The sequence below is a fragment of the Lipophrys pholis genome, assembly GCF_963383615.2.
Source record: "Lipophrys pholis genome assembly, chromosome: 18".
NCBI lineage: Eukaryota > Metazoa > Chordata > Actinopteri > Blenniiformes > Blenniidae > Lipophrys > Lipophrys pholis.
Genome location: NC_137646.1, coordinates 12,721,980 through 12,838,088, shown reverse-complemented (window position 1 = coordinate 12,838,088; position 116,109 = coordinate 12,721,980). Strand labels below are relative to the sequence as shown.

The 116,109-nt window shown below is 42.4% G+C and overlaps 6 protein-coding genes across 8 annotated transcripts; 3 read left to right on the top strand and 3 right to left on the bottom strand.

The window, feature by feature from the left end:
* The first annotated feature begins 2,319 nt into the window (after nucleotides 1-2,319).
* otub1b (OTU deubiquitinase, ubiquitin aldehyde binding 1b) lies at nucleotides 2,320-7,383 on the top strand. The gene is made up of 7 exons (XM_080486421.1): nucleotides 2,320-2,425; nucleotides 3,276-3,337; nucleotides 5,033-5,131; nucleotides 5,218-5,336; nucleotides 6,297-6,381; nucleotides 6,568-6,762; nucleotides 6,863-7,383. Exons 1-7 carry the CDS (start codon nucleotides 2,383-2,385, stop codon nucleotides 7,058-7,060), a joined length of 801 nt encoding a protein of 266 aa, XP_080342547.1. The 5' UTR covers nucleotides 2,320-2,382; the 3' UTR covers nucleotides 7,061-7,383.
* A 778-nt stretch (nucleotides 7,384-8,161) lies between these two features.
* Nucleotides 8,162-13,056, bottom strand: LOC308123759 (uncharacterized protein). 2 transcript variants are annotated; one of them, XM_080486418.1, is made up of 12 exons: nucleotides 12,907-13,056; nucleotides 12,571-12,734; nucleotides 10,868-12,481; nucleotides 10,640-10,779; nucleotides 10,292-10,496; nucleotides 9,914-10,018; nucleotides 9,652-9,827; nucleotides 9,432-9,573; nucleotides 8,759-9,344; nucleotides 8,619-8,676; nucleotides 8,473-8,539; nucleotides 8,162-8,319 (listed from the first exon to the last, which is right to left on the bottom strand). In XM_080486418.1, exons 3-12 carry the CDS (start codon nucleotides 12,468-12,470, stop codon nucleotides 8,309-8,311), a joined length of 3,093 nt encoding a protein of 1,030 aa, XP_080342544.1. In that variant the 5' UTR covers nucleotides 12,471-12,481; nucleotides 12,571-12,734; nucleotides 12,907-13,056; the 3' UTR covers nucleotides 8,162-8,308. The 2 variants fall into 2 exon arrangements, with proteins under 2 accessions (XP_080342544.1, XP_080342543.1); XM_080486417.1 differs by having other exon boundaries at nucleotides 12,590-12,734; nucleotides 12,907-13,050.
* On the top strand, nucleotides 13,056-15,643 carry cskmt (citrate synthase lysine methyltransferase). The gene is made up of 2 exons (XM_080486420.1): nucleotides 13,056-13,191; nucleotides 14,382-15,643. Exons 1-2 carry the CDS (start codon nucleotides 13,110-13,112, stop codon nucleotides 15,068-15,070), a joined length of 771 nt encoding a protein of 256 aa, XP_080342546.1. The 5' UTR covers nucleotides 13,056-13,109; the 3' UTR covers nucleotides 15,071-15,643.
* Nucleotides 15,644-18,309: 2,666 nt separating this feature from the next.
* On the bottom strand, nucleotides 18,310-24,832 carry epdl1 (ependymin-like 1). Its single transcript, XM_080486688.1, has 12 exons — nucleotides 24,723-24,832; nucleotides 24,598-24,632; nucleotides 24,391-24,525; nucleotides 23,333-23,519; nucleotides 23,166-23,253; nucleotides 22,986-23,076; nucleotides 21,607-21,826; nucleotides 21,434-21,468; nucleotides 21,193-21,327; nucleotides 20,914-21,106; nucleotides 20,699-20,786; nucleotides 18,310-19,839 (listed from the first exon to the last, which is right to left on the bottom strand). The coding sequence occupies exons 1-12, from the start codon at nucleotides 24,787-24,789 to the stop codon at nucleotides 19,716-19,718; spliced, it is 1,398 nt and encodes a 465-aa protein (XP_080342814.1). The 5' UTR covers nucleotides 24,790-24,832; the 3' UTR covers nucleotides 18,310-19,715.
* A 1,244-nt stretch (nucleotides 24,833-26,076) lies between these two features.
* Nucleotides 26,077-37,720, bottom strand: alpk1 (alpha-kinase 1). Its single transcript, XM_080486529.1, has 14 exons — nucleotides 37,563-37,720; nucleotides 36,463-36,650; nucleotides 35,504-35,658; nucleotides 35,225-35,423; nucleotides 35,084-35,143; nucleotides 34,922-35,008; nucleotides 34,753-34,829; nucleotides 34,546-34,641; nucleotides 34,359-34,463; nucleotides 30,085-31,843; nucleotides 28,909-29,056; nucleotides 28,657-28,819; nucleotides 27,441-27,627; nucleotides 26,077-27,353 (listed from the first exon to the last, which is right to left on the bottom strand). The coding sequence occupies exons 2-14, from the start codon at nucleotides 36,575-36,577 to the stop codon at nucleotides 27,139-27,141; spliced, it is 3,366 nt and encodes a 1,121-aa protein (XP_080342655.1). The 5' UTR covers nucleotides 36,578-36,650; nucleotides 37,563-37,720; the 3' UTR covers nucleotides 26,077-27,138.
* A 747-nt stretch (nucleotides 37,721-38,467) lies between these two features.
* On the top strand, nucleotides 38,468-94,160 carry LOC308123643 (RAS guanyl-releasing protein 2-like). 2 transcript variants are annotated; one of them, XM_080486226.1, is made up of 17 exons: nucleotides 38,468-38,959; nucleotides 55,926-56,039; nucleotides 56,131-56,233; nucleotides 56,475-56,531; nucleotides 58,897-59,028; nucleotides 59,390-59,540; nucleotides 60,370-60,543; nucleotides 65,796-65,912; nucleotides 66,308-66,589; nucleotides 73,861-73,935; nucleotides 74,028-74,150; nucleotides 75,558-75,673; nucleotides 75,784-75,925; nucleotides 84,180-84,216; nucleotides 89,746-89,904; nucleotides 91,676-91,738; nucleotides 92,827-94,160. In XM_080486226.1, exons 2-16 carry the CDS (start codon nucleotides 55,970-55,972, stop codon nucleotides 91,732-91,734), a joined length of 1,797 nt encoding a protein of 598 aa, XP_080342352.1. In that variant the 5' UTR covers nucleotides 38,468-38,959; nucleotides 55,926-55,969; the 3' UTR covers nucleotides 91,735-91,738; nucleotides 92,827-94,160. The 2 variants fall into 2 exon arrangements, with proteins under 2 accessions (XP_080342352.1, XP_080342353.1); XM_080486227.1 differs by having other exon boundaries at nucleotides 38,676-38,959; nucleotides 74,031-74,150.
* Nucleotides 94,161-116,109: the final 21,949 nt, after the last annotated feature.

The following is a 116,109-nucleotide window of genomic DNA, read 5'->3' as shown; positions in this document are numbered from 1 at the left end:
ATATGCTAATGTTGACTGGTTCTTTTTTTGCCGCGTGACCACTTCCAACTGGGAAATGGGACTTTCCCAACTGATAACGTTCCAAGAACTCAGATGCATGAATTCATTACGACATTACTGTTTGCTTGCAGTGTCTTTCAGTGGCGGCATTTTCAAGAGGTTGCATTTACCCCTGTTTCCATGGAGACGGAGAAGGCGAGTTTTCGAAAAGTTCCACCTTGAGAGCTGTTATCCAAAAGTTGCGTTTTCCGTGGCGCCGAGCACCGTTGTCATGTCGACACCCAAAACGGAACCAAAGTTTTCTGTTTTCAGTTGAAAGTGTGTCTTAAAACACGGCTTTATAAACTGTTGCACAATGTGAGAGACAACTGGTTTTCAAGCTACATTTCCTGTAACAGCAATTATTTTTTCTGCTGTTAACTGTTCACACATCCAACGTTATTTCTGCGGCTTCAAATGCAACACAGTCATCTCAAAGAAAAGGAGAGGACAGACGGACGGGCTGTGGGCTCGAATTCCAACACATTTAACAATGGAATATCCATTACTTTAACATCTTTATAGTCTCAAACCGCAAGTCTCAGTTACATTTCTTGTCTTGTAATACAAGCAAAAATTAAAACAACTAAATAGTGGGCAGTGCTGCCGAAATTTTCAATGTCTTCAACTTTCACAGTGGGAACTTCCCACTTTGACCACATCTCTCCCTCTGGGAATATGGGAAGTTCCCTTCTCCTGCCTCTTACTGATGACACAGCATTACATGACTTCTGCTATTCTTGTCTTCGCCGAACTAAATTATGCACAAAAAGAGAAAGAAAATGTAAGATCTAGACAATAAATATACCTAATTGGAAAGCCTGATTATTTTCCTTTGTGAATTTAAAAGGAACAATCCCACAAATTGATGTTCCTTATGAATTCCAAAGGGAAATAAACAGACTTTTTATCTTTTTCTTTCCATAAAACATATCTCTTTAGATTTTGTACATATTTGAAGAAATCTAAACTTTTGGTATGTGATGTTTGTACAATTCTCAAACTTGTCTGGTTTTCATAGTATTTCCAGGCAGTATTAAGCACATGTCTTCATTAACTGACTGGAACTTTGTTTATTGAATCCATTAAAAAAAATCCTGTAATATTTTATATTGTTATATATAGACTTTTAGAAGATGACTTCATATTTTTTCATTTATTCTTCCAATAAGAGTAAAAAGAGTAACTATTTTGTTGCATTTTTTTTTATACAATAGAGGCATTTTTTATATTAATTGTTGAAGAGATCTTATTTTAGGTATAATAAAGCTCATATCATAATTGCAAAATGGAAATCTGGGATATTTTCAGCCAGAAAATGTCCAAAAACCATTAAAAGCTATGAAGAAATAAAATATTCTGACAGTGTTTCTTAATATAAAGTGGTAATCCCAATTTAGTTTATAGTTCCAACGCCTCACATCTCTTCAACAGTGAACCAAAACACACATTTTAGGCATTAAAAATATGGATGGTTTTAATTTGGTTACATCCACTTCGTTCACACCTCATTATCGTTGGTGTGGGTAGAATCACCGCAATAGGTAATAGCAAGTGAACAGCTTTGTCTTAAACAGTGCTTTTTTTGCTCGTTTGGGATTAAACAGGGAAACTGGCACAGGATGCAGCTGACCACAATGCCACTTAGTTTGAGAAGTGAGATTAAATAAATTTTTATGCCTCTGCCTTAATCTTTTCTATTCCTTCTTGCCTTATCTTTGTTGATTTGTCATTTCTGTCCTTTTAAAAGTGATGGCAGGCATAAATTTGCTCTATAAACTCTTTGCTGTCCTGATTTTAATTTCAGTTCTCGTGTTTGTGTGGAAAGAGCTCTGAGAATAAAGATCGATTTCTTGATGTGATTTGAAAAAATTTAATGAAATAAAACAAATTTTTTAAAAACATCGCCCAACAGCTTGTGTGGGTCCGGGGGCAAGAGAAAGAGCACTGTTATCATTCAGAAGAACAAATGCAAATGCACAAAATAAGATCACAATGTTGGACCATATTGCACGTCGCGTTTGTTAATACTGCGCAAAGCAACTTTGAATATATTTTAAAAAATGATAAAGAATGGTCAGATTTTGGTGAGCAGTACCTAAACTTAACCAGATTCAAAATCGTCAAATAATCTCAAAGTAACTAAGTTCGCTAAGTAGCTAATTAAATAACTGGCAGGTTAATTAACTAACTAACTAACTAACTAACTAACTAACTAACTAACTAACTAACTAACTAACTAACTGGTTAGCTACACCTTGCTTGCGCGCGCGCCTCCGCACGGAAATGCGTAGCGAGTGACGTCACGCAGGAGGAGGAAACAGACAGACCTGAACAGCTAAGATGGCGGAGGAGCAGCAGGAATCATCACAGGGAGAGATGGAGGGTGAGACAAGCCGCTCCACCGCCAAAATACACCACCGGCACCGGCGCCGTTTCCCCGAAGAGTGAAGCCCGTCCCCCCTCGGAGCGTTCCGGCCGCTGCCATGCCTGTGCAGCCGCGTGGCACCGCCGCGGAGGGGGGCATACCGAGGCCACAGCTCCGCAGCTAACGTTTGCTAGCTGCAAATGCTACACAAAGAGGGAAAAGCCCTTAGTTTCGTGACAGCCGCACAGCTCCACACACTTGGTCTTTGTTTAATATATACTCGTCTTATCACGCACCACACTTCCACTGTCTCTACATTCGGGAGGACGTAATTCGTCGTGGCTGGGATTTGTTTGTTTTCCTGCCGCACAGGTCGAACCAGCCGGACGCTAGCGCGTGTTATGGATGAACTTGTTTTCATGTTAACTAGTGTCCCCTGACTCCGTGCTGCGTTAGCGCGCTCTGACAGCTCGTGTTTACAACGTGTCTCCTTTATCGCGTTATTAGTGCAATGTTTCAGCTTTTGGAGCACTTGCACCAAAAGCAGTGGTTTCGCTTGCTTTATCGTCACCTTTAAAAGTTGGATCGTAACTATTTAAAACCGTTTACGTCTGGTTTTAGCTTTATCTGCTGCATGTTGCCACATGTGGACACCATGCTTCACCAGCCACCTTCTAAATTTAGTTGCTTTCCCTGCCATGGCATGCAACTTATATTCCACCATTTATTTCTATCTGGATGCCTCGTTTTAACCTGATACGTTACCTGAATTTATTATGGAAGTCGTTTGTTGATTCATAGCTATCTAAATAATATAGCGGTATTACATTTTTTAATCCCTATAAAATGTGTCCCTGCCCTCTCACAGGAGTGAACTGCCTTGCCTATGATGAGGCCATAATCGCTCAACAGGACCGGATTCAGCAAGAGGTGAGAGAACCCCTGAAATCTGACGCGTCAAGCGTACATTGTTTATAAGGATCTTGCAGATGCAGTGTGTCGTTCATATATGTAAAACTTGACTTAAACTAACAAATAACATTAGTCTGTGTGGTAAGTCAGAACGCCAACCCACTATCTTCAGGGGTCAAGTCTTGTCAACAAAACCGATCCCCATCTTCAGCAACCAATTTGCATGAATCAAAACATCAGATTTCACAGATTATAAACGAAGGAAAGTCATGTTAGCCACATTTAGACCAGATTCACTCTGCATTCGTAACAGATAATATAGAAATGTGATTAAACATTTCTTAGAATTTACTTCCCATGCCGGAATTCAGCTTTATCCAAGGAAGAGATTTGCTCTTTTTTGTCCATCTGAGACTCCCGTATTCACATTTGTCCAACGCTGATGCATCTTTGCTTCAAGGATTTGCTTCATGAGTCAGTTTCAGGTTGAAAATGACCATTTAAAAAAAACAACCCAACTATATATATATAATTATTACATTTTTTATTTTTTTCCAGTATAACCAAACAGACAAACATAAGGATGAGAGGACCCATGTAATTTATGAGAATTTAGAAAAGAAAAATAGTCCATGAGGATAAAAATGAGTGCGCCGTTCAGATCAGAGCTGACGGATGTCAGCACAAGTTTAACGAAAACAGTCCCTCGTCCATAGAGTCCTGGATGAGAAACACGATACAAGAACAAGAGATCAGAAGAAAAACAAAACAGCCAAGGAAAATAAATTAATTAAAAAGGGAGGAAACAAAACACATTTGTGTGTGATCCTTCCGTCACACAGCGATCAGTCAATATGGAGCATGGACAAAGCATGGGTAAGATGTAGCAGCAGATACCGTGATTCTCTGGTTATGTTTTGTCTACTATCATCAGAAAGGGTTTCCACTCCTTTAAGAAGCTGTGGGTGTTTGATCTGTTAGAATGGATCTGTTCCATCTTAGCAGCAGAAAGCATCTCATTAAGCCTTTTGAAGCATGGAGGAGATGGCGATCTCCAGTTCAACACTATTAATTTTTGTTTTTGCAACTATCATGGCTGTGTTTACGGCTTGTGTTTGGTGGAATGGAGGGGATTTTGTCCTTTCAGAGCAGCCAAATATCGCTAAGACACAATCTGGCTTAATAATCATTTGATATTTTCTGGGGGGGACCCGTTTAATATATGAAAATGCCACTTTAAAGTGTAAAACACTTCCCGGCGACTCAGTAAGAAAGTCGACAGCAGTTTGAACCTTGTTTAAGTTACAATTCAAACATCAGAGAAGCAGCAGCAGCGAACATAACGTCAGGTGGCGTTTCTTCTGGAATGAAGTTGACTAATTAAACCTCTGGTCAAAGCTGCAGTATGAGCGTTTTCCAGCTAAGCTTCGGATGATTTTACGGCTCTACAGTTACTTTACTCTTTATTCAACTGAAAACGCACTGTGTGAATATCTCCGTTTGTTAAAATAGACTCAAATCAAAGTTACATGCAAAAGGACATTTTAAATATGAAAGAAAAGTGTAAATAATAGCAAGTCATTCACAAAAATGGTGCCGCTGACTAAACAAAGACTGAGAGCAAATTGTTGATTACAAATCATATCTTTATTGCAACATTATGGGATGTTCAGCCTCTTTTTATGATCATTGTGTGTGTGTGTGTGTGTGCAGATAGCCAACAGTAACCCTCTAGTGTCGGACAGACAGGAACTGTCGGTGCTGCAGAGAGAGTACTCGGAGGAAGACACGGTTTATCAGCTCAAGATCAAGGTCAGTCCAGCGTCAGCAGCGGCTCTCGGGTTACTGCAGCCTCGTGGCCTCCCCTGTGTTCACACTGTGTTCTCGGGTCCATGCAGGACCTACACAAAAAATACTCGTACATTCGCAAGACGCGACCGGACGGCAACTGCTTCTACAGAGCTTTCGGCTTTGCACATCTGGAGTCGCTGCTGGACGACAGTAAAGAGCTTCAGAAGTGAGTCACTGGGGATCTTGTTGCTCTTGGGGTTGTTATGGTCACACTGCAGGAAAGTCCAAGCTTTTCGTCACTTACATGAAAGTAAAAAAGTTTTTTTTGACCAAGTTCTATGAAGATATGAGATAATTATATAAATAAGACTAATAACATGGAGTCAAACAGCTTCTGTTAACAGTTTACATGAGGGATGCACTTTGATTAAATATACACAATAAATAGCCACCGTTAACACTGGTGTTTTGGATTAACCGGTTTCCCTGTTAACTGGTGATTGGCTTCCTCACGCGTCCCTCTTCACAGCAGATGTTAAAAACCCAACTAAAATCTATATCTGTCCTGGAGAAAGCCATTTAACCGCATTTCCATTAAAGGTTAAAGTATCGTACCGTTTTTGTCTTGCATTAGTTGCTGCTAACGGCTTGTGGCATAAGTCACCAGTTAACAGGGGCACCAGTGAAACCGAAACACCGGACAGTGAAGCACATCTTGACAATGATGCATGATGGTAACGATCCACATTTATTAGTATTAATAATTTGAGCTGATATCCAAAGTGGAGTTGTAGTGACACGAATCTCGGCTGCTGACGTCACGTAAAACTCATCAGGTTGTGTCTGGGAGCTTTTGTGAGTACTTTGTGTGGTACTGGTATCAGTACTGGTGCATCCCCAGTTTAAACACATGGCCGCACTCACTGAATTCAAGTTCTCCAAAGTATCTGTTCATGTTACATGGTTTCATCTCCAGTCCACATCGTCTTCAGTCTTTTCCTCACACGTCTCCTGGTTTTAATGACTTGACAACATTCATCTTCTGCAGCTGCTCCCGTCACTTCTGTGATCTGAGTTTGTCCACCAGCTGAATATTACACCCCACTATAGGACGGGGACGCCATATTCCTGACTTACTAGTGGAAGTAGTGAGCCACTGGTGTCATGACGTGTTTTGTGTCCTCAGGTTCAAAGCAGTCGCAACAAAAAGTAAACTGGACCTGGTAAATGAAGGTTTCACCGAGTTCACCATCGAAGATTTCCACAATACTGTGAGTTTTCTCTTCATTCTCACATGATCTGTTGTGGTTTGGAGTTTGGGACACTTGAGTTGAATATATATACTCTAGTGAGAAAGCTGGCTGAATGCCCCGGATGGGGGGGGGGGGGGGGGGTTGTAGCCCCGGATGCCGGCGGTGTCTTGTGTCGGTCGGTGAGATGTGACTCTCTGCTGACAGTTCATGGACCTGATCGAGCTCTGCGAGAAGCAGCCCAGCCTGCAGGAGCTGCTGAGCTCCTTCAACGACCAGAACGTGTCGGACTACGTGGTGGTGTACCTGCGGCTGCTCACCTCGGGGTACCTGCAGAGAGAGCACGGCTTCTTCCAGCACTTCATCGAGGGGGGGCGGTCCGTCAAGGAGTTCTGTCAGCAGGTGACGCCTCCACGCCACTTTTTCTTCTCCACCACCGATTTAGGAGACAAACTCACAATATTGTTTTTTTAAATTTTTTTTTCCCCTTCCCTGTTCCAAGGAGGTGGAGCCCATGTCGAAAGAGAGCGACCACATCCACATCATCGCCTTAGCTCAGGCCCTGAACGTCTCCATCCTGGTGGAGTACATGGACAGAGGAGAGGGGGGGACAGTCAATCACCACATCTTCCCCGAGGGAGGCGACCCTCGCATCTTCCTCCTCTACAGACCCGGCCACTACGACATCTTGTATAAATAACACTCCCGGCCCGCCGCCACCAACACCTCATCTTCATCATCATCCTCATGGTATTTGAAGAAAAAAAAAAAAAAAGAGATAAAAATCACAACATGAATCCTTTTCCCGACAGTCCCTCCCTCAGCCATCACAAAAATGGTTAAATGAAAGAAAAGAGAAAAAAAAAAAACGTTTGGAAAACTAGAACTCCATTTACTCCATTTAGAGTTGTACAGGTTTTTTTTCTTTTGTGGTTGTAAATGTTATCTACTTGCTTTATGTTTGATTCTATTCCTTTGTTACATTGCGTTTCATTGAGTTTTATTAAAGCAATTTACATCGTACACGAAGCCTCATGGAATTATTTTCTCACAATTAAATCTTTATTTTATTTTTGAATTATCTGTTGAATTGTTTATATAAATGTTTCTTTACAGTTGTCATGTATTATGTGCACATTTTCCTAATGGATATAAACTAATTGTGCCTGTAAAGGAAGAAGCAAAGCTCTGATTCTGTTACTATGGTTCTGGATTCTTTTTTTTTTTAATCTTAAAGTCCAAATGAGATTAGTTAGATTTCCTGCTTTACTCCTGCACGTGCTACTACATGACTGCCGCAGCTGCTTTTTACAGGCACATTGATTTGTTTACATCTGGTCTCGCACATGCGCAGAAGGGACACCGCGCTGCAAAGATCGTCGATCACAAGGGCATGCGTTCTCGGGTCAGGGGCACGAGCTCAATGTGGGCGGGTTATCGGGAATTTATGGGCCTAAGAGAAACGGAGAATCAACTGAAAGGTGTAACGCTACAATTTGTGAATGACTGAAAAAACATTTGACTTATTTATTTGAATATAGATCTTATTTTCACGTTTTACGTCAGTTTGCAGCCTTTTTTAACAGGTCAATTTGGGATTGCAGCACATTTTTCATTTATTATATCGTAAAACATGTTATTTGCTTATTTTCCAAAATGTATCTTTTCATTGCTTTCTGTTGATATAAAACCGTGCAGTGTTTTTTTTTTCACACTATACTATTAAGGTAGGAACATCATGTCAAGTGTAACATTTAACTCTTATTTGATTATTATAAAATTAAAAGGGATAGACACAAGTGATTTCCACACTGACTTTATTTAACAAAACAAGTGAACAGTGCCTCGAAAGAGGAAAAAAGTTTTTCTTGTCTCCTTCCTCACAGAAAACAACGAAATCCGACTGGAACTTGAAGGAGAACGAGCCGTTCCTTCAGGGCCCAGGGTTTCATCTTCTTCCTGTTGCACAAGTTTCGTGGTTGTTAATTGTTTTCTGTCTCACAACACCACTCAACTTGTGACTCCCGTACAGTACGTCACCCTTTAGCATTGTAAGTATCACCCTACTTACAGAACTACAAAGGTACGTGTGTTGAATAGTCTGTTCGGTACCTGATCCTGCAGAGCTGGATGGGGGTGTGTCACCCTGGGACTTCTTTGGTGGAACCTCTTCTACTTCCTGAAATATATTTAGTGCCTTGCTTTAGGACTACAGTCTTTAACGAGGAGTTTCTGACGTATTTCTGGACCCCGCCTACCTGCAATCGGATTCGTTCCCGTCGCCTCTTGCATTCTTGCGACCTCCATTCTCCACACCTTGGTGAGTAAACGACATCATATACATTCACAAGAGAAATGCACTGGGAGGAATGGTTACAGTGAAATAAGTAGAACCAACTTCTTATATTGATCCTCAGCAGTTTTGTTCCTTGCATTATTGGAGTGGTGCAGAAGATTTCTCTGCAGAAACAAGCGAGTCGAAGGCGTCGCCGCGTTCAGGAAGTAGTCGTTTTCCCTCATCCCCACCAACAGTTGCTCCACGCGTTGGCTGTCGACGCGTCCAGCGAGGTCGGGCACCAGCTCCACCTTCCTCAGGACATCCCCGTCATCCTCGCCGCTGCCCCGGTGAGATGAATCACTCAAGGCAAAACGCTCAGACGATCCAGTGATCGGGTGGCCGCCGACATCCGCGGGCCTCTTGGGGCGCTTCAGCCAGGGAACGCCAACGTGAAGTTTGCCCTCTGAGGCCTGTTGGACGTTGTGCGGCGTTGGGTTCGCCAACCTTCCCTCGAAAGGTCGGAAAGTGTCCGGCTGCCTGCGGTTGGTGTGCTCCGCCAGCCGCCTCGCACGATCATAAACCGTGACGTTGGGGAAGTGTTTCCAGGACAGCAGGAGATCGGCGTAATCACGAGGGCTCCCTGCGCGGAGGTTGAACTTGACGGAACACGCGACTCCACACGGACACGTGACCAGCGCCCAGCCGCCTGCGGAGGCGAGGCTGCATCGGTTATCCTCTAAAGCAAAAGGGGCAGAGCTCCAGGATGGGACCGTGTGTGTGTCACTTCACCTACCAGAGGCCGCCCACACCTTCTCAGATACTTTGTTGAACGTGACGCGATCTGACATCTTGTCCTGCAGCCTGAGGACAAGATCCATCCTGGAGCCGCCGGCGTCCAAACCACACCGTGTGCACAGGTCCTCCACTTCCTCCACCTGTTGCGAGGATGCATTTTTATTTATTTTTTTTAAAAACCTACGTAATTTTTCAATGCATTTTCACTTTAGAATCACCTTCCAGTTCAGGAGTTCGTCCGCGAGTCTCTCCGCACTCATCCGCTGCTCGTCACCGTCGTCTGTTTTTTTAAACTCGGTGTTGAGGACAACGTCTGACCGTCTGGTCTGCGGCCCGATCCACGGCGCCCAGCGGTGGAAGCTCGGGGGCACGACAAACGGGTTCCTCCGACCAACTGTGGAGGCAATTCCGTCACTGTGAAGTGCTCCATTTAAACACGCTGATATACCGCGCATTAGATTGTGGGTCGTGAAAACCGACATGGAATTAAACCCCGACTCAGCATCTCTGTCGTGACGGCGTCCCAGAATGTGATGACGTCAACGTGTCCGTCGTAGTCCTCAGGAGGACTCTGGATTTCACCGGCTGTTAAAGCAGAAGTAGTGGTTGTACATCTACAAATAACTTCCAACACTTTACTTCACGCAACTACAAAAAGAGCCAACGTGTAAAATAATAAGTTTAGCTTCATTAATCCAACCTTATTTTATTTGTATGTATAACAATTCACCCGAGATGTTTACTTTTCTTTATTTGAGATCATTTGCTTTTTTTGCGGCTCCAGACGAATTTCATTCGTTGGGAAACTGTGATATTGGCTCTCTGTCATTCTACAAGCACGGCGTCTTTAACGATCACCTGGCTCGCCGAGTGCGCCCGTTCTGTGAAGGCCCGCGACGACGACGCTCGGATCGCTCCCGCACGACACGCAGGCAAACAGGTAGTCGTGGTCGCTGAGCGCCTCAAAATGCAGATACGCCCGAAGAACCGTCTCCTGGTTTGGGAAGGAGACGCCCTCTGTCGCCTCGATCGTCTCAATCAGCCTGCTTATGGCGGTATGCGTCTGGAACCATAAGGAGTACAACCAGGTTAAGAGATTAGATCTCACTAGTTTTCTCTAAATCTTGAAACAGGAAGTCAGAAGATGGCGTGGTAATAAAGAGAAAACTATTTTTCAACGCGACAGTCGCCCTCACATGACCTCACCTGTAAAGCATTCCTCATCATGAGGCACAGGTGCAGCGACAGGACGACGTGGTCGTCAAAGTTGTGGACGCCGTCTCGCCACTCCTGGTACCGGTACGTCATGTGACACTGCCCACACGTCTTCCGATATGTTGATATTCCTAAAAAAAAAAGAAAAAAAAAAAGAAGCACATTTGCTGTGTGAGCATAAAGAGGTCACTAAGTACAAGAACCGGCGACGTCACTGACCGTCACAAACGCCGGTGCTCGCCAGAATCCTCCCGTTAGCCGTGATCAGCGTGGGCTCGCCGAGCTCGCCATCGCACTCCCGGCATCGGCTCTCTCTCGGAATCAGGTGCATCGGAAACTCGTTCATCAGCTGTGCGTCCCTCGACTGCTGTATCAGCGACTGCGGGAGTTCTGCAGGGAGCTTCTTGTTTGTCAAGATGTACTTGAGCATCTTTTCCACGCCGCGGTCACTCGGCGGGTAGGCGCCGTCTTGCGTTTCGTCCTGTTCGACTTCTTCTGGTGGGTCTGCGACGTCGACTCTCTGAAACAGGTGACTTTCCGTGGTGAAGAGGTGCCACTTGGCGGCGGCTTTATGGATGCAGGACTTGCTTTGCTCTGAACAAGGACAATGCCAGCGGTTGTGTTTGCTGTCGTATTCAGTCACGACTCTCCCGAGTTTGCTGCAGCGCGACTCGCTTGGCTCGAACACGGAGACGTAGAACGTCGTCGCCGGTCCGCCGACCGTCAGCTGGACGGAGAGCGGCGCCGCCTGAGCGTCCGCCTCGTCTTGCAGCGTCAGCAGACTGGCCTTGCGCGCCTCGCCGAACCACTTGTTGTCAACCATCGTCTCCAGGTCCCGCGCTGACAGAGTCACCGGGCTGCTGACGGCCGGCGGGCAGAACAATATCGATTTCATATGCTGACATTCAAAATTCGGCATCCCAGACGCGGCGAGAACGTCGGCATTGAGTTGACACTGGTCAACCTCGCACACCAGTTTCTGTGTGGCTCCACACGTCTTTTTAATAACGTGTACCGGCGTTGCTGGAACGCTGAAGGTTTTCACCACTGCAAACACACCATTACTCATGTCTATGCACTCGCATGCCAGATATTTGTCCCTGGAGACCGTCTCGTAGCAGTTGGTATGCTTTCTCCGCAGGTGCATTTTAAAGTTTTTTCTGTTCAATTGCAGGTTGCAGTGCGGACAGGTGACTGTTTTTGTTACTTTTATGGTCGGTAACTGTGGCGGCTGTAGTGTGAGCTCCTCTGCGGCCTCCATGGTGTTTTGAATGGCATCCAGTAGTAGCAGCAGGGCTTCGGGCTGAGTTTGAGAGGGATCAGGTTTAGTTTGCGGGGCATCAGGTTGAGTTTGAGGGGCAATAGGTCGTATTTGAGGAGCATTAGGTTGAGTCTGAGGGGCATCTGGATGAGTCTGAGGGGCATCTAGATGAGTTTGAGGGGCATCTGGATGAGTCTGAGGGGCATCTGGATGAGTCTGAGGGGCATCTAGATGAATTTGAGGGGCATCTGGATGAGTTTGAGGGGCATCTGGATGAGTCTGAGGGGCCTCTAGATGAATTTCAGGGGCATCTGGATGAGTTTGAGGGGCATCAGGTTGAGTCTGAGGGGCATCAGGTTGAGTTTGAGGGGCATTAGGTTGTATTTGAGAGGCCTTTGGTTGTGTTCGAGGGGCATCACAGACACCCAGCAGCTTCCCACGAGCTTCTCCATCAACATGTAACTGTATGTGTTTTATAATCTGAGCTCTGTTTATGATCGTAATGCGGCAATAACAGCAGTGAAAGTGTGACGCTCTTCTGCATGCCAGGCCACACTTCATTAATGTGAACTCTGAAACAAAAGGCGGAATAACAGCACAATAACAAGTTACACACTTAGTTTAGACAATCTAAATGTTCGCAATTTCTAAAACAACTCACTTTAAGAAAGAACTCGTACCTCTGTGGCTGACAGACGAATGACCTTTGACATGGTTCTCCACCAGATATAAGGCACCCTTGTATGTGCAAAAGGGGCAGTGGTAAAAACCGCTGTGAAATGCAAGTTTGCGATTCTCTCCCTTCAGTAAAACACTCACATGTCTCTATTAATGAGAGAAAGCATAGCCACAACAGTCCTGATGATTAGAAAGTCATTAGATAATCAGGTGTCAACTTATGTCCATCAACTGTGAATGGGAGGCTACTATTTGGAAGCTAACTTCAGCGTTATTGCACAACATAAAGTAACTCGTGTAGTACAACAGTCTCACTTACTTCCATGGTGTCTTGTTTTGTCCACTTACAGGAAAATGTTCACGTTTAGCGCAGCACAAGACAAATCCTCCACGTTGAGGAACGTTTAGCTCTGCCTCGATCTGCACGCTGCAGCGAGGAGCTTCTCTTCCGTCTCCTGCAGCCAGGAACGAAACGCGGTCAGAGTGAGACGTCTTCGTTTTTACACATCCTCACCATCCAAGATGTCTGCGCTCACAAAGTCGCTGAGTTCGTCCTGCAGGAGGATTTTAGCTGCGTGGGCGCGGCCGCACTCTTCTCTCACAAGTACGTGGAGTCGCTGAAAATGTTTTGTAAAACAGTGTTATGAGAGGCACGGGAGCTGAGCTAACTAGCTAACTTAACATGCTACTGAGCTGGCGGATGAACGTTGTGTGGGCGTGGCTTAAAATACTTTTTTTTTTTTTTTCCTTCCTATGTTTTTATTTTTAGTGTTTTTATCACTTTCTTACACAGTAATGAATAATAGTGTTTTAATTTTTAAAATGTGTCCGAACAAAAAAGTATTTTTCTGTGTGTGGCTGGTTTCTGAATCACTGTGTGGTTTCATTATACAGAACCAGCAGTACCCTCTAGTGGCCTGGATTAAAGATTACAGCGTTTTTAGTTATTCTGCCATTGCTTTGTAAACGTAAGACTTTTCTGGAATGAAGATGTTAAAACGATAAGTTTTCACTTAAGACGCTGGCATTTAAACGGGGCCTCAAACAATCTATAATCTAGAGGAAGCCATGATTCTACCACAGACACAAAATTAACATTTTGTGGGAAATTATGATGCGTAACCAAAAAACAAATCTGTTGCATAATAAGCAGTCACTTTGTGTCCAACATTTCGTTCAGGGTTTGGTACAGATTAAATTACTAATGATGCTCAAAAGGGCTACGATCCAATTAAAAATGTGACATTCTAGAGTTGGCCTGTAAACATCTCTGCTGGATGTGTTTATTCTCCTCCTAAAAGCACTCATTCTCAAAATAATCAAAATTAATTTGGAACTAGGATCACTGTTATTATCTACAAATGCAACATGAGAGAAAGGCTCTACAACGATGTGGCATCTGTACTACAGATCACATATTTACGCTGTTACACAATATACATTTGCAAAACACTGATTGAACTGTGATCAGTCATTTTTCCGTTCACTCTGCATTGAATTTTTAATACAAAACAAATAATTCCACAAAAAATCCTGCAATTAAATAATAATTACTAATTATTAATTTATTTGTAAGTCCTTCCTCTCCTGCTTTATTTGTCACTTTGAATTGTCTTATTTTTTCCATCCTTTGTCCTTTTATTAAAAAAATTCTAGTGAATTTTGACTGTTTCTTTCATTTGTTGAGTCGATCTGCTGCTGTTCTGTTATTTCCTGTGTTTTTGAGGTGGTGTTTTAATCCCAGATTTAGTCGAACAGCTCTGACATGTCCCTGGTGCTTCTGTCTCCGTCCAGCCGAGCTGATTCAAAACATGGACAAGAAGGCCACGTGGGACCGCTTTTACACGGAGACCAACAGCGACGCGTCCGCCTTCAAGAACTTTGAGTGGTTCTTCGGTTTCGCTTCGGTCCGGGACTTGATCCTGCCCCTCCTGCGGACGGGGTCGCGTCCCGACGCCCTGCTGCGGGTGCTGGACCTGGGCTGTGGGACCTCGGCTTTAGGCCCGTCTATCTACGCCCACTGCCCGCTCCCCGTCCGAGTCACCTGCGCGGACATTTCCCCCGTGGCGGTCCGGCTGATGCGGGAACACGTGGGAGCGAAACCGGTGCGGCCGCTGAACTCCTCCTCTCAGCTGGAGTTTGTGGAGCTGGACTGCACTCAGCTGGACGGACGCTGCGGCCCGGCCAGCCTGGACCTCATCGTGGACAAGGGGACCACGGACGCCCTGCTGCGGTCGCCGGAGGGCCGGGGGAAGGCCGACCTGGTGCTGGGGCAGTGCGTCAAGGCCCTGCGGAGCTCCGGGTCCCTGCTGCAGTTCTCGGACGAGGACCCCGACGCCAGGCTGCCCTGGCTGGAGGCGGCGGCTCGGGACCAGGGGGCCGCGGGGGCTCGGGTGGGGGTGCAGGAGGTCGGGGAGCTACGAGGAGTCTCTTACTACTGCTACCAAGTGACTCCTCCACCCACTGACGACCACAATGAATAAATCAAACACTGAATCCAAACGCCCTTTTTTATTTTTTTTTTAAATCAAGTTATGAATGAAATCCTCACTATCAGTCACATGTGTCAAACTCGAGGCCCGCGGGCCAAATGTGGCCCGCCACATAATTTTATGTGGCCCGCGAGGTCTTAAAGGTGTGATTGTGCAAGCCCTGGGCTGCACGATTGTATTATTCTTATAATCCCAAAGATGTAAATGAGCAGTTTTGCTACAACCTGGCTCATTTACAGTTTGTATACGATTGTTCATTAGTGTGTGTTTGTCCCGATCAATTGAATAAATAAATAAATATTATATTACCCGTGAAGATTGCGGCGTATAGACGTCAATGCAATTTTCAACAAGTAGAATTGAGAAATACAAACGATCCCAAAATGTCCAGGAAGAGAAAAACTGATGCAGGTGAAAGGATGTTTGATGAACGATGGGAAGGAGAATATACAGGACTGTCTCAGAAAATTAGAATATTGTGTTAAAGTCCTTTATTTTCTGTAATGCAACTAAAAACATGAAAATGTCATACATTCTGGATTCATTACACATCAACTGAAATATTGCAAGCCTTTTGTCCTTTTAATATTGCTGATTATGGCATACAGCTTAAGAAAACTCAAATATCCTATCTCAAAATATTAGAATATCATGAAAAAGTATACTAGCAGGCTATTTAACTAATCACTTGAATCGTCTAATTAACTCGAAACACCTGCAAGGGTTTCCCTGAGCCTTTAAAAACACTCAGCTTGGTTCAGTAAACTAAATCACAAGTATGGGGAAGACTGCTGACCTGACTGCTGTCCAGAGGACCATCATTGACACCCTCCATCAGGAGGGTAAGACACAAAAAGAAATTTCTAAAAGAGCAGGCTGTTCACAGAGTGCAGTTTCAAAGCACATTCACAAAAAGTCTGTTGGAAGGAGGAAATGTGGCAGGAAACGCTGCACAACCAAGAGAGAGGACCGCAGCCTTAACAGCATTGTGAAGAAGAGCCGCTTCCAGAATTTGGGGGAGCTTCAAAGACAGTGGACTGAAGCTGGAGTCCAGGTATCAAAAGCCACCGTTCACAGATGTGTCCGGGAAATGGGCTACAATAGCCGTATTCCCATGGTCAAGCCACTCCTGAACTCAAGACAACGGAAGAAGCGTCTGACTTGGGCTATGGAAAAGAAGCACTGGACAGTTGCAGAGTGGTCCAGAGTCCTGTTTTCAGACGAAAGCAAGTTTTGTATTTCATTTGGAAGTCAAGGCGCTAGAGTCTGGAGGAAGGCTGGAGAGGAGCACAATCCAAGTTGCTTGAAATCCAGTGTGAAGTTCCCACAGTCAGCAATGGTTTGGGGAGCCATGTCAGCTGCTGGTGCTGGTCCACTGTGTTTCATCAAGTCCAGAGTCAATGCAGCTGTGTACCAAGAGATTTTAGAGCACTACATGCTTCCATCTGTTGAAAAGCTCTATGGAGATGATGATGATTTCATTTTCCAGCATGATCTGGCACCTGCCCACAGTGCCAAAACCACCAGTAACTGGTGTACTGACCTTGGCATTACTGTCCTCGATTGGCCTGCCAACTCCCCTGACCTGAACCCCAGAGAGAATTTGTGGGGTATTGTGAAGAAGAAGCTGAAAGACACCAGACCCATTAATGCAAATGAGCTAAAGGCCGCTATTGAAGCATCCTGGGCCTCCATAACACCTCAGCAATGCCACAGGCTGATTGCTTCCATGCCACGCCGCATTGATGCAGTAATCCGTGCAAAAGGGTTCCCAACCAAGTACTGAGTGCATTAATTGACATTTTCAAATGTTTGATTTTGTTTTGCTGTTATAAATCTTTTTTTTTTACTTGGTCTGAGGAAATATTCTAATTTTTTGAGATAGGATATTTGAGTTTTCTTAAGCTGTATGCCATAATCAGCAATATTAAAATAATAAAAGGCTTGCAATATTTCAGTTGATGTGTAATGAATCCAGAATGTATGACATTTTTGTTTTTTTAATTGCATTACAGAAAATAAAGACCTTTATCACAATATTCTAATTTTCTGAGACAGTCCTGTATATACATGTTTGTGCTTCAAGGAGAAAAAACTGTTTAGTTTTTGTGTTATGAGGCATTTTGGTCATCGAAGAGTAAAATTTAAGTCCACATTTTGACACCAAGCACGGAGGTAAGTATGGCAAACTTAGACTTAAAAGAGCAACGAGCAAATATATTTGTTATCTATGCAAATGTGAATGTTTGTAATATGAATAAGTAATAAAGTCAGTTATTTAAAATTGAGAAGCAGTTACATTTATTTTACATTATATTTGGTTACTTTTAGTTACATTTCTATTGTAAAAGTTCCATGTGGCCCCTTGAGGGCAGCTATTATGCTGATGTGGCCCTCGGTGGAAATGGGTTTCTAGTTGAAGGGGCTCAAACCTGTCATTACTTGCTTTGCACTGCCATCTAGTGGTTGAACAAGTTACTGCACCACGTCGAGGACCGGCAGCAAACAAACAAATTGAAACAGTAAAATGTTCAACAATGAAACACAGTTTGACTTCTAGGTGTAGAAATATCACTCATGAAATAAGACAAATCATTAATAAAAAAATTTAAAAGTTGACAACCACTGACCGATGGAAGAACATTAAATCTAACATAAAAACCCTATTTATGATTATTTTTGGTCATTTTATTTGTATTTAAGTGTCAGACTGGTGTAGACCTGAACCATTTATTTCGATTTGAACATAAAAAAACCTGCCAGATATTGAATCTTTTTATATTTATGTTGAAATGTGCAGATGCACACTGGAAAATAGTTTGAACTCTCGTTACGGAAATAAACTCAGTGGCCGCCACACTTGTTTCTGACGTGAAACATGTTGCAGAAACAAAAGAGCTTGTCGCACTTAGAAAGGGATTAGAAATGAGCAAAGTCCTTTGAGATAACGAGCTCATTTCCTCCTCGGTGGAGCAGATTTGTGGGTCGGGTGCAGATCGTTTCCTCCTTCCTGTTTGACTCAGTCCTCACCTCATGTTTAGAATTCACTAGGAATAGTGACAATGTGTAAAGGCAGTGAATAAACACTCATTTTTGTATATGCAAATGTTTAATGTTGCATAAATGGTCAACTGGACTCAACAGGAAACGAACGGTTCTGGACAAAACAAAAAGTCCATTAGCATTAATATTGAAGTCAGAATGGCGACACCTTACCTGATCAATCACAATTTATTTTGCCCCACGCACAGACCACATTTCATTTTCCCCTTCTTCATTAGCTTTTTTTTTTTTTAAAAAAGGTCGAAGTTGAATATTTTACATGAACTTTTGATCCAATCCAAGCAAAATGCTGAGTCGTAATGTAGAAACGCTCCAGAACCACAATGTTGATGCAAAAGATGCTTTTGTCGATGTTTTGTTCCTGCTGACTCGCGGTAAAACATGAACCACACAACAAACGTTCTGTCGGCCTGAAAGAAAACTGATCCTGATTCTATGAAACGTGAGTCAGCAGGTCGGTCAACTGGTGACTTGGTTGGTTGAAGGGGTTGTTGACGGACTGTGTGCCAACTGAAATCTCACTGGTCGGATGGTTGGTTTACTGGCTGACCTGCAGGTTGACTAGTTGGCTGGGTATTAACTGAACTGACTGGTATAACTATCGGTTGCTGTGTTGGCTGTTTAACTGGTTCATTGGTTGGCTTGGTAATTGGTTGGTTATTTACTTACTGACTGGTCTCTAAGTGATCAACTGGTTTTCTGGTTGATTGGTGGGTTTGTTGATTGATTGATCGATTGGTGGGTTGATTGATTAGTTGTCTGGCTGGTTACCGGTGCGTTGGTTGATTAGTTGCCTGGTTACTGGTTGGTTGGTTGATTAGTTGCCTGGATGGTTACTGGTTGGTTGATTAGTTGCCTGGATGGTTACTGGTTGGTTGGTTGATTAGTTGTCTGGATGGTTACTTGCTGGTTGGTTGATTAAGTTGTCTGGATGGTTACTGGTTGGTTGGTTGATTAGTTGTCAGGATGGTTACTGGTTGGTTGGTTGATTAGTTGTCTGGATGGTTACTTGCTGGTTGGTTGATTAGTTGTCTGGATGGTTAGTTGATTAGTTGTCAGGATGGTTACTGGTTGGTTGGTTGATTAGTTGTCTGGATGGTTACTTGCTGGTTGGTTGATTAGTTGTCTGGATGGTTACTTGCTGGTTGGTTGATTAGTTGTCTGGATGGTTGGTTGGTTGATTAGTTGCCTGGTTGGTTGGCTGGTTGATTAGTTGTCTGGATGGTTACTGGTTGGTTGATTGATTAGTTGTCTGGATGGTTACTGGCTAGTTGGTTGACTGGTTGGTTAAGGATGTACTGATCCATTTCAAAGCAATCTGATTACACGCCCCCTTGTCTTATTTAGAAGTTTTCCTCATGTGAGTGAAAGAAGAAGAAGGTAAATATAAATAGATTTGAACCCCCGACACACCACTTGAATGATTTATATCCACACCCGTTCTAGAGTCGCGAGGATGAAACTTCAAAGTAGTAGAATTCGGTGCAAAGACTTGTTCCATTAATCATCACAATCACAAACTGAGCCAGCCACCGTCGGAGGGCATCACACATTTCCCCCCATGGAGTCGCTTTCAAAACAAGCTGAAGAAGGACACGGGCTCCTCTCCGTCCTCCACCTCCAGCTCGGCGTCGGCGCAGAAGTCTGGAGGGTTGAGCGCCTGAGGGTCCACCAGTCCAACGACGTTGTTGAAGAAGCTGAAGGGGACAGAAGGTCAAACACTGTTAAATGTGTCTTGGTTCAAGTCTCAGGAGGACGACTGGTCCAGACACTTTATTTCAGCTTGAAATTAAAGATTGGAAGACTCCATGCAGGTGGGACACCACCCACTGGGCTGACCCACTTTTACTTTTGCGGTCATTGGAAAGTGTTTTGCATAATTTGCATAATCGTGATCCCGTCATCCAGCGAGGGGCATCTTTTTTTATGACCGCTGTGAATGAGTTTGGGTAGGAACCTGCACTTGCATTAGAATAATAATAATTATATTAATGAGAATAAACACCATAAAAACAACAATATAAACGCTTTAAAAAACAGCAACAATAATCAATAAGAGTTGCAAAATAGGAATGTTTTGTTTATTCCCCCTTTATCTTACGTTTCTGGCGTCGTTGCTCGCCACAATAAAAGCAGGAATGCAGCTGCCCGCTCGTGTTTACACGCCAACCTGTGTGTGTTTGTGTGAAAGACGTTGTTTGAAAAGTGCAAAAGAAACAAGGAGCAACGAGCCGATGGTGATTGAATCTCTGCTGTTGCAGAGGATTACTCTGCTGCTTCTCCCCTCGTGAACTCTTACCGACCCGAGCGGACAACCGCGTACACAAGCAAAGTTGGGAACCCTTTCAGAGTAAACTTGTGTAAACCGCTGACTCATCACACAGAGAAAAGTGAGCGTGTGCTGTCCAATGCACTTTTTTTTTTTTTTTTTTTTAAGATTTAGATTTCAACTTGTTTTCTTGACTTGGTCTCAATTTGGCTTTTCTGAGACCAGTTCCCTCTAATAACCTGATTCCGAGGTGAACATGGGGAAATCAATAACTCATTTGCACCAACCTGGTCACGATCCATCCAGTCCAGTCCGTGTGGAAGAGCGTGGAGACGGGAATGCATCCGAACTGGGTGACGGTGCTCATGTACTTGGCTGTGGGGGAAAAACACCAGAGAGTCACGAGGAGCGGCGCCGCCGCCCGGACGAGCCGGTCCGTTTGCATTTCAGAGATTGAGACAAAGTCACGCGCGACACTAACAACACACGGGGATCTCCGTACCTGTCCCTTTTCTCAGATGCATCTGGCCCTCCCAGGTGTTGACCAGGACTCCCTGCCCGGGCCCGGAGGAGCCCCCCACCACCACCTGGCCCAGCAGCGAGGCGTTCTTGGGAATGGCCAGCGGGTGGAAGTTTGAGTCCAGAAGCTTTTTGCAGCACGTTTGGTTCCTGTAGTTTATCTTATAGGCGAGACCCTGCCGGACATGATTGATATTTTAGAGCAGTATTTACATAAAGCGACCGTTTATAACGTGCACACGACTGCGGCGTTGTTTTTTACCTGCCTGTAGAGCAGAAGCATGTTAAAGTGGAAGGATTTATTGTTGAAGGATCCAGACTCTCTGAGGAGAATTCGCTGTCCGAGTGCGTCGTAGCTGTAGCTGGCGAAGGCCGTCAGCTTCTCGCTCTGGGTGGACTGTGAAAGGAGGGAAAGCAAAAGACAAGTTTCCTTTGCTTAGTGCATCAACAGTTTAGAAAATAAAGGGATAACACACTCACAAGAGTGGTGAGGTCCAACTCACCACAGACATGCTGCCAGTCATCAGGGGCGGCGATGCTGCCAAAGGTAAGGGCGTTTTTATTCATGTGAATAAAATAGTGGTGCAAATGCAGCACAGATATTGAACGAGTGAGAATTTCACTGTGCAGGGAAAACACGTGACAATAATGAATAAAAGTAGAGAGTCAAACTCACAGCATGGCTGCGGCCTCTGAGCCAGGCAGCAGCCCACCAGCAGGCCAACCAGCAGGCAGAGAGCTCTCATGTTGTCGAACACCTGCAGCTTCCAGGTAAACAAGAGAAGAGGAACTGATGCTGCCGCGCGCGGCTCACTTCCTTTTAATGAAGCGCTCCTGATCCGCGATCCACTTCCGGGTTTCCCGCACAGCTCGCACACCTGAACAGAGCACTTGTACTAATAATGGAGGGCATCACGTGAGGCATGAACGTAGGAAGCCAGGCACATTTGTCCCACCCTAAAAGGAGAAAAACATCTGATTTTGATGTTTTTGTTTTGAACTCGCGTGCTTTTATTTTGACAGTGCAGCACAGCGTCCTGCCACGACACCTCGCTCCCTCCTTGTGAATGAGGTTAAACTGTCTGTAGGGATTATTACCATGAATATGGCTCATATTTAGAAACTATATCTTTTGAATGAAGTCATTTTAACCCTGGGATGGCCATTTGGCACTTTCTGGGTGGTTCGCGTTGTAGGTAATTTTGGACATTTCTGCTCAAACTATTTACGGATCTGTCAGGTTTCTAATATGTGCAAGTGAGGTCCAGTCATGAAAAACAAACAAACTACAAACTTCAAAATGACTGAAATGATCAACCAGCTGGAGCCCCATCATGCCCGAGTGTCAGTCTGCTTTCTTTACCTTCTGTTTGCTCTCAATTGAACAGACTTAAATATCAATCAGGTCTCAAACCTAATATTTCTATTCTGCTCATCCGAGGACACAAATAAGAATTTTTGGTCAAACTGACCATTTAGAAGAAATTATTTGTGTTCAGCAAATCTTTGTGATTGGAAAAACCTCTTTATAGCTCAGTTACATTAATTAATCACATTAATCACACATTTGATTTTAAACTTGTGGGGTATGGTTTTTTTTTTTTTATCAAATTATGGTCACATTACTTTTAAAAACGGGATGTTTTCATATCAATAGTCAACTTTGATTGTCACGGTGATACATCTGCCTGAATTTATACCCATGAACATCCTTCATTCCATTGTTCAGTGATAATAAACACAAAGAAAACATTTATTTGTATTGTTTTTTTTGTTTTTTTTTAATTGAAAACAGCAGCATGGGATCATACATCGGTTCACTGTTAGAAAGCAGATGTACATAAGCAAATACAAACAGGTTGACCAAAGACTAAAAATGGGATATTACATGATTAAAATCAAATGTTTTTTTTTCCAATATTTTTTTATTGCTTTGACTGAAAGACGCTCATCTGAAGACTCTTGTACAACCATATAACAGTAGCATTGGAGACATGTTGGCTATCACGTGATGAAGACTTGGTTCTTTTAGTTGAACAAACTGAAGAAGTCCACCGGCTCCACGTCGGCCATGACTGCGTTTCGGCAGAAGTCTGGTGGGTTGAGTTTACCGGGGTCTTCGATCCCAATGATGTTGTCAAAGTAGCTGGTGGCGAGAAAAGCAGAGATACTGACTTGGAGCGGACGCCAGACTGACAGGTTGTGTTATTTTTGAGCCGCTTAATGTGAACCCACCTCGTCATGGTCCATCCGTACTCCTTGGTTTGCACCGCTGTGCCAATGGGAATGCAGCCGAACTCAGTCACGGTCATGAGGTACGTCCCTGCAGGGACACAGATGGAGGTAACCGTGTTCAGAAAGAGAGACGGATGGACAGTTCTAGCAGCGGGATCTTCCCTCACCTCCTTGGGAGGGGACATCTCCGGCCCAGGTGTTGACCAGGAGTCCCTGTCCGGGTCCAGACGAGCTGCCCAACACAAACTGGCCCAACAGAGTGGCATCTTTTGGAACCGCCACCGGCTGGAAATCAATCTTCAGAGGCAACTTCTTGCAAGTGTGGTTCCGTTCGGATATCTGGTACATGGCAGCCTGAGTCGCAGGGTCAATAAGACAGATTATATATTTGAGCGTCTTTCACACAAGTATTACAAAGCTTTGTAATCTCATTTACACGGCAACGCTTTCCAAGTGAAAACGCCAAACTTCTGTTGCATTGTGGGAGTCTGATTACATGACAAAGGTGCTTGGACACAATGACTATGCAACTGGAACTTTCTAAAAACGCTACTGCTGCGCATGAGCAGTAAAGAACTATTTACCACGGTGCCTGAAGCTGGAAATAAAACCAGAATTAATCCTCGTTGTTGTTTGTGGATGATCTTCGACTTTGTATTAAGCACTAAAACTGATTAAATTACCAATTTAAGTCAAAGGTCTTCGTCGATTTCAACAAAAGCTAGTTGATGCTAACGCTAACTGCTAGCCAGTAGTTCTCCACAGCGGTTCTCAAATCTGTTCCTCAGATTGTGTCCTGATAACGTGAACTGATAAAACAGTGAAGCCAAAAGCAACAAACAAAAGCTCTGCTCAGCTTCCACGTCGGAACTCGATGCTAAAAAGTGCCCCGTCGTAGTTTCCTCTTTGAGGCGTGCAGATGAAGTTTAGACAAAGACTCACGTAAAGTTAACACAAATTTTAGCTGCTTTAACTCAGCAAAAATGCAACAACAAAAAAATTTGCGTAATTTATTTGCTGATCTGATCGTGCTCATTCAGCTGGTCGAGAATAAAGACCAGCATGAACCTTGATACTCCAGCAAGGAAATTATGCAGATGCAACTTTTCTTTTGGTCCGGAACAACCTTTTTTGTTCACACAGCAGTAGATCTTTTACTTTTGACCTATTATCATCAGTATTTGCTCTCCAGAACAAATATTTGCGATATCTTTGCTGGAGTCACCTCTCTGTAGAGCAGCAGGACGTCTCCTGTGAACGACTGATTCTGATATTTCCCCATCTCCCAGATCCGTATCCGCTCTCCCAGTGCGTCGTACATGTATCTGGCGTACATCACCAGCTTTTCGTTCTGTGTGGACTGGGGAGACATATCGTGTTTTTTTACATCCTCATATTTCACTTTTTTTTTCCTTTTTCTTCGTAGACTTACCACAGTGAGGGCTCCGGACATGAGAGCAGGACTGACTGTGGAAGGAGGATGGAGAGAAGAGCATCAAGACAAGACAACGACAATCCAAAAGTCCAAATAGATCCTTTCTATATTGTGTTACTTACAGCACGGGTGAGGCCTCTGTGCCATGCAGGCTGCCAGCAAACACGCCAACACTACCAAAGCTCTCATGTTTGCAGATTTCACACTCCTGCTCGCAGGCTGTCCCAAACACTGTGGTGCACATGGTGGCTCTCACTTCCTTATAAACACTCGCACCGCTGGAGTCCCGCCTCCGGGTTTTATCATTAACCACTCAACATTGCCGAAGGCCTCAGAGATCTGTTATGGCTCCGAGATTACCATGAAAGGTTATAAAAAAAAAAAAATCCCTGACCTGTTTAATTTGTTTTCATCCTGCATATAAAAGTATATATTCGCCTCTGTGTAAAGAGTTTGACCCAGATGTGTGTGAAACCCCCCCTCAGTGCAGGACTGTGGACAGTGGGTCAGGGGTGAGGAATGTAGTGTTTGTTGAAAAAATGGAGGCGGATAAACTATGAGGTTGATACAGGCAGGAGGAGGACTGGGCTCCCAGCGGGTGACATCACTGTCATATGACTGCCGAGGTGCGCGATCAGCTGACTGCCACACCTGGATCATGGGATTCTCTCACAGCTTTTCAGTCACATAAAGCCACTTTATTCTGCTGCAGCACAATAAAGGAGGTCACCTGCAAACTTCAGCCATATCATTTTTTACTGTCCTTATAAAGATGCCGTGACAGTCCCGACAGAATCCACAATGATTTCACTGAGACTCAACATGGAAAACTGCAACTGCAAGTTCAGACCCAAATTGGGTAACAAACATATTTTTTAGGCGGTTGCCAGAAGGTAAAGTGAAATTCTTAAGCATTTTGTGATATTTTCTGAATAAAAATGCATTTAAAGAGCATGTTTTCCTCATTTTAGCTCATACATGACAGTTCAATGCCCCCTGCTATCTCTCTCCACCTTCCCTCCCACCTGATTGTTCTCAGTTTGTTGGCATCTGCAAAATGTCAGCAAATCGTAAATACGTATATGTACATACTAATACACCACCTCCTCATTCAATGTTTTTATTTTCTTGACTATTTTCGTTGTGGATTCTCACTGAAGGCATCAAAACTATCATATATATATGTAGTAAACATGAAAGTAACTCAAAACACGTTCTATATGTTAGATTCCTCAAAGTGTCCACCCTTTGACTACCTGCATTTTAAAACACCACAGTTTCCTTGAACAGATGGCAATTAAGTGATTTCTCTTTAAATATTGAGAAGAAACTAATAAATAGAAGTAACTAATAAATATTCTATCCAAACACATGTTCATAAATGCATTACAAAAGTGTAAAAACAATAAAGATGCATCTGAATAAAGTAGAATGTCGTAATACTTGTATATTATACCAATTTATGACACATGGATTGATATAGTTCAAGCATTGTTTTCTTTATTATTTTATGATTGTGTTAATTGAAGCCCATAATGTAGTCCATCAGAAAATATAAATATCGTGTGCAAAGTTCAGTACTTTAGACTGAAAGTGTCAAACTCATGAACATGAAGAGTTTTCAAATTGTGTCAGTCTGGTTCGGATAATGATGAAATGATTATATTCCTTATATATGTAATTGCATCGTCGCTACAGTTGATATTTGAAATGGAAAGCGTCTAATTCACAGATTCGTTTTTATTATCTCCAATGTATTATTACAGCACAATTATATTTTATAGTGTGATAAACATTAGGTCTGGAAAGAAAAAACAAAACATTTTTTTTGCATGACACAAAACCTTTAAAAACGAATAAAAGCAGGCAACCCAGTTCAAAAGCATGCTTTTTAAAGAATTGCTATTTTTCTCGCTCAATCAAATCCTACATAGACAGTATGAAAATCCTAATCCTAATCCATAATCATTTTAATTCAGATGCAAAAGCTAAACAAACTGAACAATAAACACTCATCTTATTTCTATATTTTAGTACAAACGCTCATTATTCATACAAAACCTGAAAAAGTCAATATTTTTAAAGATAGAAAAAATGCAGTTTAAGCATTGATTAAATCAAATACAAAAAAACATCTGCGAATCTATAATTCATCTATTAGTTTGTTGCATCCAAAAATAAACTAAAACACCTGAAATCACATTTGCTGCTTTTCACGGTGCGTGAATCCTGCAGCCTTTACCGCGTTTTCAAATCTCCCTCTCACATTATTGCTTTAACAAGGTAGCAAGCTTTAAATGCTACATCACTTCTACTTCTACTATTCTTCCTGACATTTTGATATTTTGAGTGAATTAATTAGAATTTGAAGAAACATTCATGGCGGACGTTTCAGAGTAAAATAAGCCTGTGCGCTCGACAAAGCAGTATCAAAGCGTTGGCGTTCATTAATAACAGTGCCGTGTCCTCCCAGTGAAGGCTCTGGCAGTAAGTCTGTAAATGTTTAGTGTCCCTATGAACACGCAAGTCTGCCACACCTCAAGGTTTCTGTGGAAAAACGCTTGGCCATGTGCCCATTGGAGGCAGTTTCAGCAGCTGACAAATCCTATTGCACTGTGGTCCATGTTGCTTTTCAACAAAGCACCTGATCCCCCTATCAGCCATGTTAACGCCCTTACTACTGGGGAACCTCGTGGAGTGAATCTGAGGATCGGTGAGGTAGGTCAGTCCTTTGCCATTGGCCGACACCCACCCTGTGAAAGAGAAAAAGCCAGAAATACATTACAGAGATTTTTCCATGTGCAGTATGAAAACGTCCTCGGTGATTCACGTCAACATACCTTGCAGGTCTACGACGACCTCCTGTCCCTGAGAAAACAGGTAGGCGAAGTGCCCAAAGGCGAGGCCGTACTCAGTGGCGTCCCTACTCAGGTCGGTTTTCCAGGTGTTGTTGGTCAGTTTGACAAAGTCGCCGAGCATGTAGGGCTCCACCGAGACGCAAGCAACAATCTCATCCCCGTCCAGAATCTAGACCAACACAGAGGAGCACCTGAAGCCTCTTTGGTTTTGTAAAACACAATCCGAACAGTTTCATTGTCATGACTAAATGGATCAGGAAGCATTTGCTGCACAAACGTTTTCTGTACTACAACTACATTCTCTCAAATCTGCACTTGATATTTCCTCCAGAGGCTAAACAAGCATTTCAATACAGTTTCAGATTTGTGAAAACTTCACCATATTTAGGAAAATTAAAAAAGGGCACACTCCACTGTAACCGGATCAAAAGCCACTCACTCATGAATGTTCCATCACCAACTGGTCCAAAGTGGTCCAGCCATGAAAAATACAGTGTAATGTGGCTTCTTTTGATTTTCACAAATACAGTAAAAGTTTCACAAATCTGAAACTGTGATTTGTTTCGAGGTATTATGCGTGTGGAAACATGTTGAAACATGTTCGGAACCAATCGAAGCTTTTACGACTTGACTTGCTCGAAGGCTCATAGTAATCCTCTTCAATCCTTCTCCTCCTGGAATGGACACATCCGCTCCGTCCAGCACATAAAGTAAGTAAGTACATGAAATCTTAAGTTGTAACAAGTTTCCATTCCCCTCGTCACAAATAATCTGTGATATTTCCCCTTATATATTTTCACATATAAAATAAAGGTTATAGAAATTCAATATTGGTTGTTGTGGTAAGCCTATGTCTTACTTAAAATGTCTAAAATGCCTTTTACATCAATATGTGGTAGAGAAAACAGATGATCAATATGCGAAGTCGCTCGGTGTGTGAAGTTCTTTTCCTTTAACTTTCCCCATAAATGCAGAATGAGAAGCTTCCAATTGACAGCGAACTTCTCCATTTATACCAGAACACAGTCAAAGACACGTCCTAAATCTACGTCCTTCTTCTAGATGAAACTCACCTCAGCATCGTGGGTGATTCACTACATCTGCTCACACTTACGCTCCCTGGCCAGCAAATTGTTACGAGCCTTTTGGGTTTCACGTTCAGCATGTGAGGTTTTTTTCCCCACTAACAGTGCCTCACCAGTAGCGCCTCCGATGGAATGAAGAAGATCTGCGCCATGACCTCCTTTTCGTAGAGACTCTTGTTGAATTCGGTGACGTAGTACTGGGCTGTCATCTGTCTCTCCACGTCGTTCAGGTGAAACTGGATTCCCTTTGGTTCAATGTAATCTTTCCCCACATAGCTATGGACATGACATATGCCATATGCCACACGTGAAAATTAGACTTTAAGACATGTTCTAATAGATACCAAAAGCGTGCCGCTTCATACCTGCTCAGCCTCTCCTCCTGGTGCAGAAACTGCACCCACACTGCTCTTCTCTGTGCGCCGCTCTTGCCCATGTCCTTTCCGATGTAAACACAGGTTTCCATGGCTGTCCACAGTCCGGTGGTCTTAGAGAACTTCAAATGAAGAGCGTCTAGTTGGGCAAAAGAATAGAGAAAGGCGGAGATTCCACACAAATATATTACTATCAACTAATACAACAGTATTCATCCATCTGAATCTGAATTTCATGAAGATCCATTCAATAGCCAGGATGTTTCAGTAAAAGTCACCAATTCGAAAGGTTTAAGGTCACAAAATAGACATCAAGGAGATTTTTTGAAGGCTTGAAGAGTTTTGGGAAAGTTTACTTTTACACATTTTAATGTTTTTGAACTAACTGCTGTTGAGTCATTTCCCTCAAAATAACAAACATGGACCTTTAGGCTTTTACTTTATATGTAAGTTCACACTAAAGAGAGAAGGATTCATCTGTTAGAAATAATGTAAAAACCACAACTATGAATTTGATGGTGTCGCAACTTAAAAAAGTCCTGAAACAACCGAAAGCAGAAGGATGCACCCTCTGAGGATCATGACTCATGGAAAGATATCGTGAGAAACTTCAATAAAAGCCACAGTTTTGAGGAGTTGACGAGACCGCTGAAGACCTTAAGACCGATTGTTTGGGGAGGATGACTGTTCAGCATTTCAACGTACTCCATCCGAATGTTATTTTCCTCACAACCACAAATAAAACTGAAGATATCACTTCACAAAACGCATACAACTAGACTAGATTATAAAGAAACAATAGATTCTTGTGGATCTCTAATCGTATTTGTAATCCATCCCATAGTCCAAAACACAATGAACCTCATGGTGTCACCACTGTAAACATGTATCCTCTGGGGAGCATGACCGATGACACTGTCATGGGAATCTTTCCAAACATTTCAGTAAAACTGACACATTTGAACTTGGTTATCAAAAGAGGGCGATGACTTGACGTATCCTCTGGGGAAGATGACTGTTACACTGTATGTGTGTACCATCTCTCACGGTGTCGTAGCGGGAATCCAGATCACTAAAGACTGCCCCCTTAAAACACTGGTGTTCAAAATATAAAGCTTGATTGAGCACTTGAACCACAAAATGATGGTGACAGTACTGTGAACTCACTTTTGGCGGTCATGTCTGTCCGGACATTGAAATGGGTTTTATCACTGTGGAGCCTCTTTAGCAGGCAATCGTGACAAACTCCAGCCAGCAGTGCTTGGTAATCCTGCCGAGACAACACAAACTGTCTCACCAGGCTGGTGAAGGCGCTGTGGTTCAGGCAGCTGAAGCAAAGGGGGCTCTTCTTATGAGGCAGGATCGCCTGTTCCGTCCCGGCATGGTGTCTTTGTCCACTATGACTCTCCTCCACCATCTCAAATGAACTCTCTGTGGATGTTTCCGTGACAGCTTGTTGTTCGGAAACAGAGTGTATTAAAGGTACCGAGTCAACTCCAGTCTCCACATTGGGATCAACATCGAAGCTCTTCACTTGTTGTGCTCTGGACGAGGTGTTACGTTCAGACGTCTGGTCCTTGTCCATGTGATCAAGAGCTAATTGGCTGCTTTCCGAGTTAGTTGTGTCCAAGAGGGAGAAGCTCCCGTCAGAATCCTGTGACTTGCTTCTTTGGCTGGCTCTTACTTTTGATGGGCTCATTGGCTGACGGTTCCCACGTGGCGAGAATTTGACATCGAATGAGATTTTCTCCCATGATGACTGGGAACCAAAACTGTCACCGAGGGAACTGACGGACGTTCTAAGAGTTAGCTGGGATAAGGACGCCACTTCCCCTTTATCGACGGGTTGTTTCTGGGCTACATCACCCATCCATTCCTCTTTAAAGTCCTCTGTATCTATCTCAGCTTCTATCACTTCAAACCTACCAGAATCGTTACTGGCGTTGGATGAGGAAGTGGTGGGTTTTGAAGAATTGGTCACAGCTCGTGAACTGACCCCAGAGTCACGGCCACGGGGGTTTCGCATCTTGTTTTTATCAGCAGATTGTGGCATGCCGTCTGATTCGCAGTCATCACTCTCGGTGGTCTGGCAGCTCTGACTGCAGACGTTCACGCCTCGTCTAACGGCACCGGTTCCTATAAGCCCACTGCTGTGGGTCTGAGGGGAGCCTGAACCGCTCAGGGAGAGGTTCTGCCACGATGAGCCGAGGTCGTCTGAGCTTTCAAGAGTGGAACACAGGCTCTGAGGTGAAGGTCCGCTGGGTGACCCGCTCTCTGGGATCTTTTCTGCTTGTGATCTTTTGATGTTGCCAGCCTCTGCGCTACGTTCCGTCTGGAGAGGATCGTTGGCTGTCCACAGTGCTGTCATGCACAGCTTTGACCCACCGGCCTCGTCCACAGCCCCCCGGCACCGTGCGTTGCTGGTCTCGCTCAACGATTCATGATACTTCTGAAATCTTTGCATGATTTGTGAGAAACCTTCCGGGGTGAATTTTACAGAGACGTCTTCAATGTTTTTGTAGTCGTCAGGGATGAAAGACGCCTTGTCTGAATTCTCAAAAGGCTCCACCTGCAGCAGAAGTTTGACTCGGGCCACCTGGTGCATGATCTCGGTGGAAAGGCAGTTCTTCTCTTGGGGGGTAGCACGGCAGTAAGTGTAGAATCTTGCTATTGCTTCCTGGCAGACTTGAGACGCCTTATCCACAACGTCTAGTGGAGCGCCGAGCCATTTACGGGTCACAGTGAGGGAATACGCAGCCTTGAGGAAGGTATGAAGCTCCTGCTGGCTGGTGACCAGTTCACGCTCTGCTTTGGTGAGCAGCCCGATCGTAAACGCTTCTTGAGCCTGCCGGAGGAACGAATGCTTTTGAGAGGCCGGGCACTCTAAAGAGAAACTGTAGGACAGCAGGCAGGTCCCCTGAGTCACCTGGTGAAAAACAGAATAACAAGAACCACATCAGCAATGTGATTTACTACGTCTGGATCATCTCCCACATTTTTTACAGAAATCAGACTCCTGTACTGCCCCAATAGGTTCGATAAATGCCTTCACCAACAACACGTCCATCTCCGTGTTATCGCATCTCTTTTAGCTCAGCAATCTACAAAGTGAACACAAGCAAACACTGAAACAATACGGTTTCCAGCAAATCATCCTGTTTAAAACAACCTAATCCTCACAAAACCCTCAAGGAAACACTGCCTTGCATGTGGTTATTGTTTGTTGATCACCTGCAAAAAGCACAAGAGTTCAAAGTGCATGAGACTGCAATGTAATTCAGGCCCTACATGTCAGAATTCTGCTGATTATTCTGATATGATTTTAAAGGTATGTAACATTACAGCCAGTGTTGGGTGTACAACTGGCCAGACAATGAGCCTGGTGTCAAACTACACACAGTAAAGGACCGACAAAGAAAGAAGTTTAAACTACAGTTCTGGACAGAAGGTGAACTGATAATTTGGTTTCTAAAATTGCACATGCCAGGTTCTCTTCACATTTATATGAAATTCCACAACAGAAAAATCCTGTAGAACCGAGGGAGGCACCGATACCAGTATCGAGTACTCGGTATCGGCAAGTCGCTAAAAGCTAGTGCTAGCAATTTTCATGTGAAACAGTGGTATCGGTGCATCCCGCGAGTAGAAACCTAAATTCTATTTCCGTGTTAGATTAGGTGGCAGGAATTATGTCCCTCCTACAAGACGTCTGAGCAGACTTTGCTGAGTAGGTGGGACGAAAAACTTCACCAGCAAAAAAACAGCACAGACCTTCTGTTGTTGGGGACTCGGTTTGGCTCGTCTCACTACGACACCTCCAGCTACAGGCTGTTGGTTCTGGTTGATACACTGATGCAGCAGCTTGTGATCCTACATTCGGTACTTACCAGGGGATTTCTAAGCAGGGTCTTACATCCTTTCCTCATAGGTTTATTCAAGTGTACAGCAGTGGTTCTGGAGATTAAGTCTTTTGTCTGAATTTCTGCATGATGGAAGTTTAAAAGCATCTCTAGTTTGCGATGTCCGTATATATGAATATATTTTCCACTCAGTTACGAGTATCCAAATAGATCATCATGGTCAGTCACATTTATTTCACAGAGCTCATTTCCATGGACAAGTGAACGTGCTTCTTTCTCAGGAATAAAACTTGAAAAAAATAATGTTGAAACAGAACACATAATCTAAACGTTTTTAATACTTTTTCCGATTGTATTCTTAAATATTTAAAACATTTGATGTATTTAAAATCCATATACATGACTCTATGTTTAATAATGAGAAAAAAAAATCAAGACTCAGTTGGACTAGAAATATATGTCACTCTTTGCTTCTGCTCATGTCCTGCCAACATAGCAATGGTAGAACGCAGGGCTCTAAATCGGATTGAGCTTTTTAGATCACCTGCTATTGTGGCTGGTAGATTTTTAAAGTTACAAGCCCACCAGTCATTTCTATTTTCTTGAAGTAATGAAAACCAGACTGTAAGTGCCACTGAGTGCGTTTAATCATTTAACTCGCAGTTTGTAATAACTGTTGCAATATGCCACAAGTTATTCCAAAATGCAGCAGATTGTTACAAAATGTGGCGTTATTACATAACGAGTGGAAAATGTATTACCTTTTTACACATTGCAGCATTATTACATAATGCGGCGCTGCACACCTCAAAAACTGAAACTCGGAGAGTTAATGATGTTCACACGACAAACGAAATCTGTAATTTCTTCTAGGAGCAACAAAGCAACCACTTATTAGGAGGAAATAAGATTCACCAGCTTATTCATGCTGGACTTCTGAATACCTTATAACAGGGGTGTCAGGCTAATTTTAGTTCAGGGACCACAAACAGCTCAGTTTCATCTTGAGTCGGCCAAACCAGTAAAATAGTGCTTTAATAACCTTCAAATTGAAACTGTAGAGTTTTTCTTTTCATAGATGAAAAGAAAATGTTTGTATTTTGACTATCACTCCACAAAATGACTACAATCGCAACATAAAGCCAATTTAATTGAAATCTTCTGGTGCAAAATACAGTGAAATGTCGAAAAAAACCTTGACAACTCTAAAATTCTCACAAACTCACTCTGAACGTGGCTTTAAGGAAACTTTGAGAGCGATGATGTCGCTAGATTTCATGGCAGCCTCACTGGTATCTCAGCTTGGGTCTCAGTGTTGTGATTTGTCCACAACACTTTAAGAAATTTGCTAAAGAAATAATCTATATTTTCTTTAAAATTGTTACCACTTGCTTGGTGGTTTGGCCCAATTAAAGCCTGCAACAGGCCGGTTTTGGCCCACAGGCCTTACGTTAGACAGCCTCAGCGATGCAAGGCCTCAGGCCACCCTGGTTGAGGAACACTGGATGACTTGACAGCACGATTTTAAGAGTATTTCTTTATTACAGCACTTTTTAGTTGTAGGTTTCCCAGAAGACATACCACGTTGGTCAACACGTACAGTGAGGTGTACTGGCTGTACACCACGGCCATCTTCGCTGCCTGGGCAGCTGAAAGGAGGCGATGGCTCCCATCTCCGAGTAAAGACTGCGCAAATGCAAATAAACAACAATAATTCAGAGTGTAAAGAATAAAAAAAAAAAAAAACTACAATTCCACTCAGACTTACAAAATCAATAATGGGATTGGTGCTGAAAGCATGGAAGTCCTCATCACTCATAGACACCAGGATGTTGGCCAGAAGCCCCAGCGAGGTCCCGATGCCCTTTGAAGTCAACAGCAATGCAGAACAAAGATTTATAACAGTGTTGGCAAAGTTTACAGCCTCGTAGTAGGGCAGCTGCAACAGCAGTATTAAAAAAAAACCCTCAGTGACCTTTTTATCAGGCTGAGGAAGTGAGTAGTAGCCAACCAGAGAAGCCCAGATTAGCTCTGCCGCTTCTCGCCACAGGCCTGGAAAAAAAAAGAAAAAAAAAGAAAGATCAGAAAGAAGCATAAAACAGAACCAACTGGCTTGTAAAGATGCAGTAAAAAGATGATCTCACCCAGCTTTTGGAGAATCATTCCCCGCACTTGCACGCTGACGGCCTGCACCAGCGCCTGGTCGCTTTCAGACTGGTACGCCCAACAACCTGCAGGGGTGTGGTGTTCGTTCAGCTCGCAGTTCGCCATCAGACACCGTTAGCATGAGGGAGGAGGGGGTTTACCTGTGGTGCCGCGGTTATTGATCAAGCTGCTCAGGATGTACTCGGCCTTCTGCAGCTTGCCTGAAGGACCAGATGAGATGAGATGAGTTGGCATGAAGAACTAGAACGGGCTCTCGGTAGTGGTGTAGAGTGTCACTGTACCAGAGTTGAGGTAGACCCTGGCCTGCCTGATGACCAGCTGCGGGGCGATCGGGGCGTCTCGGTGGCGCTCGTGCAGCAGCTTGGCGATCTTCAACAACCTGCTGGATTCATCGATCCAGTAAAGGAAGCGGTCCACGAGGAAGACCACCGCCAGCGCTGAACGCCCGTCCTGAGCCAGGATGGAGGATTTCAGGACGGCCTGGCAGCAACAGGAAACACACACCGGTCGGAACATGCTTTCCCTTTAAAACACGGCTTGGATCAGGATTTGGTCGGTACCAGTAGCTGGGGCAGGTGCTTGGCGATGAGATCGCTGAGGTTGGTTTTGTCAGCGGCGCTGACCGAGTGCTTGTACTGCCACTTCTCCGGCACAAAGGGCCACTTCATGTCCACGGCCTCCTGCAGCAAAGAGGCCAGCTCTGCACACAGAGCGTCTGCAGGCCGAGGAAGAGCAGTGCTATTAATCAAGATTAATCACTTATTAAGTTAAAAATAAATAAAATAAAACATGAGCTTCACATGAAGAGGGTTTTTTTTTATTTTGATGAAATACAATTTGTTTTGATATACTGGATATATATAGATGAATGCTAAAGGCTTATTTTAAGGTTCTACCCGTCAATCATTCAATCAGTCAAAAATTTTAAATATTTTAAACTAGCTTAAGGTAAATAACAGGGTAACACACACACACACACACACACACACACACACACACACCCCTCTAATAAAACACAAAAATGTTGGAAAAACTACATATATTAACAATTTAAATAGACAAATTATGTAAATGAATCCTTAAATGTGTATTCAATATTGAATAAAATACATACAATAAATAGGATTATAGCAAATGAAGAGTCAGAGTGGTAAATATAAATGTTTTTTCTACTTTATTTCCAAACATTTCATGTTTTTCGGTTGAATAAATAAACCCGAAATCACGTCTTCTCATTATACCACAGTTACAAAGGGTGAAGTTTCACTCCCGGTCCTGGAGGGCCATAATCCTGAATGCTTTCAGTATTTTCCTGCTCCAACACACCGGAATGTGATGAATGTACCGTCATGAAGCCTTATACTATCAGGTGTGTTGAAATGAGGGCACATAGAACCTGTGCAGGAATGTGGCCCTCCAGGATCAGGATCAGGATCCCCCCCCCCCCCAAAAAAAAATACCCGTCTACTTCAGGCCACTGGTTTAAAATGTGGCTACACAGCGCCACCTGGTGTCTGACCTTTGCAGCTGCAGTGTTGGCGCCTGTGAGCCTCCGACAGCTGGTTGTCCTCCTGAACTGCTCCTGCTGCCCTGAGGCACTCCTCCAGCAGAACTCCCACCTCCTGACTGTCCATACCAATCAACACATGTGCTGCTTGTTGCCAGATCTGAGGGGATTTCCGCCTTTTATGCTGCTCTGCCCACTTCCTGTGTAATTAGAGGCATTTAAGAAGGGTTAGTCAGCAGGGATTTCACAATCTGGTCTGTTTGCACATTTCAACATGCAAGAATATATATAATCTGTTAACATATTGCATTTAGAAATAGATTAAAAAACACGACATCATCTGTATTCTATCTAAATGTAAACTTCAATGAGATTAATATGCTTCATGCTTGAAATTATACAAATAAAACTAATTTGAATTATTTCGCGGAGTTAAACTTAATTACACATTATTTGTATATGAAGGAATAATAAGGAGAACATAATAAATAACCGAAGAAAAAAAAGACATCTGAAAGCTGAAACTGGGAACTTCCCATTGAGAAACTGGTAATTGTCTTAAAGTTCGCAGACATTAGTATGATGTCACTCATTATCACACTAATGCAAATAAAAATGTACTCAAAACAACATGATAAATATAACTTGGAAAAGACACACATTTAATAAACAAGTTAAAACAGCTTTATTAGCCTAGCCTACGATGCTAACAGGCTAAGATAAACACCAGCATGTTAAAGGTAAGCAACGTCTGTAGATAATATTGACTTAACAAGCATAATTTCGTTCATGTGTTAGACTAAAGGGGTGATTACAATGTTATTTGCCATTTTCCGCCTGTTTTGTTGTTGTTATAGAAACACTCCAAACTGGGGAATTTTGTACTTCTACTGGGAATTTTACGAGTTCCCGAGTCACTTGAACGCACCATAAAACAGCACAATGTCCAGGAGGAAGGTTTTAATGAATTTATAATAATTATGAATTGATAAAAAGACACGTATTACATCTACGTCCATCTAATAGTCTTTTCGAGTATCTTATTTGACTTGTTATAAAGTTAAGAGTACTTTTACAGACAAGAGTAATCAACCAGTGTGAAACAAACTTACTGTCAGGTGAGCCAACACGACAGGAGTTATAATCAAATAGGTGTTTATGATCTGTCGTCGCAGGAAATAACAATGAAAAAACAAACAAATACGAACGCCTGTATCCCTTAAATGAACCATTAGGTGAGTAAAACGAAAGTGTGGAGGATTTAAAGTGTGTTTCTTCCTGGAGGGGCTGGATCACACCGTGCCGCATTCACGACCGTCGGAAATGTCTTTATTCTACATGGGCTGCGTTTAAAGGTAAAGAAATGTTAAGCAACAACAAGAAAAATCTAATTCATCTAAAAAATCTGAAGCAAAGCTCTGAACTTTGACTTGTTTTGGAGAATTCTTTCTTTATTCACTCTATATTCTTTGTTATTTGAGAAGGGATCATAAACAGAATCTGTTTTACAATGCCCCCATAAAAAATACAAACTAAACAGATATCTATCCATCTATCTGTCTATCTGTCTATCTATCTATCTATCTATCTATCTATCTATCTATCTATCTATCTATCTATCTATCTATCTATCTATCTATCTATCTATCTATCTATCTATCTATCTATCTATCTATCTATCAAGCATGATGATTCGGTTAAATATGCTTTGAACGTCTTCCCCTGTTGGACATGAACGCAACATGTGATGATGCAGCAGCAACAGGTAGCTGTATTGTGTGTGTGTGTGTGTGTGTGTGTGTGTGTGTGTGTGTGTGTGTGTGTGTGTGTGTGCGTGTGTGTGTGTGTTGAGAAATAAAATCCAATATGACAACCTGAAGAGAAATGCTGCACATTTTCCATCTTTGCGCAATGTAAACTCGTGCATCACCTTCCTGGAAACAAGAGCACAACCTGTGCAGTGTAACACACAGTGCCTGGACTCTGCATGGCTGAAGCTTGTGAAGGCATCATTAATACTGAACATTCAGATGCAGCACTAATGAGGCATCGTGTGTCTGAAGGCGCAGAGCTCATTGTGATGGTGCGTAACGGCGCGCGTCTTCTTCTCCCCGCGCTGCACCACGAGCGTCTGTGTCCGGGGCTGAGGTGTTGCTGTGATACTACCAATAGGCGGGACTGTGGTTCTGCAGTGTGATGGTGTGTGCGCCGCACAGCTGGATCGCGCGCAGTAGAAGGTCTGGCACGCGGCTGTCCGCTCCAGCTGCGGACACAACGATCCGCTGTTTTTCTGCAGCAACTTGCGCGCCTGGATGCGACTTTTGCGAGTTAAGACATTGACGGCTGCCAGTTTCCAGATCGTCTACAAGACGGATCGTTGCGTGACATCTTCGCTCACGACTTCTGGAGCATTTGAGATACTTGCTGCCGCTGATGTGAGGCTTTCCCCCGGTAACTCGCACCACCGCAGCCTCTCCTCTCAGGGCATGGGACCCTCCGAACTCTAAAGGTAAGAGGAATGTGCGCGTGTCAATGTGCGCGCGCTCATTTTGGACATTTTTACGCACGGCAGTTGGTTTTCACCGTGAGACCGCTGGCTTCCCCGCCTCGGGCTCTTTAGTCATCCTCTCGGTCGACTCGTGCACGTCGGTATTCATTGCAATAGAACCCGCCTGATCTCGAGTGGACTTGTCGGATTGCGACAGTCAGCCTTGGCCTCACGTTTCTCGCCTTGAATCAGTGCAGAGTTATGAAAAAGTAGTTCCAGCTGTTGTGCAGACTCGCAGCTGTGTGAGACATCTACTTATTGACTGGAGTCAGTGATGAAGGTCGGTGCTTGTGCGAAGGGATGAATTAGAGAATCGATGCTCTTTATGTCTGCTAAAATAAAAGTTGCTTCGAAGATCCGTTAAAAGCTGCGTTGTGCTGATCTGAAGCCACGGTGAAGACACCCCCCCCCCCCCCCCCCCCACACACACACACACGATCAGAAAGGAGGAGCATCCCTGTGCAGAGGAGGATGGAGGAATGTTCCTCCTGTTCCTAAATTTAGCCTGAGGGAGTGACAGGCTCTTCACCCTGCTTTGACTTGATGGTTACCAAAAGTCTGATTGTGAAGTCACAATGTCAGGCTGATTAAGATTCAATAGGTCAGAGGTCATCATTACCTGGTCACTAATGTATGTTGCAGCCGTCTCCACTGTGGGGACTGATGGTGATCTTCTCTCTGCGCCCACAGCAGCAGCATCAAGGATTAGAAGTCTTCCAGTGCAGCGCTGCTGATTGCTGGCTCCTGTTTTAGTGTCACAGCAGCAGTATTTGACTTGTAAGCTGTCGCTGGCGGCCTGGCTGGACATTTTGTGAGCACTCGCAGCTCCGGTTTTGCTGCTTTCCTTCACTGGTGAGGGATTATTGAATTTGACACTGTGTTATGGTGTTTTGAACTGTCCTGCACTTGAACACAGTGCACATGTTTATTTTCCTCGTAAACTTTTAATGAATTGCTCTCACATTTTGTGTTATTTCCCCTATTTCACTTATGTTTTCTTCATTTTCAACTCCGGCACTAAAGCTCCAGAGTGTTGTTTTGTCCAAAGCAGATAAATTCATTGCAGAAAAGTATGAGGGCTTATATGAGGCAAACGTAAAAATGCATTGGTTTCGCATTTCCGTTACAGAAAAGTTTTATGTTCACATGGCAACGTTTTGAAAACGATGGCCGTTTACACGGAAACGGCAGAGAACAATAGACTTTAAACATTAACAATGGGAGAACACGGACATTCATATGAGCAGGTGACCAAGTTGGATTGTTATTACAGTGACTGTCGACTATAAAACTACCAAGTCCCAGGAGAATGTGGACCGGAAGTCATGACACTCTGGAGGAAAACATTGTTGTTATTGTTCATCTCCTCTCATGTGCAGAAGAGCTATTCGGTGTGCATGCACGGAAAAGTTGTGTTTCCCCTGTATCCAGGGATACGGAGTTGGAGCGTTTTCAAAAAGTTGCATTTTCAGTTGCTCCGAGCACCGTTGTGCAAATGGACACCCAAAACATAATGAAAGTTTTTCATCTTCACTTGAGAACTTTGTCGTGTAAACGGGGCCTCAGACAACTTCAAAACCTTTTACACAGCTTGAAGGAGTATAAAGCATTTGTAGGGTTGAAATGCACATTAGAAGGCTTTTAATTTTGGAATATGGGCTTATATTCTGAAAAGCCAAATGATTTTTGGTGTAAAATTTAGGCTTTTCTCTCTTCCGAAACACTTTTAATTGTATCCATTGACTTTTATAACTGAAATGAAGAGGATGATTGGTTTTAACTGAATAAATAAGAACATATTAAATCTCTACATCTGGTGGAAGGGGGCTTTTATTTCTGAAATTCAATTTGAAACACATTCCTTCTTGCATGAAACCATTGGAGGCTTTTGATTTGAAAGTTTGGCTTTTATTCCTCAATCTGTGTGCAGTTTCAACTTTGGCCACAGGATGCATTTTTTTCCTTTCTCCATGTTCTGCAGACAGATGACCAACCTCAAACCATTATTCTCACTCTTACTACAATCAGATGTGGTTTTAAATGTCAGTGAATTAGGCCCCGTTCCTGAGGTCTTACACAGAGGAGGTAAAATACTCTTGAGTAATCACTTCAGTATTCACAGTGAGCTCAAAGCATGAAAACGTCGGCAGAAGCCGCCTTGTTGTTCTCAGTGTGGCTGATTTGGCGGCGGCGGCCTGTTGCTGATTTGAATATTGTACAGTGCTTCTTTTGTGCACTTGTTTCAGGCAGAGCAGAGTCTGATCCCAGTGAGTGTCAGGCCTGGCAGCGCGGCACACAATCAATAACACAAATAGCCCAAAGTTCATTTTATCGCACGCCGTCTCATTTGCACGCCGTCTGTCTCGTCCAAGTCACCCGCGTCCTCTGTGATCTCACACAGCCGACGACTGAAGTGGTGCTTAAACGGAGAGATGTTAGGGCTTTGAAAGAGACGGGATTTCAAGGATTAAAGCGGCTGTAGAATGGTGGAAAAATCAAGTAGCAGAGATTAGAAAAGAAACGAAAAAAAAAAAGAAAACCTCTGCATTGTCTGCTCTGCTTGTCTCTCTCTCTCTCTCCCCGTGCTGCCGCAGTGCAATTACTTCTGGCCTCCTGAGCGGCCGCTCTTGATATTTTAGCATCACTTCCAGTCGCCTCCTCCACCTCGACCTGCAGCACTGTTGCACTTATCAGAGGAGCGAGCTGTAATTGGCTCCATTGTGATGGAGGCTGCCGCTTTCCTGCGAGAGCACCAAAGGCAAAAAAAACAAACCAGCGAGGAAGAGGATAACAACTACACAAAAAATCAAGCAGGGAGGAGAATAATTACAGGGAGCAGACAAAGACACGTGCGCTGGATAGTGGCCATGACGGTGATGAACGGTCCGGTGCACTTTCTGCCTTTTCAGAAGCTCATCTATTCATTTTGCTGTCCTGTGTCCTGCACTTTACATTATCTACACTGAGCCGGCCCGCCTGGCTGTTATTCATCTGTTTAGAGGAACTTTTAAAGGCCCCGTGTGCGACATCAATGTTTACACTTGGTGGTGCAGTGCTGTGGAGGAAAAACAGATCATGTTGCATCTTAGTTAAATCACATAGTGATGAGGCTGACATCAAACTGGACGACTACCGCAAGTCATTAGTGACTTAACTTCCAGAAGCTCAACAATGCTATCAGATGTGATGCAGCGTCTGAAGCATGTGACTTCCTGGATACAGCAGCTTTGGGGAATCCTCCCACTCACACTTCAGACCAACTGCACAGGAGCTGATTTGGGTTTTTAAAAAAGGTTCCATCTTGATTGTTTGGAACCCGTCGGGGTTGAGTTGGTCAGTCTTACCCTGAATGAGATTGGGTGAGATAATCGGTTGACCAACAGCGCTACATCACGACTGAGCCAGGCTTTTTGATCCATCACATGTGGAACTGTCGCTCCAACTGGCTGAGGAGCCGACGCTCTTGTTTTTGGTCAGCCTTTATTTATTTGTGTGTTTTTAGCCACCAGGTAAGCCATATTGTAGAAGTGAAAGAGGGTCCTCTGCTGCTATTGCGTGTCCGAAAGGTGTTTCAGGAGGAAACGAGAGGATTATTTATAACGACGACAAGAGACTTCGAGTTCTGTGGTTTACTTTACGATTAAATGCACATTCTCATCACCGAGGGGACAAGAAGAGATATTTTCCTCTTTCAGTGGCTAATGTACCAACGGATCACCAATCATCTTAAATGAGTTTGTTTTAATTGGAACAAGCTCCACTGTTGTGTCTAAATTCTCCTTTTTTTCATTCTGTGCCGCTACAGCCACGTGGCAGAGAAACATACCGATCTTTTTTTAGGCAACGGGAACACAATTCTCAGTCACATGCCATTACAACCAGAAGTTTATGCAAGTAGGTTTTAATAATATCCTCTTTTTCTGCTAATAGTGCTCTTCAAAGCAAACAGAGTGCCACTATAGCTCATTAAAATGCCACAAAAGAGATTGTGAAGCGTGCCGAGTAGGCAGCGCTGGAATCAAATGTGAATTGACTCCCACTTACTTGGAAGGACAACAGCATCTTGGAAATTGTGACGGTTAAGAAGCTGATTGTAAATCTTGGCAAATAGGGTTTCTTCTCTGGCTCATTTTGTAGAATGAGGCATCTTTCATGGGCAAGGTTGCTGGTTCAACCCCCCCCGTCTCCCTATCAGAGAGTCTTTGTAGGAAGAAGCTGAACCCCATGTTCAGTGGATGGACTGAGCACCTTGCACGGCAGCCATTACTGTTGGTGTGTAGAGGTTAATGTTACTAACGATGTAAAACATTTTGCTGCTGAAGGAGTCAAAGAAAATGCTGTATAAGTGAAATCTATTTACCTTTAATTGCGTATCAACCTTTATTTATCAAGGAGGATCATGAAAACTGAACTTCGTATATGAAAAACTATCGTCTGCCTTGAATCTCTCTTCTCTGTCACCTCTTCAACTCGTTAAATACCAGGAAAAGTGTCAGAGCAGTAAATCAGGCTTTGTCATGAATGGAATTGGGTGAAACTTGGGTCATGGAGGGAGTTGCTGGGTGGGGGGTTGGACCATAACAGGTGGTGGATGATCGGCGGCAGCGATTGGTGGATGGTGCTCCGTTAGGGTCTGCTAACACTTTGTGTTACAGGGTGGGACGCCTGTTTCGATTTCACAAAAACAACCGAAACTTTGTGGTGGTATCCTGTAGATGCATTCGTCTCTTTACCGTTGTTTTCATGATGTTTGCCGTCTGTCCTGTTGCAAGCTCTCTTGTGTGAATGTGGATAATCATTGGTTTATTATGAATGCAGGAAATTGAGGGTTTTGGGGGTCCTGCTTAGGGATACGGACGGTTTGTGGGGAGAAAAACATAAACAGGAACTTGACTGGGGCTGTTAGAAAGCCTGCCGGCGGTACTGCAGAGGCAGTCAAATGTGAAACTTCCAGGATTCTGAAACTAAAGCAGCTCAGAGGGACTGTTGTGTAAAACCACTTGCACAGCTCAGTGAGCACAACTCTGACAGGCAGGAGGAAGTGAGGAAGATAAACACTGTGCGAGGAAGAAATTAGCCTGCAGATGTTGTGTCTTATTCGGCAACAAACCGCGGATGTTCGCTAGAAAAACCCAAGTTTGTAGAATTAAAGAAATTCCGCTTTGCTTAGAGACTTATCTCTATCCAGAGGCTGTTGTTGGGTCTGACATTTTCCTGTAAGTGCAACAGCCGTGCCTCCATCTTTCTCCTCCATGAAGGATTGGAGTACGATTCCTTTGGGCAATGAGAAATTCATGTACTAAAAATGTACCTACAGCAGGCAACAGTTTGCACAAGAGCATTTAAACTTGGAACATTTCTTTAGTAAGTGTACAGTCATTGTGCCACAAGTTCTGAATCACAAGATTGATGCAGAACACGAAACTCCAGCTGTAACTTCTACACTGACAGGATTGTTTTCCAATTATCCAGGCTCCTCTCAGCGCTGTCTTTACACGAGTAAACACATTTCGTTTTGTTCTGGTTGTGTGTTGTAGAGGTTTGGACTCTTGTTTCAAAGCTAAAAACGACCTAAAATAACTTGTATTGAAAGGTTTCCCTGCAAACAAGAATTCATCTCAGAGTCAAAGCCTTGGTGTCAGGGTGAGTTCGTGAAAACATGCAAAATGCAACAGCTATAACAACTTTATTCATTCATTTATTTTTAAATTTTGCTGTATTTTGCACAAGAAGGTGTCATTAAAATTGGTTTGTATGTTGAAACTGTGGTAATTTCCGATGGCAAATTTCCAAAAGAATACACATTTTCATCACATATAGTCTGTGCACAACAAAGAAAAACTTCTTTTAAATTTAACGGTCATTATTTTACAGGTAAAACGAGCTGTATGTGGCCCCTGGTTTAGACTGTCAGGAGAAAGGGGCGTTTTAACCTGCTGCTGCAGGAGTAATTCTTTGTGATCAGACTTGAACTGGGAATCAAAATACATTCATAAGATACATCCGTTTATTCAGTCTTCCAGTAAAGGACTGTTATTAACTGTTGAGTGATGTGTGCATATCATCTGCATAATGGTTGAGCAGCGACATGGATAAATAAACCTGATGAAGGGAAATCCACAATCCATTTCCCCATTTTTAATGTCTGCGCATAACTCTAGCTACAAGCCAAAAGTCTTGACAATATCATCAGATGTCAGAAAAGAAATAAAGTACTGAACTCCCTGCGTGAAGAATTGTTGCGTTTACTCTCCAGACATGACTCAGCAAATATTTGAATCAGTGGTTAATATGCCTGTTGCTTTAAATTTTCTGCCACAGATGAAGCTCTCTGTAGCAACAGGATGTGAGATTCCTGACTTCAGCATTGCACCAGAATATGAACCCTGACCGTGTCTGCAGTTCATAAACGGCTGGCAGGGTGTTCCCTGGGTGGGACAACCCCTCAAATGCACTGTCGCAATAGGCAACAATGTGTGTCACATTTGATCTTTTGCAACTCGGTTGCAACACCGGGGCTGCCCATCAGTCAACCGGGGGCTTGAGGAGGAAGCTGCATGAGGAGATAATCCACATTGAGGCCGAAGCTGGTTGTAGAAGAAAAATGATGTTGTGTTTGTCACATTTAGAGGAAGGCCGAACCCAACGCAAGACCGCGTGTGATGCAGAGTGTGGACACACGCCCCTTTTGCCACGTTTGACATAAACATACCAACACACCCTTCCGGTATTTGTTGTGGAGCAAACATTCACATCTGGTAAAGAACGGCAGACGTTTGAGCAGGAAGCCTGAAAACAAAGCTTAGAAAACAATCTGACACAATGACACATTGTGTGTGTGTGAGTGTGTGTGTGTGTGTGTGGGTGGGGTGGGGTTGGGGTAGGGGCCAGGAGGAGGTGCATTGTATTGAATATACAGCAGTGCCCTTTGAGGCTCCCACATGACACTTTTTATTTGAAGTCAAGAGATGTGAGATATGAGAAGGTGCCAGATGTGGAACAGGATGTGTGACTTTTCTTTCATTTCGGAGGACGTAATAAAACATTAGACTCTCGCAGCTGCTGCACCCTCGTGAAAAGCTGATAAAATATCGCAGTTCTTTTAGCCTGTGTCAATGAAAAAGCACCTCTTAACTCCTTCAAAGCTTCTGAGGAAAGCTCCACTTGTTCTCAGACACACGTATCTTAGTTGCATTTTTTGGTGTTTTCCATCAATACCAATCCCCCCTCATCGTCTTGTTTCTTCAGCCAGCCCAATCTGTCTGCGTTCGACTGAGCTGGAACGCACTTTTCCTGCCTCCCAGTCTCTTTATCTACCATCCTCCCTCCCTCCCCGAGGAGCAACCGTAGCCGCTAATCTCAGTTTGCAGCCGGTGCCCCCCCGCCGATGTGGCATTCTGCGTGTCCAAGGAAAAGGAAACGTTACCCTTCCTGCTCACAGTGCCCCCGCAGCCTGTAAATAGAGCCTGCCACCAGCCCCCACCCCACCCCACACACCACCACCCCATCCCACCCCCACCCTCGGGAGAACTATATCTGTCCCATCATGCAGCACCTGAGCTACAACTTCCTGCAACAAATGAAGGGGTGTCGGGCAGCAGACAAGGCGGGAGTCTAATGTAAAAAAGAAAGGGGGGGGGGGGGGGTGTCTATGTGTTTACCATCTGTGAAGGACAGAATAATGAGAATTCATCCCACTCCCTTTGTCATCTTTTGTCAAAACTCCCAGATTCATTTAAAGATGAGGTCAGTGTTTTTGTTGGGGCTCTTCTGCCTGATTTTCTTTTCTCCTTTTAATTTTACGAAGAAGTTATGACAACAGGAGGGTACAACTAGAGTTAGCCTGATGTCGCTCATTAGTTTAACTTCTCAGCACGTAACTGCGAGTCGTGCTAAACGCTACATGCTACATGCTACATGCTAAAGACTGTCAGGGCTCCCACACTAGGGATGCTACATGCTGAATATGATTAAAGTATGACTGATACATTAAAAAACAGCGAGCTCGGTCTACAGTACACATGGGGTAGTACGCAGGTAGATGCCACACACTTCCTTCTGCGTTGCACAAGACTGTGTTACGTACTCATAATAATAAGTGCTCTTATTGGTACTGGTTAGCACTCATACTTTAAAAAAGTGGTATTGATGCATCCCTAGATAAAACCCATCCATCCATTTTCTCCCACTTAGCCATTTCGCGGGGGTGGCAGTCTGAGCACCGTCACACAGATCACATTGCACCGATTAAGAACCTTTCCTGCGGGTGGTGAGCCCACGGGAAGGTGGCGCCCGGCATGGGACATGAACCCACTACCTTGAGAGTGCGAGTCTCATGCTCTACCAACTGAGGCGGTATGTTTATGTTGTAACAGTTTGGAGAGCCACACTTTTAAAACCCCTGATTTATTCTCTCTTGTCAAAAAGCATTGCTTTGTCAGTTTATTTAAGGAACTGCGTTGACTGGAAATATTTTTAACTGTGATGAACTAAAAGGACAAACTGTTCCCGAAGTGGTGGGACATGAAACTTTGCTTGCAAAGATTATTTTAAGATGTAAATAGAAGTTTGCTAGTTGAAGAAGTTGTTTTGCTGACTTCGCTTAGAAGCCTTTGAAAGATGTACTCCTAAATGTGTTGAAAAATCTGACAATTCGGTGTCTATAAATTAGAAGTTTGATCAGAAAGATGGTCGCATAACATTTCACAGTCAATTCTACATTCTCAGGAATAAATATATAGTCTTGTATCTGATCTGCATATCTACTATGAGTTGCTTCAAAGTCCTTCAACTTCTGTCACCATAACTTATTCCCACTTTGAGAAACATCATCAGATAGGCATTTGAAGTTTTTGTATTTGCTTCATGCAGCATTTGAAGTTATAAACTATTTGTTGAGTTTTAAAAGCTTCACCGGGTTGTGTTTGTTATTCTGAATCTACTTCTACTTTCTGGCTTTGGCACACGATTAAAGGAAAAACCCATTGACAGCTCAAATTATACTCAGGAGTAAAGTGAACTGTGGGAAAATGGAAAGTTGAATAAAAACAGTGAACAGGATAGAGATAAGGGGAAAAACACACAGTCTGTCACTGAAAGAAATGTGGTGAACGGGAAATGTTTTGCTTTTTTTTGTTTTTATAAAGAAAACCAAGCGTAAGGTCTAAATTATTATATTGTTTTTACTCATGGCCACAACTTGAATACTACCAGCCTCTTCTCATGGGGAATCACTTTATATATAAGTTCTGCTCGATTTGTCAAAAACAAACTACCCAATACCTGTTAAGATATTCAGTGGTTTCAAACTGGGAAACATAACAGCGGATTCTTATAATTGATCCCACAGATTTCCAGTCATACAACAATCTAATTCAATTTGAAAGCTGATTAGCAGTTTAGCATCCTGCTCAAAGAGCAGGTACATAGAATTTCCCAGTCCAAACGTGGCTCTTCAGCATCTCTGTAGCAGCTCCCTGAAGACTAAATTGTATCTTACTTTTCTTTTATTTACACACCAGATTCAGGTTTGTTATGGCTGTTATCTTAGTTTAAAAGGGTTACACATAAAAAAGGTGAAATAGGTAAACACAGGATTGCACAATTAATATAAAATGAAAAAAACAAGCAAAAAGAATCCAGGAAAAACATCTGAAATGACTGAAATGGATAGAAACGGCTTGATTAAAAGGAAAAACAGCTAAAAAGGGTTAAACAGTTTAGATTCATAAAACAGCTTAAACTAAGACAACAAAAAAAACTAAATAAAAGAAACAGAAAAGCTAAAAAGAGTCAAAATGCTTGAAACTGTTGAAAACATTTTAAAATTTTACTACTGCAACTTCAATACAACATAAGGCAGTTGATGCAACATGAGACACAGGTTTTCTAGAAATGGTAGAAATATACAACTTCACGCACTGTGTAATGAAGAGGCTTACCATGTTAACATTTGATTTGATGGAAAAAAAAAATCATGTTGCAGACCTCGAATCTCGTCAGTCAGGTTGGTTTTATGTGTTAAAGTCTCACTGACATGAACTTTAACCTGCCGAGCTCCAGGCGGCCTTCTAATATCAAGGTTGGTGGGTTAATCGAGGGGGATTAACCCACCAACCTTGAGATTAGAAGGCCACGTTCCTGTTCTGAAGTGTGTGAAGTACTGGTATTTCCACTTGTACTCCTTCTTTACAAGGTCGCATTGTTCAGATCCTTATAAATGACCAATTTATTCACTTTCATTACAAAACCTTCAACAATGGTTCCTTGTCAGCACTTTCCACCAATCATCTATGATGTTATGATCACTTATCAATGCAACTGGACCTGGTCATATAACACATATGACACATATAACACATAAGAGATTGCGACGCCTCTTACATTGACAAATGAGAATATACATAGACACACAATGACCACTGACAGGTGGAGTGAATAACACTGATCATCTCTTCACCATGACACCTTTCAGTTTATGTGATATATTTGGCAGCAACCGATCATTTCATTCCAAAGTGTCAGAATCAGAAAGATGGGCAAGCCTGAGTGTTTGAGCGAGTTTTGACCGAGACCAAATAGGCTGGTCAGATCATCTCCTCTTATTCATACACATTGTCCCATGAAGAGCGAACGCACGACTCAAGTTCAGAAAAGGATTCAGACGGTTTATTCAGAGCGCAAAGCCAAAGCTTGGTAGTAATCCAACACTCGGGCAGCAGGACAAAGGGGTAACCCGAGAAGTGAGGTTAAAAGGCAGGCATGGATTATAAAGGAGGTGATGTGGATAAGAGATGCTGGAACGAAACTATGCATAAGATGTAGCGAAGTAGAGCCTGGTCAGTATTAGCATGAGAATGGATACAACCTCTTTGAACCATGTGCTATACTCATTTAGTCTGAAGGGATTATTATTTAATTTCACTGTCAGTACGGTTAGGCAAGTCCTCATGAATTATATTTGACATATCTTGAACAAAGGTACTGACTCTTTTAATATCACCTAATATTGTAGAATCTATTTAGGCATTAACTTGGATGAATCCAAGGTTTGACAGGTGTAAATCTATTACCTGCTATCTAATCAACATTGGTATATTTAAAAGTTTTAATAGGACCATCGAAGGTGCTTTCATGAAAAATACTAAAAATGACATGCTGAAATCAGTGGGCAACCTCATATCCATTACAATCCAAACATGCTGTTGTTAAGCAAGTATAATCATTCTATTTATCAGGCAGTGTGCTTATAGCTGAGGCCAGTGAGAATGAGGGTAATTATAATTCATCCAGAGTTGGAGATGACCCCATTTGTATGGCTCCGCCCCCGTCAGTGTGCCGGTGGTGGCCGGAGGAAAAGGTCAGGAGGATTAACCAAGTCATTAGTAAACATCAGCTGAGGCTTTTCCAAAACTGTTGATCCATTCGCTCCCTCAAGTAGTAAAATCACCAGCGAACTGACGACTTCTCAAGGAAATGTGGTGAAAACAAAACAAAACTGTAAGCAGACCACAAACCAAATAAAGGTGTGTCAGGCACAAGGAAAACAATACAATTATATATCTTTTGGCTCATGACCATTATCCATGAAAACAAAACAAAACATGCTTTTCCCTAAATGCCAGGTAGAGAGGATGGGAGCGAAATCAATGGCTGCAGGGAGACTGCGCATTAGCATCGGGGTATTTACAAGCATAGAAATGAGCCCATTATGGAGACGTCAATAGCGGGATGAATATCATTATCTGCTTGTGCGCCGATGTCTCATCATCAATCAGTGCTCTGGTGTCAATGTCGGGACAGGAAAAAGCCGTGAAGATTTATAGCCTCAGTTTGCTTTTCATGCCGTGTGAAAAGCTGGATTTGGCGCGTTCGCATAGCTTTTAGACAAGAAAAGAACGCAGGGTTTATTTAGTTTTAACTCCCAGTTTAATTCACATCAATTAAAAAGCTCAAAATATTTGCAACATGGCAAAACAAAGTTTTGAGTGTTTTTGCTTGTACGATATAAACACTTGTTTTAGTGGTGATATTATCTCATCAAGGCTAAGATATTTAATTAGGTAGAACATGCAAACCCCACACAAAACGATGATGAGTAGGATGAATAATTCCTATTGTTTTATAATATACAATTGTTTTCTATTCAACTAATAATTCCAGAGTTAGTGAACTGTTGGTAACCGCCACGGTCAAAAAACAGTGAAATCTACTCTTAATAATTTATTTTTTAAATTTAAGCTCACTCAAATATGTCAGCAGGAACAAAGCATGAGCATTTTTTGCAAATGTACAAATGCTTTTGTTTCATATCCTTTTTTTTCAAGCAAAAAGCTGAAAAATTTTACAAAAACCTATATTTCTATTATAAATCTATTTGAAATGAAAGTATTAGTGTTTGAGTCATATTCTTTATTAGCAGAAGACACACCTTGTGATTTTAACCAGTTTATATTGTTGAAATAGGTCTTAACGGCTCGCTTTGCTCACATTTGCTTTTTTCGTTTCACTTATTTGCGACACATTTTGAAAAATGATGAATTTGAACTATGAAAATGCAACAAATGTTGAGCAATGATCACTTGACAGTCACCAAATCCAATGAGAAGAGAGATTTTCAATGTGTTGCCTGTTTTACAGAGCAAGTGATGAACAACCCATGTTGATTTTTCTACTTGTGGTTTGATGTCAGGTCTTGGACATACATGTATAAATGAACACGTCATCATCGCTGCTATTGTATAATTGTAATACCAACAAAATGACTTATTGAAGTTTTGCACTTTACACACACACACTATCCATTTAACACATTTAACTTCATAAATACGAACTGTGTTGGTGTAGAATACTTCATGTTTATTCTAAGAGATTCATGAGCAACGCATAATGGGATTTACCTTCTTTTTTTTTTTTTTTTGCTCTATCTGATTTAATAACTTTAATGAACTTAATTTCTTCCTCCACCAACGTGTCCGTCTCCTCATTATAGCTGCATTCAATCACTTCATGGTGAACACAAGCAAATTAACTCAGAAGCAATTCAGTTTCAATTAGATTGCTCTTGTGGAAACCGGGTCGAGTGCATGGGATATCATGGTGTTACATTTCTCAGTAATTCACCCGCAGAATGTACACAAAGTGAAAACAAGATATAATTGTGTGTAATCTCACACTCACTCTGCAGGATCTTAGTAAATCATGCCTTGGCTTTAATAGTGAGCATCCAGCAGCTTAATCATTAGGATATGAGCAGAAATGATTTTTTAAATGATTGTTATGAGATTATTATGATTATGATTATGATTATTATTATTATTATTATTATTATTTTACTTTCTTCTGGTACTGCACGTACTGCTGGATTTGTGACGGCCTAAACGTGTTCAAACCTCTGTGAAAATGTACACACACGTCAGAAATGGCGAACCATTTTAATATCTATGGTCAAAATTCTTCCGCAAAAGTCAACGGGCGTGGCTATGACAGCTTGCTGAAACTCTGATTGTTCGCCATGAACAGGAAGTGATGTGTAACTCTGCTCAACATGCTGCAATGGGCCCCAAAAATGTTTATGTTTGATCAAAAACCTCCCTTGATCAAATCCATAAGCCAATATCCATACATTGGCATAGCACCACCTGCTGGCAACAGGAAAGAGCAGGTTTGGACAGACAGACGCGTGTCCTGTAGTGTGCTGTATGCAGCAGACAGGCTGACAGGCTACCTGCGGAGAAACCTCACAACAGGTCGTTTGCAGGTTCATTCTCTGTCTGCCGCGGTGTGAGCCACAGAATTGGAGGATTTGTGACACTTGGATGTAATAGTTAGCCCACATTTCCATTGCACTCTGACCTGCACCAAACCTCAACATGCACCACATTCCAACCTGCGTGGGTGTGAGAGGAAAGGTTCAACGCTGCTTGCAGCTTTAATTAGTATTGCTGCAGATCTTGACACAAATCAGGAGCCACAAAACAATAAGGCACCTGGCTGGACTTCATATAAAAGACTATTTAAAACTTCAACTTCAAAATATTTTTTTTCTAGTTTGGTGCCTGTAAAGTCAGAAATGAGAAGAGCATGATAGTTCCAATGTGGCTGTCGAGCAGGAGGATGTGACATTTTCACTGGCCAGTAAAGCAGCGGCGCTCTGCCGCTTCAGGATTGACCAGGCACCCGTCAGCTTCCCTTTATCCCCGCTGTGCCCCATCCCGCCCCCTAATCTGCCTGATCGATGGCCCCGGGCCGCCGTCACCAGGCAACCAAGGATGACACCAAAGCGCTCCCGGTGTGCCGCTACTTCACAATCAATCCGCCGCTTCACGGCTATAGAAACAGTATCAGAAATAACGCGGAGGGGGAAAATACTCCGAGAAAGGATAAAAAGGCAGGAGCGGATAAATCCGTCTCGGAGAAAGCCGCAGACAGAATTGCTCTCCGGGTTGAATCCAAGTGCCCCTGTCAGCGGAGATGATGAATGGTGTACAAACGTGGACTAGTCAGATGGTATCACCATAATCAGAGCAGCCACAGCCTGTGCTCCAGCTTAGACTGCAGTTAAAAACCAGACACAGGTGGCACCAACAAACAGCTCCCCCTCTTATTTACAATCAGGGTAAATACAGTAATGCCCCTGCAGGAAAACAAAAACCAGGAGGTTCTCATCTGAGCTGTCAGAATGAAGAAGTGTTAATCATGCTGTCTGATCTTGATGAGTCTCTATTAATAATGGCTCTCATAAGATGGACGGTCCTGTTCTATTCATGCCCTGCAAAGTGGTTGCATCTGTTTTCTTAGTGTGCAAATGAGATTTTATACAATCGTATGCTGCAGTTGGTACATCTTCAGGAAATTCTGGTATTTTCATTATATTCAACATTATCAGGTAAATGCCACATAGAATTAACTGGTTGTGTTGTGTGCTGGGGTCTGTGAAAAGTGATTCTTGGACAAAGATAGTTAGATAGACAGAAAGTTTACAACATTATTATCCATCCACCTTCTAGGCTGCTTCCGTCACAAAGCACGTTGCTTTATTCATTAATTTCAATTGTAAAAATACGGTCAGAGAATCAGTTTCATGTCTTGTTTGCTTGATAATGTTTCACAAAGATGAACGTAGAAGGATTCATCTACTTATTTCCACATGTTGCATTGACAGACGTGCATTCTGTGTGTCATTCTGAGGGAGCTGCCGCAGGTTTTGGAGTTTGGCTCCTCTGAAGCTTAAGCGCTCGGCGCTGCTCTCTGGCTTGAACTGACTTCCTGTGGTGACCTCGGCACCCCACCCCACAAACTTTCATGTCTATTTATAACCAGCGCTGCATCGTTTGGGATCGTCGCCCGTCACTTCTCTACACTTTATCTTCTCAGGCACAGATTAGAAGATTAATCCCACTTCTTCCTCATCAACATCGCAGCTCAGGGATTATAATTCCATCTCTTTACCAGCCCCCCCCCCCCCCCCCCCCTCCTCCCTTTTTCACGTTCTCCTCCATCCCTGCAGAAGCGAGACAGCGCCGTGAAGCCTGTAATCGAGTGTGTCCACCCACCGTGCTGCGGCAGAGACAGTGCAGTGAAAGGCTTCATTGTGTCAGGAACAATAGATGTGTACACATACTCATCACAACCCTTCTGACACTCGCAGAGCCACAACATTGTGGAGCCATTAAGGCGATGATGTACAAGTGCGGGTGTCTTGTTGCAGTACTTTGCAGCCTAATAATGCCACTCAGGCGTCACATTAACCCATCAGCAATGCACAGACACATAGAGATGTGTGAAAGCTGATTAGTGGAAATCGAAAGTCACAACGGCTTTTTCTGGCTCTAAAAAAACAATAGTGCAATGGATGAGACAGAAACTGAGAAAACCTGATGTACTTGGCTTTTATTTCTCATCCTTTCATTATTGTGTACAACATGACATATTCAAGCATGTCAAGAAGAGATAAATGGTGGTTTCCTGCTGATTGGGCCTGTGGTTTACTATCAGTCTGTCTTTAAAGCCACATGGCGGGGTGCCCAGTGTTTACCACGCCTAGCTGTAAAGTTCATGGTTATGAAGAGTGAATCGAAATGAGACCTCTGTAACTGTCACATGTGCTGATATTTATCTCCAAGTTTTGTCTCCCGGGAGACCCTCCTGTTGTCTCACTTTAAAAGGTTTTTGTTTCTTCCTCATATAATTACCAGAACAAAGGTGTGAGTACAACATGAACGTTAATGTCTCTTCTTGGTCACTTTAACTTCATTTGGAGGAAATAGCATTTAAAAGCCATGAGCACACTTCTTCAAAAGTCTCTTTAACTCGTAGACATGCTGGTTCGAGTTTGTTGGCCACAGGTCAAAGGTCAGGGCGGCATTGCCCTCACAAATTGGGATACGGTATCTCTTGATTGGGTGCAAATGAATTTAACTGAATGGAAGTTGTTGTTTTGCACCATGAGTGTGAAGCATTGCTAAAATGGGCCTTGCTCATTAAAGAGTCCAACGAAATAGTTAATCCAGGGGTGTCAAACGTAAGGCCCGTGAGCCAAAACCGGCCTGCAAGAGGCTTCAATCAGGCCAAAAAAACCCCAAGCAAGTTGTAAAAGTTTGAAAGAAAAGATCGATTTTTAACAGATTTCTTAACAACGCTGAGACCCGAGCTGAGGTATTGGAGATGCTGCCATGTGCTTCTTGAAGTGGAACGCTTTCCATCTCATCCTGTCGTCTCTGTTTATTTTTTTCGGGGGGGGGGGGGGGGGGGGGGTCAAACTGAGCCGTCGTGCAAGCAGTGGGTGACAGTGACAGACAGATCTGTAGGAAACAGCTCCACAGCATTACAGGCAGAGCAAACAGTCCGTTACGGTTCACCGCAAACCCGTCGCCTCTCTTAGCTTAGCTTTACTCCCTTTTTGATCTTTTCTCTTTCGTGTTTTCAGTGAGAGGCGCAATCCAACCATACAGAGGGGAATAAACCGCTACGATGGAGTCTATATTGTCAGAGCAGTCGGCCACGGTGGACGAGCTGGTGGAAGCGTGCATCCAAGCCTTCGGTGGGTCTTTTCAAAGCGTCGCTTCTTTCTCATGTATATTTAACTGAAATCTTCCCGGTGATGAGTGACTCCACGTTTTCTTTCTTTACAGATGAAAAGGGCACTTTGAAGGATACCGCCTTGGTCCGCATGTTCCTAATGATGCACCCTTGGTACATCGCTTCAACAGAAATGGCGAAGAAGCTGGTGCTTAAGTATCCTTACAATCAGTCAAGGAATCGCTTGTTCTTTGAGGGTTTGAGTGATTATTTACCCAAACAACACAGAGGATTACAATTAAAGTCAGATCTTGCTTTTTTTTTTTTTTTCCATCGTCCAGTAAGAAGTTATTTATGTTTATACTCTGTTTCTGTTGAGGTGGTCATAGTGCTGATCAGAAAACTAAACATTTGGACAAAGACTTGCTGCCAGGTTGCACCTTGACTCGTGGATCAGATCTCAGGACGAGAGCTGCACCGCAGAGCGCCGGACAAGAATATGCCACCTCGTCAAGTAATAGCTGCGTTATTCTAGTTCAATTAGGTTCATTATGTTTTTGGTTCATTTAGAAGTGTTCTCTTTTCTTCTGTTCAGACTTTGTTTGCAACATCCGTTTTTGACATGTTGCGTTCTCCAGTATTGGTCAGATCGGTCACGCCCCCTGCTGTCTGTCAGGCGTGGGACAGCACGTAGGCTTTCTCGTCCCGGTTCATCGTCCTCAGGCCTCGCTTCCTTATCTCCTTATGTCCAAGATGTCCAAAGCTTGTGGCGGTCCTCTTCAGTGTGGATGATTGGCGACGGACAGTAGAGGGCGTTGTCAAAAGTGACAGGTCGCTCACGTGTCCGTAACCCCAGCTGATATAAAGACACGTCATCGACCAACATCAGAGGACATTTTCTGACGAAGACGGGAGAACACTGTCGCAATGTGTGAAAAACAGATGGAAAGACAATAATTCTAATAACTGTGTACTCTGTCGAACTTTTAGTTCAGGATATTTTACACTGTTTTACTCACTCTTTTTTATTTTGTTTCTAATTTTTTTCCCCGCATTCTTTTCTATTTTTACATCTCCATTCATTTCATTTGAAGTTGATTTCCGGAGCCACATTGGATCTCATTTGGAAGAAGAGCAGACATTTCCAACATTTTAGGTTCAGCGCAGCAACAAAATGTTTAAAAATGTTGTAGGTTTTTCTTAAGAAAAAAGTGTAAAGTCTTTGTTTCCCAAAACACAGGACTAATGCAGCCTTCAGCTTGCATGCTTCCAAAACTCAATATCACTTATAAGGCCCTGCTTTTCAAGTCAAAATGCAAAACCTTCGTTGCATTTTGGGTGTCCGTTTGCACGACAACGGCTCTCAGAGCCAATGAAAACTGAAAATGTGAGGTTGCAAACAAAGTATCAGGCCAACAAAGATGTCTGACTAATGCTGTTTTTTCAGTTGCGTTGTGATTATATTATGTTTGACATGTTTTTAAAGGGGTATTCCAGAAAGCGGGTCTGAAAACTCAGAGTATATTAATGCTGAGATGAGGGGAAACTTTCCAGAAAGTGAGCTGATTTAAACGTTTAAAAGTCTCCATAGTAACAGAGTGTGTGAACATACTCCGAGTTTCTACCTCTCTCCTCCCACCTGAAGCAGCGACCAGAAATGGATTGTCTGTTCTTTCCAAACCCGATCAACATCGAGTCAGAAATCGTTTGAGATGAGAATCTTCTGGCCCCGAATAGATATATATATATATTTTTTTTTGCCTAAAAGACCTAAAACTTGAACTGTGATGCCTGTGAAAATTACAAGATCATAATCTGGTGGAATCATTTCATGTCATTTAATCTGTATGTGTAATAATTTTACTATTATATTGAGTGTTGATGTACACATCGTCACTTTTCAAATGACTTCTCTCATCCACAACATTTTGTTAGACGTTTAAATTACAACAGTACTTCAAGTAGATACTTAATTAATTTTAATAGCCTACATCAATTTAAATACAAAAATGTTAAATCAAAGTGGGGTGCAATCCTTGCATATATGCAGACAGGCCTTTCCATTCTGAATTTTGGTTTTGTATTTCATTTTTTGCTGCTTCCTCGTCACCTTTTTCCCATTGGATTGCACCAAAATGAAATTGACGTTTTACACCTATTTATTATTTCTCCCTGTATGCTGTGATCTGAAGTAGGCTACGATTAAATGTGAAGTCAACGGAGTAATGCATTCAAACTAATGCTTTGACTGGCAGCTACATTCTCCCAGTCCGTCTCTGTATCCTCTGCAGCTGCAGCGCTGGGACTTTTACAGCAAAATAACTGGCTTTTTATTGTGGTTGTCCTCACACACAACTCAAGGTTCACATGCTCGGAGTTGACTGAACTAATTCAGATCAGCAGTTCTGGAACTGGAAACTCCGAGTTTACTGTCTCAGAGTAAGTTGACTCAGAGTTTCGGGAGAGGCCCAGTTTGTTGAACCTCCTTTCTGGAATACCCTGCAGACTTTTACTCGTATTTTTCCACAGATTATCGATGTACGGTGAAGATAGTTGTTCTCCTAGAGCTGTTTATTTGAAAACAGCAATCCCCTTTAAACCCTATTTTACTTTATTTGGAGCAAAATGTGGATAATTTTAGGTGATCCAACATGAAACAGTGCGATTCCCAGTGGATAAAAGAAGACAAGCAGTCCGTTCTGTTGCGTGCGTCGCATGTTTGACACACGTTAGTCGTTATTCGCAGAAGAAAATTCAAGCTGATATAAAATAGCTTAATGAAATATGTAGTGTTTGGAATCGTGTCGCCTGTAAACAACTTTACCTCCCTTTATCTGTCGCCTCTCTCTCTCTGAGTCTCCCTTTGTTGTCTCTTCCAGGTACTGGATTTCTGAGTTTCCTGCAGAGTTCAATCTGAACCCGGAGCTGGTGGACCAGATCAAAGACTATAAAGACCTCCTGACCACGGAGGGCAACGAGCGGCAGAGTCAGCTCATTGACCTAGACAGTGTGTGAGTGGAGAGTTGTGCTGTTGACAGCGTGACTGAATGCCTCCGTCTACCTCCGTTTGTCTCAGCTCTGCCTTCTATTGGCTGCTGCTGTGCTATGCGGGGTCACCGACTCATTCTTTTTCCATAAAATCCACTTCAGTGGGACTTAAAGTTCCCTTTAGTGCCCCATCAGAGGAGGCCTTTGTCGAGCTGAGCATCGGTCAAAGAAGGATAACCTTCTTATTATGGGCTTGGCAGGAATTGTGGGACTTTATGTAATGATGTTTCTTTCTTTGATATCAGACTGTCAATGCCCTTCTCAGTTCCTTGTATAATCTTTTATGAGTCGTATGAAGAGGAAACTGCTTTCTCGCCCTCTCAGGCCATCCTATAAATGGAAGCGGCAGGTTACTCAGCGGGTTCCGTCCGTGTCCAAGAAGAGGAAAATGTCTTTGCTGTTCGACCACCTGGACTCCTGCGAGCTGGCCGAGCACCTTACCTACCTGGAGTACAAGTCCTTCTGCAAGATCCTGGTCAGTCTGCCAGTCCAGAGGGGTGTTTCACCTCACCACTTTCACTTACATGCTTCAAGTTCATGGTACTTCATAGAAATAGGAGTGAAAATCGACTTTTCAGTGGGGACTGGCCATATCTGTCATTTAAAAACCTTCTTGTCTTCGAGCTTTATTTTGGGAAGCAGAGACAAAGCCTGCATTTGTTCATCTTATATCATCTTATTCCAGTATGGTAATGCCGGCAGGGAAAGTGTGGTTAGAGGATTGACCAAAAAGGAAGAGAAAGTCATTGAGGCAAGTCTTAGCTATGTATTACTTATGGAATAAAAAAAACTAAACTTTCATGTATTTTGATTTGCAGCAAATAAATCTTATAACAACCAAAAGTATGTGCATGCTTTGTGCACAACTGAGGCCAAGTTTCAAATAAAAATGCATTGTTTTTGAGTTTATATTTCAGAAAGTTTTCCCGTTTACACGGCAACGTTTTGAAAACGATGTCCGTTTACATTGAATAATGACAGAAATTGTGAAATAGATGTAATTAGCATGCAAAGCCTCGAGTAGTGCTGTTTGTTTGTTTTTGAAATGAAACCACACACATAAGCGCAAGCGCAGAGAACAATAAGCTATAACCATAACATGTTCCTAGTTTTTCCCAAACAAAAACGGACAGCTGTGACAGTTGCAGACCATTTACAAGATTTGTCAGGAAATCAAAATCATTCCTTCAAAAACCTGTCCAATTATTATTTTTTTGTATATCTCACTATGAGTAAAATGATTCATTATATTTTAGTAGGTGTGATAATAATTACAGTAGGTTTAAATGCCCCTCTCTGCTCAGTTCCAGGACTATCACAGCTTCGTGATGCACGGCTGCACGGTGGACAACCCCATCCTGGAGCGCTTCATCACGCTCTTCAACAGCGTCTCCCAGTGGATCCAGCTCATGGTGCTCAGCAAGCCCACCGCCCCGCAGCGAGCCGCCGTCATCTCCCACTTCATCAGAGTGGCACAGGTCGGTCCGCTGGCACTTCTCAGACCTGCGTCACAGAAAACTCTACAGCCACGGTGAAACTTTAACGAATTGCACAAACACACTCAGTCGAGTGATGATACAGTGTTAGTATCATTCACAGGTTGTTTCTACGAGTGTGTGTGGTGTGCATTTGACCAGTTGAAGCAGTTGCATATCCAGCCACGGAGACACATGAATGAGACCACAGTGTGATTTTACATCCTCATTGCAGATACACACGTCACATCAAACTGAATCGAGATCCTAGCTCTTCAACTAAAACCTCAATCAAATTACAACAGTCCTATATTCACCTACTATAATAAACTACACTTATTTCCACGGCTGTGCAAAATCATCAGTTAATATTTAGTAGTAGATGAGAAACTTCACCACTTCGTGGACATAGAAAGCAACGCATCAGTCAGTTATCAGTAGTATGAAAAAAATACTAATGCAATTACAACTACTGAGGTTTTAGTGGGTTTGTGAGTTTGACCTCTTGAAGGAGGCAACATGAACTTGTGAGACAGAAACTAACTAACTAACTAATTAACTAACTAATCCTACTTTATTATTCCTCTTTGGGAAACTCCATTTTTCTGCATTAACCCATCATATTACAAGGACGTGGTGGACACATGATGACGCTCCGGGGAACTGGCGGGGGTCAAGGGCCATGCTCAGGGACACACTCTGCTGGGATTCAAACATGCAAACTCCCAATCCCAGGTCTACGTAGAAGAATGTGTCGCTCTCAGGAGCTCAGTGAATTCCAGGGTTGTACAGTGATTGGATGACACCTGTGCAGTAAGCCCAGCCAAGAAACTCGGCTATGAAAAATAATTCCGGGAATCATTTTGGACAATTTCATGTTCCTCACTTTGTGGGAACGGTTCGGAGATGGCCCATTCCTGTTCCAACGTGACTGCACTCCAGAACACACAGTTCACTCTTCTGGAAGAACGGCGGCAAATTCCCATAAACACACTCCTAAACTTTGTGGAAAGCCTTCCTAAGAGTTGAAGCTGTAATAGCTGCAAATTGTGAATCAACATCATATTTAATCTACTACTTTTGACAAGATAGCGTACGTATATACGATCAAGCTATGCAATCCAATATGGCCGCCATCTCATGATGTAACAGTGTGCAAAGTAGATGAGTGAATTTTATTCCACCGTCAACTTACATTGAAGACTCCTGTCATTTATAGCATGATTTTTCCAAAAATGTAATATTTCCTTAAAAAAAAAAAGCCGTTGTCAGACATTCGATCTTGCTAATGCTAAAGCTAACAGACAGCAGCTCTACAGCTGCGTTACTAGTAATCAGGTCCAAACTTATTAAAGTCAGTAACTTGTTACTTTGTAAAAGTTAATCCAAACTCAGTTTTTCTGTCGGTCTGCGTGCGTCTAATCCTTATCACAACCTCATCTTCCACAAATTCCTCCACAACGCTGCCAGCTCGCCGCCTTATAAGGCTCCCGGAGCATCTGTCTGGAGACTGTCATGCCTCCACTACAAAAACATCCCTTTAAACGGCATCCTGGGCTTCACAGTAATTGATTTGCTTTCAGCTTGATGTTATCATTTGCTTCAGTGTGCCAGATGGTCGGAGTTTTTCCTTCACTCGTCTCCACAGCGGAGCGGGAGCTTCAGTCAGCTGGAGAGAGCCAGAGGAAGGATTTCTTTTTTCATCTTAACAGCGAGCAGCTGAAAGCTTCCTCATTACTGATTGCAAGCATACTTTGGACTTGCCGCGTTCTTTGTTAATCTTTTCATTCAGAATACACACATTGTTATTTATTCAGCAGCAGGTTTTCTCGCTCCGATCTGTCTGTGATCCCCCCCCACTCCTCAGCACAGCCCCCCTGACTGTTTCACACTCATTGATGCGCAGCACTTGTTTTCGTTCCAGTGTTTCATGTTGCTGTGACGCTGTGGAGGTGAGGACTGATGCTGATAGTGAGCAGTTCTGCAGAAAGAATGAGGATAATCTCTTATTGCCGCCCCCCCCCCCACCCCCCCAGAATGCCATCATTGCAGAGCCGCGTTGGTTGACTAGTCAGGCCGCAACTTTTTTTCTACTCCGGGAGAATTTAAAATTGCCTCTGTGGCATTTGTACTGGTGGCAAAACAATGACCTTCGTGCTTTTGACTGGAATATCTGCCCGGCTCCTTGATGGATTGTTGTGACATTTGATGCAGATTTTCAGTTTCTGTTTTAATAACTGCGCTAATCTCCTGACTTTCCTCTCCGAGCCACCGTGCTTCAGGTCGCCCACTCCCACTGGGCGCAACCTCACCTTGTATTCAATTCTAATTAACACATTTTAGCACGCTGACATTTTAAGGTAAAGAGGTGAAGCTGGATAATATGCACAGCCCAGGATCTGTGAAACATCACATTATTAGCTTCCTCTCTGTGGCCTTGTTATCATTCTGGCAGTAGCATTTACCAAAGATCACAGACCCCTGCAGGTACAAACTAGCAATGCAAACACACTCCTGATTAATAAGAACATCAAGCCACATCTCCATAAAAGGGGTACATAGGAATCCATTATTTTGAAAAATAACCATTTAATGGGGGAAACCCGCGGAGCCTCCACCAGCAACTCAACGAATTGAAGAAGTTAAAAAAAGCCTTTAGAACGTTGTTGGGTAAATGTGTTTTTTCCACCAAAGTACATTGGCGGAAAGAAGAATATACAAAACTGACTTAAAACCAGGTGATTTAAAAATCACCTGGTTCTTCTTGATGGAAAAGGCGGCAATGTGGCTGCACCTCTGCATCCGAGGAATATGTATAATAAGTATGTTCAGTTAGTAAAAATGTTCCTTTAAAGATTTTGAAGACTTCTCCATTATGCATCATATCAAAATGTTTAGAAGACCTGAATTAATCTCTGTGCAGGTCAGATGTTAACATTGGATGCTTCAATATTTAACTGGTATGATTTTGTAATGGCTCATTCCAACCTTTTTTTGTTGTTGTTAATGTCGTCATGACTATAATTTTAAAATGCCAATATAAAGGCTACCATATGCATAATATATGGGTATATTTCTCTAAATGGTCAAACTTCCCATATGTTGTCCATGATTTGAGGTTTATGTCGGCTGGGATTTGCCAGGCTGTGGTTTGGGTGGTAGAGAGCTCGTCTCTCATTTGGAAGGTTATTCGGATAGTTTTTTTATAACAGTTACAAGCCACTGCATTGTGTTTTAGTTATATTTTACATTATGCACCAACCTTAACTGTCATAATAATAATAATAATAATAATAATAATAATAATAATAATAATAATAACAAAAATGTGTATCATGAAAATCTGCAGAGCAGTGTTATCAAGTGAACCAATCCCTGAAAACTGAACTGACCTGGTTCATTATCTTTGAGCCCACTTTTGGTTTTCTTGTTCTCCAAAGCCAGGCCACATTCAATCAGCCCACAGGAACCAATGCAACACAGAAACCTCACATAAAGACAATTACTTGCTTATGTAAAGCCGCTGTTAATCTCACCGCTCGGTTTATTGTTGATTCTATTGTGACGACCAGCTTTTGTCTCTTCACTCTGATTATTGCAGCAGAGATTTAGAGAAAAGAAGTTTGCCGCGGAAGCATGTTGGCAGCACATGACACGTCAATGGAAAGCAACTATAAACTATGAAACAACAGGAATAAGTAGGTCACCAATAACGACTAAAACATTGAGTATTTGTCATCACACACTATACATTCAGCTTTTTGCTTTATCATTGATCGGTGCAGCAGAGCCATGAATAGATCCGGTATGGGTATAAGCCACCGTGACGCGTTACCTGCACAGACTTCTGAATCAATTCTGCACCGAACCCAACCTGCTACTATAAAACCTGACCTGACCTGTAATTAAGTATTGGCTCAGAGCCGCTTCTGAGTGCAGGAGCCACAGGGGGAGCAAATGCACAAGGTAATAAAGACACGATAAAAATAACTCAAAGAAAGCAAAGATTACCATAAATTACTTTCACTCTCATCTGTTGCTGCCTATGAGGTGTTTAAGAAGACCTAATGTTTCTAACACTCACCTGTTGATCTTTTATTGCTTCTATTAATGGATGAGTATTGCTAACACATTCAGTTTCTCTCTCTGTAGCAGTGCTCAATCAAACTGCTCACAGTTTTGAGTTCAACCCCTCTCAGTTTGTTCCCCTCCCACCCGGGGGATTCGGCTCATCCACTGTTTGATAACGACAAACCGCTCCCACCACCCTGACTCTCAAAGTGGTGCATACATATAAGGAAGCTCATCAATCCCGAAAAACATCCACATTAATTCTGTGCCAATTTAAAACACCTCAACTTCTGACAGTTGGAGGCGCATGCAGGGACAGAAATTACACTCAAGCTAATTTCAAATGCATTCAGAGGCAGCGCAGAGGGGTAGTCTTAATGTACTTGACATTTCCTAAAGCTTCCCTCAGGGTGCGCCGGCCGTGTTCCATTTCAGCTACCTATTGGGAGCACACTGCGGATGACTCATGTTCATTACTTCGCTTCTTTTTTTTTCTTGACTGGAAAATAGTTACCATACTGGAATGCAGACTTGCATTATAATTCAAAAATGCAAACATGAATCTTTCTTTCCGATCACAAAGCTCAGTTCTGGTTCATTGCACATTGTTCTCTGTGAAAAGGGGCTTTAATAAACCACTGATTCCCGATCACACGCGTTTATTTTTATATATATATTTTTTTAAACTGTTGTACTTTCTTTACCGTGCTGACGAGTGAAACCTTTCCCACGAGTCAATGACCGCCCCATGCAAGAAAGCTATTCTCTGCAAATAACAGCTGCTCTTCCACTCTGCTTTGCAGATTGATTGGAAAGGGTGTTTGAGCCGAATCAAATGATCCCCTCTGGCAGCTCTCCCACGCAGCTGCAACCCCATTGATTTCCAGTGAGGTGCCAGCAGGCTGAAGGGCAGTGTGGAGCCCTGCAGAGAGCCATTCACAAAGAGTTAGCCCAACTTTGACACAGACTTGTTTACAACATTATTGCTCACGAGCACATTCTTCATGTCCACTCTGAAAGTTTCCCAATCTAGAGTCTTAGGTGTTTGTTATTCATGTAGATCTCGAACCTTCGCCCCTGTCTCTCGTGGTCATCACTGATTTTGGCCAGAGACTCACACTTTGACAAAACTTTATCCAACTTCCACCCTGACTCCACATATTTTCTCTTTCTCCATCGAACAGAAGCTGCTTCAGCTGCAGAACTTTAACACCCTGATGGCGGTGGTGGGCGGCCTGAGCAACAGCTCCATCTCTCGTCTCAAGGACACGGAAACCCACATCAGCGCGGAGACCAACAAGGTGTAGTGGCCGCTACCAATTTTTTCTTCATCTGGTCTCTGTCGTCAGGCAAATTCAATGTTCACTGCATGTACTTTGCAAAGAAGTTATGCTGAGTCTTGCTTATGTGATCCAGAGCTCTCCTGTCAGTGCTGCCAAGCTTCTAATCTGTGCCCATTACACCTACATACACGCTGCCTTTTTAAGACTATCAATTTGAGCCACAGAGTTGAAATCATCGGTTTGGGGGAGTTACAGTCTTTTTTCAGTTATGTAAGTCCATCTGGAGCAAAGATTTACAGAATGTTTTTGATTCCTTTAATCTCTTGAGAGCAGCTTTGTCTTTCCTGCCAACTCCCATGTCCACCCTTTCTCCCTCCAATGCCTTTCTTCCTGTTTAATTTGTTCAACTTCAGGTTTTCAACAACTTGATTGAGCTGGTGACATCGTGTGGGAACTACAGCCAGTACCGCAAGCGCTTCTCTGAGTGCTTGGGCTTCAGATTCCCCATCCTTGGCGTGCACCTGAAGGACCTGATCGCGGTCCACGTGGCGCTGCCCGACTGGGCCGACAAAGAGAAGACGCGGGTGAACCTGGCCAAAACGCAGCAGCTCTACGCCATCCTTCAAGAGCTGGCGCTCATCCAGATCACCCCCCCGAACGTCGACGCCAACACAGACCTGCTCAACTTGCTTACAGTGAGTTCAGAGAAAAACGCGGTGATTCAACAGTTTGTTGAAGTAGAAGGACGCATGACGGATGAACGCTTTGTGTCCAGCCTGTGTAACAGGCTGCCTCTTTCATACACTTTCTTGTGCTGTGATTTGACTGGCTCGTGGTCAAAGGGACTGTTGCAGCCAAATGGGAGAGAAATCTGTGAACGGACAAAAAAGCCAGAGAAAAGACGCCACCAAAAGGATTCAAAATATGAACCTTTGAGCTCAAAGCATTTGCTCTAGAGTTAGAGACAGTTATCCAGAATTTCAATTTTAGCACATAGATGTTAGAAATCGTCTAAAAGAAGTAAAAACAACAGAGCATTTATATGCAACAGATTTATGTGGGGTTTTTTTTTCAACCAGAGTCTGTGCAGTCACAGATAAGCTGTTGTGGTCAAGAATAACGTAACAATGAAGAGTTTGGTAGAAACTAAAAAAAAATACAAAAACCCTCTGTTTTCTAACTAACCTTCAGGTAGGCAGTCCCTGGATTAGGATGCCCATTGGTTTTCACTTGTATAACACGTTTTCAACTGTTTCACTCATCCCCAAAGCGCTTTATAACATTATATTCCCATTCACATGCTAATAATGACTTCTATCCAGCATATGGACACTGGGAGATGAGAGATTAAATTTGGAATCTTTGGGTTGAAAGATAATCCACTCTATCAACTAACCCCCTGTAGTGTGCAGGGCTAAGTCGGAGAGGCCTTCAGGTCAGGATATCCTGGGGAATTTATGTCTCTCAGGTAGAATAGGATTTTCTCCAGGGCACCTAAGATAAAGTGAAAGAAGTTGTCAGGAAAGAAAAAATCTGACACTCCCTCAATATTGCCCATCTTGCTATATTGGATGGTTGGCAGGCTGGTTGGATGGATGGATGGATGGATATTTTGGGTGCAGTAGGATGAGTTATTTATGAGGTGGTAGAAACACTTTCTTGTGACAATATTTATTTACAAAGAAACTAATGAAAAACGAACTGGTCATAAAAAATAAATATGAACACTGATATATCTAAGACTTTGGGGAGAATGTATATGATTTGTCCTTTAATGTCATTTACCCTTGGCTCATATCCCATGTGCTCATAAAAAACCAAAACCCAGAAACAAACTGTTCCATGAACTACTGAGTATTTTTCATGTTGCATGCTGAAAGCAGGCAGTAAAGATCAGGTTGATGATGAAGGAACATTATCTGGGCTCTGAAAATGAACAAATCACTGAGTTTTCAGATTGTAACATGAAGTAGCTCGTCCATGAACACAATGTAAATCAGCCGTTCCCAACCTGGGACCCACAGAGTGCTTGTTAAAATTAGAAGTGCTCAAGTCACATAAAACAATAATGAGACACTTTCTTGAATCTTCAGCAGACCTATGAAACTGCCTAGTGCTCCGGCTTCTGGATTTGCAGCACAAAGATCTACAGCAGGTCAAACATAAGGCCTGCAAGACGATCCAATCTGGCCGAAGTAGTATTGTTTTTGGACATTTTCACCAGAAGGTTTCATTAGAATTGGCTTTATGTTGAGTAAATGCTCAGTTTTGTGAAAACACAGACACTTCAATCACGTATACTCGGTGGTACCACAAGGTAAAACTTTAAAGTCTAAACTTGAAGAAAATTATGGCACTATTTTATCAGTTAGGCCCCATAGAGATGAACTTGAGCAGTGCGTGACCCCTTAAATAAAATGTGTTTTACACACTCCTGATCTACAGCTTTTATCAGAGGAAGCCTGGAGGAGGATCCAATAAGAAAAGGGTTGTGAAAACTCACTCGACTAAACAACTACTTTTAGACTGGAGTGGACTACTTCTGTTTTGAGAACAGAAGAAATTACACAATCATTCCCCGGCTTTGGTCTCCAAATGAGGAGTAAATTGAACTTCATGCTTACAAAAGGGTGAGAGCCCTTTTCCATTTACGCTCAAAGGATGGAGAGAGTGTTTTTTTTTAATGTTTTCTATTGCCACAATAATGGTACTCTCATCCAGAACAAAGCGTCCTGACCACTGAACTATAAATTGTTAACCTGCACCGAAACCTTTTGACTTTTCCGTTTCCCCATTGAAGACTGGAGGGCTTTGCATGTCGGCTCGCTTCGGCTCTGAAACGACCCGGGGAGCGATCGCAGAACAGACCCCGTGTAAATATCACCTCTGTTATAGTGAAGCCTTCAACAAATAGCTCGGTTCTACTCATTTATCCTGTGTTCTCTGAAGTATTTAGTTTCAAATTGCTGTAGAAACAAAGTGTTTGGCTGTATGTTACTCGTTCAGCAATGGTAGTGGCAAGCTCAGCAAAAATCCATCGACTATTTAAAAAGCATTTTTCAGTCAATAAACTGTAGCACAGGCATGTTAAAAGCATCGTTCCTCCATCTCGTTGTAATGAAACAGCTCTTTACCTTACCTTTTGTTGAAAAATACCCACGACTCTCTCAGGAGGTGGACTAATAGTCCACATGTGTTTACATGTGTGGTATAGATTCACAGTGACCCCACTGCCCTTACTGACAGTACCAGTTAATGAGATCATCATCGTGTTTCACTCCATGACAGTTTCAGGGACACTGAGCATGTGTTTCATGCGGCGTTGCAGTGGTTCAGACTCTCACTTCACAATGAAAATAACAACCAGTTTGAGTGAACATCTGTGTAAAGTTATTTCACTTCGGATGCCACACACAGCACAAGTTGTCCTCAAGTGGGCCGGACCAGTAAATAATAGCAGAACTCTAAATCTCTGCCTTTGTTTTTCTGCAACACAATATTATTATATAATTAAGAAGCTCATATTTAATGAAATATCTTTTTACAAAACATGACAAACGTGAAATTTGAATGAGAGAACCGCAGTACTCCCAACAACATTATGCCTTGGTTCACCGTCTGCTTGCAGATCACAGTAAATTTCTATGACATTATTATTTATCTTCAAAGGTGTAAAACATTTATCCACATGTAGCTGGAACCCAACAATAAAGTCAGCGAGTTCATATTGTGATCAGAATAACTTATCAACTTATGTAAATTTTCTTTGTAGTAGAGACAGTTTGTGTAGGAATCCTGGTCACCTGAAATGACCCCTGGTGGTCAAATAAATATATTGCAGTTGATACCAGTTATTGCAGTTAATGCCATCATTTCTCAGATCTCTCAAGTTTAACTTGGATTGGATTCCATGGTGGCCCGGTTCTGACCCCCGTCTCACATGTGTTCCCTCACAGTCTGAAATCCTACATTTGAAATTATCTGGTGTGTGTGAAATGTTGGTAGGTGTTGCTTTCTGTCTCTCTTTGCTCTGGGGATTACTGTGGATTGTTTGCACTCCAGCTTGAAAGCTGAGAAAGGCCATGTGGAATTATTATTATTTTTTCAACATATGTTCGCTTTTTTGGGCAAACAATTTCCTGAATTTGAGGAGGAAGGCTTCGAAGTGGTTGAAACAATCCCAAGAGGTCAATTTCTCCATCTGAGTGAAGGTGTTGGTGTGAGATTGCAGCTGCTGTCTGACCCTGGCCTCTTTTTCTTTTTTCTTTTGCCTCTTCTGCAAAGACAACAGGTTTTGGAGCAAAGAGGCACAGAGCAGGTTTGCTGGATGAAGTCAATAACCAATTATCTTATGCCCGTGCTTATTGGCGTTGATCTAGTTCTAGTCTGGTTCGGCTGGCAGTGATAAGATGGAAAGAAAGTCAATAAATCCCACAAAATAATGAAAAAAGGAAGGCATGCGTGTGCAAGGAGGATAAAGATAATCCAACCGTGAAGGTTTTACCTCTAGTTTTTCTCCCCTTTTCACTAATCGTGATCAGTTTTCTTCTAAAATGTTCATTCTTGAATATCGTGAGTTACTTGGTGTCAACATCTGGTCTGAAATAGTGTAAATCAGTACGTCCAGACAAGAAAGAAAACCCTTTGTCCTTCCGTATTTACTAGTTCAACTCAATAAAAGACAGGAAACACAATTACCGTAAGAGAATGGCTCACAGGAAAGCAATTTCAGGCCAACAATGGATGTGGCGGGAGATTGTTTGTGGCTGTTGGTTCTAACGTCTTAAGAGGTGGGAGAAAATAAATGGGACTCTCTCACCTGTTGCCATAGTGCTAAAGATAACGGCTTCAGTTGTGAAAAAACCAAAAAACAAACAAACGTGATGTTCCTCAGAAATGAAGCCTATGGTAATAAATTTAGGTTGAAGACAGACCTTTATGTGAATATGCTGATAATGCAGAAAGAGGCGACTCTCTCAAATAATGAATCATTTCTTTGTAATTAGAATATGTATATTATTTTAAGATGCAAATAGTTCTTTTGGCTTAATTTAACACAATTTTCTAGAAATTTCATATATGGCCTTCCTACAGAACAACAGAAATCTACGATATATCATTTTCAGTAGGGAATCTATTCTATTCAGACCATTTAAAAAAAGTTCGACCTTGAGAGCCGTTTTCAAAAAGTTGTGATTTCAGTAGCTCCTACCCCCAAAATGTAATGAAAGTTTTCCATTTTCACTTGAAAATGTTGTGCAAACAGGGCCTCAGTCTAAAACAAAGAGGCGATGAGCTACATGCAGCGATCTGAAGAGACCAGTAACAAGCCAGCTCCTGATAACATCTATAGATCCCACCAAGCTGCTCTGATATTAAGACTGATATGATGCAGGTTCCTCTTCTGGAGACTAAACAGTGCTGGACTGTTGAGGAGTACTAGACCTCTAAAAGTGAGCTCTGGTATCTGACGCATGGACGTTAACAGCAAATCCTGAGAAGTAGCAAGGTGGGGCCTCCGCGGGACCACATGCATCAACGAGCCTCTTTTGCCAGTTTACTTCTTCCTGGACTTCTTTTTTGTCTCCTATCCAACACGTCCCAAATGTTCTCTTGATGTCTGCTATATATCACCAACACATAGTACAGGTGCTATGATAAAGAGTTAATCTCCTCATCTGTCAGTGGCCATAGTGATATGGCCGATCTTTGTACATCATGAACTCCTGCTTTTAATTAAAGGTCACTTGTCTGCGTCTCCAATTGGATTATCTTTGGAAGTATAATCCGAGCAGCCTCATCCATTTATGTTTCTCTTATAAGATCAGCATTGGAATAGTTTGAGTGCAATTTATCCACTCATCTTTAAAGGGGACATATTATGAAAAAAAATCAAATTTTTAGGGATTATACACGTATAATATGGTGTCTTGGCTGTCAAACTATGAGAAAATAATTCTAAACTATGCCTAAGAAAAATTACATGTGTTTTTTTTTACACTGTTGAGTTGGGACACTTTACATTAAATTACATTTTACTTTTGATGAGACTGTCCTGGCATTAAGGCAAAAGCCTGTAAGTGTCCCCACACTGACTGCATCTCTATGCTATGTAGCTCAGTATGTTTTAAGACAATAAGACATGCAAGTTACTTTAAAGCTCTTTATTTTTATCTCCTGAACAGCAGTTTGTGTATTCTAACCTCTTCCCATCAATTCTGGGCCGAAACATGTTGTTTGTTGTCCTGCAGCCTTATTACCTGACCGAAATATACTGGTTGCCATGGGAACAAAAAGACTTTCCCTGCACAGGGTGTGTCATTGTTGAAATTGATGCTGTTGACATTCATCCTTTAGTGTTTTGGCTCAAAGTCTGTTACTAGCATTTCACGAGGACATCCTGCAATGGCTGTTTTAATCTGTTTCACTAAGTTTAGGGGAAATTATTAGAATTACTGTCAGTATAACATAGAACATTGTCAAATTCAGAAAGAATTACTCTTTGCATTTGACTTCAGACAGTCAGGTGATATTGTTTGATTTATATCAGGTGATGAGTGAAGGATTACAACCTTTGCCTCTGTTATATGATGCAGTAAACAGTACAGACAGTCATAGATGGAGGTCAACAATCCTTTTAAAGAGGAGCAGTTACATTCTGGTGTGACCAGGGTTTGAATCTCCCCGTACAATCTGTCCCCTCCTTTTCTCTCCTTCTGTCCCCTAACCCCAACTGGACATTATCTATTGGTTTGGTTATCCTGATGGTGATCTGCAGTCTCCTTTGTAGTTGCTCTCTCTCCCCCTGTCAGAGTGTGTGTGTGTGTGTGGGTGTGTTGGTGTGTGATTGATTGACAAAGCAAGTGGTGGGCACTGATTGAGCTGGCACACGACAGCCGAGGACACCGGATTGGCTCCATGCATTTCAGAGCTTTTTTTTTTTTTTTTAAAACAATCAGCTGCCAGAAGCTCTCGGCTCCCTTTCGCCTCTCCACCACCAGCAGAGCCAGTGTGCAGATTGTGTGTGTTCTCGTGTGCAAATACCTGCAGAAAGAAAGTTAGTGTGACTATAATTGGATTAAACAGAGTTAGGCAATTCGTTTTAAGTAGTTGTTTATTTTTAGCACTGTACATAGAGCACCGTAAGCAGTTTTTTTTCCACAGTCAAGGATTTGGTGTAGTGAATTGTCTTGTTTCCCTTTCTTTTATTTTGATATCTAAGTTCAAGGACCAAAAGTGTGGTTCTGTTTATTGTTTGTGGGCACTGCTCAGTTCCGAAGCCAAATTAACTGCTTACTTTGTTATTTAAGGCCTGTGTGGCTGGCCTTCTTGGGAGTGGGGAGAGCAGGGAGCCCAAATCGTGTTATGTCTCAGTCCTCCTACACTGGGGACATAACAAACGGGAGTTTTTCCTTTATACTGTTACATGTGCTTGCTCATGTGGCATTGTTGGAATTTTCTCTGTGGAAGTTTCACGAGACAACTAGATTGTATTTGACCTCGATATAAATACGACCAGAAACCAAGCCCTTCCTATTGTCTCATACGTTTGCATGCAAACAACTGCCAAGCTGAAGAGAGCTTGTGGAAAAGAGGCCAATTTAAAGGGAACAAGAGCTGTTTGCGATAATCGATTTGTCTGCATTGGCTCTAGGTGGCGCTGTGTGTTGTAAGGAATCCACCATCAGTTGTGACACTGACATCTCCCAAACTCATCTCCTTATACCATAAAAGACCAAACCACAACTACAGATGTCTATTTTCTGCCCAAGATAGATTATTTAGAATCTCACCTGGGTGTAACCGTACCGCCATCGCCGAGGACCTTCGGTTAATCTTGAGTAGATAATGGCTGGACGACGGCCGACCCTCTCCTGCCACACACGTCACTTTGTTAAATCACGTACGGAGACTCACGCAGTGTGGTGCTTCTCCACATTTTGCTAACACTTGCTTGCTGTTGCAGGTTTCTCTGGACCAGTACCACACCGAGGAGGAGATCTACCAGATGTCTCTACAGCGAGAGCCGCGCAAGCCAGCGGTGAGAAGAGATGTTCCTCCGCTGAGCTGACCCTTCACCTCTGCTGCTGTTCTCTCTGACTCACGTTGGTGTGGTTTCCTCTCTCGCTGCAGCAGAACTCCAGCCCCGCCCCGGCGCCTGACCCCAAGCCCACCATGATCGATGAATGGGCCGTGTCGGTAAAGCCCAACGCCGACCCGACAATCATCAAGAAGCACATCGAGAAGATGGTCGAGGTTCGTCTTCTGAAGCAGCTCCCAAACGTCTAGAATCTGCAGGAATCATTCTCATTATCATAAAGAGTCTGAAGGTTCATTGAAAACCAGCCCTGCCACCTTTTGGGGGGCTTTCCACGATTTTCCTCCAATGAAAGAATTAGATGGATCTCAAGGGATTAAAACTTCATTAAACCTTAAATCCTTTCCTGACCCCTGGGAAAATGTGAACAATATATGGCTGTCAATCCAACGGCCAAGACATGCCGCACACTTTATAAGGTATGTCTGTCAATATGAGGGAATCCAATACGACAGCTCTGCCATGGATTCAGCTTTCAACAAAGCTTATAACGGTTCTGTTTTCATTGAGCCTGTCTGTTATAGGGAGGGACTTTAAATTGGGAAACGGGTTCTCTTACATTTTGCCCTCGAATCTGAACAAAATAATCAAAACACCTTGAAGTGTGGTGAAGCCCAGGTCAACACAATAGATGATACTGATGTGCAGCTTATGAAGTGCTCATTGACAAAGTGGCCTTATTATATTGACACTGTATTATCAACACTGACAGCAAATAGACTGAGCCAGGCTGACCGCTTCACTCTTTCCAGTCTGGTGTACACGGGATAAGGCTCATCTTCTTCTCTTGGCTGGCTCAGATAAACGCCTGTCACTAATCGATCGGACTGTTGATGAATGTTGCGTTAAATGAGACAGTAAAAATTGCTGTTTTGCATAGTGGATGGACGCCGTGAAAACTACGACAAAGTCAGGAGACGTGGCAACAGGTGTGAGCGGAGTGGCAGACTTTTATTTTGTATGGAGAATGAGGAATCTATACAACAGAGAGCTCGACCGAGCTCCGTCTGGAAAGTTTCCCAACACAGTGTCAGCGTGTGAGAGTTTATAATGTCTAGCGTTTTCTGACGAGGGTCAGCGTGACCTGTAAATATGTGGGGTGACTCTCTGTGTGTGTGTGTGTGTGTGTGTGTGTGTGTGTGTGTGTGTGTGTGTGTGTGTGTGTGTGTGTGTTGGCGCCTCAAGGCTAACTAAGGCACTGAATGTGCTCAGAATGACAAGACAAAGCGTACACGAACTACAGAACAGGCACACATCAGTATAAACCCAATCACAGCGCCCACTCGTGGCCTGGCATGCTCACTACCTTGTTTTCAGTATTTCTGCAGTTGCCATGTGAACGGACATCATTTTCTTTCTTTCTTTTTTATTTATTTCAACCATGTTATTTTCTTCTTCTCATGTTTCATGAAAATCTTTCATTGTTTGGTTTCTTGTGTTCTTGTAAATGTAGTAATGAGTAAAAGTAGTTGGGACAGTGCTGTCCTATATGTAATGGCTTTATACAGGAATTGGTGTTTTTGCTGCAATAAGTCAAATCTTTCTATAACTTTCTTTCCTCACAGTCAGTTTTCAAGAACTTCGACGCGGATGGCGACGGTCACATCTCCCGGGACGAGTTCGAGGCGATCCGGAACAACTTCCCTTACCTCAGCAAGTTTGGAGAACTGGACAAGAATCAGTGAGCTCCGGCGGATTTTATTGACGCAGTCGCTGCAAGTCACTCACACACCCAGCGCAGCCACCGTCCTGTCTCCGCTGGAGCTCACCTCTTTTTGTTTTTACCCACAGAGACGGGCAGATCAGCAGAGAGGAGATGATCGACTACTTTATACAAGCCAGCTCTCTGCTCAACTGCAAGATGGGCTTCATCCACACTTTCACTGAGGCCACCTACGTAAAGCCCACATTCTGCGAGCACTGCGCCGGCTTTGTGAGTACACGCCCACCACTCACATGTGAACATTAAGAACCATCATCTTTGGGGGAGATTCTGTATCGTTTGAAGGTTTTTTTTTTGTTGTTTTTTTTTTAATCAGAGAGGATTTTAAAATGACATCAAATAGTGAAATTAAAGATTGAAGATTATTTTCTATACAAAATTTTACAAAATGCTGCATTTTTAATAATCAGTATACTTGGTTGGGGGATGTCAATACAGTTGGATGTATCCGATGTATCTCAAACTAAGTGAATAACTCGCAAGATCAAACAAAGAAAAATAAAAACTATTTATCATCTCGAGGTGTGAAAGTCTATTAATAATCCCAAACAATACTTGGTTAGGTTTTCTTTGCAAAGCATTAATGTTGTTGGACATTATTAATGAATTCATATTAAAAGAAACATTTTATTGAGGATGTGAAAATGCACTGATGTTGCTTTTTAAATTAACAATATAATAACAAATACTAAGGCCCTGTTCATTCAGTCATGTGTTCAAGTGAAAACGACACATTTTCGTTGCAGTTTGGGTGTCTGTTTACATGACAGCGGTGCAGCTTTTTGACTACGCTTTTTGGCTTCGAAACTGAAATTTATTTGTAAATGCTCTGACTCTGTCTCCTTGGAAATGGGGTAAAACACAACTTTTTGAAAAATGCTCCGTCTCCATCTCTTTGTAAATATTGGAAAACGCTCAGTAGATGTACAATAACAACAATGACTTTAGATTCCAATGATTTGGTAATTCCTTTTGATTTACTAGCAACAAAAAAAAACTAAAAAACATTGGAACGATTACAAACAAAAGTAAGACATTTTACTATTTTCGAAACAGCAGCTCTACGGCTATATTAATATTACCTTGCTGTTCTGTAGTGCAGTCGTTCAAATTTTATCGAATGTTTATATTTTGCTATAATGAAGAGATGCGTCTTGATATTTTTCGCAATAACAGCTTTTAGGGTATTTTACTTTCGTACTATTATTCTTACCTAGTTAGAGAGGACAAGTTAGCGCACAGCAATAAAAATAACCAATGTTAGCTCCTATGAGTGAATGCTATGCTGTCAGCCACTAAACTATAAAAATTATATATTGCTGATGAGCGAGTACAGGTTGATAATTAGGTACCCACCATTAATCGGTAAAAATTCATCTATATTACGAATTACTTTTAGGATTATGTTGAATTTACTGACTTTATTATCAATGTTCAGTAAAAAAAACTATAACGGTGCACACCTCTCCTCCTTCATGTAACAAATACATATGAATACTAAATAAATAACAGAAATAACTCTTCCATATAAAAGTTACTGCTCAGTATACACTCAGGTAAGCTATGATATTTACTAATAAAGAATTGAATTGATTCACTTTGCATGATATCGTTGGCGTTATATTACTATCTCACTGTGTGGGTGAATGATTAGCTTCATGATTTATAAACCATTTATAAAACTTCTTAACCAAATAATGATCTTTTTCTTGACTTGCTATCAGATGCATTAATTCTCTTTATGTATCGATCGAAGGTCAGGGGTGAGTTCTACGTTCGCCCCGATGATTCACCTGCTGCCACAGAATATGCACATTTTATTATGCGTCTCGGCGGCGCCTGGCGCCGCCTTTTTCACAGGCTCCTCCTGCCAGGTCAGGGCAGCGCCAATTACTGCCAGCTACAGACACTCAAGGTGCATTCTGGGGAATAGGGGAGGAAGGTAATTGGGCAAGATGATAACGGTTGCATCTGTTCGACTGTGTGTGTGTGTGTGTCCCTGAGCATTCCCAAAAGTCTGGAAAAGCAGCTCTGTGTTATCCCGACAGCGAGTCAGCGGTAATGAGAACAGGAAGGGAGCTTGTGTATCGACCCGGCTGCTCCGTTTGTTCTTCTGCACTCCGTACAACCTACACACTGCTCAGAAGAGGCACCACAGCACAGATTATTTGTTTAGACTTTTATTAACATAGCCATGTCCCCCCCGGGAGAAACTGGCATTTCCAATCGGCTCGATGGAGAAGCAGCAGGGAAAGGGGAGGATTGGGAAAAGCCAGGCACTTCCTCGTCCGCCTGCTTTGTACTTTTACGTTTGACTGCTGTGTGAAAACAGTATTTTCCTCGTAGACCTCCTGGATAATCCACAATGGTTACTGAACTCAAGTACATCACATTTAGCCTAGATGAGCTTTGCTAAATGTCTTTATCTGAAAGCTCGTTTTTATTTTTTAGAACATACTGCAAGCAAGTCTTTCCACTTTGTGGAAATGTGCAGGGGCCAGGTGTTTCCTAGTTTGTTGTCAAGACTTAATTTTTGCTGCAAAACTGTCAATTAGAGAACTTTACACAGATTTGTACCGTCACAGAACCTCTCTCGGCTTTCTGTAGGAATTGCATATAAAGATAAAGCAAGAAAAACATTTACATCACACTTGTTTAAAATTGTAAATTTTCTTAACGCCAGCGAGTCCCATACTCTATTATTTTTGTGCAGCCCTACTATTCTTTTGCACTCTAAAATACTTTAATCGATGAGTGATATTAATTGACTAGTATGCTAATATGGCAATAGCAACTTATTTGCAATATATTGTGTAACTTTATTAAGGACTGTGTTTAGCTGGATTTGTCTGGTGAATATATAAAATCTCAATCCAATCAAGTTGGGATGCTGCATGAAATGTCAAAATAAGGCAAATGTAACATGTTTTCAAATGTATATTTAACTGAAACTAAAATAATAACAATTGATCTGGTAAATATTAAATAAACCTTAATATGAGCATTTTAAATTTGACACCTTCCAAGGCTCCTCAATGCTAAAACACAGAGCTAATGGAAAGTTGCACAGCCAATCAGGTCGATGCTAAACAGGTTGGCAACTTAAATGAGCTTAAAAATCAATCTTTTAGAGGCAAATCCACTCCAAAGTAAGCATAAGGAAGAGTTCATTATTGTGTCACACAGACAGCAAAGATAAATAAATAGTGCAACAAATCACGATGTTTCCTGATGTTTAAATTAGGCCTCAAATTGGATTATCATCTATTTCTGGCGCTAGATTACCTCTAAGCGACGCGGCAGATTATGGCAAATGCACCTACTCTTAAATATCTGCAAATCTAATTCAGACAACCTCGGAGTAGGAAGAGTATTGAGCCGATCAGATTGTGAACTTCCAATTGATGTTGTTTGGCATGGATAATTAGTTACTGACTCTGGTGATTGGTTTCTTCCGCTTTTAGACTTAGCTGCTGCAGTTTAATCTTGCGTCTGGAACAATGGGTGGGCATCAGGGGCACAGCACCCGAGTGGTTCAGGTCCTACCTGGCGGACAGAACTCTCTGTGTCAGCCTCGGTGACTCTGTCCCACAAGGCTCAGTGCTCCCTTCTTTGTAAGCACGGTATTTCATGCCATTGTTTCTTGTCAGATTTATGTGCCGCTCACAAAGAAAGAGACATTGTCTGCAAGATTATGATCAGAGCGTCTCGACGACCTAAAGGCCTGAATGGTACAGAACTTTTTAAGTTTCGATGAAAACCACTGGAACCCATCCCATAGATCTGGGACATTTGGCTCAATGTTCAAATCCACTCATGACAAATCTTGGTGTTGGAATGGATTGAAGTGAAGTCCAGTTATTAGGCAGCTGGTCAAAATAAAGCCTTTGCTCTCAAGGTAGCACCTTGAAATGGCAGTCCATACATTTTATATATATATATATATATATATATATATATATATATATGGTTTTAGCGCCATTGCACTGCCCGCCTGTACATTCTAGGATCCATTTTAAAATCCTTTTATGTGCTTTTAAATCTGCGAACAGCCTTGCCCCACCCTACCTTGCTGAGCTCATTCAGGTTTACACATGTATTTTGCATGACAGATGCCAGTTGAATGTGAGGTTATAAATGACTGCATAGAATCAGAAACGGTTTTAATATCCATTGTCTGTGAGGCAAGAAACTCGAGCACATTCTCCAGTCGAAGTTAAGTGTTTTAACGACTCGAGATTGTTTTTAATTTGTGACATGCACAGTTAATGAAGGCTCGCTGCTCTACGTGAAAAATACTGAACAAAGCCACATCCTGTATGGGGCCTTGCAGTAAGAACAAACACATTCAGGAGTAGATAAAAGAATATTCCTTCATAGTAAAAGACTCTCGGTGCTGAACTGGCTTGATGCAGTCGACCTTGAGAACTTTGGAATCCTGATTTACTGAGATTCTGTAGAAAGAGTGCTCAATCACATGTTTACTCAAGTAGATTTTCAATTTACGTCAACTAATAAAACCAAGACAAAGAGAAAAACACAATATGGGAGATGATCTGACGCTCTGGGGAAAAGATCAGCAACAGAAAATCTTGAGAAAAGACTCCAAGACCTAAGAATGGGTAGAACACTGAAATTATCTTTTAAAAAAATCTGCAAAGGAAAAGTCACAGAGGGCCAGCTGAGGAAATGCCTCTCATCATAATAACGGCTCCTTCTCTGCTCAAGGCGGAGCTGATTTGCATGTTTTTTACAATCCAGATAAAAACAACACACAAAATTTCACAACGAGCAATTGATTTCTTCAGTTCACGCGCTCTTTATCCGTGGCGAATACGCTCTGTCCCAGGCTTTTTGGCATTATAGATATGTAGCATGCAGACTGGTATCCGGGGGCCGTAACCATCCCCTGTCTTCACTGTTAAATCTCACTAATGACCGTGCTATATCTCATACATAAATCCAGTGAGTTGTGTTTTAGCAGAGATGAGAAACTCTTCCTCGGCCCGGTGGTAGAGTTTCCTCGAGGACGGCTGACAAAATGTGCTAATTAGCGCTGGTCTGAGACACTGCTGGGCTGCTGTAATTGATTTTTCCAGTCGTCCTAATTGGCTGCCGGCTGCAGAGCCACGTCTCACACTCAGATATAGTATAAATACCAGCATTTGTGTAGTAAATCAAAAATAAGCCTCAAAGACAGACTTTTTCCTGAAGAGAAAGGCTCATTAAATAGTCTGAAAGCACACAGAGCCTGTGCAGTGAAGTAAAGCATTAGCAGGGGGGGGGGACGCGGCGTATTTCATTCATGAAAGAACAATAATTGAACACGAATCCACTGACGCTTCCACGGGTCTTCGGATTCAGGCTGCTAACATTTATTAAAATCCTGAATAATAGGTAAAACACACAATTTACCCACTCCAGCTCTGGAGAAAAGAGGCCATTACAAAGTGAGGAAGCCACAATACAGCAGATCTTTCTCGGTTTTTTTTTTTTTTTTCCCCCACAATCCTGGTAATGGTTGAAATGTCACTGTGTCCTCGGAAAACTGTCTATTGGCTCATTTTAAGCCCATTACTGAAAAAGTGAATTCAGCAAGTGGAAACTTTCCAAACTGTGTAAAAGTATCATTTTACCATTTTGCACTTTTTTTTGTCATTGGGACAGGATGACACGTCAGTGTTTTGATTTTTCCACAGCTAAGGTTTGTAAGCTTAAACTTGAGATGTGTATTTGGAAATTTACTAGAGTTTTAAAAAGACCAAGTTTAAGCAGGTTTTGATGAAAGACAACGAGACTCATTTCAGTGAAAGATGTGTTGTGTAGAGGCAGAAAAGCGGATTTGAGACATGACTAAGAGCCAAAGCTTACATCCAGCAGCACAAAACAAAACATAGATTCTGTCGTCTCGGTGAAACTCGAAATCGAAAAGAGCCCGAATGTCGGAAACGAGCAGCAGACATGTGCGAGAAGCTTCAGGACGGATACAAGAGATGTTTAGAGAGCGTCGGTGCTGCTAAAGAGTCTGCAACCGAAAGTTAGTGACGAATAACAAAAACTGTGTAAAAGGACTCACATCCTGTTTGGATGATTTTCATGCGCCCTCTGAAGATAAGCTTTGGGGTTCGAGTCTCAGTTATATAAAGCCCAGCGCTTGTCCTCATTCTCATCCAACAGTCTGTTTCGAAAGCACACACCTGTAAATACCCGACACAAACATCCCACTGGGTGCGTCTTTGTAAAAGCTGGCGTTAACAGTAGACCAACGCTGCCAAAAAAATACAAAATAAAAAATAAAAAAATGGTCAAAGTAAGAAGTCGATGTGTTTCCAGCTCCGGTTTTCGGTGCATTGTGTTTTCTCAGTCTACAGAGACACTAAAGGTCATCCAGTGTAGGCAGAGCGGAGATGATAGTCCTGTTCAGATGTTACTGTGTGTGTGTGTGTGTGTGTGTGTGTGTGTGTGTGTGTGTGTGTGTGTGTGTGAGAAGAGGTCAGGATATTTGGTGCCTCCTCAGATGTGCCAGTGCAGTGTGTGATCTCCACTCCGGCTCTTTCATGTCATTGTTCCCCCCCACTGCTGCATCCCGCTTGATGTCCCCCCCCCCATCCCTCCGGCAACCTCCTTTTTCTCCCCCTCTTCCCTCCACTCTCACACTGTTCCCCCAGCTTCTCGCCGTGAGGTACTAAAACAGGAAGTGAATGGGTGTTTCAACGTGTTTTAGCCCATAAATTGCTAATTGTGTATACCTCTATTTTTACTGCAAACCGTTTTCCAATGCATTGATTTTTAGATGAATTCTCTCTCTCTAGGACTATTAGTTATGTTATCAGTGCCAATTCATTTAATTTCAACACAAGTTGGAGAATATCGTAAAAAGAAATTGTTTATCGTTTAGATTTTTTTTTTTAAGCAATAAAGCAGATCTAGATACCATCAAATTCAAAAACCATTAAATTCTCAGTGTGCCGTCGGCAGCAAACCGGCTCCTGAGGGAGGGGCACTCGCTTTACATGTTTATCATCCAATCTCAAACTACTTTAAGCTTGAAAGCTTCAAATTACATCAACTGAAACTCTCTGCTGTGTCGATCAGAGACCAGCCGGCCAATCAAAAGAGAGGATTACTGACATCAGCGTGACGACGGCTGCTTTTTGGTCAAGGACATCCACAGGAATGTGTCCTCGTGGATTACTACAATACAACAATGTCGTGGCTCCTGCTTTTACTGCCAAACATGGTCAGAATTTGATTCTCACAACAAAACACAAGACATTTTCTTGATTATAGAGAAAACCTGGGAGCTATCCAGTGCTTTCATGTTGAAGTGGGAGTCAGACAGCGTTTGGGACAATCAGCCCTTTTTAAAAGGCTATCCGGACTACATGGAAAATAATCCACACGGATAGAACTCTTATTGTGGTGATCAGGCACTATTTCAAGTTAATTTGGTCTTTAATGAAATATGTATTAATCAAAGCACAATAACAATAATTTATTAAATTTGATCTTGCTTAATTAAGAGTAGTGATTTTGAATTAGGAAAAGAGCATATTGACTTTAGGGAGTTACAATATTAGTTATCGTCGGTGTGAATATATAAATTATAATGAGCTTTAAATGATGAAAAAACAAATTTTGTGATTTTAATTGACTTGGATGCTGTTAAAAAGCAACACAAAAAGAGCCGACTGAATAATTTGGCATCAAGTTTTCAAATAAACTGGTGGGAATGATTTAGTGTGTAGGTTCAGCAGCCTTAAGTGTCTTTAAGGCAGCGTTTTATCATAATGATGTGCAGATTTATTTCAGTACATTAAAGCACTCAAAATTAAATTTGCAACAGAAACATGTTAACTGGGTTCCATAATTCATCCTCTATGTCCAATTTGCTCACGTGTTTGCGAAGCCTGGAGCCCATCATAGCTGAGAGTACAAAGGCTAATGAGTCGCCAATTAATGTTGGAAATGTAAGAGGAATCGAACTGAAACACCCACTGCACCACCGTGGCTTTTATTTGTTCATGAGTTCAGATGAAATTATGGTAATTCATAAATTCTAAACCATTATCTTTACAGGACCTCTCATGGTGTTAGAAAGTGAAGCCTTGTCCTCACACAAATGAACTGAATGTGGACGTGAGAGCTTTTGTAGCTCCTACTAGTGGCCCAACGTGCTCACTACAATGTATTTCAGTGTTTCTCATGTTTCCGCGATAATTTCCTGCATGGACATGTCCAACTCCGTGCTGTCAGTGAAGTAATTCTGCTTCAGTCTCGGTGTCGTTTGAAGTCTCTTTCTCAAAACTGAAACTGTGATCCAACAGCAGCTTGTGCTAAAAATAGAATGAAATGTTTTATTTGCATCTTTTACACTTTTGTTACAAACAGTGCTCTTGTATTAGTGGGAAAAAAACCCCGACTCAAATTAATCCGTCCCATTTCCATCTTTTTCTCTTTATAGATATGGGGTTTCTACAAGCAGGGCTACAAGTGTAAAGGTAAGCTCACCTCAATCCAAAGAGCTCCACTATAGTTTTTCACTCCAACCATCTCTCGATAACCATCTCCGGCTCAGAAGAGCTAAGCAAACGTCATCCAAGCCACGGCAAATAGTTTACCGCCCTCTTTTCAGCCTCTGTCTACAAGAAAAAGCCCTGTTCACTAACAGCTGGAGGAGCTCCATCAGCTGAGACAACACTGCACACACACACACACACACACACACACACACACACACACACACACACACACACACACACACACACACACACACACACACACACACACACACACACACACACACACACACACACCGGGCAATTATTTGTCCTCTCCGGCTCTCAGAAGGGAAGCGAGAGTTTGAAGAAGCTGCTTCGTTTCACAAATGTACACACAGTCCACCTCCTCCTCCTCCTCCTGGTCATTAGCTTCATAAACACACGCTCGGCTGGCTGCGGTTCCTCCGTGGATGTGCCGCCAGTGGTCCGTGCTGACGCTGTAAAGTAAGTAGTGATAATCTGCAGGCGTTACACTCTCTAAATAACTACAGATGCCTCCCTCCAGATGTCGAGCAGGAGAAGTGTGGGAATGGAGCCAGACCTGGAATGCAAATGGAGGCAGGTTCCCATCTGCCGGCGTCCTGATTGATTACAGCTCGGCCCCCCTCAGAACCAGAGCAGGTCGTTCACACACAGGAGTTCTGATATCTGCTCGTGCTCCTCGCCTCGGGCTCGGGGGTTCACTTACCAAGTCAGACCGGCAGTGATTTCTTCCTCTCTGGAGGATTTTTGTGAAGATTCGCTTGGTTTGCTGATGTGCCGGTTCCGGGTACAAGCTGCGTCTCCACACCCTGATATGAAGTATCAGGGGAATGTCTCTTCAATGGCATGACGGTGCCAACAGTGGCATCCGGCTTTCAAATGAAAGCGGTGCTCAGAGCCACTGAACATGCAGCTTTTGGAAAAAAATGGCTCCAAAGGTGGAACTTTTTGACAAAATGCTTTTCTGACACGCTGCTACTCCACACGTGCGCCACGGCTGAAGTAAATAGTTCGACTCCATTATCTCCTGACAGTCACTGTAATAACAATCCACTGTGTACTTGTTATTGTTTATAGCGTATTGTTCTCTCTGCGCATGTGTGTCTGGTTTCATTACGAAAACAAATGACAGCACTCACTAGTGGTGCCACTTGAAATCTACATTGTTTTCATGTAAACGAACATCATTTTCAAAACTTGTGCTGTGTAAACGCAAAACGGGGCCTGAGACTCCGCCTTATGGAAACGTCCCATTGACTTACATGGTAGTGCAGACCTTTAGTTGTCATGCTTTAGCTTTTGTATTTAGGAGAAGACGACTATTCTGTGCCTGATTTTCACAATATATTGACCTATGATCATCTCCTGCAGACTCAGCTTTAAATATTAATACTGAATTAACCCAATCTGACCTTTCAACGGGTCTTTACTTTGGAATTTATTGATTTCTCACATCTCACATTTATTGATTTCTCACACCAGTAGCATGAAGGTCTGTTATTTGGTGTAGATTCACTTATTTCAAATCAGAGGCTTTGGGGTTAGGAGCAAATTATGAAATGCTATACATATTTTCATATTAAAGAAATGTGTGAAGAATTAGATTTCTTTTTAGAAATGATGGGTTTCCTATAGATTCTCAGTAAATTAGCAAACACTGCCTGTATAAACAACACATAAAAAAGCTTCCAAAAGACTCTAAGACCTAAATGTATCTCTCGACTTAAATCAAACCCATTTGTATATTTGTATCCGTCTGGGGACATTTAGGAGACTTCCTAAAATCTGAGTGAAATAACCAGGCTTCATTGTCTCGGCAGATTACACAGTTCAGATAATCTGATTCAATAATCAGTCAAAAGTCCTTAAAAATACATAAAAAAAAAGTAGCACTACCATTAGCAGATTAAAAAAGAAGCCGTTGCTCTAATTCAGATGTCAGAATTACTGTAAATACTGTGAAGTTCTATCCAACAGTTCCGTTGGTTGTTAGAGGTCACGCATTCAGGTTCCTCTTATTCTCTCCTTTAAAAAAGTGGAACATCCATCACCTGCTCTGTTTTGCCCATTGCCAGGTTCATTATTCCTGCTTCCTCATTTGTTCAGGCTTTCAGGTCCACCAAACCGCTGCCTTTTCTCATCAAACATCGGAGTTGCATGGCAACAAGGCTAATTAATGCTCCTTTGGGCCTTTGAGGTTGTTCCTTGCAGCCTTCACGGAGTGTGTGAGGAAAAGAAACAAAGGCATCTGTCACAGAGTAATTTGCTAATTAGCAGCAGGAGCGCCAATTTTGATGTTTTACCCTTAAAGTGAAAGAAAGTCAGCAAGTTAGGAAAAGACTAAACAGGGCCATGCGGTTAAAGACAGGATCAATGGTGAGGCGCACACAAAGGGAATGGTGCCTTTCTAGGCATCATGTGAAAATAAAAACACACCTGTACGCGCTCGCGTCCACTTCACTGTTCGGTGTGCAAGTCTGGCTGTTTGAGGCTTGTTCCATTAATGAGAGTAGAGGAAGTCAATGAGAGAGCCCCACAGCCATTCATCCCCATTACTACTGTTTGACCGTACGCTGGGAGGCAGACGGAGCGGCGGGAGCATAATTGAAATGAATCACCCACTGCGGCGCACCACTGTAGTGTAGTAAAGTGTGTGGGCTGCTGGATGTGTGCTGCGGGGCATCAGATATTTAGACGTCTGTGTGTGAGAGGGTTCAGCTCTGTCAGAACGCCAATATTCCAACTCTCACATAGTCGATACGAGACAGCCAAACTCTCTTTTCCATTAAATTGATTTTTTTTTTGTTGAGAAGTTCAACTTCTTTATTTTTTTTTTCCTTTGAGCTGGATGACGTTGCTCTCATATCTGTTTGTGAACCTTGAGGCTCCGGCCAATACTTGGACGCTACTTGTACAGTACATCTGACATAGAAGGGGCAACAAGGTGCAGGAGCGCGAAACACAAACGCAAAAGACGCAACACAAATACGAAGCAACACAAGAACATTGGTCACAACATAGATACAAAACTCTACAATTATGAAACCAATACAGCTAAAAGCCACAACATAATACAAACGCTACAATATAACACAAAAGCCAAATTATAATCCAAAAGCCACAACATATTATCAAAGCTGCAATATAATCCAAAATCCACATTAGAATACAGAAACCGCAGTATAATACAAAAGCAACAATGTAATACAAAAGCCACGGTGTAAATACAAAAGCCAAAACATAAATGCAAAAGCCCACAAAAAGAAAAGGCCAGAACATGAACACGCAAAGCCCACAACTACAAAAGCCCCAGCCACAGGGAAATCACAACAGGAAGCCAGATCATTCAATTCATCAATCAAACAGCTGCAAAAGTCACATTTCTTTCTGTGGCTTCTATATTTGCGCTGGTCCTTCTGGACCAACTTAACATTCAGCTCATATTGAAGCATCACACATTTAAAAACACATTCATCCCAAAGTAGTCTTTATCTCTGAGTTAGTTTGAATTATAATCAACATTTTCTTACAAGTATTAATACCTATAGCGAGCACAGTTTACTGCCGCTAATTCCCTCATTTATTATTAACTTCTAAAAACTTACGGCAACTTTTCTGCGCCTCCCTCAAGGATGTTGGTGATTGTCTGCTTGTCGAGCTGAATGCAACAAGTTTCCTCATGAATTCATTATTTTTTTCCATTTAACTGTTTTCTGTTCACCCTTTTCCACATCAAACGACACAAATCACGTACAGATATTCTGAAATCCACTGTACTACCCTGGAAACTGTACTTACATTGCCATTTTTGTACTCCTTTTTCCGCTCATTTTCTAAGCGTCTGAGTCACTTTGACCCAGTTTGCAGGTTTTACGAAGACGTTGAACGAGTCATTCATCACTTTCAGTTTGACCTGAGACGTAACGAGGCCGTCTAATAAGACTGAGCAGAGCCAGAAAAAGCCATATATTCATCTTACTTTACATCGACATGACAGTAAGATCACTTTAACCTCACGTCAAAACCCAGATTTTTCTTATTAACCACCACAAACAAAGAGTTTAGATATATATTTAGCGTTAACTTGAGTTCAATTCAATGATAAACACAGTATAATCACCGCGACCCAAAATTAAATGCAAAATATAAAGTGAGAGGGTCATCAGCTACGATTAAGAGAGATCAATAGTAACTACTGAGCCTGAGCAGGGATTCATTGATCACAACAGTCCATTTAAAGATCATTTTAACTAATAAGGTGGTGGTAAAGGGTTTTTGCATACTTGAAGAGAAACAAAGGCAATGTAAATAAAGTGATAACAGATATTTTACTATATCTAGATGATTTAAGAGATGTTTTTTTTGATTTTTCTAGGATCTTGTCCACTGTGTGTGTGTGTGAGACCTTTCACAGACCAGTTGGTGTACGTTTTGCCTGCATGTTGACTGAAATCGCAAATGGTTCGTGAAATCTGCAACTATCCAAGCAGCCTTTGCCAAAATTGTCAGAAACATGTCTCATTGCATCTCAAAGCAAAGGAGAAATATGACATGTTGTTGACGTGCCTGGCCAGGAGTTGGCGCTGTTGTTTGTTTTTGTAATGCAAACTATAAACATCAACAATGAGAGCACACCGACCGGTGTGATCTGGACGGACGACAAAGTTGGATTGTTATTACGGTGACCGTCAACTGTAAAACTACCAAGTCCCAGGAGAAGATGGACTGGGAGTCGTGACACTCTGGAGGAAACGTTTTTTTCCTTATCGTCCGTCTGTTCATGCATGAGCAGTCGTGGAATAGCTGCGTTTCAGAAAAGTCCAGTTGCAGACAGAGTCGGATATTTTTCAAAAAGTTGCATCTTCGGTGACTCTGAACACGCACACCGAAAATGCAACAAAAGTTTTCCGTTTTAGTTAGAGAATGTCGTGTTAAATGGCCTTGGACCCACATTTATCTTGTCTTTGCGTTTTGGGAGGAGTTCTGTGAGTAAACTGACTCAGCACTTACTGTGCTAACTACCGTCAGTGTGTAGTATGATTCTACCTCCGTACCATAAAAAGGTGGTGTTACTGCCCCCCCAGGACAGACTGGTGTAAATCTCCTGTGTTTTCTCGCTGCCTTGCTGGATGACCCCCGCCCCACCCCCCCACTCCCTCTCAGACTCCCCCCAGCTCACAGAGTTGTTGTCGGGCGCTCTGGGCCTCACCATGTGTGTGTGCCAGTGCTCCTGTGTCTGCATGGCGTGTCAAAGCAAGTTTCTGTCTCCGCTGGCGCTCCCGTTCGCCCCCATGTTCCTGTTTGCGCCGGCCCCTCTGTCTGACCTCCTCTCCCCTCCCTCTTCCCCTTTCCTCCCGTCCCGCCTCCTCTCTCGCCGGTTCTCCCTCCCGTCCCTCCGCCCCTCCCCCCGCCGCCCCCTCCTCCTCTCCCGCCACCTCTCCCTCCCGTCGTCCTTCTCCCTCCGCATGAACGCCTCCCGGGACGCAGCCTGCGGGGTCAACTGCCACAAGGCCTGCCGGAGCCGCCTGGCCGTGGAGTGCCGCAAGAGGACCAAGAGCATCAGCCACGAGACGCCGCCGGCCCTGCAGGCCCGGTCCTACAGCTTCCCGCCGCCCGCCAACACCCCGCCCAGCCTGCAGAACACGGGTGAGAACACATTAAAGCCACACCCACACACTGAAGGGACTATAAGTCAGATAAAAAAAACAAAAAAAACAAGTTGCATTTATTTCATGATCTTTTTGATGACGTGTTTCATTCTTTATGGGGGACGTGACCATATATGAGCATTTCCTCCTTTTTACTGTTTCTTTGAAAATAACCCTGACAAAATTAATAACAGTGAGACGTTTTTGTTAAACACACGTGTTTTTCAGGACTGTTGTGCTTCTGAAACCTTCCTGCTGCTGCGTTTCTCTTTTTTCCTGCCTATCTGTTCATTTTTGGTTTAAATCTCACTGTGTAGGTTTTTATTTTGGGCTGATGATATTCTGTGACGCTGTAGCAGCTTTCTGCTGTCAGACAGTGACATCTAGTGGTCACACATGCACATTTTGATATTGATATATATAAGCCAAAGAACTAATTAAAAAGTGTGACTTCTTGTCTGGAAAATACGGTAATCCCAAAAACAATAAACCCTCATGAAGAGGTTCGGATAGTTAGTACTTGATTAAAGTTACTAGTTACCTTTTACCTACTTTACTTTACTTTATACAGAGCACATGAGCAACTTCCTGTAAATATTATATAAATAATACTATTATAAATAGTGACATTGCACACTCACAACTGAAAATTAAATGTAACTACCAGCTGATTACTTTAGAAAGTAACTGACATTTTGAGTATAAATGAAGGTTCAGACATGTTATTTTGGACTAACTCACTATGAAATCCTGCTGATGCGAGGGGGATGAAAGTTGATACAGAACTTTGCACGAAACCCGGATTTTAGCGACGGTTAGGACGATAGCGACAATAGAAATAAAAAACATGAACTACAGTAGATTGTAACTATTGCTGCTCCCAAATAAGCCAAGTTGCTCAATAAACTATGACCAGGCTGTGAACGTCTGTCAAATCCAACATAAACACACGTGTTGTTCTGAGTCTTATCAAATAAATTGTACTCAGGTTAGGTTGATACGTCTCCATGCAGCACAGAGAAATCTGACTGTTCTTACCCTGGTACACATGATTAATATGTAAAGTATCATCCTGCTTGCTGGTTACTGTATTATATCCGCCTCTAATTTCGCTGTTGAAAAAGGTGATTGTCCGTACAACCTGACAACAGAGCTGCTGAGGAAAAAGCAATATTGTCGCACATTTGAGAGGAACTTCCAAAACTCTTAATACGTAATATCAACAAAGCTCCTTTCTGTTTTCCCTGCTTTGCTGACTCTGCAGATATTCGGCCACTGATACTAGTTTTTTAAAAGCAAAATCTTTTCGCACCATAAAGTGTGAATACTTACGTTCTACCCACGGGACGGGAAGTTTAAAGGCGTCTTGACTCTGCAACGCCTCCGCGGTCCGAAGGCCGCCTCTGTCTTCCCCCAGACTCCCGTAGCGCTGACATTTGGACGCGTCCTCCTACAATAGAGACTCATTTGCAATGGAAATGTAATTGGGCCGTCGCTGGGAGGCCAGTGACTCACCGAGGACGTGTCTCCGTCCAACATTAGCCGAAGTGCAGTCCTGTGTTCAGTCGAGAGATACATTTAGGTCTTAGAGTCTTTTGGAAGCTTTTATATGTGTTGTTTGTACAGGCAGTTTTTGCTAATTTACTGCGAATCTATGGGAATCCCATCATTTCTAAAAAAAAAAATCAGTGGGCGAGACGGTGTCGAAGGTTGCAAACCTTTTTTCCCACGTTTGACCAACCTGCTCTCTGTCTCTCTGCTGCCGCCAGTCATCGCTGAGGAAGACATCGAGTCAGTGGAGGAAGGAGTGTTCGACGTTCATCTATAACCAGGTGAGAGACCTTCCAGCTGACGTTAGTGATGCGGTGTTGTTTTTATTTTGTTTTTTACTAATATCCCAGGTCCCTTCCTCAACATTTAACCTCCTATTTTCAAGTGGCGCTGCGCAAGAAAAGCCCTGAAGTGTTTAAATCGAACTACCTGAACATACGACATTTTAGAGGCCTGCAGACGTTAAACTCATCAGTGTCGTGGAAGAAAATAGCAGATAAGACATTCTTTTTCCTCCTGAAGATTAATGAGGAAATCCGACTGATTACAATAATACAAGAATCACACAGCAGAACAGTCAGGCCACTAAACTATAAACCCATGGCGGCAACAGAAATTTAAACCAGATGCAGTGCAGAATAGAAACGTTAAATGTAAAATGTAAACGTGGACTTAGGCCACATGTACGCTACAATTACAGAAAATGAGCTTTTATGCTATCATCGCATGCATTGGCAATAAAAATATAATCTATTACCATCAAAGAAAGTTTTGAAGTATTTGGAGGCAAAAACAAAAAGTGGCCTTTATTTTATTTTTTTTAATTATTACTATGGATCGTCTTTATCTGAAACAAGAATGCATAATTGAACCGAAGAATGAGAAATAACTTGTCCAGATAACAAAAAAATACAATAAGATTAATAAATAATAAGAAACACATTGATGAAATGACAAAAATAACTGCCCAAAAAAAATATATATATATTTTTGCAGTATGTAAAACTTAAATAACACTGTTTCTTTCCATTAAATGTTCTTGTTGACGCTAAAAAAAAAGAAAAGCTCCTGTAGAGAGCAGACAGAAGAAACCTCATCGTCTCATCACATTCAGTGGCACCAGCCTCGTGTCTCCAACAGTCCTGCAGTGTGCAGAATCTCTGTATTTACTACGTTATCACTTTCTGTTTCTATTATTTATTTCTCATTTTTTGGGATTGTCTGTTGGTTTGTGCTTTTGCACCAGACAACAACAACAAAACTCCTAGTTCTGTAATAATTTACTTGTTCCTTTAAAAGCCTTCAGACTGATTCTCGAAGTCTTCAACTTGAACTACTGACAATCTCCATCTTTCTTTCTCTTCTTCAGAGTCTCTCCTCCAGTCTTGTGCACGAGAAGCCAAATGAGCGTCGGTCTGGAGCCAGAGAGAGAGAGAGAGAGAGAGAGAGAGAGAGACAGAGAGAGAGAGAGAGAGAGAGAGAGAGAGAGAGAGTGCCACATGTCTTCTCTTTCACTGAGACCACTGAACACCTACACACTGCCACCCAGTGGACCACACTGCAACTGCACCCCTCCTTAAAGTGTTCAATGTAAAATCTTACTGTGTATTTTAAAAAAAATAATAAAAATAAATTCAATGAAATTGTATTTTCTTGGTGGAATGTTGAAGATTATAGTTTGAGCAGAATGTGAGTGATCGGCATGGCTGTTTTTTTTTTTTTGCATTTTTTTTTATTTCTTTCTCTGAAACACAAAAGAATGTCAAGACGAAGCTATTACCCAAGCAGTTTCATTTCCCTTGCTTCTGTTTTCCATCTTGTTTCTCCAAATCCATTCCAGCTGACCAATTGATGGGACCAACTTTGTCGTCGGATTAAAAAAAAAAAAAAAAAAGTTAATTTGTGAGGCTCTTTATTGAAGTGTGATGAGAAAAGCAGCCGTTTAGTCTTTAAAAATAAAAGAGGAAAAATAAAAAAAAATCCCACCGGACTTTAAACAATGGTATATTTTTGTCACGTTTATCTGGATATCAGTGTGTTGCTGTGGTGTAGTTCTCAATGTACAGGACTGATAGATGACCCAACCTCTTGCAGTGACTGTGAATGTAGAGGAAAAAAATATATATTTAAAAAATAAACAACTGCTGTCAGATGAAGAATCTGAACAAATTATCAAAGAAAATTAGGCTTTTTATGTGACAGCAGCTCAACAAAACATCCTGAGAATGTGTTTTAATGCAACTTGTGTTCTTTTCTTTTAATCTGCATGCTTCCTTCCTTCCTTAATTCTTCTATTTTTTTTTCTTTTTTACTTTTTCGATGTAGCACGCCAAATTAACATTTATTTAGAGACAGGAAATGTTTCTTTGTGCCTGTGGAGAGATGAATTCAGATGTTTGAGTGCCATATTAATAACCGCTGGTTTGTCATTGAATGAGACTCCTCACATTGCTCGTATTTATATAGAGATCATTTCTTTGGTTTCCTGTACAAACGGCTGCATAGACGTGGGTCCGTCCTCTCTGTGTCTCCACTTCCTGCCTGCTGAGGGACGTGTTCTTCTTGTCGTTAATCCGGGACAATGTCATGCTATTTATCGCAGTCTAATCCTGAATGATTCCTCAGTATTAAAAGCAGCGGACATCGTATAAACGTGTTTGTGTTAAACATCTCTGTGTTTAATAAGAATGAAACTGGAAACTCACCTGTGGATTTTGTCTTTTTTTCCCTTTAAAATGTACATAAATGTGTCTATTGTCTGCACCAATATATCAAAGTTAACATTATGTGGTTATTATATTGTAGTATATGAATATTGACGTCACTAATTAATTTTAATGCAAATACCCCAAAGTTTATTGATGAATATTTTTTAATTTTGGTGCCAAATCAAGCAAATACCGCCTAATAAATTGTACACAGCTGAAACACTTTTTACAACATTTATTTGAAACAACCAGATTTTTTTTTCTTGAGACAATAAAGTCTTGTGGAAATCCTACCACAGCGCACAAAGTTTTCGGAAATATATCTAATCATATTTTCCGTTTATGGTGCAACATCCAGTGGAAAAATGAGGAACTGCAGCTGGCTTGGTGCTAAAATATGTTTTGATGTCTTAGTTTTTTTTTACATCTTTGGAAAATGTTGGAATCGAAGTTTGTCCGTCTCTTCCAGTGATGGTAAAGTAATTGTTCTGCTGTGCAAGTCTGTAAAATTGAAAATACAATCTAGTGGCCGAGCTGAATAAAACATGAGGCACAGACGTGTCAGAGTAAAGGAGGAGCGGGAGGGTTTAGTTGACACCGGCTGCAGAGCTGCTTAATAGCCGAACATTTTCCCGCATTTAATACAAAATGGCCCGTTTTAATCTATTAAAAGGCTTGTATAGCCTGTAGCACATTAAAATATTGATGCAACTATTTTTCCACACTCTGTTTCCCAGCAGTCGGAGAAAATTAAAAACTATTTGAGCCACGGCCAGTCAAGAAGGAGCCTCGCTCGCTACCCTCTGTGCGACCATGATCCGCTGCCCTCTGCCTGTCTATTACAGGCATTAATAACCAGGCCTGAATGAGCCTCGGAGTCGATGCCACATCTAATTACTTTCAGAGATGAAGTCAGTCTAGGTCTCTGATTGCCCCGGCCCCCACTGTACTCTCCCGCTCAATGGGAGGACATTGATCTGGTTATAGCCAGCCTTTTGAGTCGGCTCATATCTCCTCCAGAGCTGTGATACCGCTAAACGCTCTCATGTGAGACCGTGTCGGTTAACAATGGTCTGATGGACTGCAGAGGTGACGTGTTCATAAGTCGGCCTATAGACCTTGCTCGCTCCAAGACGTGTCCGTTCACTGTTGTGGCGACGATAAACAGAAAAACGTCAAAAGTCCGAACATCTATTACAACTGTTTCTGATTATTCCAATCAGAGGTTTGCCCCATTGCCATTATATTCAGCCATTTGGTTGGGAAACGTTTGAGTCACTCGCCATCCAATCATCTTCTATGATAAAGGTTTCAGGCATCTGGTCCAGGAGCCAAAACCACCAGGGTCCACTGGAGGTTCCAATCTGGGCAGGATGACGATAACAGAGGGAAAAATACACAAATGTAACTGCTGTTTCTAATTTATTTACACAACCAAACTATCAACCAACAAGCCTAACTAATTACTAATGCTACCAAGCAACCAAGCAACCAACAAACTGTTGCTACCAAGCAACCAAGCAACCAATCATCGCAGAGTAGCATCAACATTAAAGCCGTAACATGAGCATGAATTTGAAAAATCTTTCTGAATGCTGCAAAACTTCACAACTGGAAGACAGAAATATTCTTCAATATAGATGTTGCACTTATTTTCTTCTAGATTATTATGCTCAGTGGCTCCCTCAGGGAGTGCTTGAGGTGAGGTTTGCTATTCCACTAAACTCCTGTTTACTGGAGGAGAAATGCCTCATTAATTCAGGACTACCTCTGCCGGCAACACGAGAGACGTCTCAGCATTAATTGCAGATTATACAAGTGTGAAACACTCTGGTCTTGTAGCCCGTTGTTCTCCCGGCAAGGACGTCCACATCCGATAAAAGGATAGAAAAACAAAACAAAACAACAAAACAACACACCTGTGATTCCTTTCCCTCTCATCATTGGAGCTGATTTGCATGCCGAGGTGCCATGAAGACGTTCACAAAGGGACGGGAGACACAAAAAGGAAACGGCACCGCTGACTCCACGCCAGCCAACAAACAACCCCGATGGCGGCGATGGCGGAGCCGCGGTGGGAACCCGACTCTCGCCTCCCTGAAATATCACACACTCCCCGCACACTTACACCCACCACTGTTCCTCCAGAGCCTCTGCAATCGCTCCATGACGTGTGCGTGTGTGTGTGTGTGTGTGTGTGTGTGTGTACGTGCGCAGCCATTGCCCACTACAGCATCGAACATCTCTTTTAGCCCGGTGATTGATACCTCCCATTCAGCTATAGAAAAGCCCTCCTAGCAGCACAGGCCATTTAGCCGGCAGCCTGAGTGATATTGATCTGCAAAGTCTGAAATGAGGGGAAATTGAATAGCACCACGGCTAATTGCATAGTAATGAAGGCGAGGGTGGGGGTGGGGGGGCAAATAACCTCACACATTGTTAGTACTCGCACACCATGACCTTGATTGCAGTGAGAAGGAATGAAAAAGATTTGGGGGACTGATAGTTGAAAGACTTTTGAGGGGAGATGTCATTTTCCTCCCCCTCAACAGATGGTCCAGGTCCAGGGTGCAGTTACAATACAAAAGGGGGGGGGGCAATACACAGCACTTTGAAGGGAATTGTGCTCCACGGTTATCGGCGGGTATTCATGGTTTTAGCTGCTATAGAAACACATAAAAGGACATCGTGGATGGAGAAAAAGGATTCGGCACAATGAGTAAGTACAGGCGGTATTGATCCTCCAAGCAGCAGATCACTCTGAGATTTTCTCATGTAGGACTAATGAACCCATTATTGATTTGATGTCGGCTCATCAAAAAAAAAAAAAAGAAAAAAAGAAAAGCGAATCTCCAGCGAGGCTGTGACGTCTACTCATCTTTTCTGAACCCGGCCGTGACACCTGCGTCTGCAACGCCGCGCCCCGGCGGCGGCGCTGACTGCAAGCATCTGGAGCCGTTAACCTCCACATGGCAGGCCGCAGCCTCCTGGCCACGCTTCGCCACTTGGTGGTAATGTTGAGCTGCTGGATTGGAGGTGCAGCCGGGGAAAGGGGCTCTGGTGGGAGATGGGGGGGGGGGGTTTGCTGCCAGTGATGTGGCAAAAAAAAAAAAAAAGAGAGAGAGCCCACTGTCAGGGTTTATGGTGAATCACAATGCAGCATAACAATGCAGATAAGAGCGCAACATTTCTCCCTCGTTTATATGTTGCTCCTCATAAAAATCAAACCTATGCATATGCAGAAGAGGACACATACTGTAAATCCAACGAAATGTTGCTTCATACTAGTTTTTCATGAGCTGTCAGTTATCCTACATCCTCTCTCTCTCTCTCTCTAGTTCTTTTTTTCTTCTTCGCCCACACACAAAAACAGGATGAAGACCTTCTGATAGCATTTCAGCTGGAAAATGATTTTACCTTCATGGTACGCAGGTGTCTTGACTTTTGCAGAGATAAAGTAAAGCATTTGTTCATTTTTCTTGAAACCCCCCCCCCAAAAAAACACAAGTGTATCAAAACCTACATCTGCCTCTTCAAACTGCAAGAAAGGGCCTCGATGGCAAGTACATTATTCAGCCATAACTTTACGACCACTGACAGGAGACGTGAGTAATCATGGCACCTGCTTGTGGGTGGGATACACGAGACAGCAAATTAAGGTTTTGTCCTCAACTTCAATGTGCTAGAAGATGAAAACATGACAATGTTAACGGTCTACCATCATTCTGACGTGATGATCTTTACACAGCAGTATTATCATCAAGAATCAAATATTGAAGACGTAGTAGTTCAGCCAGGTGGCAGCCAGGTGGCAGGAAATAGCTTCATAACTTTCAAATTTAAAGGAAAAAAACTAATAAAAACAAACAAACAAAACAAAAGCACAGTTTTGTCTCAAAATAGGAATAACAATATGAATATTTCACATTTTAACTTAAGGATCAATCCAAAAAAACAGATACATATGGCTTCAGAAGCATGAATCTACCACCCTCGATTGAAAATGATTTCTGTGTGAGATCTGGATATCAGTCACGTTGTAATGACATGTTTAGACCTCAGGATTTAAATCAGTGGTCCGAAGGGAAAAACAAGGTTTATTGAAGGACATGGAAAGAGGTCCGACCCAACAGGCGAACTGCTGGAGCTCAAAGCGCTGCAGAGGTTCATGCTGGTCCTGCTTTGTAGAAAGGTGATAGAATACCCTGCGTGGTCATAATATTATGGCTGATTGACGTAGAAACAAGTGAAAGAGGCCGTGGAGCTTAGTGCCCTTGATTCTCCGGCTCTGCGTGCGCCCGGTTTTGTCGACATTTAGGAGGCAGCTGAGCTCACAGTGGAAGCGGTCTTAATTATATTAAGCTCATTGCAGACTCTGGTGGAGCACTCTGCACTGTAGGGGGTGGGGGGGTGGGGGCGAAATCCTCATTAGAGGGGATTCAGTTAATATTGCTTTAAGAAAATTTCACTCATGCCAAAGAAACCCAGTGGGATTCAACCTCGGGCGCTACGGCACAACTTCCAAAATTCAAAGCGCGCTGCTGTCGTCGGGGTCGACCCCCCTGTTCCAATACTCTCTGGGCTTCTTAACAACCTCCCAAATTAAAGGGAACAAGCGACAGCAACCAAGGTTATGTGTCTCACTTCGACTTCAGAGGACGGATACCAAATATCACCCAAACTATTCAAAATCTGAAAAGCTGCCAGCTTCACTTCTCATCCCGTCCTTCCCTCTCATGAGTGGAAAAAGGCTCGTTTAGTCGTTTCTGATACCGAATCAAGTCGCTGCGGCTTCCAGGATTGGCACAAAATCAATGGCTTTGCATCTGCAGTGAGGAAAGCTCGCACATTTAATATTACTGAGGCGGACCGGACACCGGGCGGAGAGAGGAGGGAGAGGAGTGAACCTCAGCTGCAGCGGCAGGTTTGTCCTGACTGATGGACTCGTAGATCGTATCTGGTGACCCTGGCGCCACCGATAGCCGCGCAGACTTATCTGTGTATAACCTCCACGGCCAGGTCATCGCTGTTTGTTAAGAGTCCCCATAAAAGAAAAGGGGAAACACAATGAGCTTATACCTGGGTGTACTTTTCACTCCCTTTACCTTTCTTTCCCTCTGTGCTTTTGAAGATTAAAAAGCAGCACTTCAGAGTACATAACATTCTGCCTTTGAGGTATTCATGAAAGCGCAGATATGATAGGCCATAAAAGTATGCATGCACAAATGACTGCAATAAAGTGCTTTCTCTAAATGCAGGCTATCAGCTCTGTGAAAGGTGAGTTATATTTCATCGCTGAATGCATCAAATAGTCTACTTTCAGTCCCGAGCACCTCGACACTCCTGCCATTTCTCCTGCCCTTTGTATGGTTTTGTCCTTCTCTCATTCATTCAGCTTGTGTGGCGCTGCTAACGCCTTCAATGAAGGTTACTCGTTTTATTTAGGCCGAAAGGACATCATTTTTTTGGTTTTTTAAATATTTGCTAATCTTTGTGCATTTGTGTTATTGTTAGGATACAAAAAGATCCAATTGAGACCAACAAAATTATATTGGATTGTGAGATATTCAAATCAACAAAAAGGCCGAGATGAAAAACTTGGTTAAAGAGGCAAAGAAATATATAATGTTGCACAAATATTAAATGGGCCATATTATCCAGCTTTTCAACACTTTCACATGGTTTTAATTGGTCCAAAAACGTTGTATTTAAAGTTTATTGCCCTAATTCCAGCTTTTTTTTTTGATTTTCCTCCATTTTAAATATTGGATCAAAGGAGCTGCATTCAGAATCTGCTGTGTCTGTGTGAGCTGGACTGGCTTTGCCCACACATGCCCATCTTGGGAAGAGAAGGAAGTACTTCCTCTCATGGTGCCATGTGCCAGAGCAGAGCTGCCTAATTGTGGGAGGAGACAAAGGGAGGGCCTACCTTGCTTGGGATTGGCTTAACCCCCGATGACACCATATAGGGTTTGATTTCTGATTGGCTGGTTGGATTTTCTTTTTTAATTTTCACTTCTGGAGCATTATTCCAAGTATGGGGATGATTATTACTTTTGGAAAACCATTAGAAAGTGAATTTGGCATAATATGACCCTTTTCTTGGTAGATTACTTTTTGAAAGTATTACGGATTCTTTTAATTCATTACTAAGGCTATTCTTTGTGAACACATTGCTGATTTGACAATATACTTCTTTACTTGACATCAATCAATACATCCAAACAACACCAAACTAGATTCATCGGTATATATCGGTATCGGTATCGGATAAATAATCAAAATAATCAAAGACACGGGAGTTTCTTCCTAACAAATCCTCGTAGTTATCAGTATGGGTCGCAGCAGCCACTTCTATACCCGCTTTGCCCAGACGAGGATCACCTTGTCCTGTTGCCTGATGCATCATCTACAGGTCATGAGTCCATCACAAGGCTAACACACATAATCATTCCTCCAAGGAATCAGAGTCACTAATTAACCTCCATGGATCCTGGAAGGAAGTATTTGAAGAGAGCCCTGCAATCCATGTTCATTTAAAATATGTACATATTTCACTTACTTCGTTTTATTAAACCAGCACTCAGTGTGCAATAAAAAGGATTAAACCAGCACTGTTTCAATACTGTGATACAGTGTTGACCACATTGACTCACAGCTCTAACCAGCAGGTTACGTTTCTTCCTAAAACCTCCTGGTGGACAAAGCTGTTGAGCTGAAAAGCTGAACAATGTTCCTTTTTTTTTTCTTTTTTTCCAAGGGGCTGGATATCCTTGAGAGGTCCCTGGGTAATTTCAAAGGCTGTAGTGTATGTGGCTGTTGTAGAAAAAAACAAACAAACAAACAACCCTGAAAACTTGCCAAAGTTTCAGGATGTGATGGAAAATGTTTCCGGGCAAATGATGAGGCGAGACCGAAAGTGGAGGTCGAGTATTTTCAGCAGAAGATAAGATGTGATGACTGGAACTCAGAACAAAAGAACAAAATGTTTAAGTAAAAGCGCCCTGTCGTGGGCAGAAACATCCCGCTAAAACAACACAGGAGGGATGATCACAGAAATTACTTTTTATGCTACATATGCGTTGTTTAATTACAGGATTTACCAGAAGAAATTACCAGCTGCTGATGAGACCATTAGCAGTTACAAGCAAACTCTTCACGCCTTTAATTCAATGTCATGGCTTCAGTTTTATGTTTCCTTTCTTAGCATTCATTTGTTGCCATGCCTGCGTCTCCCTAGTGTGTCTTCCCCTCACGGTTCCCCATGTTCCTAGAAACTGATATTGATTATTCATGGTTCTGGTTTTGCTTCTGAAGTTCTTGTTTCATGTCATGTCGATATGGTATTGTTTGTCATATCATGTGTTTATACTGATGTTTGTTGTTCCGCTCCGTCGTACGTCTGGTGTGTTTGTGCACTGAAGTTTACGATGATGTGAAAATGCCAAACTTTCAATGTTTCGGGGTTCGTTTACATAACAACAGTACTCCGAGCGACTGAGAGTGCAGCTTCGATACAACATCTTCCAAGGTCGAACTTTTCGAAAACGCTTAGTCTTCATAGACTAATCCTGTATCCTCGTGTTTGTGTTTAAGCCCTGTTAGAGCCCGGTATGTAACAACAACCCGAAATGTTATAATATATAATGTAATACAACCAGAACTTTAATAACTGGTCGATAATGCAACACAATTCATTCTCATGTCTTTGTTGGTGTATTCTGAATGGGTTGGTGTTGCACCGTGAGTTGAGGGGATGTTGTGGGTGACAACATCCCTCCGTGTGGAGTGTCAAAATAAAACAAATTTCTGTATCATCCTTGCTATTGGCACACTCTCCAGTAATTACATAAAATATGACAAAACTGAAAATGTAATAACTGGTCAACAATGAGTAAAGATTAAACAAAAATTTAGATGTGATTTTAATATGTTTAATGGTTTTACATATTTTTAATGCTGTCAAAAATAACGTGTTAGTCTATTTAATTGATTTGAAACATTTAACTTGTTGCTCTTCTCAGAAAAAAACATGGTTTCTGAGTCCTCTGACATATTTTCTGACTTTGAAGTAATGTTGTAAGTCTTTACATACGTATAGACTCTGTCGTCATTACATTACATTTTTTTGGGCACTAAGGCTTTTACTATCTTCATAGTATTAGGACTGAATTATTTTCTTTTGGTTTTCTTCTGATATGTTCTAGTTTAAACACGTATTGCTTTAAAATGCTCTTTCAAGATTGAAGCCTTTGCATTCGGTCATGTGAGAGGTCAAAACGGTGGCGTGCTCTGTCTTTGTGGGATACCCAGAGGGAGCGCAGCTCAGGACAGAAGTAAAGATCATTTGTGGGGAAAATAACTGACTTTCCCCGGAATGCTTTCTGGAAGAAGTGTTGTCTGGGTTTTCTGTTTGGGTGGAGACCCTCTGGCAATCCCCGAGCTCTCTGGAGGGATTACATGTCTTGTTTGGTGTGGAAGGCCCTCGGGATCCCCCGGAGTGGAGGTGGAGGATTCGGACTGTTGACATCGAGCAGTGAATGTACATAAACAAATAATGCCAGGTGTAATATATGTTAGTTCTCCTCTGCGGTTGTCTTCAATAATACACAAAAGGGGTTTACCAATTCTCTACTGTGTTTGTTTTTTCGTGTTTTTTTTTCTATCCTAGAGGCAAACCGTCTCCTCCTTTACACCTCGGAGGTGAACACGGGCACTCTGCCCGAAATAGTTGCTTTGTCTCAGACAGTTGCGTAACCCACCTTGACTGTGGGCACAGAACGGCAAAGCAGTGGAACTAATATACGGATCATAATGTCTCAATTTCAAGCGGGGAGCGCTCGTAAGTTATTCACAGATCCTTCTCTTTCTCCTCATTTTCCTCTCTGATCAAATCAAGCTCACAACAAATACAATCATGGATGGCGAGTGACAAAGACGAATGGAAAGCGCGTTAGGAGAGAAGATACGAGGGTAACAGGGTGCGCCAGAAGAGAGCGTCTTCCGAGGGCAATTACAGAGGGCTTTATGAGGCTCCTGAAGGCACAATGAAGTCCTCCAAAGATGTTATTATTGTCATTGTGGCCAGAGCAGGATGCAAAGGATTTACAGGCCCATAAGTGAGGATGATTCGCCAAAAACCTTTCAGGTTTTTATGAGGAAAACGCCCGAGAGGCATGTAAAGCCTACCTTTATTAAAGAGCACTTAAGCCGCATTTATGATGCCTAACAGCATCTTCTGATGGATATAGGCTTAACCCTGCTCCACACGGGTTTATGAGGTTTACGAGTCACGGGCAGAATGGCTCGGACGCGGACGCGAGGAAGCAAGTTACTGTTCCAGGATGTAACAGGAGCACTTGAATGCACTGAGCAGTTCGAAGATTTCGGCTCGCTTCGGGCTAATGTGGCCGGACACGGTGCTGATACTGATCTGTTTTTGTCCGACCAGTCATTCCTACTGAGATGCTGTTGAGGGCTAAAAAATATCCCAGCATGTGGGCTGTGGACGTGTAAACACCCTGCAGGGGCTGCCAATATATCAGCGGATAAACAGTCACGAGATGATGGAGTAGATAATCCTTAAAGCTCACACTCACGCCGCATACCACATATCAACTTTTTCCCAAGATGTTTGACATAAATTTTCGACCCTTGAAGTTTCTATAGACTAAACCCAGTTTTTAAACATTTAACACATGTGAGGAATTTACTACCGACAGCTCTTTCGTGCGCGTTTGGATTTGGAAGGACGAGAGGAGGCGATCCGGTCTCACGGTCAACAATTTATTTCGGCTTTTATGGAGTCGGATGTGAAGTTGTCTCGGCTCGACGAGGCCGAGGTCTTGAGCTGTTAACGCCACGTGAGCAGAAGGAGCTCCGAACGGAGAATTCACGGAGCTTTTATACTTCTCAGGGAGGGTAAGGCCCCCAAGACAGAGTTTCCCCAAGAGATGTCAAACAGATTTTCGACATGTATTTAAGCGTTAGAGTGTGGATTTTCTCTCTATTCATCCTGTGATGGACCGGTTATCTGTCCAGGGTGAATCCTGCCATCACCCATAATAAGTTGTGTGGGATCGTGTCCATGTGTTCCTCATGTTGACGAGCGTAAATGGTTACAACAATATAGTATAAATGAACTGGTTCCTGACTTAAATATCTTCAGAATGATGAAAAGCTGTTTTTATTGTCGGTTTTTATTTTCAGTGAATGCCCGACTGATTGAGCGCTTCGAATAACTACACGAGTGGTGTCCAACCTTGAATATAATGGCTGTGCCAAGCCCCTCATTGTAATCAGGTACTTTTCTGAGACTTTTCTTGACTCCCAGTCCATAATTTCCTGGGACTTGATCGTTTTACAGTTGAGTGTTTTGGTTTCACTGTAAAAAACAACCAACAGCTCCAATTCATAGTCTGACATTATAACTGCATTGTTTTCAGAGCTTCTGTCGTTTCCGTACATTGTTTTCAAAACGTTGACGTGTGAACGCCGAACTTTGCTAAAATGAAAATGCATTTTGACTTGAAGCGGTGTGGCGTGAACGGGGCCAAACGGGTAACTGTGCCTACAACTGTAGTCAGCTGGGATTAGCAAACAGATCAACTTGATTGAACTGTCTATAGCATGAAGTGTAGGATTTAATCTGTGTCCTTCTTAGTTTGTTGCTGGATTAAAAAATAAATAAAAAATCGTTCTCAAGGTGGTTGTATTCTTCTTTTTTAATACGTCTTCATATCATTTCTGGAAGTGTTACACGAATGGTTTTGTTCTAAAGTAAATAATATAAAGATGAATAATGTAGAAAAAGCTGTACCTTTGTTGCTGTTGTGTTGTATTTTCTCTAAAACTTTTTGAGATGACTCACAAGTGCAGAAAAGGAGAAAATCATTACTTTCATTGTGGTAACCAAATCCCCTGCAGAGGTTTTCTCCTGCCCCCGGGCTCAGACCCTTAAACTCAGACCGGGTATCCCTGACCTGGGGAGGTGGTCCTGCTCGGGGCTGCTGCTCTCCCAGGCATGGAAGCTGAATATACGATATGGGACTGCCCCCCCCCCCCCCCCCCCCACACACACACACTCTTTTTCTGCCTCTCCATTCATTTCTCCTCTGCTCCCATCGCCTCTCTCATAGCCTCGCTTTTAATTGCTTTTGAAGCTGAGTGCTCACCTCGGGGAGCTCAACAGGATGTTTTACAGAGCTTTGGGGAGCCTGACTATTAATAAATAATACCTCCCCTCTGTCCTCTGCCTGCACCTCGCCGCGGTGAGACGGAGAGGAAACAACAGGTCCTGGTGACCTGCAGTGCTGTCCAGCACAAGCCCAAAGAAAGACAAGCCAAACCGAGGAATTACAAAAACTACAAGTGAGATTTTCTTCTTTTGTTCGTAACAGCCACTGGGAAGATAAGTACTGCAATAAAAAAAAAGTTTAATGCTTTTCCGATTTTTTCATTTTATTAGGGACCGAGCAGAAAGGCAGAGGCCTGGGCCTGGAGGCCAGGACTCTATTGTATTTGTAATGTTTCTTCTTCTTTTTTTGCAGCAAACTTGCATATAAACTCACCAAATTTGGCATGCTCATAAAGACGGGCGATAGAATTAAGGAAATGTAAAAAATAACAACCCAGAGTGCTAAAATGTCTCTCGAGCGCCACTTAGAAAAACCAAAAACGGCCACCACGGTCCGTAGGAATGTCGTAGCGAGATCAAACCAAAACTCAATTGTTCGTCTCATTGAGACCTAACAATCACGCGCTGGTACCCCAGACCTACATCTGACAGGAAGTCCGCAGTTTGCCTTTCAAAGTACGATTTTCACGCATGCAGAAATTGAAAGGGCCATTAAAACTTCCAAATCCAGGAAGTGGCCTGGCCCAGACGGCTGCCCCATTGAATTTTACAAAGCCTTTTCTGCTAAATTAGTGCCACTTCTATGTGAAGTGTATGACGAGGCCTTGCAGAAGAAAACTCTACCTTTAATAATGACACAGGCAACTATACGTGACCTTCTCAAAAAAGTTTACCTTTTTTGATCCACTAAAATGTGACTTATCGGCCAATCAGCTTGCTCTGCTCTGATTCTAAAATTTTGACTAAGACCCTTGCAGCGGGACTTGAACCAGCTATGCACAATATAATCCACAGAGATCAGACAGGGTTTATGACTGGCAGGCAACTAGCCGGCAATTTACGTCGCCTCTTTAACATAATATATATATCAAACCACAACCACACACGAGGTACTAATATCTTAGATGCACACAAGGCCTTTGACAGGGTGGAGTACAATTATTTATTTGCAGCTCTTAAAAAGTTTGGTTTTGCACAGAAATTTTGTAGCTGGGTGAGTCTTTAGTATTCCAGTCCACAGGCTCCTGTGCACACTAACAACCTTATATCTGATTATTTTCCAGTTTTCAGGGGCACAAGACAGGGATGCCCCCTGTCACCTCTATTATAGGTGACAGGGGGCATCTCATAGACCGATGCGGCCTCAACCATAAACTTTCATTATATTGTGACGATCTCCTTCTGTATCTTTCACACCCAGATACATCCATACCTGTCGCATTAGATCTAATCACTAAATTTGGGGAAATTTCCGGCTACAGAATAAACTTCTCCTAAAGTCTATAAGTTAAGTCCTAAAGTTTCCTATAGGCGCAACTACAAAGAAGAGGCCTCTTGACATGTTCCCCTTTATGGTTACACACGTGTCACTGAGCGATTCAAGGATCTATTTAAAAAAACTTTAAAGCGACACTGGAAAGAGCGAAACAGGACTTGACAAGATGGTCGTCCCTTCCATTATCGTTAGCAGGAAGAATTAACTCCATTAAAATGGTTAGAATGCCACGATTCTTATTTCTTTTTCAGACGATCCCCATATCTATTCCTAAATCATTCTTCACTGAACTGAATACACACTTATCCACCTTTATATGGAACAGAACTGTGCCACGAATTAGGAGGGGATTCCTGGAGAGGCTGAAGGAAAATGGAGCTTTAGCATTACCAAACTTAATGCATTACTACCGGGCAGCTAACCTTCACATGAAGCTCCAGTATGGTGACTTATGGAACAGCTCGCCCAACTCATTGACTGCCGTGTCGTGTGCACCGATGCCGATCAGTAAGCGCGACCACAAAAATAATCCAGTAACAGGGGGTTGGTCACAATCTAGAGTACATTTTGGACATAAGAAACCGCTTGTGTCAAGTCCCATTCTCGCCAACCCCTTCTTTCCTCCATCCCTCACAGATCCAGCATTTAAAGCTGTGGAAAAGTAGAAGTCTCTTATGTGTAAAGGATTTCTTTAAAGATGGTGTTTTTATCTCATTTGACTATCTAAAGGTACATTTCGGCATTCCAAACACTCATTTCTTCAGATATATGCAGGTTCAAGATTACATCAAGACATGCTTTTCACCCTCAGAAGCGATCGAGGAAGATTGGATTCATGATTGTGTTTACAGGGATCCACAAACAAAAGGCTTTGTCTCATTTGTATATGGTAAAATCCAAACGCTAGCTTCTCCTTCCCTTCACCATATAAAGACCAGATGGGTGGAGGATCTCAGCCTACAGATATCAGATGTGACCTGGCAACTGGCAGTGAGTAGAGTGAACGCATCATCCATTTGTATCAGACATGGTCTGATTCAACTTCAAAATATTTCACAGGCTTCATTTCTCCCGGAGCAGACGAGTTAAACTATATCCAAATATCGATCCAAGATGTGAAAGCTGTCACCAGACCGAGGCCACCCTCGCTCTTTCTGGCTCTCTTTGATTCCATCTCTTCTGTTTGTAAGAAAAAGATCAGCCCCAGTTTAATTATGGCAATATTTGGGACCTCACCTGAGGAAATTACACTTACAACAAATCAGGCAAGTGTGGTTGCCTTCGTCACACGCTTTGCCAGGAAATTAATTCTTGTTAATTGGAGGAGCCCCAAGGCTCCAACGCATAAATGCTGGCTGGAGGAAGTACTGGCCCACACAAGGCTGTACTAAGAAATTTTATAATGTGTGGCAGCCATTTATGCGCTATTTCAACAAGGAACGCTCCATGCCTGCATAAATCAACCCCGACCCTTTAACCTTGGTCTTTTTTTTTTCTGTTTGTTTTTGTTTTTTGTTCAGTTTTGGCGTTGTTTATTGTCTTTGCGTGTGTGTGGTTGTACATGTAATGTAAAGTTTGCATTTGTAATGCTTGAACGTCACAATCCGGAAAACTGAAAATTCAATAAAAATATTTGAAATACAAAATTACATGGTTCTACTGGAAATACTTATGACCTATAAAATGTATTCAACAACAACTTATATTCAAAATCTGGAGCACGTCATGAAGGATTTGACCCTCATCAGTGTCCATTTCCGGAAGTAACAGAAGAAACGTCAGGCCTTCCATTTCGTCACTTTAATCTGCAGCAAATATTTTTAATAATATATTGTTAATTTTTCACAGAAAATCGGAAACACACTCATAGTAATTACACATCGATAATGATCTTTTTTTTACCCCCAAAAAATAGTTCACCAAATGTACTTTTGTTTTCATTCTACTCACAGTATTGACGTGAATAAATGGAGCCTGGAAGTGATCCCTTGAGATCAATCTCAATGTGGCTCGAGTCTCTCACAATCGCTGGCAGGTGAACTGACAGTCAATCTGAAATCAAAGTGAAACTAGAGGTTTGCATCCAGGAGGAAATGGATATGTGACTGTCACAGCTGAACCTGGCTGATTTGAACTGAAAGGCCCAAGTGGTTCGATCTGCTAACTCTGTTTGGGGATGTCATTAAAGGTCATGAAAGAACTGGAAAAGAAAAACCCAACGAATTCCTTCTCCTCCCACTTCAATTACAAAACCGATTCTCTTTAAATTTGAATATAAATGTAATCACTCTTTTGATATAAATGTAATCACTCCAAAAAGTATTGTGACTAAACGTGTGCCCTGGATAGCATCGATTCATAATACTTTTTTTGAGCTTGTCATGTATAAATGACATGTTTACAAATGTATTGTCAGATTTGACATAAGAACATGTGCACTGGTCTAGTTGGTCTAGTGGTTAGGAAACATACCTGTCATGAAAGAGGTTTGGGTTTGATCCCAGGAGGCGTCACTCCCCCCATTGTGTCACGTTATCTAGGGGTTTGGACGTTTATATGACGTCCAGACAGGCCGTCCATGCAATGTCCAGGAAAGGCTTGGTTGGTAGAGCGGTCGTCTCCTAATCGGTAGATTGCAGGTTCAAATCCCATGTCCACCTGCCCGTGTGCCAAAGTGTCCTTGGGCAAGACACCGAATCCCAAACCACTCCCATTGGAGTGGCAGCGCCCTGCAGCCTCCATTGGTGTGTGTGTGACTGGGTGAATGTGATGAACAATTCACACACACCTGTAAGATGAGGCCGACCCGACGGGCCAGAGTACCGATCAAGACTGCTTGCAATTATAAATGATGAAAATCACCTCACTTTTTTTGGGACAGATTCTCGAGTTGGCCTGCACTAACCAGTAAATACTGCTAATGGTACTACACTGTGTTGTCCCATCAAAAAGGATGATGGATGAGCCAGTTTATACAGGATTTGTGAAATAAAGAGTATCATGAGGACCAGAGACCCTGAACACAAACCAGGACCAGAGATAAAGAGACTGATCCCACTTTTCTGAATATTAAAATATCGACATATCATCTGCATAGCTACAGTACTTTTACCCTGATATGTCTGCTATTACCAGATTCTTTCCATTGCACAGTCCTAACATCTACGACCTCTGTAGTCCCTTTATGGAACACGGTATGTGTGGTAAACGTGCCGATTGGACATCCTGAACTTGGTACATTGGTATTTCTTTCAACCAGCCGGTAGACTCTTCCGAGAGGCAGAGAGTTATCCAGATAAAATCTTAATGGAAACGGTGTGCATAATCATGAAGGAAATAAATAAATAAAGCCGACATTACCACTTGAACCGCAAAAGCAGAACTAAATGAAAGTAACATCTGGCTCTTCTTTTATTCTTACTTACTGTAGCTCTCCTTCCACGCAGAGCTTTGAGGTTTTTGCTTTGTTGCCGTGCTGCAAGGCAAGACTTTACACCCGGCTTTTACAAGCGTGTCTCTAAAGCTTTCATAGCTGGATTTGACCTTTTAACAGAGCTAAACACAGAGGAAACAATAGTTCCTGAACACCCTCACTAAAAACCTGCCCTTTCACACCTTCATTCATTTCTACCTGAAGGATAAATGATCTTACAGGAAACAAGGGAAATAATCCCAATATAACAGCTTTCAATGATGAGCTCTTAATGTTTCAGCCCATTATGGTCATCTAAGATCTATTTTTTTCCCCCGGTGGGATAGTTTTATCCCGTTTCTTTTTTTTCCCGTTTAGGCAAAAAACTGCAAAATATAGTGGGGAAAAAAACTACTTCTTCACATTAAAAGAAGTTCACTTCAAAGAGTAAACCTCGAGTTGCTAAGTCTTACGGAAAAATGTGTTTTAAAATAATTAATATTATCCAAGTTGGAGATGAAGATTTGAAATTTTGTGAGGGTTAAATACAAGAGCTATAAAAGTATTACACGACAACTTTTTCAAGCTTTGGTTGAGTTTTGTGTGACCGTTTACACGACACCGGTTGTCTGAGTCTCGGAAAATGGAATTCCTCCAAGACTTTCTGGAAACACTTGGTGTAATCCAAGAAGGAAAAGTCCAGAGTGTTTCTGCACAATACTGTATACATCTGCTAATATCTACAACGCCATAATCTGCATACAAGACACATTTCTTACAAACAGCAGATACTGAACGGACCCATACGGCGACGTAAGGCAGTTTGAAGGAACTTGAATGTTTATAGCGTACTTTTCTGACACGAAAATGCGACAAATGATGGCGTTTTCAGTTTAGCCTTCGTTTATAAGTAGATGTTACCGAATCAGAGCACATTTGATCGATGCACCAGTGTCAACATTCCTCACATGATTTTGCGTTTATTGTTTTTCAAGCAGTTGATTCAAAACAATCCGGGCTTGTTTAATGTGAGACTTGAAATGTAGTCAGAGGCCCGGGATGTGAGAATAAAGACTTTAGAAGAGACATTATGCAATCAGACATTTTCTCAACTGGCTTTCCATTACTTTTATTTGTGGACTTTATTTTCTTGCATCTGTCAGGGATCAGTGGCGAACCCTAAAGCAGACATACAGAGAGAGTTTGAACAGTTCATTGAGGTTAAATCCACGGCGAAAGTTTCCTGAGGGGTAATTCCAAAAGTGAAGTCTGAATCACAAGCAAAGAGCAGAAACACAAGAGATCCGAAAACACGAGGAAGAACGCGGGACGTCTTGACGCAAAGGTACAAGGACGATTATTGAATGAGATGCGAAGCAGGGAGGGCAGACAGGAAGTACCCAGCGACAGAGACAGGTGAGTGCCAAAGTAAAGCTGGAAAAACCAAAACAGGCAAAACATGCAGACTTGACATAATCTTCTTACGTCTTTGTTAATTCACTCCTGTTCTTCTTCTCTTTTCCACAGCTTTGCTTTTGTGGCAGATCATTGCCCATGTTGCATTTCTTCTTCTTTGACATATCGGAACATTACAAGGAACAAATGTGAATTTGGTTTTACGATAAGATCGATGACTTCCTCCACAACACATGTTTGGGAGTGAATCTCACTCATGGCGTTATTAGTTTTCGCTCCCAAACCGAAAGTGGAATCTATTTGCACGAGCGCACAATCGTTGCGTGCTTTATGCGAGAACTCAGTAAATCGGGTCCAAACTGCTTATTTACATCCAGGAAATCTTAGTAGACTCTAGCATGGTATTGCACGTTTGTTTACAGCTGAGGTGATTGACACAACTGGTTCATGTAACTCATCCGGCATGAAGGTTCAACTTTTGACTTTGTCCCGTTTGGACGAATGAGCGACAGCACAAGTAGTTTCAGACTCGAGGAGGTTAAATCAGCTGCGAAGTCAAGGATTAGGAAGGAAACACAATTCTGTCATTTCAAGCTGCATGGTGTGAATATGGCTTGTTTTGATTCTGGATTTTGGCGCCTTCATACTGGCACTTTGCAATTAGTTTTCTTTTGTGTAGATTCTCTTGTTTTTAAGGTTAATTAGTGACTTGTTCTGATGGTCTCCTATTATTTACCCTGTAATGGACTGGTGACTTGTTCTATCTGAACAATAGCTAAGACTATGAGAGGCTTTAAGCTACATAACATCCGCTTATAAAGTTTTGTTGACTGAGGAGAAAGTATTTTCTGATTCTCCTGTTTAGGTTAGTAAAGTCATAAAGCCAAGTGTTGGCTGTGTAATGGAAAGGACATTGAGCTTTTTAACCCTCCGATTATCCTCAAATTTGACTCACACCTTTTACCCTCGGGGTCAGTTTGACCTCAATCATGTTTGCATCCAGAAAATGACTTAAAATAAAATCTAATAATATCAGTAGCAGTAAGTCTACCTGCTGGTGAAGTAGGGAAAGGAACCGTATTATCTTTTCATCTTGCTGGTGGTTGAAAGACAACAGCAGGGTCAAAAGTCTTATTCCCGTCAGATGAGGAGGATAATCCTCAACACAATCCTCTGTGTCAGAAATATTCTCCTCTATGTCAGTTTTCAAAACCTCACGGACAGTAAACTTTTTTCCCAGAGGACATTTTCAGGTGAGAGAGCAGTGGAGGTTGCAGTACACTGAGCACAATGAGGAATGTTTCGGATAGAGGGCCGCCAGGCAAGCTTTTATATGTTTGCTCCTCCCAGATTGACCCATCATGATGGTTTTAGGCTTAATCAGTTGTCTAAATCAAATGAGGAAAAGTCATGAAATATGAAGCAAAAAATAAATAAATAAAAAATTAAGTCACCTATTATTTTTTGAATGATAAACATAGATTGGGGTCAAACTGACCATCAGGATAATAGGAGGGTTAAGAGGACTTTGAGAAGTCCAAAAGAAAGAAAGATAGTCAATAAAAACAGCTTGTGTTACGGAGGCGTCCGGCAGGGCTTTGCTGTTTTACGTCGAATTAAAGTCATAGCGGCAATGCTAACAGCTAAATGAGCAGTGATGCAGTTAACAGACTAGCATTAGCATCAAAAGGCTAATCTGTCAAGTTGGTAAAAAAAAAAACCAACTAAACAATTAAAGGCTGCAGAAATCAGGCGCTTGCACACATTACTTCAAAGATGGTCGATTTGACTGGTAGGACTTAAAATTTCACTTGTTTTTCGACTGAAATATTCAGATTATGGTTATTATTGTTAAACTTGTCCCAGGAGATTTGGGCCCGATGGAGTCCTGAACGGTGCACCGCAGATGCTCTTTTGCACTGACAGCAACCTCAACAGATGAAAATGATACAGAAGGCCACAAAAACATGCTGTGTCTCACAAGGTACAAAACATAATGCCAATGCACCCAACTGTGACTGCAAATAAAAGATATGGTCTATCTGGGACCGGTGAAATGCATTCGGCTGTGTGAGAAACACGAAAAGAAAAACTAGGAAGTAAAAGGGATGAAGATGCAACCGTGCACAAAATACAAACCCTCCAAATGTGAGTATGTTGTAAACTTTCCAGCGAGAGACTCTCATATCTGCCCTTTACGTGTGGCTACGTGGGATTTGTCTCTTTAATGAAGACTTATCTACACCACAGGAGCCCACCTTGAAGGTACCAGCCCTGCTCCACTTCCACTCCCGAGGCTACGCCACTAATTAGACGCTGCTACACGCGTCTTGATGAAGACCTGGGGGGTGGGGGGTATCGAAGTTTAAAAAGGAAGAGGGGACGTGAGATTGATTCGCTCCTAAATGATGGAGGAATTGATCACGCCTGCACATGGAGGGGGAAGCGATAACATCCCCCTAATGAGGAAGAATAGCCATCAGTGACAGAGGTAACAGATATGTGGCCAATCTCTCACGCTGATTAAAAAGGCTTATGATGCCTCCGTCCTCCACATTTGGGGCACATCGAGACGCATGAAGAGGATGGTGATGAAGTCAGCAGCCATCTTTAGACTCTCTCTCTAATTACATGTAGCGGCAGGAAATTGCACATCATCCCCCTGATTCCACCTATCTAATGATCGTCAAGTATTGGCTACCTATTTGTCTTGTAAGGGATATAAATAATTTCAAAGGTTATGGGTTGGGTATGTGAGGATGCTGTTAGTCAACACTGTCAACTGCATGCAATTTTGTATTACTCGTGATTGCGGACACAAAGGTGATCTTATATGTCTTGGATTTGATTTGTGCTCATGTGTATTTGAAGTGATTTGAATTTGAGGAAAAGTGAATTAAAACCAAAATATGTCATGGATCTCTTGCATTACCTGTGTGTCCCTCTAGGGGGCCACAGAACGGGTCTGTTGTAAGTATGGCCATATTTTTGTTGTGTTCCAATAACGTGAGTAGTTTTCTACGTTTGCTCGATGTTTAACCGTGAAATTCTTTCATAGAGGAAAGTAGACAGACGATATGTGAATATCTGTAATTAAAATAGCGGCTAAATCATATTTCGCAAAAGCAGATCCACTTCTATAACCACACACACACACACACACACACACACACACACACACACACACACACACACACACACACACACACACACACACACACACACACACACACACACACACACACACACACACACACACACACACACACACACACTTCACTGTGAGATGTATCTTGGCTGACAACCCACCGGAGCCACGTACTTCTCTGGGCTCAATAATGTGTGAAAGGGTTGTTGTCAGGACACTGTTTTCACACACACACACACAGTTCCCCGTGCCCTTTCTTCCGTGGTGACAACTTGCAGCTCGCCGCTTTTCGTTCTCCCTCACGAGCGCCTCTCAGTTTATCACGCTGTTAAACTTGATATGTTAGCGACGATAAATTGTCCGATCTTCGAGATTCTTCTCTCCTGCTGGGCCTTACTGCTTTTAATGGGGGAGGTCAAATAATTGCCCCTGTTCACTACGCGGTGTTATATTGTACAGAAGACAGTTGAGATTTACATCTCGCATTGTTCCTCCTCCCTAATCTTCGTGCGTTAACAAGATTGATGTTTCAGATACGAGCCTGCCTGCGTGCGCGGTGGAAATCAATGGCCTGTTGTTAGCATTTATATGGCTTTTGCTTTGAATATCGCTGGCTGATAGGGAGCCTGCGAGCGATGCAAACAGAATGGAGGAGGGGGACAGCGGAGGCTGTTAGCAGGTGGTAGCCGTGAAACAGCGTTAGCGGTGTTGTTCGGTTAACGGAGTCCATTAAAAGCCACTCTAGACTAAACGGCTGGTGTTTTAACGCAGATTCATGGCATTCATAAAATGTTCAGAGTGGCTTTTAACCAATGGCACGCCGGGCTAATTTCAGGGCTCATTCAGCCTTTATTAATGAGCTTTCTGACACCTCAGTCAGAGGGATCGGGCAAGAAGGAGACTCTGGATTCGGCCTGTTAATATTTCATTTGCTGTGAGAAAAGTGCGTATAATATCAGTGTTACAGACCAAATTTACATCAGAGGTAGATTTCAGAGTCTGTATCCAATTCATGTTCAGTCTCTGTCTCCTCAGCCAGAAATCTGCATAGAGGAGATGAAGAATCGGTATTTACGGGGGAATTAAAGGCAAAAAAACGAGGGCGTTCGCAAGGAGGCTGAGAACAAAAGTGAAACGTAATCTATAACTATTGGTGGTAATCTTTCGATTTGGGCTCATTTCTGTCTACGGTTGAATCAAAAGGCTTTTTTTTTTTCTCATTTGTGCAGATGATATTTTAATTTTCACAGTCCGGTGGATTTCCTCAGTTCAAAGCTTCCCTGTCGGGAATGGAAAGATCTCTAACTCCACTCTCTTGTTGTTGCACGTAGATCAG

Excerpts from the sequence above, each read along its gene's own strand:
- otub1b (XM_080486421.1), top strand. The coding sequence starts at position 2,383 with ATGGCGGAGGAGCAGCAGGAATCATCACAGGGAGAGATGGAGG. Across the intron at positions 2,426-3,275 it reads ATCACAGGGAGAGATGGAGG|GAGTGAACTGCCTTGCCTAT; the intron begins GTGAGACAAGCC and ends GCCCTCTCACAG. Across the intron at positions 6,382-6,567 it reads TCGAAGATTTCCACAATACT|TTCATGGACCTGATCGAGCT; the intron begins GTGAGTTTTCTC and ends CTCTGCTGACAG.
- LOC308123759 (XM_080486417.1), bottom strand. Across the intron at positions 9,345-9,431 it reads GAAGGTGTGGGCGGCCTCTG|GCGGCTGGGCGCTGGTCACG; the intron begins GTAGGTGAAGTG and ends TCGCCTCCGCAG. Across the intron at positions 8,540-8,618 it reads GGGAACGAATCCGATTGCAG|GAAGTAGAAGAGGTTCCACC; the intron begins GTAGGCGGGGTC and ends AATATATTTCAG.
- cskmt (XM_080486420.1), top strand. The coding sequence starts at position 13,110 with ATGTCTGCGCTCACAAAGTCGCTGAGTTCGTCCTGCAGGAGGATTTTA. Across the intron at positions 13,192-14,381 it reads GCCGCACTCTTCTCTCACAA|CCGAGCTGATTCAAAACATG; the intron begins GTACGTGGAGTC and ends GTCTCCGTCCAG.
- epdl1 (XM_080486688.1), bottom strand. The coding sequence starts at position 24,789 with ATGAGAGCTTTGGTAGTGTTGGCGTGTTTGCTGGCAGCCTGCATGGCA. Across the intron at positions 21,827-22,985 it reads TCATGGCCGACGTGGAGCCG|TACAAGTGCTCTGTTCAGGT; the intron begins GTGGACTTCTTC and ends CTCCATTATTAG. Across the intron at positions 21,107-21,192 it reads TGCTTCTGCTCTACAGGCAG|GGTCTCGCCTATAAGATAAA; the intron begins GTAAAAAACAAC and ends CATGTCCGGCAG.
- alpk1 (XM_080486529.1), bottom strand. The coding sequence starts at position 36,577 with ATGGACAGTCAGGAGGTGGGAGTTCTGCTGGAGGAGTGCCTCAGGGCA. Across the intron at positions 31,844-34,358 it reads TGTACGTGTTGACCAACGTG|GTGACTCAGGGGACCTGCCT; the intron begins GTATGTCTTCTG and ends GTTTTTCACCAG. Across the intron at positions 27,628-28,656 it reads TTCCATCGGAGGCGCTACTG|ATTCTGGACGGGGATGAGAT; the intron begins GTGAGGCACTGT and ends GTGTTGGTCTAG.
- LOC308123643 (XM_080486226.1), top strand. The coding sequence starts at position 55,970 with ATGGAGTCTATATTGTCAGAGCAGTCGGCCACGGTGGACGAGCTGGTG. Across the intron at positions 59,029-59,389 it reads CTCATTGACCTAGACAGTGT|GCCATCCTATAAATGGAAGC; the intron begins GTGAGTGGAGAG and ends TCGCCCTCTCAG. Across the intron at positions 59,541-60,369 it reads AGTCCTTCTGCAAGATCCTG|TTCCAGGACTATCACAGCTT; the intron begins GTCAGTCTGCCA and ends CTCTCTGCTCAG.